We start from the raw sequence: 144,179 nt of genomic DNA, 5'->3' as shown, positions 1-144,179 counted from the left end.
TAGCCTACTTGTCTCCTTTGGTGTAGTCTAGAGTGCAGCAGGTCCTCATGGGCTCAAAGTCATAAACTCCCCAACCAATCAGAGGGACGGCGGCCCAGAAGATAGCCAAACCCCAGGTAACGATAGAAATAGTCCAGGCCGTGCTCCAAAACAGCTTCTGATCTGGAACATAATAAAGTAAAAGTTTATTGAAATTTGCAAGAGTATGTTTGTAGCTTTGTAGATGTATATAGTACATCAATAAATATTTTTTTTAAATAAATCAATAACGCTATAGTAAATGACATGAACACATACTGGGAAAGGGGATACCTAGTCAGTTGTACAACTGAATGCATTCAACTGAAATGTATCTTCCGCATTTAACCCAACCCCTCTGAATCAGAGAAGTGCGGGAGGCTGCCTTAATCAACATCCACGACGCACGGGAACAATGGGTTAACTGCCCTGCTCAGGGGCAGAACGACGTATTTTTACCTTGTCAGCTCGGTTACTGGCCCAACACTCTAACCACTAGGCTACCTGCCGCCGTACAGTAGGATACTACTCACTGGTGACATATTGGTGATATCTGTCCCAGGCGATGGTAGCCAGGAAGCTGATAGAGGCCAGAACTGCTGTCATCCCCATGAAGGCGTGGTTGCTACATCCGTCTTGGCCCCAGGGCCAGTGACTAGGGTGGCAAGAGACGAGCACATTCAGGCTGCGTTTACACAGGCAGCCCAATTCTGATCTTTTCCCTGATTATTTGCAAAAGATCGATCTGATTGGTCAAAATAACTATTGACAAAATATCAGAATTGAGCTGCCTGTCTAAACACAGCCTTAGTGTTTCTATTCCCATCAGGCATAAACATGGTGACTCATATTGCTGCAAATTGTTATATCAAAATACACCTGCTTTGGGTTGTGGTTCTATACAGTTGAACTATGAAGTCAGGATCACATACATTAACAATTGTTCAACATTACAGTTATGGGCGATTCCTCACGTAACAAAAGACCATGGTTTTGGGGCATTTTTACATCATTTAATCCATAGAAGGTTCCTTTGGAGGTTGGATTGTTGACATATATTTGACATTTGTATCTTAGAGCATAATTGAGAAATAATTGATTGAATTTTGAATATTTGTGACATTTTGGCCGTACCCTTTCCTCCCTTAAGACTCCATATTGTTTCATCTGTAGATGCTGCATGCAAAGCAAAAAAAAATAAATCGGTGTCATATCAAACTTTGCTGCTTGTTCTGCTTGATTGTTAAAAAGTACATAAATTTGACAATATTGAAAAATATAAATCCATTTTTTATTTGCCACATTTTGTTTTATATATATTTGTTTGCATAATATACTCTACAGGCATATCAAAGTCCCAGAGTGGGATCCCTGATACTTTCAGAGTCCAATTTGTAAGCATTACCAACAGAGTGAATGTGAAAATGGATTCAAAATTGTCACCCTCTACTGGTGATTTGCAGGATGTGAAATTATACAAATAAAAGGAGGGCTGTGATTGGTCACATTGCCTACTCTACCATTTTCTCTGTATAAAATGGGTCATAACTTTAAAACTAGCAGAGATCCCTCTGGAACTTGTATATGCCCATAGAGTATATGATGTTCAACAATATGTTGAAAAATTTGCCCTAACCCCCCCCCCCCCCAAAAAAAAAAATCTATAATTATAAAATATGTTATTTGAAATCAAAATACTACTCATATTACAAAGCAAGTGGCAAAGCTACATTTGACAACCATTTTTTATGTCTTAAAGGAGACCTGGGTAAGGCAAAAATGTCACAAATTTTCCCAACTTTATTAAAAAAATGCAATTATGCTTTACAAATGTCAGATACATGTCAACAATGCTTCCTCCAAAGGACCCTTACATGGATTACATTCATGAAAAGCAAAAACAATTGTCACTTTTTTCATGGTTTCGTGAGGAAACACCCTATTGTGTTGTATAGCGTATATCCCTTATAGCTACTCAGATATACATGATAAATGTGCCTTACTTGAATGCCTCTCTAGAAAAGATGTCGGCACAAATCATTCTGTAAACCACTTTTAGATCAATGCATAAACGCATGTTTTGCAACAACTATTGTACACATAAATTAGGCAACCTCCACAGGCGTTACTGCAGTGTCAGAGAACAAGAATTCATACCTATAAAATAAACTGGCGTAAGCAGCGATCAGGCCGGTTATATTGAGCATAATGTCAGCCACAGCAAGGTTAAACACAAGAAAATTACTGGGAGTTCGCATTTGCTTTACGCTAATATAGGCCAATATTGAAATGGCGTTGAGGAAGAATCCAAGAAGACCTAAAACACACACACACGAAAGAAAGAAAGAAATCATCAAGGGAAACAACTTGTGATAGATTCCATGATATAAACAGACTAAATGGAGGTTTAACATTTCAGTTAAGTTACACGTATAGGATATGTCTGAAATTGTTGAATTTTAAACACACATACTTTTATTTCACTTTCACATTTCAACCTTACAAAACCTAATCTTCCAATTATAGCACATATCACATTGACATACATGGATGATTTGAAGTTGCCAAATTGCTGTCATTTCTTGAAGAATCTTCAAAGCATTTCTCTGGCCAAATCATTTTTGTTTTGTCCGACTTTAAAATCTTTAGGCCTATCCATTTAAGATCCCTTTAAAAGCCCACAGGGCTCCATCCTCTGGCAGCCGTTTCTCTAGTGCAAATAAATAACAACTTTCATTTCAACATATTTGGCATAAAATATTTCACTTACCCCCAACAAGAAGAGCTGAACCGAATGCAAACATGTCAAAATCGGAGAATCCCTCCGGTAATGTGTATGCTGCCATGTTTTAATGGCTACTATAATTGTCGGACACTACAGATAATTCCTCTACGTTTATTTTCGCTTCTAAAAGTGCCAGAGGTTTCTAAGACTGAACTCTTTATAAAGTCTCTTTCACGTGAAAAGGCATGCAAGAACTTATCTCAAGAAAAAAACTCACCAATCCCTACAAGAATATTCTAATTAGGGGTACAATAATAATAATAATAGAGTATGCTACACATTGGATAAGAACTATTTTCTTCTTTTTCCGAAAATATATTTTTCTTTGTGTTCATTGAAGTGGTTTCTGCGCACCTAGTGCGCATGCGCAGCTCGCTGATCTATAAAACAACTGATAAGAAGCCCGCCTATCTCACATTATAGGCTACTACTGACCAGTGGTAGTCACTGGACTCTAAACCCAAAGGTCATACTTTATCCTTAGTAGGCTAAACATTATATGGTACATGACAATGAAGGATATCTCTCATAGGGCTTCGCACAATTGGCCCAGCATCGTCCTGGTTAGGGTTTGACCGGTGTAGGCCGTCATTGTAAATAAGAATTTGTTCTTAACGGACTTGTCTTGTTAAATAAAGTTTAATAAAAAAATTAAATATATATATTTAGATAGGTAGGCCTACAGATGTAGGATCTTAGTTTGAGCCAGTTTGCTATGGCAGGGAAATGATCCAGCACCAACAGGAAACGTGAATTATCTTGTGGATTATAATTAATGGATATTTTTATGTAGGGGTTGATAAACATTTTTGATAGGGCTAATCAAGTCTGACATTTTAAAGTAGAAATTACAAACTTTAGAAGCATTTTTAAACCTCGAATACCCTACAAGTTAGAATTTCCTGCTATGCAGGAACATTTTCACCAACAAAAGAGTGATCAAATTAAGAGCCTACATCTTTACCTGCTGCCTTCACCATCAATGACATCATAAACATAGACCTACAGTAAGTGCTAGCTGGGAGCTGACAAAGCATATTGAATGGACTGAGAGACCCTTGTCCAGTGCATTATTGGTTTCACCATTTTCACAACGCAACATGTTTACATTTAATAATCCTTCAGTCTGGCTAAACTTGGTGGGTGAAATCAAATCTGACTTCCATGAACGTAACTCTGTCAGCGATGTCCCCAAGTCACCCCAACCTGTTCACAGGATATTGGTTATACATTTATTGTCATTAAGAGATTTTGAATAATAAAAATATATATACACAACACAAAAAATGAACACCAAGAATCAGAACAGACACAGCAATCACAGTCAACACCATATTGTCATACAGGGAGCTCCAGACCATGACAAATCACAGTCAACACCATATCGTCATACAGGGAGCTCCAGACCATGACAAATCACAGTCAACACCATATTGTCATACAGGGAGCTCCAGACCATGACAAATCACAGTCAACACCATATTGTCATACAGGGAGCTCCCGACCATGACAAATCACAGTCAACACCATATTGTCATACAGGGAGCTCCAGACCATGACAAATCACAGTCAACACCATATTGTCATACAGGGAGCTCCCGACCATGACAAATCACAGTCAACACCATATTGTCATACAGGGAGCTCCAGACCATGACAAATCACAGTCAACACCATATTGTCATACAGGGAGCTCCAGACCATGACAAATCACAGTCAACACCATATTGTCATACAGGGAGCTCCCGACCATGACAAATCACAGTCAACACCATATTGTCATACAGGGAGCTCCAGACCATGACAAATCACAGTCAACACCATATTGTCATACAGGGAGCTCCAGACCATGACAAATCACAGTCAACACCATATTGTCATACAGGGAGCTCCAGACCATGACAAATCACAGTCAACACCATATTGTCATACAGGGAGCTCCAGACCATGACAAATCACAGTCAACACCATATTGTCATACAGGGAGCTCCAGACCATGACAAATCACAGTCAACACCATATTGTCATACAGGGAGCTCCAGACCATGACAAATCACAGTCAACACCATATTGTCATACAGGGAGCTCCAGACCATGACAAATCACAGTCAACACCATATTGTCATACAGGGAGCTCCCGACCATGACAAATCACAGTCAACACCATATTGTCATACAGGGAGCTCCAGACCATGACAAATCACAGTCAACACCATATTGTCATACAGGGAGCTCCCGACCATGACAAATCACAGTCAACACCATATTGTCATACAGGGAGCTCCAGAACATGACAAATCACAGTCAACACCATATTGTCATACAGGGAGCTCCAGACCATGACAAATCACAGTCAACACCATATTGTCATACAGGGAGCTCCAGACCATGACAAATCACAGTCAACACCATATTGTCATACAGGGAGCTCCAGACCATGACAAATCACAGTCAACACCATATTGTCATACAGGGAGCTCCAGACCATGACAAATCACAGTCAACACCATATTGTCATACAGGGAGCTCCAGACCATGACAAATCACAGTCAACACCATATTGTCATACAGGGAGCTCCAGACCATGACAAATCCCAGTCAACACCATATTGTCATACAGGGAGCTCCAGACCATGACAAATCACAGTCAACACCATATTGTCATACAGGGAGCTCCCGACCATGACAAATCACAGTCAACACCATATTGTCATACAGGGAGCTCCCGACCATGACAAATCACAGTCAACACCATATTGTCATACAGGGAGCTCCCGACCATGACAAATCACAGTCAACACCATATTGTCATACAGGGAGCTCCAGACCATGACAAATCACAGTCAACACCATATTGTCATACAGGGAGCTCCAGACCATGACAAATCAAAAAGAAAGCAGCCAGTTTAATTTATACATGTCACCGGGAACAGATCAAGCCTCCTGTAGCGATACACTATAGTATAACTGAATTGTCTACTTCAGTGTTAGTGCCAAGTACAGTACATCTAGATGGAGAAAACGGATATCAGCTGATATCTCTTTGTAATTTTACAATTTACAAAGTCAATATATATATATATATATATATGGGTCAAAGCATTAGATGGCATTATGACTAGGCTCTTTGAGTTGGTATGTGATACATTAGCTCAGTTTCATCCTTCATCCATAGATCCCAAAGCCTTGGATAGCCTAGAGATGGTCCCAGGTTCATCCTTCATCCATAGATGCCAAAGTCTTGGATAGCCTAGAGGTGGTCCCATGTGCATCCTTCATCCATAGATGCCAAAGTCGTGGATAGCCTAGAGATGGTCCTAGGGGGTCTTATCATAATGTACTGTAACAACAGTAAAGACTTAAACAATAGAGCTGGTGTCACTCAGAGAGTCCCAAATGGCACCCTGTTCCCTATTTACTGCACTACTCTTGACCAGCGACCAGGACCGGTAGTTCACTACTCTTGACCAGCGACCAGGACCGGTAGTTCACTACTCTTGACCAGCGACCAGGACCGGTAGTTCACTACTCTTGACCAGCGACCAGGACCGGTAGTTCACTACTCTTGACCAGCGACCAGGACCGGTAGTTCACTACTCTTGACCAGCGACCAGGACCGGTAGTTCACTACTCTTGACCAGCAACCAGGACCGGTAGTTCACTACTCTTGACCAGCGACCAGGACCGGTAGTTCACTACTCTTGACCAGCGACCAGGACCGGTAGTTCACTACTCTTGACCAGCGACCAGGACCGGTAGTTCACTACTCTTGACCAGCGACCAGGACCGGTAGTTCACTACTCTTGACCAGCGACCAGGACCGGTAGTTCACTACTCTTGACCAGCGACCAGGACCGGTAGTTCACTACTCTTGACCAGCGACCAGCGACCAGCGAGGAGTAATATTACATTGTAATCAAAGACCACACCTTTTATGGCATGGGAAACCACACCCACAGATTCCGATATGTATTTTAATAAATTATACCGCTAGTGTAGTGGGCCTGTGTTGCCTATTGGGACATAGTTCATTTCACCTACCGTCATAATCTGTTGATGTAGCAATAAAACAAAGATTGCACTGTTGATGTAAGTCCAGCTGCCTTAGTTTGGACTTTAGACATTGAATAACACACAATTGTTTAACATTTCAAAACTCAACTCATTCCTCGATCTGTCAGCCCCTAGACTGTAGTTTATTACTAAAGCAGAAGGCAGCCCTCTTTATAAATACTCATTCACATTACTTAGGACACACACACACACACACACAAAACTTAGAGCCCAGATAATACATGTAAGTGGAGGAGGTTTATTTCATGTGCTAGAAAACCCCTCCAGAATGAAAGTGGGTTTAAGATGTATTAATAAGGGCCATAGATAGATGACTGGATTAAAGACACATAGTTGTTTGGGGGCTGGGATTTGCCTCCTGGTCGCAAATTCGCTTGAAATCTTTAAAGCTTTTGTCTGCACCTGGCTGTTTATGGGCCGGTCCCAAATGGCACCCTATTCCCTATATAGTGCATTACTCCCCTATGGGCCCTGGTCAAAAGTAGTGCACTATATAGGGGATAGGGTGCCATTTCGGGATGCGTGTTACATCAGTGTCTGCATAGAGACCGGGGACAGACTGTGTACTCACAGTAAACCACTCTCACAGATGGAAAGTGTGTCATGAGGAGAGATCAGTAGTTTTGCAGACTAATAGATGTCCAGACCTACAGGAACAAGGGGCTATAAACATTAAGTGGATGAAGAAGCAAAGTCATAGAATGTTGAAACCGTCAGAAGCCCTTGTTTAGAACCCTTACTCTGACTCTAGAATCCGGACTCTGGCTCTAGAACCCTGACTTTGACTCTAGAACTCTTACTCTGACTCTAGAACCATGACTCTGACTCTAGAACCCTGACTCTGACTCTAGAACCCTGACTCTGACTCACCAAAATATAAAGGTTAAGAAAGTTTACAAATCAAATGGATGGATTGTTTTCTATTACTCTTAGCTGCCATCTAGTGGTGCGTTCCATGTTATGTAGGGTCCCACTGGGGTCTAGAACACTGTACCCCACAGTGCATTGGGGGAAAGGAGGGTACTGGTATGGGTTTTGATAATACTGGTGGATATCTTTCATCGGTGTGACTTTGTTAATAGATATTTAGCCTGAAAATAGTGCACAAAGTTTGAAAAATTTAAGAAATAATGAGTTCTATGTCAAAATCATGAAATGCAACCTTTTAATGACAAACTATGGTAATAATAATGTTTGAAAAAATAATAGCTTCCTTTTGCACTTAACTTACATTGTCACATTCAAGAAAAGACATACAGTGCTTCTATAAAAGTAAATGAACCACCAAAACTAATGGTCCACTCCCATCTCTATAATAAACCCCAACTATAGGGAAGTGTTTTACTCTGCATATAAAAATAAGCAAAACTACACCGCTCGTTTATCAACTGACAGGAGGCAATAATCGCGTAAATGAAAATAACCCAATTCGTTTCAACTAATCCCTCCGTTCTTTTTTATCTCAGGCTTCGGGAACGACGTTCAGACCAATATGGGATACTGAGATAGCAGGACACACACATGATGCATCGCAGGCTCGGAAAGAAAACAAAATAAACAGTACTTAATTTTTTTTAAATCAAACTATCTTCTAGTTTAGTTTGATAGTATATTTGATAGTGAATTTTCGGAGAGAAAATGTTTCAAGGTTTTAGTCTGTGTTTCTGCTTGGCATTACTTTGCCTCGGACGGTGTGTATGCAGCACGTGTCCGTTTCAATGTAGCTGTTTCTTTCACACTCTATCGGACGGATCCAAAGCAAGGTAAAACCAATGCAAATATTACGACTCATTAAAATCTTAATGTCAACAACTTCAATATGATTTTTTTCTGTTGCGTGGTACTGGGGCGGAATATACAGGTAAAATCAGCTTCTCTTCCTCTTTTTTTGTTTAAATAGGTCTGAGGATTACTTTGCGCTGCTTTAATCCCCTTTCATTTTTTATTTTAACTAGGCAAATCAGTTAAGAACAAATTCTTATTTACAATGACGGCCTATGAACAGTGGGTTAAATGCCTTGTTCTGGGACAGAATGACAGATTTTTACCTTGTCAGCAAAGGGATTCGATCCAGCAACCTTTCGGTTACTGACCCAACACTCTAACCACCGGGCCTGGTGTATTCACCACGCTTAGACACAGAGGAATAAAAAAAGCGAAAAAACGAACGATTAAAAACAGAGCATATTAAATATTTAGTGTGATTTTTATTTTATTTTCATGCATTAATTGTCAAGCTATCCTATGTCATGAACACATACAAGGCCATGGTTAATTTAGTCAACCTTGTAATTCAGTTGAATTATCTAAATAAACCTGTTACAATAGGTTATACAGTGACATTCACTAACCTGGGTTTACCTTTCTTTCCATCTATCTAGGAGTGTCCTTTGCAATGACCCAGAGATCACTCTGGTCCCACCCAACTTTCCTGCAGACACCTCAAAACTGCGGATCGAGAAGACTGCCATCACAAGGATCTCCAGCGAAACTTTTCACTATCTCAACAGTCTGGAATTTCTCTGGATGTCTTTCAATTCTCTGAACTCTTTGAATGTAGACAGCTTCCGTGGCCTGAGAAGTCTGGATGAGCTGAGACTGGAAGGGAACGCTCTCACCTCGTTCCCCTGGGAATCTCTCACTGATATGCCCGATCTGAGGCTACTGGACCTGCATAATAATAAGATATCGTCGATCCCGGCCGAGGCGACCATTTATATCAAGAACCTGACCTACCTGGACTTATCTAGCAACAGCCTAGCCACGGTTCCTCCTGAGGTTCTCTTTACGTGGTTATCTGTGAAAGCATCTCAAGGAGATGGGGAAAGTTCCAAATATATTCTAGGTAAGGATCTAAACAACCAATTAAGCAATTAATTAATCAATAAATTCCAATTAAAGCTATCTTTATTTACCTCAAAGGAATCCCATTTGGTTTGCAAGCCAGGATGAAATAGAAGCCTTAAATGACATGAAATTGATACACAGGAAAAGGTTTTTAAAAACGATGCTATCTACAACATTGCTTGTCAAGGTGGTTCTATCCCAACATGCATTTCATGAGTACCTGTGGTGTGTTACATAGCATTACATGGACAGTTGGAGGAGACAGCATTAGCATTTGGGAGTAGTATAAGGATTACTCTAATTATTGTAAAGGTAGCCATACTGCAGTGTTAATTGTGACTACATTCACTAGTCTCACTTCAAACTAGCATGATTACTTCTACTTTCAATCACCTTTTTTGCTAAACTGCCATTGTATACACATAACACATGGTCATAGTTCAGACAGAGCAAAAACTTTAAGATCAAAAAGCACATCTATCTTATCTATTGCCATGCTAAAAGAGATGTTGTTTTATTTTACCTTTTGTATAGCTACCATTGTTGTTACTTTACCTACTTTAGTTGAATGTACTGACTCTTAAGTCGCTCTGGATAAGAGCATCTGCTAAACAAACAATAATGTTTATATCCTGGGGAAATGTTTATTTTCTTCATTGATGTAGGTCTCCATGACAACCCGTGGCTGTGCGACTGCCGGCTCTATGACGTGGTCCAGTTCCAGAAGTCTCCATCGTCATCCGTGATTCTGATCGACACCAGGCTGCGCTGCGCGGACCCTGAGAGCCTGTCGGGGGTGCTGTTCAGCGAGACGGCGCTCCAGAAGTGCCAGGAGCCCCGTGTCCACACGGCTGTGGCCCGGGTCAGGAGTTCCCTGGGGAACAACGTCCTGCTGCGCTGTGGGACCATCGGAGTCCCAGCACCAGAGCTGTCCTGGACCCGGGCAGACGGTAAACAGATGAACGGCACTGGTGAGTTCCATTGATTTATTGATTGAATTTATTTAATGTGTAACAAATAGATATACAGCCAAGAACAAGCAGTAGCTACAGTACATACGTAAAAAATGGATGAAGGGTAACACAAAACAGTTAGTTTGGCTAAACCTGCTCCAGTCATGGCAGGTCTTAGCCTAGTCCCAGATCTGTTTGTGCTGTCTTGGAAACTCTTATGGTCATGTTTGGCGTAGTTGGCAAGACAGCACAAGCAGATCTGGGACCAGGGCATACATGTCTGCCTATTGCCTAAAATAAGTACGTACTTAGGAAATCTGTTTTTGGCACTGTACAGTCTGAAATAGATTGGATTACAAATGGATGGACTGATTTCTTAGATTACAGATGGATGAACTGATTCCTTAGATTACAAATGGATGAACTGATTTCTTAGATTACAGATGGATGGCCTGATTTCTTAGATTACAGATGGATGGACTGATTTCTTAGATTACAGATGGATGGACTGACTTCTTAGATTACAGATGGATGGACTGACTTCTTAGATTACAGATGTATGGACTGATTTAGATTACAGATGGATGGCCTGATTTCTTTTCACTAATCAATCTAACCCCTTTTTCTTCGTATTTCTTTGATAGTTCAGGAGGAAGTTTCAAAGGAGGGAATCATTTGGTCAATCCTGAGTGTGCGTGCCGTCTCTTACAGGGACTCTGGGAAATACATCTGCAAAGCGACCAACTTCGTGGGTACTGCAGATGCCATCATCTCCCTAGTTATCACAGACTCCTTTAAACATGAGGAACAAGGTGGCAGCTCCAAAACTAGAAAACAAAGGGTACGGAAAACCGGTGGGTTTGGGAAAGCTGCCTACCAGGATAAACTTGTTGCAAAATACATACCTCCACCAACCACACCCATCATTGAACCAATAGGACCGGGCGGTTTTACAGGAAAGTATGATATCGAGAGCTACGATATCTCAAACAGCGTGGCTGACGGACAGATGCCCGGTCCTCCCATCACGGAGACGGCGATGCAGGAAGTGGAGAAGGTGGAGGTCCTTAGCAACCTGGCAGCAAACGCCTCTTCTTTACAGGCGCCGGCACCGCCGGAGAAACGGGTGGTGCGTTCGGTGAAGATAATCGGCGACACAGACCACACCGTCTCCCTGAACTGGCGGGCCCCGGCGGCCAAGAACACCACCGAGTTCAGCGTCCTGTACGCCGTGTTCGGCGAGAGGGACATGCGGAGGATCAACGTTGCTGCGGGAAAGAACCGTATCACTATTGAGGGCCTTGTGCCAAGGACAAAGTACATCGCCTGCGTCTGCGTCAAAGGCCTGATCCCTAAAAAAGAGCAGTGTGTAATCTTTTCAACGGACGAGGCGGCCAGCGCAAGCGGCACCCAGAAGCTCATTAACGTGGTGGTGATCACCGTGGCCTGCGTGATCGCTGTCCCCCTGACACTGATCGTCTGCTGCGGGGCGCTCAAGAAGCGCTGTAAAAAGCTACTGGGGAGGAAATCCAAAGATATCCAAGAATCATATGTGACATTCGAGACCCTCTCCCCGGGACAGAAGCCTAGGGGGATGGAGGGGGAGTTCCTTGCCAAGCAACAGCCAGACGAGTCCAACAGACTGCTCTCTGCTAGGTCCAGTGTGGACTCCGAGGCCATTTGTAGGACTGAGGGACCGCCTAACGAGTACTTTTGTTGATACTAAATGATGGCCTCAAGCCTTTAGAGGACAGAGAAAGTCTGTCCTTTCCATGCGGAACTTAAATATTTGTTCTTAAGGTTTTGTATGATTTCAGCCAGTAGTTGACAGTAGCATGAACAGAAACAAAAGGCTAGTTGCATTGACACTCTTGCCTTTGGAAAAAAACATGTGTGGTGAATATGTGAGTTAGATAAATAAGTGTTGACATAACTGTGATTATGGGAATACAGGCAACCCTTGACCTGTTGAACTGTCATAAAAAAAAAAAGTTTTGTTGTATATATATATTTTTTCTTGAAATTATTTCTGATCTGCAAAGAAACATTTTGTATTTGTAATACACTTTTAAGGGCAGTATTTAACTTTTCCAAAATTCCCAGGTTTTACAGAAATTCTGTGTGGAAGATTCCTGGAATAAGGAACTCTAAATGGCCCTTTCTACTAGAATACATTAAACCCATCTTCTTAATGAAGTTTTGCAAGGAGAAAGAGTAACGACAGAGTTAATCTGAGATGAATCTGACCTCTGGCACAGTTGTTATTTAACAAAATAAAGTATTTGTAAAGTATTGTTGAAGCAGAACTCATCTCTAGTGATATTTTATACTTTTCTTTGTATTTACCATATGATGTTAATGTGCCAGCTTTACTGTCCAATCAAAGCTAACATACTATATATTTTGTAATATGTATCTATGATCTGATGTGTATGTCTAAATGTATGACAGAATAAATACTTTTATATAAATGTTTGTGTCCTCTTAAATCCTTACCTGCTCTGTAACAGCATTTTTCTCCCAAGATACATTTATTTTCTTTAGGCAATTCAAATATTTAGCAAACTCCCTGACAGTAGCAAAAGCAAGGGGCTATAGCAGCACACAAGTAGACTACAAATGCATGCTGGTCCGGGCATACCGTGAGCTCTTGAAGGGAGCGCTATTGGAGCGGGCGAGAAGGCCAGCGCTCCACGCTCCAGTCAAATTGGGCACGCTCCACTCCTCGCTCCTTTCTAGCTCCACTCACATACTCTGGTATTAGCCAATGAGAGGCTTTGAAGCCCCCGGTCAGCCATATTGGTGCTCCTCAGAAGGCTCAACCATCCGTAGGAATTAATAGAATTCTTCAGTATTTAAAGGACAATGTTTTTTAAAATATTTTTTATTTATTTAACCTTTATTTAACAAGGCAAGTCAGTTAAGAACAAATTCTTATTTACAATGACAGCTACCCCAGCAAAACCCGGACAACGCTGGGCCAATTGTGCCCCGCCCTATGGGACTCCCAATCACAGCCGGATGTGATGCAACCTTGTTTCAAACCAGGGTGTCTGCAGTGACGCCTCTTGCACTGAGATGCAGTGCCTTAGACCGCTGCGCCACTCGGGAGAAAATGTATTTAATACATTTTTGTTGTAGTGGGGACAGTGATATTGGTACTCTCTTAAAAACTATACTTTAACCCCCTAGAGTCAATGTCTAGCACGGACATCTAATTAGCATAATATAAAAATACACATCAAAATCCGTCTGTTTAAGCTCGGTGGCTTCAAAACAGCGCCCCCTGTCAGTCATCTAATGTGTTATATAAATAATTGGTTGCGATCAGCACCATGGATAGTGCCACGTGATATGTTTTCTTTGCAGTGTTGGAAGAAGTACCCAATTTTCATACTTGAGTAAAAGTATAGATACCTTTCACTCAAGTAAAAGTGACCTAGTAAAATACTACTTGAGTAAAAGTCTAAAAGTATTCGGTTTTAAATATACTTAAGTATCAAAACTAAAAGTACAAGTATTAATTATTTAAAATTCCTTAAATTAAGCTAACCAGATGGCGCCATTTTATTTACAGATAGCCAGGGGCACACTCCAACACTCAGACATCATTTACATGCGAAGTATGTGTTTAGTGAGTCCGCCAGATCAGAGGCAGTAAGGATGACCAGCGATGTTCTCTTGATAAGTGTGTGAATTAGACCATTTTCCTGTCCTGCTAAGCATTCAAAATGTATCGAGTAAAAAGCACAAAATTTTCCTTAGGAATGTAGTGCAGTAAAAGTAAAAGCTGGCAAAACATATAAATAGTAGAGTACAGATACCCCCAAAAACGACTTAAGTTGTACTTTCCAGTATTTTTTACTTAAGTACCTTACACCACTGTTTGTTTGGTGTACAACTTGTTTCCTTGTCATGGTCCCTGTAGTCCTTTACTTTGGACACTATCATCTTCAGACTATGGTATGTCTGAAGACCTCTTCCAACGTTCCTCAATTAATAAGGCATTGCGAGCTATTATTTTTTTCCTGATCCTTTGTTTCATGCAGTATACAAATAATAGGCGTTGGGTATATGGTGCCATTTTCTCAGCTGGTTTGTAGCAGGGCTAATCTATAGATTGCGTATTATGCTCCCTGATCATCTATTTATATATTTTTTGGGGGGGTCAGGTCACTGTCGGTACATATTCAATATCAATTTGCATTATTCCTGAAAACCTTTCCATTCATCATAGGGATTAATGAACACATGTTTAGTAGCAGCACATATAGACAGTCAGTCAATGAGGCTCATTGCTAAAAATACAAACCTCCGGTGTGTTTATCATGTCCTTTGGGGTCTTAAGAAATTGCGTCACAAGGAAGATTAAAAGTAATAGCTTAACCTGTACCGTCAGTCCCCGTGGAGATGCCCTGCTCAAATGCTTCACATGCGTTTCTGTTAGAGGAATATGGCCGCCACCTTTTATTCAGTTTTAGCTTTAGCTTTGCTATTCTGTCAAGTTACTCTTGGATCGACATCTTGTTTACCCGGCTGCTCTTGCACAAATGACAACTTGGGAAGGTAAATTGTTTGTTGTCAATTATTTTGTAGGCTAACTAGTTTTGTACCGAGTTTCTTTACTGTGTTATGCAGTAGACCGATTGACTGATCGAGTTTAGCCTATTGATAAACTCAATGGTGTTTTTCAGAACTGGTTTTAACAATGGACAATGTGGAGAGATAAGTTACTTTAAGAGAACATAAATAACCTAGTTTTTAAAAATGTATTTACACATTCAATTACAACTCTAACTGTACTTACATAACCCAACATGTTATTGTTTAATTTTAGATCCCTACTTTGCATGGAAACAGCTATGGGACGAATCCCAGACAATGTTCCAAATGATTTCAGTAAAATTCGAATAGAGAATTCTCATCTGACCGAATTACCCCGCGGCTCCTTCTCTAAAGTTAGTGCCTTGGTGTCTCTATGGTTGAATTTCAACGACATCACCCTAATGAACATCAAGAGTCTGGAGGGGCTGACGAATCTAACAGAACTACGGCTACAGGGCAACAAGCTGCGTTCAGTCCCATGGACAGCGTTCCAGGATACGCCGAACCTGAAGATTTTGGACCTGAAACATAACCGACTAGACGTGCTTCCAGAATCTGCCCTGAGACAACTTCCAGGCCTGACCTATTTAGACTTATCCTTCAATCAGCTTACTGTCATATCCAGGGATGTCTTCCTCAACTGGCCTCTCCTCAACACTCGGGAGAGAAAAGGAGGTAAAGAGGCCAGCAGTGGAGAAGCCAACGTTGTTTTAGCGCTGCACGACAACCCTTGGCTGTGTGACTGCCGCCTCAAAGGTTTCGTTGAGTTTATCAAAAGTGTTAGTCCACCTCTAATTCTGATGAACTCGTACCTAATGTGCACAGGCCCCAGTTCCAGGGCGGGAAAGTTCTTCCACGAAGTCGGTTTGAAAACATGTATGAAGCCCGAGGCCTCAGCGTCAGAAACCAACATGACGGTGTCGCTGGGGGACAATGTAACACTCCAGTGCTTAGTCAAAGCCAGGCCTGACCCCGCCATACACTGGTCGTACAGCCTGAAGATTATACGGGGATTTACTGGTAAGGTTTTTATTTAATTGCAACTTCTAAGCTATCATCTATTAGATTGCTATGACTTTGCTGCGGTAGGGTATTTACCAGTGACTAATAGCATATGTCCGTCACTCATAGTTTATTGTATTGCACCACTTTGATGCCAGGATTCAAGACAAGTAGGCTAAAGCATGTGTATTTCATACATTAATTTGACTATTGGTGTTTATAGATTAAAATAGTGTTTGGTAGGCTATTGGTGTTTATAGATTAAAATAGTGTTTGGTAGGCTATTGGTGTTTATAGATTAAAATAGTGTTTGGTAGGCTATTGGTGTTTATAGATTGCTTGAATCAGTGTATGACACTGCCTTTCTTGTAGGCAAACTCAACAATAATGCCTAATATAACAAATTACATAAACAGTACTACAAATTATACATTGTTGATTTTTATCCACCCTTGTTGATTAAGTTGTAACATAATTCTCCTTTCTCTCCAGTCTCAGAGACCCGTGTGGATGATGAGACCATCAGATCTCAGCTGGTCATCCCATCCCTGCACCTGGCGGACAGAGGCGTCTACACCTGCTTCGCCAACAACTTCATAGGCAACTCCTCCGTCAGTGTCCTGGTCAACATCAAGTCCTTCAACGCCTCCTCCTCCGGCGGTGCCGCCATGTCTCTACCCCCGTACCCCCTGGCCTCAGCCGACGAGAACGTCTACATCGACATCCGCATCTCCAAGCAGACGGTCTACGGCATCACTCTGGAGTGGTACGCTGCGACAGACAACCCGGCAGAGACCTGGTTCACCATCCACTTGGGGAAATACCACTCTGACAAAAAGGAGTTGACATATATCGGGCCGGGCATCAACACCTATTCGGTCAACGACCTCCTACCGGTTACTAAATACGAGGTGTGTGTAACGCTGAAGAACCAGATGCCCCGCGCCGGCCAGTGCATCGTGTTTGTAACAGGAAGTGACATCAGTCAGCTGGAACAACGGGAGAAGCTCATCCATATTATCGTGATTGTGTGCGCCATGGTGCTGGCGGTGCCCGTGGGGATGTACGCCTGCACCACCGACACTAGATGTAAGTTCAGCTGCCTGGACCGCTGTACAGAGCAGTGTAAGAGGAGGAGAAGGCAGGAGAAGACCCTGAGGACCAATGGGGAGAGACAGGGGACCTTCGACAGCCTCCAGGCCGCCAGCGATGAAGGACTCTGTGGAGACTCTGAAGAGGTGATGAAGAAGAGGAGTAAGTCCTCCGACGAAAAAAACAACCACAGGGGAAAAGCACAAGATCTACCAGAGACAACCACTGGAGCAAAGCTATATTAGCTGTAGGTTTAAAGTTGAAAAATATCTACCAGAGACAACCACTGGAGCAAAGCTATATTAGCTGTAGGTTTAACGTTTTAAAACGTGTACAAGACTTCTAGAGGAACAGTTATCTATAATAATGGGGAGCAGTCTTACGTGAAGTGAAGCTTTAAGAAATACATTTGCTACGCTTCAAGTTGTCATGCTAAGAGCCTTTCTTCCATGTCTGTAGAAAGAGTATATTGTTAAAGGTTAAAAAAATACATATAATATAATAAAAAATCATTCGTTTATATACTGTATCTATTTAGCTTGATTGATCTCTGTTTTAACTAAAAGAAAAATGTAATTCAAATGCATCTGGCAAAAAAAAAATGATGTTAATTCTGTACATACAATATAGTTGCACATATTTTCTTGTCTTCAGAATGTAATGGACTGCATTTCCTCATGGTTCGTTGAAACTCATTACTTAGGAGAGGTTCAGTTAAATATACATTAATACATACTGTATACAGCCTTTGCACTACTACCTACGTAATGTATGAGGCTTCTTTGCTACTCTTTTCCTGTTTTTGAGGATTAGAGATGGGGGTGAAGATGGACACTTGAGACAACACCATCCTAATTGCTTCCTACCCAAATCCCATTGACCTTAAGCTTTTGATGTTTACAAATCTGAAGGGTCTGGATTAGGGTTGGAAAATTCTGGTAACGTTCCCAAAATGTTCAGGTTTTCCAGAAATCCTGTTTGGAGATTCATGGAATCAGGAAATCCTGTTTGGAGATTCATGGAATCAAGAAATCCTGGTTGGAGATTCATGGAATCAGGAAATCCTGTTTGGAGATTCATGGAATCAGGAAATCCTGTTTGGAGATTCATGGAATCAGGAAATCCTGTTTGGAGATTCATGGAATCAGGAAATCCTGGTTGGAGATTCATTGAATCAGGAAATACTGTTTGGAGATTCATTGAATCAGGAGGGAATAAGCAGGACATCTGCAATAGTCCAACCAGGATTTTTGGAAAACCTGTGAATTTTAATAAAGTTACGATAATTCTGTAACCCTTGTCTGGATGGGTATAAGAGGTTTAGTTGTGGAACTTCCTGCAGATCTGTAGACATCTAAGGGATAGGGCCAATGGGAAGCGAGTCCATTTTCACAGACTGACACTTTGATTTTAGCACAATAACTTAAAAGGATGTGTTATGTAAGCATTGTTTTGGTGTGCGTTTATTCATACACTGGTAAAGAGATTATCATATACTGTTTTTTATCATCTGTATCTTGTATCTCTCTAGATCTTAAAACCTCTTAACCACAGCTGTGTACCAAATGGCACCCTATTCCCTATATAGTACACTACCCCTATGGGCCATGGTCAAAAGAAGTGCACTACTCCCCATGGGACGTGGACAAAAGTAGTGCACTACTCCGCATGGGCCCTGGTCAAAGTAGTGCACTACAATGTGAATAGGGTCCCATTTGGGTCTCACATAGATCCTAACCATGTCTCTCAGAGAGAATAGACAACATGAGATCTTCTCTGAGTTCACTGCAAGCTGCATTAGATGATCATTTCTGATATTAGTTTTTTTTTAATCTATATAAAATATATCTTGTCTGTCACATTAAGGGGGTAAATAATTTAGTCCTTAATTTACTTGAATGTATTTTTGTATTCAACAATTGCCTAAAATATCTGTCTTTCACATGCCAATGTGATCAAAACATGTATAGTCTTGAATAAAAGCACATCTATTGTGGAGTCAAAGGTATTCTACTTCTTTGATTTGTATTATCATAAGTTTACATCCTTCAATTTATTACGCTTAAAATTCCGATAACTTTCCCAAAATGTTAAGGTTTTCCAGAGATCCCAGTTGAAAGATTCCCGGAATTTGCTATCAACATTCTCAGTCGCCAAAAGACAAAAGCCAATTATGTCTAAGTGAGCATTACCCATGAATGAGTGAATAGAGACTAGAGGATCAAGACAGAAGATTAGGAAGATGGTGCAGGTCAGTTTGACTGCAGTATAGGGTGTTAATGGTAAGGTTTAAAATAGCAATAGAGTTCAATCTAAAGGGTTAATATCACCAGTTTACCCAGGGACAGCATTAACTTAGGAAGACAATCAGGGCCGGCTATAGCCTTTCGGGGGCCCTAAGAGAGATTTGGTTGAGGGCCCCCCCCCCACCTCGCGGCAAAACATTTTAGTGGCCTCCGTCGATGAGAGACATTTTTGAGTGTTAAAGTTAATTTCCTGCTATTCTACACATTTTGCCATGGGGCTTAGAGAAAATGTTGCAATTTTAAAGGCCCAACATATATATATTTTTTAATATATATATTAAAAATATAATATATATATTATTTTTTCAATTTCTCTAACCGCTCTTACACCAAAACGGCATCCTCACCATGTTCACAATCACACAGTATCATTCCAACCTGTGTGGAAATGTATATAAAACTAATTTAAAAAATATATACCTATTTAACTGGTCAAGAGTTCTAAGTCACCTTCGGTGAACACAACTCAGAGAAGATACATATAACATGTGGTGTTCCACAAGGTTAGTTTTCGGGTCCTGTACTGTTCAGTTTATATATGTTATCCCTTTGCAGCGTTATCAGAAAGCACAGCATTGATTTTCATTGCTACGCAGACGATACACAACTTCACAATTCTGTGTCACCAGATGATTTAGGCTCCACGGATAAATTATTAGACTGTATTGGTGATTTAAATACATGGAGGGCTCACAACTTCCTCCAGCTAAATAAAGACAAGACCAAAGTACTTATTGTTGTAGCCAAAGCACAGAGAGAGAGTCTGGCCGCACATTTTAATTCACGGGCATTAAAAATAAAACACAAGATAAAAAAACCTAGGTGTTATTTTAGATTCCGTGCTCAGTCCCCTCCTGTACTGCCTGTCCACTCATGACTGCACGGCCAGGCACGACTCCAACATCATCATTAAGTTTGCCGATGACACTACAGTGGTAGGCCTGATCACCGACAGGGTAGTCCGAGAGTAGTGCGTACGGCCCAGTACATCACCGGGGCCAAGCTTGCTGCCATCCAGGACCTCTATACCAGGCGGTGTCAGAGGAAAGCCCTAAAATTGGTCAAAGACTCCAGCCACCGTAGTCACAGACTGTTCTCTCTGCTACCGCTTGGCAAGAAGTACCGGAGCGCTAAGTCTAGGTCCAAGAGGCTTCTAAACAGCTTCTACCCCCAAGCCATAAGACTCCTGAACAGCTAATCAAATGGCTACCGAGACTATTTGCATTGCCCCCCCCCCCCCCCCCCCCCACGCTGCTGCTACTCTCTGTTGTTATCTACGCATAGCTGCTTTAATAACTCTACCTACATGTACATATTAACTCAATTACCACGACACCGGTGTCCCCGCGCATTGACTATGTACAGGTACCCCCTGTATATAGCCCAGCTATTGTTTTTTACTGTTGCTCTTTAATTATTTGATATTCTTATCTCTTACTTTTTCTTAGGTATTTTCTTAAAACTACATTGCTGGTTAAGGACTTGTAAGTAAGCATTTCACTGTAAGGTCTACCTACACCTGTTGTATTCGGCACATGTGACAAATAACATTTGATATGATAATAATTAGAATTTTCGAATCACACATTAGGAAAGATTTTTACCACCTGAGGAACATTTCCAAGGTGCGGCCATTTCTCTCTCAGGCTGATAAAGAGAGACTCATCCAGTGAGCAAACAGTACACCGTTTTTAAGGCCCCTACACTGGCTGCCTGTGAGTTTTATTCTATTGGTTTTTAAATAAATGCACGATTGTGCACCACAATACATGTCAGACATGCTTATAAGTTATGTACCCAGTAGGTCCCTCAGGTCCTCTGGCCTTTTAACTATCCCAAAGCCTAGGACCAAGAGGCATGGAGAGGCAGCCTTTTAACAATCCCAAAGTCTAGGACCAAGAGGCATGGGGAGACAGCATTTTAACTATCCCAAAGCCTAGGACCAAGAGGCATGGAGAGGCAGCCTTTTAACAATCCCAAAGTCTAGGACCAAGAGGCATGGAGAGACAGCATTTTAACTATCCCAAAGCCTAGGACCAAGAGGCACGGAGAGGCAGCCTTTTAACTATCCCAAAGCCTAGGACCAAGAGGCATGGAGAGACAGCCTTTTAACTATCCCAAAGCCCAGGACCAAGAGGCACGGAGAGGCAGCCTTTTAACTATCCCAAAGCCCAGGACCAAGAGGCATGGAGAGACAGTCTTTTAACTATCCCAAAGCCCAGGACCAAGAGGCATGGAGAGACAGGCTTTTAACTATCCCAAAGCCTAGGACCAAGAGGCACGGAGAGGCAGCCTTTAGCTACTATGCCCCCAGCCTCTGGACTTGCCTGCCAGAGAAGCTGAGGGGGCCCGAACATATTTAAAAGATATTAAAAGGCATGTTTTCAGCTTTGCTTTTCCTCTGGGTGCTTTTTAGTCGTTCAGTTTTAGTCATTCTTTACTTTTTTTGTTTTATGTTGGTTCTGTCGTAAATATTTCAGCTTGGATTTCAGCTAAATTATCTTTAAAAGTAAATTGCAATGCACTTGTCTACAAACACGCCTTTGATTGCATAATGACATTCAGTACTGTACCAATCACAGGAGGTTGGTGGCACCTTAATTGGGGAAGACGAGCTCATGTGAATGGCTGGAGCGGAAGCAGTGGAACGGTACCAAATACATCAAACGTGGTTTGATGCCATTCCATTTGCTCCCTTCCAGACATTATTATGAGCCGTCCTCCCCTCAGCAGCCTCCACTGGTACCCATCTACACATTATTATGAGCCGTCCTCCCATCAGCAGCCTCCACTGGTACCCATCTAAACATTATTATGAGCCGGCCTCCCCTCAGCAGCCTCCAATGATATCCAACTACATATTATTATGAGCCGGCCTCCCCTCAGCAGCCTCCACTGGTACCCATCTAAACATTATTATGAGCCGGCCTCCCCTCAGCAGCCTCCAATGATATCCAACTACATATTATTATGAGCCGGCCTCCCATCAGCAGCCTCCACTGGTACCCATCTACACATTATTATGAGCCGGCCTCCCCTCAGCAGCCTCCAATGATATCCATCTACACATTATTATGAGCCGTCCTCCCCTCAGCAGCCTCCATTGGTACCCATCTAAACATAATTTTTTTAAATGTAATTTATTTGTAATTTATTGCAGATCACAAAATTATTTCTGTATTCTAGTTTATTGTTATCTTAAGCTGTGACAAAGGCCGTGAGGGCGATGCGTATGTCACGTTCCTGACCTGTTTTCTGTTGTTTTGTATGTGTTTAGTTGGTCAGGGCGTTAGTTGGGGTGGGTAGTCTATGTTATGTGTTTTCTATGTTGGGTTAATGTGTTGCCTGGTATGGTTCTCAATTAGAGGCAGGTGTTTGATGTTTCCTCTGATTGAGAACCATATTAAGGTAGGTTGTTCTCACTGTTTGTTTGTGGGTGATTGTTCCTGTGTCTGTGTATACCACATGGGACTGTTTCGTTTGTTTGTTCGTTTTAGGTAGTCTGTTCCTGTTCGTGCGTTCTTCGTCTATATGTAAGTTCGTTTGTTTCAAGTCTGTTGCCTTCGTTTATTGTTTTGTAGTTTGTTCTAGTGTTTGTTAGTGTTTCGTCTTTCATTTAATAAATCAGTATGTATTCATCACCCGCTGCGCCTTGGTCCGTTCATTCACCACAAGACAAACGTTACAGCGTAAGCGTATTAAAGAGCAGTGATAAGATCAAGAGCTGTGTGCGGATTCCTTATTTTTTTCTCTCCGTTTATTGTCATCTAAAACGTACTGTATATCTCGCTAGTTATGAACTAACAGAATCACAACACAACAATTATTTTTCATACATTTATTCAAAACGATAAAATAAAAGACATTCAAGATTTCACTTCAAGAAACAGGCAAGTGTTACACAACATACATTATTATTATAGAATATATACATACATACACACATATAGAATATATTGTATCGTTATGTATCCCATTAATATTCATGTAGTTCGCACAGCGTGGAAATTAATGCTTCAAAATTCCAACCAAGTTTATGGTCAATTTTACAACATCTCCGTTCAAACAGTTTGATATTTACTGAAACAACAAAGCGATTCCTTCATTTAAGTGAGTAATCCAACACCAATCCCCAAAATGAAGAAGACTCTTTAGAAATATAAAAGCATTTAAGCAAAACAGAGGGTGCGGTGTGGGGGGGTGGGGGGGGGGGGTTACTGATTTCAAACAAGCAAGAGCTTTTGTTGTCTTGAAAGCAAACAGTGGCACGTCATAATCCTCGAACATCTATTTATCTAAATATGACAAAACACCATTAGAATGTCACTACACAGGTCCATGAGCACTTCATGTTTTAAGCAATGGCATTTTTTTCCTGTCAAGTATATCTCTTATTTTCTAGCTGTCTCATATAGCTGCTTCGATCTGATCCAAAAGGAAAACTGGGTACATTTTTAGGGACGGGGCATTTGAAATGTTTTCACTATTAGAATAATATCATGGTAGTAGAAATACACGTGTTTTAAAGAAAACAGTTGTTTTGGAAACTTTAATGGAGACTTGCTCGCTCAAGCCTCTTTGTCTGTATCAGTTAAAAGGTGTGGAAGAGGTGAGTGCAGAGAGGAGTAGGGGCCGGTGTGTGGCACTAGTTACACAAACTTGTTGCTGCCATATGTTATCTATCATGCCATCTGGTAGTGCTCGTCTTGACTGCATCAAATCGTTGTAAACGAGCTAGCTAGCTACAGTAGCAAGGCTGATTGAGGCTATTTTGAGGCGTCCTTTTAGCCAAATTAATTCCGTAATTTGAATTCCATTTTGCATTCTGGCAACATAGGCTACATATCAATCCTAATCACATATTTCAGCACTATTCTTGAAAACATTGCAGGGTCTTAAGCAAATAAAACAAAACTTTTCAGGAATATGACACAGAAATATGCAGTAATCTTTTCCTCAGACACGGTCTAGTATTTCCCCCTTAGTCACTCTTGTTAACATGTTGTTTCCCTCAGGATGGCAGCAATGCAGAGACGTATCTATCAAGGATCCCATTACACATCTCAAGATGGCAGCAATGCAGAGACGTATCTAACAAGGATCCCATTACACATCTCAAGATGGCAGCAATGCAGAGACGTAATCTAACAAGGATCCCATTACACATCTCAAGATGGCAGCAATGCAGAGACGTATCCAACAAGGATCCCATTACACATCTCAAGATGGCAGCAATGCAGAGACGTATCTAACAAGGATCCCATTACACATCTCAAGATGGCAGCAATGCAGAGACGTATCTAACAAGGATCCCATTAAACATCTCAAGATGGCAGCAATGCAGAGACGTATCTAACAAGGATCCCATTACACATCTCAAGATGGCAGCAATTCAGAGACGTATCTAACAAGGATCCCATTACACATCTCAAGATGGCAGCAATGCAGAGACGTATCTAACAAGGCCCCATTACACATCTCAAGATGGCAGCAATGCAGAGACGTAATCTAACAAGGATCCCATTACACATCTCAAGATGGCAGCAATGCAGAGACGTATCTAACAAGGATCCCATTACACATCTCAAGATGGCAGTGCAGAAACACCTCCAGTTATTTCTGGATGACAGAGCGTGTGTTTCAAATGGCACCCTATTCCCTATAAACTGCACTATTCTGGACCAGGGCCCATGGATCCAAGTATTCAACGTTATGTTAACATCTTGAAGAAAACGTGTAGAGCTGGTTAGATTCAATAAGGTTCAATAATAGGACAGTGTTGCAACATTGTTTTGACAGAGGACTTGCTTTGAAAACAAATAAAGTTTTGAAGGGAATTTACCTACTGTCCTCAACCTTCTTTTACAATTGCAGTTGTACAATCCTAGGACTGAGCATATTCAGCGGTCCAGACAATTGACTGACGGATTGGTTAGAGGACCAGCACATCACACCTATCAGATTCAATAATAGCTTGAGTTGCTCTCAATGATTTTCTGCTCCAGTCTCCTTTTGAGTTCAGAGACCAGGGCTGAGCTGACGGGGATTTTAGCCATCTCAGAGCTGACGTTGCTCTCTCTGCTCTGGCTGGATCTCCTGGAGCCCTTGGAAGCCAGAACCCCAGAGACGGTTGGCACTGCAGCCCGGGGCCTCTCACTGGGCCTGGGGTTAGAGGACAGAGAGGGACAGGATGGAGGAGGCAGACAGGGCGCTCTGGGGGGCAGAGGATCGGGCTTTGATCTGGGGCACCGGGGTCTGACGTTTTTGTTGCTGTTGATGCTGACACTCCCTGCTTCCGGGTCGCCTACAACAAACTTGTTCAATGGGTAATTTCCACCGCCGCCATGGAACGGTACGTTAAACGTCCACGGCTTGCGGTCTCTTGACGGTCTCCGTCTGATGATGATGCGACGCGCCGGCATTATCCTGTTGGACTTTGTGTTGCGCAAGAACATAGCCGTGGAGATCAAGACAGTGACCCCTACCAATATGCTAATGACACCAGCGACCATGCCTAGGGCCTTCATTGGGTTGTGCCTACTTTGCAATAAAAAGGCTGCCATAGGCCCCTTGAGTTGAGTCTGTAAAAGAGCACAAAGATAATACTTTTAAATCACGCCCATCCACGGGACTAGATCATCAAACGTTTTAAACGTTTTTCTATTTTGGTCCAAAAGCATGCAGGCAAGCAGCGAGGTCAGAGGTCAGACATGAGCCAAGCACTGACAGAGGAGCCCCAGACAGACAACATCTCTACAACGCTAGCAGCATGATGGCCGCAGGTAGTCCTGTGTGGCTCCGTTGGTAAAAGCACGGGGCTAGCAACAACAAGGTTAGGGGGGGGGGGGGGTTAAATTCCCACAGCTAGCCCATACATGTACTAATAATGTATGTACTCACTGTAATGACACACTGTCAAACATCCATTCATCCCAAACTGCTGTGTCTGTTGATGATAGAGGTTTAGGGTGTGGTGCTCTACTTTCGTCTGTGCCTTTTGGGTCACAGCCTTAAGCTAAGCACTACACACTGATTGTTGTCGGGAGTGCGGCGGGTGCATCAGAACGGTTTGTTATTTTTTTGTTTATGCGCAGTGACATGTTTTCCGATGAGGATTGTATTGTGGATTAACTTCCTGTGACAGGTTCCTAAAGCCCTACGTTGAATGCTTCTGGGTCTTTGGTTTGAGTGTATTATTTACATGGTTATGGAAAAAAATGAAATGAAAAATAGAGATTACTCTGTTCTTCTGACAAAGGGATTAACCCCAAACTCAAGACACTGGCTTGAAAGTAAATGACTTCATCTTTGTTACTTCAGTATAGTCAAACTGTTTTAAATATGCTCTGACGTAGGAGAATTACTATAAAATAAGTACTACATACTATAATAGTAGCGCTAGAATTTGACAATATAATCAAAACAATATACCTAAAAGTACATAAGTAGATAAAAATACATTTTCAGGAGTAGAAAAACATCTCCCAATCAAATATAAAAGATGGATATGAACTAACTATACTTTTTTAAAAATACAATATCATATTTATAAAAGTTAGTTAAGAAAAAAAATCGTATTTACAATGACGACCGGTCAAAAAACTTTGTGTGTGTGTACTTATTTACTGTTCCTATATAATGTACTCCAGTACTCTCCTTTATAATGTACTCCAGTACTCTACTATATAATGTACTCCAGTACTCTCCTTTATAATGTACTCCAGTACTCTCCTATATAATGTACTCCAGTACTCTCCTTTATAATGTACTCCAGTACTCTCCTTTATAATGTACTCCAGTACTCTCCTTTATAATGTACTCCAGTACTCTCCTTTATAATGTACTCCAGTACTCTCCTTTATAATGTACTCCAGTACTCTCCTATATAATGTACTCCAGTACTCTCCTATATAATGTACTCCAGTACTCTCCTTTATAATGTACTCCAGTACTCTCCTATATAATGTACTCCAGTACTCTCCTTTATAATGTACTCCAGTACTCTCCTTTATAATGTACTCCAGTTCTCTCCTATATAATGTACTCCAGTACTCTCCTTTATAATGTACTCCAGTTCTCTCCTATATAATGTACTCCAGTACTCTCCTATATAATGTACTCCAGTACTCTCCTTTATAATGTACTCCAGTACTCTCCTTTATAATGTACTCCAGTACTCTCCTTTATAATGTACTCCAGTACTCTCCTTTATAATGTACTCCAGTACTTTCCTATATAATGTACTCCAGTACTCTCCTTTATAATGTACTCCAGTACTCTCCTTTATAATGTACTCCAGTACTCTCCTTTATAATGAACTACAGTACTCTCCTTTATAATGTACTCCAGTACTCTACTATATAATGTACTCCAGTACTCTCCTTTATAATGTACTCCAGTACTCTCCTTTATAATGTACTCCAGTACTCTCTTTTATAATGTACTCCAGTACTCTCCTATATAATGTACTCCAGTACTCTCCTATATAATGTACTCCAGTACTCTCCTTTATAATGTACTCCAGTACTCTCCTATATAATATACTCCAGTACTCTCCTTTATAATGTACTCCAGTACTCTCCTATATAATGTACTCCAGTACTCTCCTTTATAATGTACTCCAGTACGTAGTTCTGTCCTTGAGATGATCTTGTATATTAATGTTCCGTATTATGTCAATTTTCACGTTCTGTGTGGACCCCAGGAAGAGTAGCTGCTGCCTTCAGAAACAGCTAATGGGGATCCTAATAACATACCAAATACCAATACAAGAATCCAATAGAAAAATCCTATCCTTTATAATGTGCTTTGGTACTCTTTTACAGACAAAGCAGTAACAAAAATATATATTGTCTTTAAAGTATCATAAAGTAATGTTTTGCAGACATAATAAGGTAATATATAAAAGGTAGTCTGTCTAGTCCAGTGAGATGGGTCTCATGATCATTTGGGCCTTCGGATAACTCTGATGAAATTGGCCTGGGGGTTGACGCGAGCTTTCTTCACTGTTCTACAGTACAAGGTAGTGGATATACAGATTGTTAGAAAGATTGTGAAGCCGACTATGCCCAAAAAAAGTCCAATAACATTTGACGGGCGCTTGATGAGGTTCAGGAAGTTTGCAAATATTCGAGCTTTGATCTGAAAAGCACAATGCAACACAGAAGACAACACAGAGATAATATTCACACAGAGATAATATTGTGGTATTCTATTCTTCTCGGATATGATGTTAAATATGTAGGGCGAAGTTAACAAAGAGGAAGGTAAGCTTTAAAATTCATGCAATCAATGAATGCAAATTTGGAGAGAAAAAAATACACTTAATGAGTATGTACATTGTTACAATATAAAAACAAACAAAATATAAACAATTGAAATAGCACTTTCTTTATGTTTCTATTAGAGGAGAGTTTGTTTGAGTGATTTAAAAATATCACTTAACAGGCTTGACAGAACTGATGCTGCTGGTGTTAGTTCACCCAAATGATTGATTTCCTTCCCCTGTAACCAGCCTATGGATAAGGTACCTTAAGCAGTTAGGGATAGGAAATTAGTCAGTTAGGGTTAGGAAAATAGGTGGTTAGGGTTAGGAAATTAGGCAGTTAGGGTGAGGAAATTAGGCAGTTAGGGTTAGGAAATTAGGTGGTTAGGGTTAGGAAATTAGGTGGTTAGGGTTAGGAAATTAGGTGGTTAGGATTAGGAAATTAGTCAGTTAGGTTTAGGAAATTAGTCAGTTAGGGTTAGGGTGAGGAAATTAGGTGGTTAGGGATAGGAAATTAGGTGGTTAGGGTTAGGAAATTAGGCAGTTAGGGTTAGGGTTAGGTGGTTAGGGTTAGGAAATTAGGTGGTTAGGGTTAGGAAATTAGGTGGTTAGGATTAGGAAATTAGTCAGTTGGGTTTAGGAAATTAGTCAGTTAGGGTGAGGGTTAGGAAATTAGGTGGTTAGGGTTAGGAAATTAGTCAGTTAGGGTGAGGGTTAGGAAATTAGGTGGTTAGGATTAGGAAATTAGTCAGTTAGGTTTAGGAAATTAGTCAGTTAGGGTTAGGGTGAGGAAATTAGGTGGTTAGGGATAGGAAATTAGGTGGTTAGGGTTAGGAAATTAGGCAGTTAGGGTTAGGGTTAGGTGGTTAGGGTTAGGAAATTAGGTGGTTAGGGTTAGGAAATTAGGTGGTTAGGATTAGGAAATTAGTCAGTTGGGTTTAGGAAATTAGTCAGTTAGGGTGAGGGTTAGGAAATTAGGTGGTTAGGGTTAGGAAATTAGGTGGTTAGGGTGAGGGTTAGGAAATTAGTCAGTTAGGGTTAGGGTTAGGAAATTAGGTGGTTAGGATTAGGAAATTAGTCAGTTAGGGTGAGGGTTAGGAAATTAGGCAGTTAGGGTTAGGAAATTAGGCAGTTAGGGTGAGGAAATTAGGCAGTTAGGGTTAGGAAATTAGGCAGTTAGGGTTAGGAAATTAGTCAGTTAGGGTTAGGGTTAGGAAATTAGGCAGTTAGGGTTAGGAAATTAGGCAGTTAGGGTGAGGAAATTAGGCAGTTAGGGTTAGGAAATTAGGCAGTTAGGGTGAGGAAATTAGGCGGTTAGGGTGAGGAAATTAGGCGGTTAGGGTGAGGAAATTAGGTGGTTAGGGTTAGGAAATTAGGCAGTTAGGGTTAGGGAATTAAGCAGTTAGGGTTAGGAAATTAGGTGGTTAGGGTGAGGAAATTAGGTGGTTAGGATTAGGAAATTAGGTGGTTAGGGTTAGGGTTAGGAAATTAGGTGGTTAGGGTTAGGAAATTAGGTGGTTAGGGTGAGGAAATTAGGTGGTTAGGGTTAGGAAATTAGGTGGTTAGGGTTAGGGTTAGGGTTAGGGTTAGGGTTAGGAAATTAGGTGGTTAGGGTTAGGAAATTAGGCAGTTAGGGTTAGGAAATTAGGTGGTTAGGGTTAGGAAATTAGGTGGTTAGGGTTAGGAAATTAGGTGGTTAGGATTAGGAAATTAGTCAGTTGGGTTTAGGAAATTAGTCAGTTAGGGTTAGGGTTAGGAAATTAGGTGGTTAGGGTTAGGAAATTAGGTGGTTAGGGTTAGGAAATTAGTCAGTTAGGGTTAGGGTTAGGAAATTAGGTGGTTAGGATTATGAAATTAGTCAGTTAGGGTTAGGGTTAGGAAATTAGGCAGTTAGGGTTAGGAAATTAGGTGGTTAGGGTTAGGAAATTAGGCAGTTAGGGTGAGGAAATTAGTCAGTTAGGGTTAGGAAATTAGGCGGTTAGGGTGAGGAAATTAGGCAGTTAGGGTTAGGGTTAGGAAATTAGGCAGTTAGGGTGAGGAAATTAGGTGGTTAGGGTTAGGAAATTAGGTGGTTAGGGTTAGGAAATTAGGCGGTTAGGGTGAAGAAATTAGGCAGTTAGGGTTAGGAAATTAGTCAGTTAGGGTTAGGAAATTAGGCAGTTAGGGTTAGGAAAGTAGTCAGTTAGGGTGAAGAAATTAGGCAGTTAGGGTGAGGAAATTAGGCAGTTAGGGTTAGGAAATTAGGCAGTTAGGGTTAGGAAAGTAGTCAGTTAGGGTGAAGAAATTAGGCAGTTAGGGTGAGGAAATTAGGCAGTTAGGGTTAGGAAATTAGGCAGTTAGGGTTAGGAAAGTAGTCAGTTAGGGTGAAGAAATTAGGCAGTTAGGGTGAGGAAATTAGGCAGTTAGGGTTAGGAAATTGGGCAGTTAGGGTTAGGAAATTAGTCAGTTAGGGTGAAGAAATTAGGCAGTTAGGGTGAGGAAATTAGGCAGTTAGGGTTAGGAAATTAGGCAGTTAGGGTTAGGAAAGTAGTCAGTTAGGGTGAAGAAATTAGGCAGTTAGGGTGAGGAAATTTGGCAGTTAGGGTTAGGAAATTAGGCAGTTAGGGTTAGGAAATTAGGCAGTTAGGGTTAGGAAAGTAGTCAGTTAGGGTTAGGAAATTAGGCAGTTAGGGTTAGGAAAGTAGTCAGTTAGGGTGAAGAAATTAGGCAGTTATGGTGAGGAAATTAGGCAGTTATGGTTAGGAAATTAGGCAGTTAGGGTTAGGAAAGTAGTCAGTTAGGGTGAAGAAATTAGGCAGTTAGGGTGAGGAAATTAGGCAGTTAGGGTTAGGAAATTAGGCAGTTAGGGTTAGGAAATTAGGCGGTTAGGGTGAGGAAATTAGGCAGTTAGGGTTAGGAAATTAGGCAGTTAGGGTTAGGAAAGTAGTCAGTTAGGGTGAAGAAATTAGGCAGTTAGGGTTAGGAAATTAGGCGGTTAGGGTTAGGAAAGTAGTCAGTTAGGGTTAGGAAAGTAGTCAGTTAGGGATAGGAAATTAGGCAGTTAGGGTTAGGAAATTAGTCAGTTAGGGTTAGGAAAGTAGTCAGTTAGGGTTAGGAAAGTAGTCAGTTAGGGTTAGGTAATTAGGCGGTTAGGGTTAGGAAATTAGGTGGTTAGGGTTAGGAAATTAGGCGGTTAGGGTTAGGAAATTAGGCGGTTAGGGATAGGAAATTAGGCAGTTAGGGTTAGGGTTAGGAAATTAGGCGGTTAGGGTTAGGAAATTAGGCAGTTAGGCAGTTAGGGTTAGGAAATTAGGCGGTTAGGGTTAGGAAATTAGGCAGTTAGGGTTAGGGTTAGGAAATTAGTCAGTTAGGGTTAGGGTTAGGAAATTGGGCGGTTAGGGTTAGGAAATTAGGCAGTTAGGGTGAGGAAATTAGGCAGTTAGGGTTAGGAAAGTAGGCAGTTAGGGTTAGGAAAGTAGGCAGTTAGGGTTAGGAAAGTAGGTGGTTAGGGTTAGGAAATTAGGAGGTTAGGGTTAGGAAATTAGTCAGTTAGGGTTAGGGAATTAAGCAGTTAGGGTTAGGAAAGTAGGCAGTTAGGGTTCGGAAAGTAGTCAGTTAGGGTTAGGAAATTAGTCAGTTAGGGTTAGGGAATTAGTCAGTTAGGGTTAGGGAATTAGTCAGTTAGGGTTAGGGAATTAAGCAGTTAGGGTGAGGATAGTAGGCAGTTATGGTTCGGAAAGTAAGCAGTTATGGTTAGGAAATTAGGCAGTTATGGTTAGGTAGTTAGGGTTATGGTTATGGTTAGGAAATTAGGAGGTTAGGGTTAGGAAATTAGTCAGTTAGGGTTAGGAAATTAGTCAGTTAGGGTTAGGGAATTAAGCAGTTAGGGTGAGGATAGTAGGCAGTTATGGTTCGGAAAGTAAGCAGTTATGGTTAGGAAATTAGGCAGTTATGGTTAGGTAGTTAGGGTTATGGTTATGGTTAGGAAATTAGGAGGTTAGGGTTAGGAAATTAGGCGGTTAGGGTTAGGAAATTAAGCAGTTAGGGTTCGAGTTAGGTTAGGGTTAGGGTTAGGGTTAGGGTTAGGGTTAGGGTTAGGGTTAGGAAATTAAGCAGTTAGGGTTCGAGTTAGGTTAGGGTTATTACTCTACGGTTAAGGTCAGGAAACATTCAACCTACCGCCTCAGTGATGTCGATGTTGACTACGGCGGTAGTGCTGAAGGACGGAGACCCTCTGTCCCGGGCTTGGACCACCAGAGACCACCTGCAGTCCTTCTGCTTGGTGATGTTCTGCACGATCTCCATGGACTTGATGTACGACTTTAGCTTGATCTCTCCCGTCTCCGCGTTGATGTCGAAGATGTTGTCCGGTTCAGCTTGCATAATGGAATACTCAATGACGTTATTGGGCGACTCTGCATCTGCATCTATTGCCTGAATGAAAAAAAACGAAAAAGCAGCAAAACCAAACACAATATTTACTTAGAAACTGCACAAGACTGGAACGGTTCTGGACACGCTCACATTTTTCATTTCAGGTGATTATCATCCAACAAAAACAAGCATTCAATGTACAGTGTTTCCCAGTGGTGTAATGATTCACACAGTGTTTACCAGGGGTGTAATGAGTCACATATTGTTTACCAGGGGTGTAATGATTCACACAGTGTTTACCAGGGGTGTAATGATTCACACAGTGTTTACCAGGGGTGTAATGATTCACACAGTGTTTACCAGGGGTGTAATGATTCACACAGTGTTTACCAGGGGTGTAATGATTCACACAGTGTTTACCAGGGGTGTAATGATTCACACAGTGTTTACCAGGGGTGTAATGATTCACACAGTGTTTACCAGGGGTGTAATGATTCACACAGTGTTTCCCAGGGGTGTAATGATTCACACAGTGTTTACCAGGGGTGTAATGATTCACACAGTGTTTACCAGGAGTGTAATGATTCACACAGTGTTTACCAGGGGTGTAATGATTCACACAGTGTTTACCAGGGGTGTAATGATTCACACAGTGTTTACTATGGGTATAATGATTCACACAGGGTTTACTAGGGTGTTTACCAGGGGTGTAATGATTCACACAGTGTTTACCAGGGGTCTAATGATTCACACAGGATTTACTAGGGTGTTTACCAGGGGTGTAATGATTCACACAGTGTTTACCAGGGGTGTAATGATTCACACCGGGTTTACTAGGGTGTTTACCAGGGGTGTAATGATTCACACAGGGTTTACCAGGGGTGTAATGATTCACACAGTGTTTACCAGGGGAGTAATGATTCACACAGTGTTTACCAGGGGTGTAATGATTCACACAGTGTTTACTAGGGTGTTTACCAGGGGTGTAATGATTCACACAGGGTTTACTAGGGTGTTTACCAGGGGTGTAATGATTCACACAGTGTTTACCAGGGGTGTAATGATTCACACAGTGTTTACCAGGGGTGTAATGATTCACACAGTGTTTACCAGGGGTGTAATGATTCACACAGTGTTTACTAGGGTGTTTACCAGGGGTGTAATGATTCACACAGTGTTTACCAGGGGTGTAATGATTCACACAGTGTTTACTAGGGTGTTTACCAGGGATGTAATGATTCACACAGTGTTTACCAGGGGTGTAATGATTCACACAGTGTTTACCAGGGGTGTAATGATTCACACAGTGTTTACCAGGGGTGTAATGATTCACACAGGGTTTACTAGGGTGTTTACCAGGGGTATAATGATTCACACAGGGTTTACTAGGGTGTTTACCAGGGATGTAATGATTCACACAGTGTTTACTAGGGGTGTAATGATTCACACAGTGTTTACCAGGGGTGTAACATTATTGTACATTAGTGTACATTATTAACATAAGTATTCAGACCCTTTGCTATAAGACTCGAAATTGAGCTCAGGTGCATCCTGTTTCCATTGATCATCCTTGAGATGTTTCTACAACTTGATTGGAGTCCACCTGTGGTAAATTTAATTGATTGGACATGAATTGGAAAGGGACACACCTGTCTCAGGTCCTACAGTTGACAGTGCATGTCAGAGCAAAAACCAAGCCACGAGGTCAAAGGAATTGCCGGTAGAGCTCGGAGACATAATTGTGTTGAGGCACAGATCTGTGGAAGGGTATCAAAATCAACACAGTGGCCTCCATCATTCTTAAATGGAAGTAGTTTTGAACCACCAAGACTTTTCCTAGAGCTGGCCTCCCAGCCAAACTGAATGCCAAGTGTCACGTCTGGAGGAAACCTGTCACCATCCCTATGGTGAAGCACGGTGGTGGCAGCTGTGGAAATGTTTTTCAGCGGCAGGGACTGGGAGACTAGTCAGGATCGAGGGAAAGATGAACGGAGCAAAGTACAGAGAAATCCTTGATGATTGCTCCAGAGCACTCAGGACCTCAGACTGGGGTGAAGGTTCACCTTCCAACAGGACAACAACCCTAAGCACACAGCCAAGACAAAGCAGGAGTGGCTTCGGGACAAGTCTCTGAATGTCGTTGAGTGGCCCAACCAGAGCCCGGACTTGAACCCGATCTAACATCTCTGGAGCGACCTGAAAATAGCTGTGCAGCAACGCTCCCCATCAAACCTGACAGTGCTTGAGAGGATCTGCAGAGAAGAATGAGAGAAACTCCACAAATACAGGTGTGCCAAGCTTGTAGCGTCATACCCAAGAAGACTTGAGGCTGTAATCGCTGCCAAAGGTGTTTCAACAAAGTACTGAGTAAACAGTCTGAATACTTGTGTAAATGTGATATTTCAGTTTTTATTTGTAATACCTTTGCAACAATTTCTAAAAACATGTTTTTGCTTTGTCATTATGGTGTATTGTGTGTAGATTGCTGAGAAAAAAAATGTCATCCATTTTAGAATAAGGCTGTAACGTCACAAAATGTGGACAAAGTCAAGGGGTCTGAATACTTTCCGAATGCTCTGTATGGGCTAAGAAACCTAGCTAAAGAACGTTAGCTGACGTGGGATAGTTGATCTGGACATGACCAGTTAGTAATAGCTCTGGAAGGTATCCAATGACTGACATGACAAGAGGAACAGTGATGATGCACTACATCATTGTGAAAGTGCACCTTCATTCTACTATTATTCTACTACTATTGCCAGCAGCATACCACCCTGCATACCACTGCTGGCTTGCTTCTGAAGCTAAGCAGGGTTGGTCCTGGTCAGTCCCTGGATGGGAGACCAGATGCTGCTGGAAGTGGTGTTGGAGGGCCAGTAGGAGGCACTCTTTCCTCTGGTCTAAAAAATATCCCAATGCCCCAGGGCAGTGATTGGGGACACTGCCCTGTGTAGGGTGCCGTCTTTCGGATGGGATGTTAAACGGGTGTCCTGACTCTCTGAGGTCATTAAAGATCCCATGGCACTTATCGTAAGAGTAGGGGTGTTAACCCCGGTGTCCTGGCTAAATTCCCAATCTGGCCCTCAAACCATCATGGTCACTTAATAATCCCCAGTTTACAATTGGCTCATTCATCCCCCTCCTCTCCCCTGTAACTTTTCCCCAGGTCGTTGCTGCAAATGAGAACGTGTTCTCAGTCAACTTACCTGGTAAAATAATGGTAAAAAAAATTACTGTTACAGACCCACCGTTTCGGAACCACTGCTCTAGAATATACCTCTACACACCACATGGCTACTGAACATACCTCTACTTTAGGGATCTATAAAGTGCTATCTTATCCTATGTTATCTTATTGCTTTACTGTACATACCTCTACCCTAACAGGTGCACCGATGATCATGGTCCTCTCCACAAGGCTGTCATCAAACTCTGGAACATGGTCGTTCATGTCAAGGACAGTGACAAACACCTCTGCCAGGCTGTACTTGCCCTCTGTGTCCTCTGCCTTCACGTAGAAGTTGTATTTGGACTTGACCTCAGCATCAAGAGTGGCCCAGGCCTGGGTGTAGATGATGCCTGAGGACGGGTGGATGAGAAACCTGGAATACACAACAGTGTATTAGCAGGATATTGACAATATATTAGTGGTATATTGGCAGTATTTTAGCATTATATTGGCAGTATATTGATAGCATATTAACAGTATATTGACAGTATATTGGTAGTATACAAGCAGTATATTGTCAGTATATTAGCAGTATATTGGCAGTATTTTAGCATTATATTGGCAGTATATTGATAGTATATTAACAGTATATTGACAGTATATTGAGAGTAAGTTGGCAGTATATTGGTAGTATACAAGCAGTATATTGTCAGTATATTAGCAGTATATTGGCAGTATTTAGGCAGTACAATCTTAGAAAAAGGTGCTATCTAGAACCTAAAAGGGTTCTTCGGCTGTCCCCATAGCAGAAACCTTTGAAGAACCCTTTTTAGTTCCAGGTAGAACCCTTTCCACAGAGGGCTCTACCTGGAATATTATCAGTATATTAGCAGTATTTTTTACAGTATATTGGCAGTAGATTGACAGTATTTTAGCAGTGCATTAGCAGTATATTGGCAGTTATGTAACAATCAAGGTTATGCACTGTATGTACTATGCACAACAGTTTAATCTTGGATTAAATCTCATGGGAAAAATATATCAAGACCCGTGTTGCAGATGATAGATAAAGTACTCAGTATTATCACCAAGGTCGTTTTTTGTTCGGTACACATTTTCTTTATGTCCAATATTCTGTTAAAGTGGCACATAATTCAGCCATTTTCCAACATTTTCTTTTTTAGAACGTATTCCCTGTGAAAATTAACAAATGCAAGGCAAACTGTTAACTTTCACACATTTATCATTTACTTCCTGCGTCAAGACGGCAAGCGAAACTGGAAGATAACTTGACACTTATTTTTTCAATGTTCTGCCTGTATTGCAGCCTGCCTGCCTTGCTTTCCATAGCAGAGCTCCAGCTGCCACATTGCATGTTAATTGGCCATCGCTACACGAGACATCCAAGCCTGGCAGGCTATTTTTCACCCTACAATCCAATTACAAGATTAACCAGTCAGTATCTTGCCCCAATCTTAGAGTAAGCTGTTACAGGAGAGAGGAGAAGAGCTGCAAGCATAGCCAACCTAATTCTGAAATACTGTCTTCTCCCATCTTCCAATCAAAGGGGAAGAATCTGAGTGGAGAGATGGTTGACCTGGAGCAGGATTAGTTAACCCAAGTCAAACTCATTCGTTTTTCTCCACAATAATCACAGCCGGCAGGTGATAGAATGCCATGAAAAAGCTGAATCTCTCTGTCAGTAGGAGGTTGGTTCATCCAATGGTGACAGTTGTTGTTATGTCTAGGTGGAGAGTAGACACAAGTAAACACCGTTGACACAACTTTTTTATTTTTGCACAAGCGTTTTCACATCTATCGCGGAAAAAGCCATAGAAAATATACGGCGCTGTACTTTATTCACTGCGAACGGTGACAAGCGTTTACCAACCATTTTTTACCATTATATCACTGTTGCTTGAGCGATTGGGACTCAACACAAAGAACCCGCGGGTTTCCCCACGTTTTTCCTAATACATAATCAGGCATAACAAATCATTATATTGCATAAGTGATCATTTCTGCCCATTTTGGTCTATTCAACTGGCTCCACACCAACAGATTAATGGATTTTATTCAAATCTTCATGTTCAACAATCATTGGTATTGGCAGGACTCTACTGTACTTACAAATCAGATCCAGATCCATAGATGGAGTACTTGACTTCACCCCAAATGCCAGAGTCTGGATCATTGGCCTGGAAGGCAAAAAAAGAGAAAGGGAGTTAGAATGCTGGAACAGAACATAGAGGAAAGGATAGAAGTTAGAATGCTGGAACAGAACATAGAGGCGAGGATATAAGTTAGAATGCTGGAACAGAACATAGAGGAGAGGATATAAGTTAGAATGCTGGAACAGAACATAGAGGAAAGGATAGAAGTTAGAATGCTGGAACAGAACATAGAGGCGAGGATATAAGTTAGAATGCTGGAACAGAACATAGAGGAGAGGATATAAGTTAGAATGCTGGAATAGAACATAGAGGAAAGGATAGAAGTTAGAATGCTGGAACAGAACATAGAGGAGAGGATATAAGTTAGAATGCTGGAACAGAACACAGAGGAGAGGATATAAGTTAGAATGCTGGAACAGAACATAGAGGAAAGGATAGAAGTTAGAATGCTGGAACAGAACATAGAGGCGAGGATATAAGTTAGAATGCTGGAACAGAACATAGAGGAAAGGATAGAAGTTAGAATGCTGGAACAGAACATAGAGGAAAGGATAGAAGTTAGAATGCTGGAACAGAACATAGAGGAAAGGATAGAAGTTAGAATGCTGGAACAGAACATAGAGGAAAAGATAGAAGTTAGAATGATGGAACAGAACATAGAGGAAAGGATAGAAGTTAGAATGCTGGAACAGAACATAGAAGAAAGGATAGAAGTTAGAATGCTGGAACAGAACATAGAGGAAAGGATAGAAGTCAGAATGTTGGAACAGAACATAGAGGAGAGGATAGAAGCTAGAATGCTGGAACAGAACATAGAGGAAAGGATAGAAGTTAGAATGCTGGAACAGAACATAGAGGAAAGGAAAGAAGTTAGAATGCTGGAACAGAACATAGAGGAAAGGATAGAAGTTAGAATGCTGGAACAGAACATAGAGGAAAGGATAGAAGTTAGAATGCTGGAACAGAACATAGAGGAAAGGATAGAAGTTAGAATGCTGGAACAGAACATAGAAGAAAGGATAGAAGTTAGAATGCTGGAACAGAACATAGAGGAGAGGATATAAGTTAGAATGCTGGAACAGAACATAGAGGAGAGGATATAAGTTAGAATGCTGGAACAGAACATAGAGGAAAGGATAGAAGTTAGAATGCTGGAACAGAACATAGAGGAGAGGATAGAAGTCAGAATGTTGATAGTGCTGGAAAGGAACAGAGAGGATAGAAGTCAGAATGATGATAGTGCTGGAAAGGAACAGAGAGGATAGAAGTCAGAATGTTGATAGTGCTGGAAAGGAACAGAGAGGATAGAAGTCAGAATGATGATAGTGCTGGAAAGGAACAGAGAGGATAGAAGTCAGAATACTGGTAGAGTGCTGGAAAGGAATATAGAGGAGAGGAGTCAGAATGCTGGAAAGGAACAGAGAAATTAGAATCCTGGTAGAATGTTGGAACGGAACATAGAGGAGAGGTGTTAGAATGTTGGAATGGAACATAGAGGAGAGGAGTTAGAATGTTGGAACGGAACATAAAGGAGAGGAGTTAGAATGTTGGAACGGAACATAAAGGAGAGGAGTTAGAATGTTGGAACGGAACATAGAGGAGAGGAGTTAGAATGTTGGAACGGAAAAGAGAGGAGAGGAGTTAGAATGTTGGAACAGAACAGAGAGGAGAGGAGTTAGAATGTTGGAACGGAACATAGAGGAGAGGAGTTAGAATGTTGGAACGGAACATAAAGGAGAGGAGTTAGAATGTTGGAACGGAACAGAGAGGAGAGGAGTTAGAATGTTGGAACAGAACAGAGAGGAGAGGAGTTAGAATGTTGGAACAGAACATAGAGGAGAGGAGTTAGAATGTTGGAACAGAACATAGAGGAGAGGAGTTAGAATGTTGGAACAGAACATAGAGGAGAGGAGTTAGAATGTTGGAACAGAACAGAGAGGAGAGGAGTTAGAATGTTGGAACGGAACATAGAGGAGAGGAGTTAGAATGTTGGAACGGAACATAGAGGAGAGGAGTTAGAATGTTGGAACAGAACATAGAGGAGAGGAGTTAGAATGTTGGAACGGAACATAAAGGAGAGGAGTTAGAATGTTGGAACAGAACATAAAAAAGAGGAGTTAGAATGTTGGAACAGAACATAGAGGAGAGGAGTTAGAATGTTGGAACGGAACATAAAGGAGAGGAGTTAGAATGTTGGAACGGAACAGAGAGGAGAGGAGTTAGAATGTTGGAACGGAACAGAGAGGAGAGGAGTTAGAATGTTGGAACGGAACATAGAGGAGAGGAGTTAGAATGTTGGAACAGAACATAGAGGAGAGGAGTTAGAATGTTGTAACGGAACATAAAGGAGAGGAGTTAGAATGCTGGAACGGAACATAGAGGAGAGGAGTTAGAATGTTGGAACGGAACATAAAGGAGAGGAGTTAGAATGTTGGAACGGAACAGAGAGGAGAGGAGTTAGAATGTTGGAACAGAACAGAGAGGAGAGGAGTTAGAATGTTGGAACGGAACATAAAGGAGAGGAGTTAGAATGTTTGAATGGAACAGAGAGGAGAGGAGTTAGAATGTTGGAACGGAACAGAGAGGAGAGGAGTTAGAATGTTTGAACGGAACAGAGAGGAGAGGAGTTAGAATGTTGGAACGGAACAGAGAGGAGAGGAGTTAGAATGTTGGAACGGAACATAGAGGAGAGGAGTTAGAATGTTGGAACGGAACATAAAGGAGAGGAGTTAGAATGTTGGAACGGAACATAGAGGAGAGGAGTTAGAATATTGGAACAGAGCATAAAGGAGAGGAGATAGAATGTTGGAACGGAACATAGAGGAGAGGAGTTCAAATGTTGGAACGGAACATAAAGGAGAGGAGTTAGAATGTTGGAACGGAACAGCGAGGAGTTAGAATTTTGGAACGGAACAGAGAGGAGAGGAGTTAGAATGTTGGAACGGAACATAGAGGAGAGGAGTTAGAATGTTGGAACGGAACATAGAGGAGAGGAGTTAGAATGTTGGAACGGAACATAAAGGAGAGGAGTTAGAATGTTGGAACGGAACATAGATGAGAGGAGTTAGAATGTTGGAACGGAACATAGATGAGAGGAGTTAGAATGTTGGAACGGAACATAGAGGAGAGGAGTTAGAATGTTGGAACGGAACATAAAGGAGAGGAGTTAGAATGTTGGAACGGAACATAGAGGAAAGGATAGAAGTTAGAATGCTGGAACAGAACAGAGAGGAGAGGAGTTAGAATGTTGGAACGGAACATAGAGGAGAGGAGTTAGAATGTTGGAACGGAACATAAAGGAGAGGAGTTAGAATGTTGGAACGGAACAGAGAGGAGAGGAGTTAGAATGTTGGAACAGAACATAGAGGAGAGGAGTTAGAATGTTGGAACAGAACATAGAGGAGAGGAGTTAGAATGTTGGAACAGAACATAGAGGAGAGGAGTTAGAATGTTGGAACAGAACATAGAGGAGAGGAGTTAGAATGTTGGAACAGAACAGAGAGGAGAGGAGTTAGAATGTTGGAACGGAACATAGAGGAGAGGAGTTAGAATGTTGGAACGGAACATAGAGGAGAGGAGTTAGAATGTTGGAACAGAACATAGAGGAGAGGAGTTAGAATGTTGGAACGGAACATAAAGGAGAGGAGTTAGAATGTTGGAACAGAACATAAAAAAGAGGAGTTAGAATGTTGGAACAGAACATAGAGGAGAGGAGTTAGAATGTTGGAACGGAACATAAAGGAGAGGAGTTAGAATGTTGGAACGGAACAGAGAGGAGAGGAGTTAGAATGTTGGAACGGAACAGAGAGGAGAGGAGTTAGAATGTTGGAACGGAACATAGAGGAGAGGAGTTAGAATGTTGGAACGGAACATAAAGGAGAGGAGTTAGAATGTTGGAACGGAACAGAGAGGAGAGGAGTTAGAATGTTGGAACAGAACAGAGAGGAGAGGAGTTAGAATGTTGGAACGGAACATAAAGGAGAGGAGTTAGAATGTTTGAATGGAACAGAGAGGAGAGGAGTTAGAATGTTGGAACGGAACAGAGAGGAGAGGAGTTAGAATGTTGGAACGGAACATAAAGGAGAGGAGTTAGAATGTTTGAATGGAACAGAGAGGAGAGGAGTTAGAATGTTGGAACGGAACAGAGAGGAGAGGAGTTAGAATGTTTGAACGGAACAGAGAGGAGAGGAGTTAGAATGTTGGAACAGAACAGAGAGGAGAGGAGTTAGAATGTTGGAACGGAACATAGAGGAGAGGAGTTAGAATGTTGGAACGGAACATAAAGGAGAGGAGTTAGAATGTTGGAACGGAACATAGAGGAGAGGAGTTAGAATATTGGAACAGAGCATAAAGGAGAGGAGATAGAATGTTGGAACGGAACATAGAGGAGAGGAGTTCAAATGTTGGAACGGAACATAAAGGAGAGGAGTTAGAATGTTGGAACGGAACAGCGAGGAGTTAGAATTTTGGAACGGAACAGAGAGGAGAGGAGTTAGAATGTTGGAACGGAACATAGAGGAGAGGAGTTAGAATGTTGGAACGGAACATAGAGGAGAGGAGTTAGAATGTTGGAACGGAACATAAAGGAGAGGAGTTAGAATGTTGGAACGGAACATAGATGAGAGGAGTTAGAATGTTGGAACGGAACATAGATGAGAGGAGTTAGAATGTTGGAACGGAACATAGAGGAGAGGAGTTAGAATGTTGGAACGGAACATAAAGGAGAGGAGTTAGAATGTTGGAACGGAACATAGAGGAAAGGATAGAAGTTAGAATGCTGGAACAGAACATATAGAAAAGGATAGAAGTTAGAATGCTGGAACAGAACATAGAGAAAATGATAGAAGTTAGAATGCTGGAACAGAACATAGAGGAAAGGATAGAAGTTAGAATGATGGAACAGAACATAGAAGAAAGGATAGAAGTTAGAATGCTGGAACAGAACATAGAGGAAAGGATAGAGTTAGAATGCTGGAACAGAACATAGAGGAAATGATAGAAGTTAGAATGCTGGAACAGAACATAGAGGAGAGGATAGAAGTCAGAATGTTGATAGTGCTGGAAAGGAACAGAGAGGATAGAAGTCAGAATGATGATAGTTCTGGAAAGGAACAGAGAGGATAGAAGTCAGAATGTTGATAGTGCTGGAAAGGAACAGAGAGGATAGAAGTCAGAATACTGGTAGAGTGCTGGAAAGGAATATAGAGGAGAGGAGTCAGAATGCTGGAAAGGAACAGAGAAATTAGAATCCTGGTAGAATGTTGGAACGGAACATAGAGGGGAGGAGTTAGAATGTTGGAACGGAACATAGAGGAGAAGAGAGGAGTTAGAATGTTGGAACGGAACATAGAGGAGAGGTGTTAGAATGTTGGAATGGAACATAGAGGAGAGGAGTTAGAATGTTGGAACGGAACATAAAGGAGAGGAGTTAGAATGTTGGAACGGAACATAAAGGAGAGGAGTTAGAATGTTGGAACGGAACATAGAGGAGAGGAGTTAGAATGTTGGAACGGAAAAGAGAGGAGAGGAGTTAGAATGTTGGAACGGAACAGAGACGAGAGGGGTTAGAATGTTGGAACAGAACATAGAGGAGAGGAGTTAGAATGTTGGAACGGAACATAGATGAGAGGAGTTAGAATGTTGGAACGGAACATAAAGGAGAGGAGTTAGAATGTTGGAACAGAACAGAGAGGAGAGGAGTTAGAATGTTGAAACGGAACATAGAGGAGAGGGGTTAGAATGTTGGAACGGAACATAAAGGAGAGGAGTTAGAATGTTGGAACGGAACAGAGAGGAGAGGAGTTAGAATGTTGGAACAGAACGTAGAGGAGAGGAGTTAGAATGTTGGAACAGAACATAGAGGAGAGGAGTTAGAATGTTGGAACAGAACATAGAGGAGAGGAGTTAGAATGTTGGAACAGAACAGAGAGGAGAGGAGTTAGAATGTTGGAACGGAACATAGAGGAGAGGAGTTAGAATGTTGGAACGGAACGTAGAGGAGAGGAGTTAGAATGTTGGAACAGAACATAGAGGAGAGGAGTTCGAATGTTGGAACGGAACATAAAGGAGAGGAGTTAGAATGTTGGAACAGAACATAAAGGAGAGGAGTTAGAATGTTGGAACGGAACATAGAGGAGAGGAGTTAGAATGTTGGAACGGAACATAAAGGAGAGGAGTTAGAATGTTGGAACGGAACAGAGAGGAGAGGAGTTAGAATGTTGGAACGGAACAGAGAGGAGAGGAGTTAGAATGTTGGAACGGAACATAGAGGAGAGGAGTTAGAATGTTGGAACAGAACATAGAGGAGAGGAGTTAGAATGTTGGAACGGAACATAAAGGAGAGGAGTTAGAATGTTGGAACGGAACAGAGAGGAGAGGAGTTAGAATGTTGGAGCAGAACAGAGAGGAGAGGAGTTAGAATGTTGGAACGGAACATAAAGGAGAGGAGTTAGAATGTTTGAATGGAACAGAGAGGAGAGGAGTTAGAATGTTGGAACGGAACAGAGAGGAGAGGAGTTAGAATGTTTGAACGGAACAGAGAGGAGAGGAGTTAGAATGTTGGAACGGAACAGAGAGGAGAGGAGTTAGAATGTTGGAACTGAACATAGAGGAGAGGAGTTAGACTGTTGGAACGGAACATAAAGGAGAGGAGTTAGAATGTTGGAACGGAACATAGAGGAGAGGAGTTAGAATGTTGGAACAGAGCATAAAGGAGGGGAGATAGAATGTTGGAACGGAACATAGAGGAGAGGAGTTCAAATGTTGGAACGGAACATAAAGGAGAGGAGTTAGAATGTTGGAACGGAACAGCGAGGAGTTAGAATTTTGGAACGGAACAGAGAGGAGAGGAGTTAGAATGTTGGAACGGAACATAGAGGAGAGGAGTTAGAATGTTGGAAGGGAACATAGAGGAGAGGAGTTAGAATGTTGGAACGGAACATAAAGGAGAGGAGTTAGAATGTTGGAACGGAACATAGCTGAGAGGAGTTAGAATGTTGGAACGGAACATAGATGACAGGAGTTAGAATGTTGGAAGGGAACATAGAGGAGAGGAGTTAGAATGTTGGAACGGAACATAAAGGAGAGGAGTTAGAATGTTGGAACGGAACATAGAGGAAAGGATAGAAGTTAGAATGCTGGAACAGAACATATAGAAAAGGATAGAAGTTAGAATGTTGGAACGGAACATAGAGGAGAGGAGTTAGAATGTTGGAACGGAACATAGAGGAGAGGAGTTAGAATGTTGGAACGGAACATAGAGGGGAGGGGTTAGAATATTGGAACGGAACATAGAGGAGAAGAGAGGAGTTAGAATGTTGGAACGGAACATAGAGGAGAGGTGTTAGAATGTTGGAATGGAACATAGAGGAGAGGAGTTAGAATGTTGGAACGGAACATAAAGGAGAGGAGTTAGAATGTTGGAACGGAACATAAAGGAGAGGAGTTAGAATGTTGGAACGGAACATAGAGGAGAGGAGTTAGAATGTTGGAACGGAAAAGAGAGGAGAGGAGTTAGAATGTTGGAACGGAACAGAGACGAGAGGAGTTAGAATGTTGGAACAGAACATAGAGGAGAGGAGTTAGAATGTTGGAACAGAACATAGAGGAGAGGAGTTAGAATGTTGGAACGGAACAGAGATGAGAGGAGTTAGAATGTTGGAACGGAACATAAAGGAGAGGAGTTAGAATGTTGGAACAGAACAGAGAGGAGAGGAGTTAGAATGTTGGAACGGAACATAGAGGAGAGGAGTTAGAATGTTGGAACGGAACATAAAGGAGAGGAGTTAGAATGTTGGAACGGAACAGAGAGGAGAGGAGTTAGAATGTTGGAACGGAACAAAGAGGAGAGGAGTTAGAATGTTGGAACAGAACATAGAGGAGAGGAGTTAGAATGTTGGAACAGAACATAGAGGAGAGGAGTTAGAATGTTGGAATGGAACATAGAGGAGAGGAGTTAGAATGTTGGAACGGAATATAAAGGAGAGGAGTTAGAATGTTGGAACGGAACATAAAGGAGAGGAGTTAGAATGTTGGAACGGAACAGAGAGGAGAGGAGTTAGAATGTTGGAACGGAACATAGAGGAAAGGATAGAAGTTAGAATGATGGAACAGAACATAGAAGAAAGGATAGAAGTTAGAATGCTGGAACAGAACATAGAGGAAAGGATAGAGTTAGAATGCTGGAACAGAACATAGAGGAAATGATAGAAGTTAGAATGCTGGAACAGAACATAGAGGAGAGGATAGAAGTCAGAATGTTGATAGTGCTGGAAAGGAACAGAGAGGATAGAAGTCAGAATGATGATAGTTCTGGAAAGGAACAGAGAGGATAGAAGTCAGAATGTTGATAGTGCTGGAAAGGAACAGAGAGGATAGAAGTCAGAATACTGGTAGAGTGCTGGAAAGGAATATAGAGGAGAGGAGTCAGAATGCTGGAAAGGAACAGAGAAATTAGAATCCTGGTAGAATGTTGGAACGGAACATAGAGGGGAGGAGTTAGAATGTTGGAACGGAACATAGAGGAGAAGAGAGGAGTTAGAATGTTGGAACGGAACATAGAGGAGAGGTGTTAGAATGTTGGAATGGAACATAGAGGAGAGGAGTTAGAATGTTGGAACGGAACATAAAGGAGAGGAGTTAGAATGTTGGAACGGAACATAAAGGAGAGGAGTTAGAATGTTGGAACGGAACATAGAGGAGAGGAGTTAGAATGTTGGAACGGAAAAGAGAGGAGAGGAGTTAGAATGTTGGAACGGAACAGAGACGAGAGGGGTTAGAATGTTGGAACAGAACATAGAGGAGAGGAGTTAGAATGTTGGAACGGAACATAGATGAGAGGAGTTAGAATGTTGGAACGGAACATAAAGGAGAGGAGTTAGAATGTTGGAACAGAACAGAGAGGAGAGGAGTTAGAATGTTGAAACGGAACATAGAGGAGAGGGGTTAGAATGTTGGAACGGAACATAAAGGAGAGGAGTTAGAATGTTGGAACGGAACAGAGAGGAGAGGAGTTAGAATGTTGGAACAGAACGTAGAGGAGAGGAGTTAGAATGTTGGAACAGAACATAGAGGAGAGGAGTTAGAATGTTGGAACAGAACATAGAGGAGAGGAGTTAGAATGTTGGAACAGAACAGAGAGGAGAGGAGTTAGAATGTTGGAACGGAACATAGAGGAGAGGAGTTAGAATGTTGGAACGGAACGTAGAGGAGAGGAGTTAGAATGTTGGAACAGAACATAGAGGAGAGGAGTTCGAATGTTGGAACGGAACATAAAGGAGAGGAGTTAGAATGTTGGAACAGAACATAAAGGAGAGGAGTTAGAATGTTGGAACGGAACATAGAGGAGAGGAGTTAGAATGTTGGAACGGAACATAAAGGAGAGGAGTTAGAATGTTGGAACGGAACAGAGAGGAGAGGAGTTAGAATGTTGGAACGGAACAGAGAGGAGAGGAGTTAGAATGTTGGAACGGAACATAGAGGAGAGGAGTTAGAATGTTGGAACAGAACATAGAGGAGAGGAGTTAGAATGTTGGAACGGAACATAAAGGAGAGGAGTTAGAATGTTGGAACGGAACAGAGAGGAGAGGAGTTAGAATGTTGGAGCAGAACAGAGAGGAGAGGAGTTAGAATGTTGGAACGGAACATAAAGGAGAGGAGTTAGAATGTTTGAATGGAACAGAGAGGAGAGGAGTTAGAATGTTGGAACGGAACAGAGAGGAGAGGAGTTAGAATGTTTGAACGGAACAGAGAGGAGAGGAGTTAGAATGTTGGAACGGAACAGAGAGGAGAGGAGTTAGAATGTTGGAACTGAACATAGAGGAGAGGAGTTAGAATGTTGGAACGGAACATAAAGGAGAGGAGTTAGAATGTTGGAACGGAACATAGAGGAGAGGAGTTAGAATGTTGGAACAGAGCATAAAGGAGGGGAGATAGAATGTTGGAACGGAACATAGAGGAGAGGAGTTCAAATGTTGGAAGGGAACATAGAGGAGAGGAGTTAGAATGTTGGAACGGAACATAAAGGAGAGGAGTTAGAATGTTGGAACGGAACATAGCTGAGAGGAGTTAGAATGTTGGAACGGAACAGCGAGGAGTTAGAATTTTGGAACGGAACAGAGAGGAGAGGAGTTAGAATGTTGGAACGGAACATAGAGGAGAGGAGTTAGAATGTTGGAAGGGAACATAGAGGAGAGGAGTTAGAATGTTGGAACGGAACATAAAGGAGAGGAGTTAGAATGTTGGAACGGAACATAGCTGAGAGGAGTTAGAATGTTGGAACGGAACATAGATGACAGGAGTTAGAATGTTGGAAGGGAACATAGAGGAGAGGAGTTAGAATGTTGGAACGGAACATAAAGGAGAGGAGTTAGAATGTTGGAACGGAACATAGAGGAAAGGATAGAAGTTAGAATGCTGGAACAGAACATATAGAAAAGGATAGAAGTTAGAATGTTGGAACGGAACATAGAGGAGAGGAGTTAGAATGTTGGAACGGAACATAGAGGAGAGGAGTTAGAATGTTGGAACGGAACATAGAGGGGAGGGGTTAGAATATTGGAACGGAACATAGAGGAGAAGAGAGGAGTTAGAATGTTGGAACGGAACATAGAGGAGAGGTGTTAGAATGTTGGAATGGAACATAGAGGAGAGGAGTTAGAATGTTGGAACGGAACATAAAGGAGAGGAGTTAGAATGTTGGAACGGAACATAAAGGAGAGGAGTTAGAATGTTGGAACGGAACATAGAGGAGAGGAGTTAGAATGTTGGAACGGAAAAGAGAGGAGAGGAGTTAGAATGTTGGAACGGAACAGAGACGAGAGGAGTTAGAATGTTGGAACAGAACATAGAGGAGAGGAGTTAGAATGTTGGAACAGAACATAGAGGAGAGGAGTTAGAATGTTGGAACGGAACAGAGATGAGAGGAGTTAGAATGTTGGAACGGAACATAAAGGAGAGGAGTTAGAATGTTGGAACAGAACAGAGAGGAGAGGAGTTAGAATGTTGGAACGGAACATAGAGGAGAGGAGTTAGAATGTTGGAACGGAACATAAAGGAGAGGAGTTAGAATGTTGGAACGGAACAGAGAGGAGAGGAGTTAGAATGTTGGAACGGAACAAAGAGGAGAGGAGTTAGAATGTTGGAACAGAACATAGAGGAGAGGAGTTAGAATGTTGGAACAGAACATAGAGGAGAGGAGTTAGAATGTTGGAATGGAACATAGAGGAGAGGAGTTAGAATGTTGGAACGGAATATAAAGGAGAGGAGTTAGAATGTTGGAACGGAACATAAAGGAGAGGAGTTAGAATGTTGGAACGGAACAGAGAGGAGAGGAGTTAGAATGTTGGAACGGAACATAAAGGAGAGGAGTTAGAATGTTTGAACGGAACAGAGAGGAGAGGAGTTAGAATGTTGGAACGGAACAGAGAGGAGAGGAGTTAGAATGTTGGAACGGAACATAAAGGAGAGGAGTTAGAATGTTTGAACGGAACAGAGAGGAGAGGAGTTAGAATGTTGGAACGGAACAGAGAGGAGAGGAGTTAGAATGTTTGAACGGAACAGAGAGGAGAGGAGTTAGAATGTTAGAACGGAACAGAGAGGAGAGGAGTTAGAATGTTGGAACGGAACATAGAGGAGAGGAGTTAGAATGTTGGAACAGAACATAGAGGAGAGGAGTTAGAATGTTGGAACGGAACATAAAGGAGAGGAGTTAGAATGTTGGAACGGAACATAAAGGAGAGGAGTTAGAATGTTTGAACGGAACAGAGAGGAGAGGAGTTAGAATGTTGGAACGGAACAGAGAGGAGAGGAGTTAGAATGTTTGAACGGAACAGAGAGGAGAGGAGTTAGAATGTTAGAACGGAACAGAGAGGAGAGGAGTTAGAATGTTGGAACGGAACATAGAGGAGAGGAGTTAGAATGTTGGAACAGAACATAGAGGAGAGGAGTTAGAATGTTGGAACGGAACATAGAGGAGAGGAGTTAGAATGTTGGAACGGAACATAAAGTAGAGGAGTTAGAATGTTGGAACGGAACATAGAGGAGAGGCGTTAGAATGTTGGAACGGAACATAAAGGAGAGGAGTTAGAATGTTGGAACGGAACATAGATGAGAGGAGTTAGAATGTTGGAAAGGAACATAGATGAGAGGAGTTCGAATGTTGGAACGGAACATAGAGGAGAGGAGTTAGAATGTTGGAACGGAACATAAAGGAGAGGAGTTAGAATGTTGGAACGGAACAGAGAGGAGAGGAGTTAGAATGTTGGAATGGAACAGAGAGGAGAGGAGTTAGAATGTTGGAACGGAATATAGAGGAGAGGAGTTAGAATGTTGGAACGGAACATAGAGGAGAGGAGCTAGAATGTTGGAACAGAACATAGAGGAGAGGAGTTAGAATGTTGGAATGGAACATAGAGGAGAGGAGTTAGAATGTTGGAACGGAAAATAAAGGAGAGGAGTTAGAATGTTGAAACGGAACATAAAGGAGAGGAGTTAGAATGTTGGAACGGAACAGAGAGGAGAGGAGTTAGAATGTTGGAACGGAACATAAAGGAGAGGAGTTAGAAATTTTGAACGGAACAGAGAGGAGAGGAGTTAGAATGTTGGAACGGAACAGAGAGGAGAGGAGTTAGAATGTTTGAACGGAACAGAGAGGAGAGGAGTTAGAATGTTAGAACGGAACAGAGAGGAGAGGAGTTAGAATGTTGGAACGGAACATAGAGGAGAGGAGTTAGAATGTTGGAACAGAACATAGAGGAGAGGAGTTAGAATGTTGGAACGGAACATAAAGGAGAGGAGTTAGAATGTTGGAACGGAACATAAAGGAGAGGAGTTAGAATGTTTGAACGGAACAGAGAGGAGAGGAGTTAGAATGTTGGAACGGAACAGAGAGGAGAGGAGTTAGAATGTTTGAACGGAACAGAGAGGAGAGGAGTTAGAATGTTAGAACGGAACAGAGAGGAGAGGAGTTAGAATGTTGGAACGGAACATAGAGGAGAGGAGCTAGAATGTTGGAACGGAACATAGAGGAGAGGAGTTAGAATGTTGGAACGGAACATAAAGGAGAGGAGTTAGAATGTTGGAACGGAACATAGAGGAGAGGAGTTAGAATGTTGGAACGGAGCATGAAGGAGAGGAGTTAGAATGTTTGAACGGAACAGAGAGGAGTTAGAATGTTGGAACGGAACAGAGAGGAGAGGAGTTAGAATGTTGGAACGGAACATAAAGGAGAGGAGTTAGAATGTTGGAACGGAACTTTAAGGAGAGGAGTTAGAATGTTGGAACGGAACATAGAGGAGAGGAGTTATAATGTTGGAACAGAACATAGAGGAGAGGAGTTAGAATGTTGGAACGGAACATAGAGTAGAGGAGTTAAAATGTTGGAACGGAACATAAAGTAGAGGAGTTAGAATGTTGGAACGGAACATAGAGGAGAGGAGTTAGAATGTTGGAACGGAACATAGAGGAGAGGAGTTAGAATGTTGGAACAGAACATAGAGGAGAGGAGTTAGAATGTTGGAACGGAACATAGAGGAGAGGAGTTATAATGTTGGAACAGAACATAGAGGAGAGGAGTTAGAATGACGGAACGGAACATAGAGGAGAGGAGTTAGAATGTTGGAACGGAACATAAAGTAGAGGAGTTAGAATGTTGGAACGGAACAGCGAGGAGTTAGAATGTTGGAACGGAATATAAAGGAGAGGAGTTAGAATGTTGGAACGGAACATAAAGGAGAGGAGTTAGAATGCTGGAACGGAACATAGAGGAGAGGAGTTAGAATGTTGGAACGGAACATAAAGGAGAGGAGTTAGAATGTTGGAACGGAACAGAGAGGAGAGGAGTTAGAATGTTGGAACAGAACAGAGAGGAGAGGAGTTAGAATGTTGGAACGGAACATAAAGGAGAGGAGTTAGAATGTTTGAACGGAACAGAGAGGAGAGGAGTTAGAATGTTGGAACGGAACAGAGAGGAGAGGAGTTAGAATGTTTGAACGGAACAGAGAGGAGAGGAGTTAGAATGTTGGAACGGAACAGCGAGGAGAGGAGTTAGAATGTTGGAACGGAACATAAAGGAGAGGAGTTAGAATGTTGGAACGGAACATAAAGGAGAGGAGTTAGAATGTTTGAACGGAACAGAGAGGAGAGGAGTTAGAATGTTGGAACGGAACAGAGAGGAGAGGAGTTAGAATGTTTGAACGGAACAGAGAGGAGAGGAGTTAGAATGTTAGAACGGAACAGAGAGGAGAGGAGTTAGAATGTTGGAACGGAACATAGAGGAGAGGAGCTAGAATGTTGGAACGGAACATAGAGGAGAGGAGTTAGAATGTTGGAACGGAACATAAAGGAGAGGAGTTAGAATGTTGGAACGGAACATAGAGGAGAGGAGTTAGAATGTTGGAACGGAGCATGAAGGAGAGGAGTTAGAATGTTTGAACGGAACAGAGAGGAGTTAGAATGTTGGAACGGAACAGAGAGGAGAGGAGTTAGAATGTTGGAACGGAACATAAAGGAGAGGAGTTAGAATGTTGGAACGGAACTTTAAGGAGAGGAGTTAGAATGTTGGAACGGAACATAGAGGAGAGGAGTTATAATGTTGGAACAGAACATAGAGGAGAGGAGTTAGAATGTTGGAACGGAACATAGAGTAGAGGAGTTAAAATGTTGGAACGGAACATAAAGTAGAGGAGTTAGAATGTTGGAACGGAACATAGAGGAGAGGAGTTAGAATGTTGGAACGGAACATAGAGGAGAGGAGTTAGAATGTTGGAACAGAACATAGAGGAGAGGAGTTAGAATGTTGGAACGGAACATAGAGGAGAGGAGTTATAATGTTGGAACAGAACATAGAGGAGAGGAGTTAGAATGACGGAACGGAACATAGAGGAGAGGAGTTAGAATGTTGGAACGGAACATAAAGTAGAGGAGTTAGAATGTTGGAACGGAACAGCGAGGAGTTAGAATGTTGGAACGGAATATAAAGGAGAGGAGTTAGAATGTTGGAACGGAACATAAAGGAGAGGAGTTAGAATGCTGGAACGGAACATAGAGGAGAGGAGTTAGAATGTTGGAACGGAACATAAAGGAGAGGAGTTAGAATGTTGGAACGGAACAGAGAGGAGAGGAGTTAGAATGTTGGAACAGAACAGAGAGGAGAGGAGTTAGAATGTTGGAACGGAACATAAAGGAGAGGAGTTAGAATGTTTGAACGGAACAGAGAGGAGAGGAGTTAGAATGTTGGAACGGAACAGAGAGGAGAGGAGTTAGAATGTTTGAACGGAACAGAGAGGAGAGGAGTTAGAATGTTGGAACGGAACAGCGAGGAGTTAGAATGTTGGAACGGAACAGAGAGGAGAGGAGTTAGAATGTTGGAACAGAACATAGAGGAGAGGAGTTAGAATGTTGGAACGGAACATAGAGGAGAGGAGTTAGAATGTTGGACGGAACATAAAGGAGAGGAGTTAGAATGTTGGAACGGAACAGAGAGGAGAGGAGTTAGAATGTTGGAAAGGAACATAGATGAGAGGAGTTAGAATGTTGGAACGGAACATAGAGGAGAGGAGTTAGAATGTTGGAACGGAACATAAAGGAGAGGAGTTAGAATGTTGGAACGGAACAGAGAGGAGAGGAGTTAGAATGTTGGAACGGAACAGAGAGGAGAGGAGTTAGAATGATGGAACGGAATATAGAGGAGAGGAGTTAGAATGTTGGAACGGAACATAGAGGAGAGGAGCTAGAATGTTGGAACAGAACATAGAGGAGAGGAGTTAGAATGTTGGAATGGAACGTAGAGGAGAGGAGTTAGAATGTTGGAACGGAATATAAAGGAGAGGAGTTAGAATGTTGGGTCGGAACATAAAGGAGAGGAGTTAGAATGCTGGAACGGAATATAGAGGAGAGGAGTTAGAATGTTGGAACGGAACATAAAGGAGAGGAGTTAGAATGTTGGAACGGAACAGAGAGGAGAGGAGTTAGAATGTTGGAACAGAACAGAGAGGAGAGGAGTTAGAATGTTGGAACGGAACATAAAGGAGAGGAGTTAGAATGTTTGAACGGAACAGAGAGGAGAGGAGTTAGAATGTTGGAACGGAACAGAGAGGAGAGGAGTTAGAATGTTTGAACGGAACAGAGAGGAGAGGCGTTAGAATGTTAGAACGAAACAGAGAGGAGAGGAGTTAGAATGTTGGAACGGAACAGAGAGGAGAGGAGTTAGAATGTTGGAACGGAACAGAGAGGAGAGGAGTTAGAATGTTGGAACGGAACATAAAGGAGAGGAGTTAGAATGTTGGAACGGAACATAGAGGAGAGGAGTTAGAATGTTGGAACGGAACATAAAGGAGAGGAGATAGAATGTTGGAACGGAACATAGAGGAGAGGAGTTCAAATGTTGGAACGGAACATAAAGGAGAGGAGTTAGAATGTTGGAACGGAACAGCGAGGAGTTAGAATGTTGGAACGGAACAGAGAGGAGAGGAGTTAGAATGTTGGAACGGAACATAAAGGAGAGGGGTTAGAATGTTGGAACGGAACATAGAGGAGAGGAGTTAGAATGTTGGAACGGAACATAGAGGAGAGGAGTAAGAATGTTGGAACAGAACATAGAGGAGAGGAGTTAGAATGTTGGAACGGAACAGAGAGGAGAGGAGTTAGAATGTTGGAACAGAACATAGAGGAGAGGAGTTAGAATGTTGGAACGGAACATAGAGGAGAGGAGTTAGAATGTTGGAACGGAATATAAAGGAGAGGAGTTTGAATGTTGGAACGGAACATAAAGGAGAGGAGTTAGAATGTTGGAACGGAACAGAGAGGAGAGGAGTTAGAATGTTGGAACGGAACATAAAGGAGAGGAGTTAGAATGTTTGAACGGAACAGAGAGGAGAGGAGTTAGAATGTTGGAACGGAACAGAGAGGAGAGGAGTTAGAATGTTTTAATGGAACAGAGAGGAGAGGAGTTAGAATGTTAGAACGGAACAGAGAGGAGAGGAGTTAGAATGTTGGAACGGAACATAGAGGAGAGGAGTTAGAATGTTGGAACAGAACATAGAGGAGAGGAGTTAGAATGTTGGAACGGAACATAAAGGAGAGGAGTTAGAATGTTGGAACGGAACATAAAGGAGAGGAGTTAGAATGTTTGAACGGAACAGAGAGGAGAGGAGTTAGAATGTTGGAACGGAACAGAGAGGAGAGGAGTTAGAATGTTTGAACGGAACAGAGAGGAGAGGAGTTAGAATGTTAGAACGGAACAGAGAGGAGAGGAGTTAGAATGTTGGAACGGAACATAGAGGAGAGGAGCTAGAATGTTGGAACAGAACATAGAGGAGAGGAGTTAGAATGTTGGAACGGAGCATGAAGGAGAGGAGTTAGAATGTTTGAACGGAACAGAGAGGAGAGGAGTTAGAATGTTGGAACGGAACAGAGAGGAGAGGAGTTAGAATGTTGGAACGGAACATAAAGGAGAGGAGTTAGAATGTTGGAACGGAACTTTAAGGAGAGGAGTTAGAATGTTGGAACGGAACATAGAAGAGAGGAGTTATAATGTTGGAACAGAACATAGAGGAGAGGAGTTAGAATGTTGGAACGGAACATAGAGGAGAGGAGTTAAAATGTTGGAACGGAACAGAGAGGAGAGGAGTTAGAATGTTGGAACGGAACATAGAGGAGAGGAGTTAGAATGTTGGAACGGAACATAGAGGAGAGGAGTTAGAATGTTGGAACAGAACATAGAGGAGAGGAGTTAGAATGTTGGAACGGAACATAGAGGAGAGGAGTTATAATGTTGGAACAGAACATAGAGGAGAGGAGTTAGAATGTTGGAACGGAACATAGAGGATAGGAGTTAGAATGTTGGAACGGAACATAAAGTAGAGGATTTAGAATGTTGGAACGGAACAGCGAGGAGTTAGAATGTTGGAACGGAATATAAAGGAGAGGAGTTAGAATGTTGGAACGGAACATAAAGGAGAGGAGTTAGAATGCTGGAACGGAACATAGAGGAGAGGAGTTAGAATGTTGGAACGGAACATAAAGGAGAGGAGTTAGAATGTTGGAACGGAACAGAGAGGAGAGGAGTTAGAATGTTGGAACTGAACAGAGAGGAGAGGAGTTAGAATGTTGGAACGGAACATAAAGGAGAGGAGTTAGAATGTTTGAACGGAACAGAGAGTAGAGGAGTTAGAATGTTGGAACGGAACAGAGAGGAGAGGAGTTAGAATGTTTGAACGGAACAGAGAGGAGAGGAGTTAGAATGTTGGAACGGAACAGCGAGGAGTTAGAATGTTGGAACGGAACAGAGAGGAGAGGAGTTAGAATGTTGGAACAGAACATAGAGGAGAGGAGTTAGAATGTTGGAACGGAACATAGAGGAGAGGAGTTAGAATGTTGGACGGAACATAGATGAGAGGAGTTAGAATGTTGGAACGGAACATAGAGGAGAGGAGTTAGAATGTTGGAACGGAACATAAAGGAGAGGAGTTAGAATGTTGGAACGGAACAGAGAGGAGAGGAGTTAGAATGTTGGAAAGGAACATAGATGAGAGGAGTTAGAATGTTGGAACGGAACATAGAGGAGAGGAGTTAGAATGTTGGAACGGAACATAAAGGAGAGGAGTTAGAATGTTGGAACGGAACAGAGAGGAGAGGAGTTAGAATGTTGGAACGGAACAGAGAGGAGAGGAGTTAGAATGATGGAACGGAATATAGAGGAGAGGAGTTAGAATGTTGGAACGGAACATAGAGGAGAGGAGTTAGAATGTTGGAACAGAACATAGAGGAGAGGAGTTAGAATGTTGGAATGGAACGTAGAGGAGAGGAGTTAGAATGTTGGAACGGAATATAAAGGAGAGGAGTTAGAATGTTGGAACGGAACATAAAGGAGAGGAGTTAGAATGCTGGAACGGAACATAGAGGAGAGGAGTTAGAATGTTGGAACGGAACATAAAGGAGAGGAGTTAGAATGTTGGAACGGAACAGAGAGGAGAGGAGTTAGAATGTTGGAACAGAACAGAGAGGAGAGGAGTTAGAATGTTGGAACGGAACATAAAGGAGAGGAGTTAGAATGTTTGAACGGAACAGAGAGGAGAGGAGTTAGAATGTTGGAACGGAACAGAGAGGAGAGGAGTTAGAATGTTTGAACGGAACAGAGAGGAGAGGAGTTAGAATGTTAGAACGGAACAGAGAGGAGAGGAGTTAGAATGTTGGAACGGAACAGAGAGGAGAGGAGTTAGAATGTTGGAACGGAACATAAAGGAGAGGAGTTAGAATGTTGGAACGGAACATAGAGGAGAGGAGTTAGAATGTTGGAACGGAACATAAAGGAGAGGAGATAGAATGTTGGAACGGAACATAGAGGAGAGGAGTTCAAATGTTGGAACGGAACATAAAGGAGAGGAGTTAGAATGTTGGAACGGAACAGCGAGGAGTTAGAATGTTGGAACGGAACAGAGAGGAGAGGAGTTAGAATGTTGGAACGGAACATAGAGGAGAGGAGTTAGAATGTTGGAACGGAACAGAGAGGAGAGGAGTTAGAATGTTGGAACAGAACATAGAGGAGAGGAGTTAGAATGTTGGAACGGAACATAGAGGAGAGGAGTTAGAATGTTGGATGGAACATAGAGGAGAGGAGTTAGAATGTTGGAACGGAACATAAAGGAGAGGAGTTAGAATGTTGGAACGGAACATAGAGGAGAGGAGTTCAAATGTTGGAACGGAACATAAAGGAGAGGAGTTAGAATGTTGGAACGGAACAGCGAGGAGTTAGAATGTTGGAACGGAACATAAAGGAGAGGAGATAGAATGTTGGAACGGAACATAGAGGAGAGGAGTTCAAATGTTGGAACGGAACATAAAGGAGAGGAGTTAGAATGTTGGAACGGAACAGCGAGGAGTTAGAATGTTGGAACGGAACAGAGAGGAGAGGAGTTAGAATGTTGGAACGGAACATAAAGGAGAGGAGTTAGAATGTTGGAACGGAACATAGAGGAGAGGAGCAAAAATGTTGGAACAGAACATAGAGGAGAGGAGTTAGAATGTTGGAATGGAACATAGAGGAGAGGAGTTAGAATGTTGGAACGGAATATAAAGGAGAGGAGTTAGAATGTTGGAACGGAAAATAAAGGAGAGGAGTTAGAATGTTGGAACGGAACAGAGAGGAGAGGAGTTAGAATGTTGGAACGGAACATAAAGGAGAGGAGTTAGAATGTTTGAACGGAACAGAGAGGAGAGGAGTTAGAATGTTGGAACGGAACAGAGAGGAGAGGAGTTAGAATGTTTGAACGGAACAGAGAGGAGAGGAGTTAGAATGTTAGAACGGAACAGAGAGGAGAGGAGTTAGAATGTTGGAACGGAACATAGAGGAGAGGAGTTAGAATGTTGGAACAGAACATAGAGGAGAGGAGTTAGAATGTTGGAACGGACAATAAAGGAGAGGAGTTAGAATGTTGGAACGGAACATAAAGGAGAGGAGTTAGAATGTTGGAACGGAACATAGAGGAGAGGATTTAGAATGATGGAACGGAACATAGAGGAGAGGAGTAAGAATGTTGGAACGGAACATAAAGGAGAGGAGTTAGAATGTTGGAACAGAACAGAGAGGAGAGGAGTTAGAATGTTGGAACGGAACATAAAGGAGAGGAGTTAGAATGTTTGAACGGAACAGAGAGGAGAGGAGTTAGAATGTTGGAACGGAACAGAGAGGAGAGGAGTTAGAATGTTTGAACGGAACAGAGAGGAGAGGAGTTAGAATGTTAGAACGGAACAGAGAGGAGAGGAGTTAGAATGTTGGAACGGAACAGAGAGGAGAGGAGTTAGAATGTTGGAACGGAACAGAGAGGAGAGGAGTTAGAATGTTGGAACGGAACATAAAGGAGAGGAGTTAGAATGTTGGAACGGAACATAGAGGAGAGGAGTTAGAATGTTGGAACGGAACATAGAGGAGAGGAGCAAGAATGTTGGAACAGAACATAGAGGAGAGGAGTTAGAATGTTGGAAAGGAACATAGATGAGAGGAGTTAGAATGTTGGAACGGAACATAGAGGAGAGGAGTTAGTATGTTGGAACGGAACATAAAGGAGAGGAGTTAGAATGTTGGAACGGAACAGAGAGGAGAGGAGTTAGAATGTTGGAACGGAACAGAGAGGAGAGGAGTTAGAATGATGGAACGGAATATAGAGGAGAGGAGTTAGAATGTTGGAACGGAACATAGAGGAGAGGAGTTAGAATGTTGGAACAGAACATAGAGGAGAGGAGTTAGAATGTTGGAATGGAACGTAGAGGAGAGGAGTTAGAATGTTGGAACGGAATATAAAGGAGAGGAGTTAGAATGTTGGAACGGAACATAAAGGAGAGGAGTTAGAATGCTGGAACGGAACATAGAGGAGAGGAGTTAGAATGTTGGAACGGAACATAAAGGAGAGGAGTTAGAATGTTGGAACGGAACAGAGAGAAGAGGAGTTAGAATGTTGGAACAGAACAGAGAGGAGAGGAGTTAGAATGTTGGAACGGAACATAAAGGAGAGGAGTTAGAATGTTTGAACGGAACAGAGAGGAGAGGAGTTAGAATGTTGGAACGGAACAGAGAGGAGAGGAGTTAGAATGTTTGAACGGAACAGAGAGGAGAGGAGTTAGAATGTTAGAACGAAACAGAGAGGAGAGGAGTTAGAATGTTGGAACGGAACAGAGAGGAGAGGAGTTAGAATGTTGGAACGGAACAGAGAGGAGAGGAGTTAGAATGTTGGAACGGAACATAAAGGAGAGGAGTTAGAATGTTGGAACGGAACATAGAGGAGAGGAGTTAGAATGTTGGAACGGAACATAAAGGAGAGGAGATAGAATGTTGGAACGGAACATAGAGGAGAGGAGTTCAAATGTTGGAACGGAACATAAAGGAGAGGAGTTAGAATGTTGGAACGGAACAGCGAGGAGTTAGAATGTTGGAACGGAACAGAGAGGAGAGGAGTTAGAATGTTGGAACGGAACATAAAGGAGAGGAGTTAGAATGTTGGAACGGAACATAGAGGAGAGGAGTTAGAATGTTGGAACGGAACATAGAGGAGAGGAGTAAGAATGTTGGAACAGAACATAGAGGAGAGGAGTTAGAATGTTGGAACGGAACAGAGAGGAGAGGAGTTAGAATGTTGGAATAGAAAATAGAGGAGAGGAGTTAGAATGTTGGAACGGAACATAGAGGAGAGGAGTTAGAATGTTGGATGGAACATAGAGGAGAGGAGTTAGAATGTTGGAACGGAACATAAAGGAGAGGAGTTAGAATGTTGGAACGGAACATAGAGGAGAGGAGTTCAAATGTTGGAACGGAACATAAAGGAGAGGAGTTAGAATGTTGGAACGGAACAGCGAGGAGTTAGAATGTTGGAACGGAACATAAAGGAGAGGAGATAGAATGTTGGAACGGAACATAGAGGAGAGAAGTTCAAATGTTGGAACGGAACATAAAGGAGAGGAGTTAGAATGTTGGAACGGAACAGCGAGGAGTTAGAATGTTGGAACGGAACAGAGAGGAGAGGAGTTAGAATGTTGGAATGGAACATAAAGGAGAGGAGTTAGAATGTTGGAACGGAACATAGAGGAGAGGAGCAAGAATGTTGGAACAGAACATAGAGGAGAGGAGTTAGAATGTTGGAATGGAACATAGAGGAGAGGAGTTAGAATGTTGGAACGGAATATAAAGGAGAGGAGTTAGAATGTTGGAACGGAAAATAAAGGAGAGGAGTTAGAATGTTGGAACGGAACAGAGAGGAGAGGAGTTAGAATGTTGGAACGGAACATAAAGGAGAGGAGTTAGAATGTTTGAACGGAACAGAGAGGAGAGGAGTTAGAATGTTGGAACGGAACAGAGAGGAGAGGAGTTAGAATGTTTGAACGGAACAGAGAGGAGAGGAGTTAGAATGTTAGAACGGAACAGAGAGGAGAGGAGTTAGAATGTTGGAACGGAACATAGAGGAGAGGAGTTAGAATGTTGGAACAGAACATAGAGGAGAGGAGTTAGAATGTTGGAACGGACAATAAAGGAGAGGAGTTAGAATGTTGGAACGGAACATAAAGGAGAGGAGTTAGAATGTTGGAACGGAACATAGAGGAGAGGATTTAGAATGTTGGAACGGAACATAGAGGAGAGGAGTAAGAATGTTGGAACGGAACAGAGAGGAGAGGAGTTAGAATGTTGGAACAGAACAGAGAGGAGAGGAGTTAGAATGTTGGAACGGAACATAAAGGAGAGGAGTTAGAATGTTTGAACGGAACAGAGAGGAGAGGAGTTAGAATGTTGGAACGGAACAGAGAGGAGAGGAGTTAGAATGTTTGAACGGAACAGAGAGGAGAGGAGTTAGAATGTTAGAACGGAACAGAGAGGAGAGGAGTTAGAATGTTGGAACGGAACAGAGAGGAGAGGAGTTAGAATGTTGGAACGGAACAGAGAGGAGAGGAGTTAGAATGTTGGAACGGAACATAAAGGAGAGGAGTTAGAATGTTGGAACGGAACATAGAGGAGAGGAGTTAGAATGTTGGAACGGAACATAGAGGAGAGGAGCAAGAATGTTGGAACAGAACATAGAGGAGAGGAGTTAGAATGTTGGAACGGAACAGAGAGGAGAGGAGTTAGAATGTTGGAACGGAACAGAGAGGAGAGGAGTTAGAATGTTGGAACGGAATATAGAGGAGAGGAGTTAGAATGTTGGAACGGAACATAGAGGAGAGGAGCAAGAATGTTGGAACAGAACATAGAGGAGAGGAGTTAGAATGTTGGAATGGAACATAGAGGAGAGGAGTTAGAATGTTGGAACGGAATATAAAGGAGAGGAGTTAGAATGTTGGAACGGAAAATAAAGGAGAGGAGTTAGAATGTTGGAACGGAACAGAGAGGAGAGGAGTTAGAATGTTGGAACGGAACATAAAGGAGAGGAGTTAGAATGTTTGAACGGAACAGAGAGGAGAGGAGTTAGAATGTTGGAACGGAACAGAGAGGAGAGGAGTTAGAATGTTTGAACGGAACAGAAAGGAGAGGAGTTAGAATGTTAGAACGGAACAGAGAGGAGAGGAGTTAGAATGTTGGAACGGAACATAGAGGAGAGGAGTTAGAATGTTGGAACAGAACATAGAGGAGAGGAGTTAGAATGTTGGAACGGACAATAAAGGAGAGGAGTTAGAATGTTGGAACGGAACATAAAGGAGAGGAGTTAGAATGTTGGAACGGAACATAGAGGAGAGGATTTAGAATGTTGGAACGGAACATAGAGGAGAGGAGTAAGAATGTTGGAACAGAACATAGAGGAGAGGAGTTAGAATGTTGGAATGGAACATAGAGGAGAGGAGTTAGAATGTTGGAACGGAATATAAAGGAGAGGAGTTAGAATGTTGGAACGGAACAGCGAGGAGTTAGAATGTTGGAACGGAACATAAAGGAGAGGAGATAGAATGTTGGAACGGAACATAGAGGAGAGGAGTTCAAATGTTGGAACGGAACATAAAGGAGAGGAGTTAGAATGTTGGAACGGAACAGCGAGGAGTTAGAATGTTGGAACGGAACAGAGAGGAGAGGAGTTAGAATGTTGGAATGGAACATAAAGGAGAGGAGTTAGAATGTTGGAACGGAACATAGAGGAGAGGAGCAAGAATGTTGGAACAGAACATAGAGGAGAGGAGTTAGAATGTTGGAATGGAACATAGAGGAGAGGAGTTAGAAAGTTGGAACGGAATATAAAGGAGAGGAGTTAGAATGTTGGAACGGAAAATAAAGGAGAGGAGTTAGAATGTTGGAACGGAACAGAGAGGAGAGGAGTTAGAATGTTGGAACGGAACATAAAGGAGAGGAGTTAGAATGTTGGAATGGAACGTAGAGGAGAGGAGTTAGAATGTTGGAACGGAATATAAAGGAGAGGAGTTAGAATGTTGGAACGGAACATAAAGGAGAGGAGTTAGAATGCTGGAACGGAACATAGAGGAGAGGAGTTAGAATGTTGGAACGGAACATAAAGGAGAGGAGTTAGAATGTTGGAACGGAACAGAGAGAAGAGGAGTTAGAATGTTGGAACAGAACAGAGAGGAGAGGAGTTAGAATGTTGGAACGGAACATAAAGGAGAGGAGTTAGAATGTTTGAACGGAACAGAGAGGAGAGGAGTTAGAATGTTGGAACGGAACAGAGAGGAGAGGAGTTAGAATGTTTGAACGGAACAGAGAGGAGAGGAGTTAGAATGTTAGAACGAAACAGAGAGGAGAGGAGTTAGAATGTTGGAACGGAACAGAGAGGAGAGGAGTTAGAATGTTGGAACGGAACAGAGAGGAGAGGAGTTAGAATGTTGGAACGGAACATAAAGGAGAGGAGTTAGAATGTTGGAACGGAACATAGAGGAGAGGAGTTAGAATGTTGGAACGGAACATAAAGGAGAGGAGATAGAATGTTGGAACGGAACATAGAGGAGAGGAGTTCAAATGTTGGAACGGAACATAAAGGAGAGGAGTTAGAATGTTGGAACGGAACAGCGAGGAGTTAGAATGTTGGAACGGAACAGAGAGGAGAGGAGTTAGAATGTTGGAACGGAACATAAAGGAGAGGAGTAAGAATGTTGGAACAGAACATAGAGGAGAGGAGTTAGAATGTTGGAACGGAACAGAGAGGAGAGGAGTTAGAATGTTGGAATAGAAAATAGAGGAGAGGAGTTAGAATGTTGGAACGGAACATAGAGGAGAGGAGTTAGAATGTTGGATGGAACATAGAGGAGAGGAGTTAGAATGTTGGAACGGAACATAAAGGAGAGGAGTTAGAATGTTGGAACGGAACATAGAGGAGAGGAGTTCAAATGTTGGAACGGAACATAAAGGAGAGGAGTTAGAATGTTGGAACGGAACAGCGAGGAGTTAGAATGTTGGAACGGAACATAAAGGAGAGGAGATAGAATGTTGGAACGGAACATAGAGGAGAGAAGTTCAAATGTTGGAACGGAACATAAAGGAGAGGAGTTAGAATGTTGGAACGGAACAGCGAGGAGTTAGAATGTTGGAACGGAACAGAGAGGAGAGGAGTTAGAATGTTGGAATGGAACATAAAGGAGAGGAGTTAGAATGTTGGAACGGAACATAGAGGAGAGGAGCAAGAATGTTGGAACAGAACATAGAGGAGAGGAGTTAGAATGTTGGAATGGAACATAGAGGAGAGGAGTTAGAATGTTGGAACGGAATATAAAGGAGAGGAGTTAGAATGTTGGAACGGAAAATAAAGGAGAGGAGTTAGAATGTTGGAACGGAACAGAGAGGAGAGGAGTTAGAATGTTGGAACGGAACATAAAGGAGAGGAGTTAGAATGTTTGAACGGAACAGAGAGGAGAGGAGTTAGAATGTTGGAACGGAACAGAGAGGAGAGGAGTTAGAATGTTTGAACGGAACAGAGAGGAGAGGAGTTAGAATGTTAGAACGGAACAGAGAGGAGAGGAGTTAGAATGTTGGAACGGAACATAGAGGAGAGGAGTTAGAATGTTGGAACAGAACATAGAGGAGAGGAGTTAGAATGTTGGAACGGACAATAAAGGAGAGGAGTTAGAATGTTGGAACGGAACATAAAGGAGAGGAGTTAGAATGTTGGAACGGAACATAGAGGAGAGGATTTAGAATGTTGGAACGGAACATAGAGGAGAGGAGTAAGAATGTTGGAACGGAACAGAGAGGAGAGGAGTTAGAATGTTGGAACAGAACAGAGAGGAGAGGAGTTAGAATGTTGGAACGGAACATAAAGGAGAGGAGTTAGAATGTTTGAACGGAACAGAGAGGAGAGGAGTTAGAATGTTGGAACGGAACAGAGAGGAGAGGAGTTAGAATGTTTGAACGGAACAGAGAGGAGAGGAGTTAGAATGTTAGAACGGAACAGAGAGGAGAGGAGTTAGAATGTTGGAACGGAACAGAGAGGAGAGGAGTTAGAATGTTGGAACGGAACAGAGAGGAGAGGAGTTAGAATGTTGGAACGGAACATAAAGGAGAGGAGTTAGAATGTTGGAACGGAACATAGAGGAGAGGAGTTAGAATGTTGGAACGGAACATAGAGGAGAGGAGCAAGAATGTTGGAACAGAACATAGAGGAGAGGAGTTAGAATGTTGGAACGGAACAGAGAGGAGAGGAGTTAGAATGTTGGAACGGAACAGAGAGGAGAGGAGTTAGAATGTTGGAACGGAATATAGAGGAGAGGAGTTAGAATGTTGGAACGGAACATAGAGGAGAGGAGCAAGAATGTTGGAACAGAACATAGAGGAGAGGAGTTAGAATGTTGGAATGGAACATAGAGGAGAGGAGTTAGAATGTTGGAACGGAATATAAAGGAGAGGAGTTAGAATGTTGGAACGGAAAATAAAGGAGAGGAGTTAGAATGTTGGAACGGAACAGAGAGGAGAGGAGTTAGAATGTTGGAACGGAACATAAAGGAGAGGAGTTAGAATGTTTGAACGGAACAGAGAGGAGAGGAGTTAGAATGTTGGAACGGAACAGAGAGGAGAGGAGTTAGAATGTTTGAACGGAACAGAAAGGAGAGGAGTTAGAATGTTAGAACGGAACAGAGAGGAGAGGAGTTAGAATGTTGGAACGGAACATAGAGGAGAGGAGTTAGAATGTTGGAACAGAACATAGAGGAGAGGAGTTAGAATGTTGGAACGGACAATAAAGGAGAGGAGTTAGAATGTTGGAACGGAACATAAAGGAGAGGAGTTAGAATGTTGGAACGGAACATAGAGGAGAGGATTTAGAATGTTGGAACGGAACATAGAGGAGAGGAGTAAGAATGTTGGAACAGAACATAGAGGAGAGGAGTTAGAATGTTGGAATGGAACATAGAGGAGAGGAGTTAGAATGTTGGAACGGAATATAAAGGAGAGGAGTTAGAATGTTGGAACGGAACAGCGAGGAGTTAGAATGTTGGAACGGAACATAAAGGAGAGGAGTTAGAATGTTGGAATGGAACATAAAGGAGAGGAGTTAGAATGTTGGAACGGAACATAGAGGAGAGGAGCAAGAATGTTGGAACAGAACATAGAGGAGAGGAGTTAGAATGTTGGAATGGAACATAGAGGAGAGGAGTTAGAAAGTTGGAACGGAATATAAAGGAGAGGAGTTAGAATGTTGGAACGGAAAATAAAGGAGAGGAGTTAGAATGTTGGAACGGAACAGAGAGGAGAGGAGTTAGAATGTTGGAACGGAACATAAAGGAGAGGAGTTAGAATGTTTGAACGGAACAGAGAGGAGATGAGTTAGAATGTTGGAACGGAACAGAGAGGAGAGGAGTTAGAATGTTTGAACGGAACAGAGAGGAGAGGAGTTAGAATGTTAGAACGGAACAGAGAGGAGAGGAGTTAGAATGTTGGAACGGAACATAGAGGAGAGGAGTTAGAATGTTGGAACAGAACATAGAGGAGAGGAGTTAGAATGTTGGAACGGACAATAAAGGAGAGGAGTTAGAATGTTGGAACGGAACATAAAGGAGAGGAGTTAGAATGTTGGAACGGAACATAGAGGAGAGGATTTAGAATGTTGGAACGGAACATAGAGGAGAGGAGTAAGAATGTTGGAACGGAACAGAGAGGAGAGGAGTTAGAATGTTGGAACAGAACAGAGAGGAGAGGAGTTAGAATGTTGGAACGGAACATAAAGGAGAGGAGTTAGAATGTTTGAACGGAACAGAGAGGAGAGGAGTTAGAATGTTGGAACGGAACAGAGAGGAGAGGAGTTAGAATGTTTGAACGGAACAGAGAGGAGAGGAGTTAGAATGTTAGAACGGAACAGAGAGGAGAGGAGTTAGAATGTTGGAACGGAACAGAGAGGAGAGGAGTTAGAATGTTGGAACGGAACAGAGAGGAGAGGAGTTAGAATGTTGGAACGGAACATAAAGGAGAGGAGTTAGAATGTTGGAACGGAACATAGAGGAGAGGAGTTAGAATGTTGGAACGGAACATAGAGGAGAGGAGCAAGAATGTTGGAACAGAACATAGAGGAGAGGAGTTAGAATGTTGGAACGGAACAGAGAGGAGAGGAGTTAGAATGTTGGAACGGAACAGAGAGGAGAGGAGTTAGAATGTTGGAACGGAATATAGAGGAGAGGAGTTAGAATGTTGGAACGGAACATAGAGGAGAGGAGCAAGAATGTTGGAACAGAACATAGAGGAGAGGAGTTAGAATGTTGGAATGGAACATAGAGGAGAGGAGTTAGAATGTTGGAACGGAATATAAAGGAGAGGAGTTAGAATGTTGGAACGGAAAATAAAGGAGAGGAGTTAGAATGTTGGAACGGAACAGAGAGGAGAGGAGTTAGAATGTTGGAACGGAACATAAAGGAGAGGAGTTAGAATGTTTGAACGGAACAGAGAGGAGAGGAGTTAGAATGTTGGAACGGAACAGAGAGGAGAGGAGTTAGAATGTTTGAACGGAACAGAAAGGAGAGGAGTTAGAATGTTAGAACGGAACAGAGAGGAGAGGAGTTAGAATGTTGGAACGGAACATAGAGGAGAGGAGTTAGAATGTTGGAACAGAACATAGAGGAGAGGAGTTAGAATGTTGGAACGGACAATAAAGGAGAGGAGTTAGAATGTTGGAACGGAACATAAAGGAGAGGAGTTAGAATGTTGGAACGGAACATAGAGGAGAGGATTTAGAATGTTGGAACGGAACATAGAGGAGAGGAGTAAGAATGTTGGAACGGAACAGAGAGGAGAGGAGTTAGAATGTTGGAACAGAACAGAGAGGAGAGGAGTTAGAATGTTGGAACGGAACAGAGAGGAGAGGAGTTAGAATGTTTGAACGGAACAGAGAGGAGAGGAGTTAGAATGTTAGAACGGAACAGAGAGGAGAGGAGTTAGAATGTTGGAACGGAACAGAGAGGAGAGGAGTTAGAATGTTGGAACGGAACAGAGAGGAGAGGAGTTAGAATGTTGGAACGGAACATAAAGGAGAGGAGTTAGAATGTTGGAACGGAACATAGAGGAGAGGAGTTAGAATGTTGGAACGGAGCAAAAAGGAGAGGAGTTAGAATGTTGGACTGAACATAGAGGAGAGGAGTTAGAATGTTGGAACGGAACATAAAGGAGAGGAGATAGAATGTTGGAACGGAACATAGAGGAGAGGAGTTCAAATGTTGGAACGGAACATAAAGGAGAGGAGTTAGAATGTTGGAACGGAACAGCGAGGAGTTAGAATGTTGGAACGGAACAGAGAGGAGAGGAGTTAGAATGTTGGAACGGAACATAAAGGAGAGGAGTTAGAATGTTGGAACGGAAAAGAGAGGAGAGGAGTTAGAATGTTGGAACGGAACATAAAGGAGAGGAGTTAGAATGTTTGAACAGAACAGAGAGGAGAGGAGTTAGAATGTTGGAACGGAACAGAGAGGAGAGGAGTTAGAATGTTAGAACGGAACAGAGAGGAGAGGAGTTAGAATGTTGGAACGGAACATAGAGGAGAGGAGTTAGAATGTTGGAACGGAACATAGAGGAGAGGAGTTAGAATGTTGGAACGGAACATAGAGGAGAGGAGTAAGAATGTTGGAACAGAACATAGAGGAGAGGAGTTAGAATGTTGGAACGGAACAGAGAGGAGAGGAGTTAGAATGTTGGAACAGAACATAGAGGAGAGGAGTTAGAATGTTGGAACGGAACAGAGAGGAGAGGAGTTAGAATGTTGGAACAGAAACATAGAGGAGAGGAGTTAGAATGTTGGAACGGAACATAGAGGAGAGGAGTTAGAATGTTGGACGGAACATAGAGGAGAGGAGTTAGAATGTTGGAACGGAACATAAAGGAGAGGAGTTAGAATGTTGGAACGGAACATAGAGGAGAGGAGTTCAAATGTTGGAACGGAACATAAAGGAGAGGAGTTAGAATGTTGGAACGGAACAGCGAGGAGTTAGAATGTTGGAATGGAACATAAAGGAGAGGAGTTAGAATGTTGGAACGGAACATAAAGGAGAGGAGTTAGAATGTTGGAACGGAACAGAGAGGAGAGGAGTTAGAATGTTGGAACGGAACAGAGAGGAGAGGAGTTAGAATGTTGGAACGGAACATAGAGGAGAGGAGCTAGAATGTTGGAACAGAACATAGAGGAGAGGAGTTAGAATGTTGGAATGGAACATAGAGGAGAGGAGTTAGAATGTTGGAACGGAATATAAAGGAGAGGAGTTAGAATTTTGGAACGGAACATAGAGGAGAGGAGTTAGAATGTTGGAACGGAACAGAGAGGAGAGGAGTTAGAATGTTGGAACGGAACATAAAGGAGAGGAGTTAGAATGTTTGAACGGAACAGAGAGGAGAGGAGTTAGAATGTTGGAACGGAACAGAGAGGAGAGGAGTTAGAATGTTTGAACGGAACAGAGAGGAGAGGAGTTAGAATGTTAGAACGGAACAGAGAGGAGAGGAGTTAGAATGTTGGAACGGAACAGAGAGGAGAGGAGTTAGAATGTTGGAACGGAATATAGAGGAGAGGAGTTAGAATGTTGGAACAGAACATAGAGGAGAGGTGTTAGAATGTTGGAACGGAACATAGAGGAGAGGAGTTAGAATGTTGGAACAGAACATAGAGGAGAGGAGTTAGAATGTTGGAACAGAACATAGAGGAGAGGAGTTAGAATGTTGGAATGGAACATAGAGGAGAGGAGTTAGAATGTTGGAACGGAATATAAAGGAGAGGAGGCAGAATGCTGGAACGGAACATAGAGGAGAGGAGTTAGAATGTTGGAACGGAACATAAAGGAGAGGAGTTAGAATGTTGGAACGGAACAGAGAGGAGAGGAGTTAGAATGTTGGAACGGAACATAAAGGAGAGGAGGCAGAATGCTGGAACGGAACATAGAGGAGAGGAGTTAGAATGTTGGAACGGAACATAAAGGAGAGGAGTTAGAATGTTGGAACGGAACAGAGAGGAGAGGAGTTAGAATGTTGGAACAGAACAGAGAGGAGAGGAGTTAGAATGTTGGAACGGAACATAAAGGAGAGGAGTTAGAATGTTTGAACGGAACAGAGAGGAGAGGAGTTAGAATGTTGGAACGGAACAGAGAGGAGAGGAGTTAGAATGTTGGAACGGAACAGAGAGGAGAGGAGTTAGAATGTTGGAACGGAACATAAAGGAGAGGAGTTAGAATGTTGGACGGAACATAAAGGAGAGGAGATAGAATGTTGGAACGGAACATAGAGGAGAGGAGTTCAAATGTTGGAACGGAACATAAAGGAGAGGAGTTAGAATGTTGGAACGGAACAGCGAGGAGTTAGAATGTTGGAACGGAACAGAGAGGAGAGGAATTAGAATGTTGGAACGGAACATAAAGGAGAGGAGTTAGAATGTTGGAACGGAACATAAAGGAGAGGAGTTAGAATGTTTGAACGGAACATAGAGGAGAGGAGTTAGAATGTTGGAACGGAACATAGAGGAGAGGAGTTAGAATGTTGGAACAGAACATAGAGGAGAGGAGTTAGAATGTTGGAACGGAACATAGAGGAGAGGAGTTATAATGTTGGAACAGAACATAGAGGAGAGGAGTTAGAATGTTGGAACGGAACATAGAGGAGAGGAGTTAGAATGTTGGAACGGAACATAAAGTAGAGGAGTTAGAATGTTGGAACGGAACATAGAGGAGAGGAGTTAGAATGTTGGAACGGAACATAAAGGAGAGGAGTTAGAATGTTGGAACGGAACATAGATGAGAGGAGTTAGAATGTTGGAATGGATCAGAGAGGAGAGGAGTTAGAATGTTGGAACGGAATATAGAGGAGAGGAGTTAGAATGTTGGAACGGAACATAGAGGAGAGGAGCTAGAATGTTGGAACAGAACATAGAGGAGAGGAGTTAGAATGTTGGAATGGAACATAGAGGAGAGGAGTTAGAATGTTGGAACGGAACAGAGAGGAGAGGAGTTAGAATGTTGGAACGGAACATAAAGGAGAGGAGTTAGAATGTTGGAACGGAACATAGAGGAGAGGAGTTAGAATGTTGGAACAGAGCATAAAGGAGAGGAGTTAGAATGTTGGACGGAACATAAAGGAGAGGAGATAGAATGATGGAACGGAACATAGAGGAGAGGAGTTCAAATGTTGGAACGGAACATAAAGGAGAGGAGTTAGAATGTTGGAACGGAACAGCAAGGAGTTAGAATGTTGGAACGGAACAGAGAGGAGAGGAGTTAGAATGTTGGAACGGAACATAAAGGAGAGGAGTTAGAATGTTGGAACGGAACATAAAGGAGAGGAGTTAGAATGTTGGAACGGAACATAGAGGAGAGGAGTTAGAATGTTGGAACGGAACATAGAGGAGAGGAGTTAGAATGTTGGAACAGAACATAGAGGAGAGGAGTTAGAATGTTGGAACGGAACATAGAGGAGAGGAGATATAATGTTGGAACAGAACATAGAGGAGAGGAGTTAGAATGTTGGAACGGAACATAGAGGAGAGGAGTTAGAATGTTGGAACGGAACATAAAGTAGAGGAGTTAGAATGTTGGAACGGAACATAGAGGAGAGGCGTTAGAATGTTGGAACGGAACATAAAGGAGTGGAGTTAGAATGTTGGAACGGAACATAGATGAGAGGAGTTAGAATGTTGGAAAGGAACATAGATGAGAGGAGTTCGAATGTTGGAACGGAACATAGAGGAGAGGAGTTAGAATGTTGGAACGGAACATAAAGGAGAGGAGTTAGAATGTTGGAACGGAACAGAGAGGAGAGGAGTTCGAATGTTGGAACGGAACATAGAGGAGAGGAGTTAGAATGTTGGAATGGAACATAATGGAGAGGAGTTAGAATGTTGGAACGGAACAGAGAGGAGAGGAGTTAGAATGTTGGAATGGAACAGAGAGGAGAGGAGTTAGAATGTTGGAACGGAATATAGAGGAGAGGAGTTAGAATGTTGGAACGGAACATAGAGGAGAGGAGCTAGAATGTTGGAACAGAACATAGAGGAGAGGAGTTAGAATGTTGGAATGGAACATAGAGGAGAGGAGTTAGAATGTTGGAACGGAATATAAAGGAGAGGAGTTAGAATGTTGGAACGGAACATAAAGGAGAGGAGTTAGAATGTTGGAACGGAACAGAGAGGAGAGGAGTTAGAATGTTGGAACGGAACATAAAGGAGAGGAGTTAGAATGTTTGAACGGAACAGAGAGGAGAGGAGTTAGAATGTTGGAACGGAACAGAGAGGAGAGGAGTTAGAATGTTTGAACGGAACAGAGAGGAGAGGAGTTAGAATGTTAGAACGGAACAGAGAGGAGAGGAGTTAGAATGTTGGAACGGAACAGAGAGGAGAGGAGTTAGAATGTTGGAACAGAACATAGAGGAGAGGAGTTAGAATGTTGGAACGGAACATAAAGGAGAGGAGTTAGAATGTTGGAACGGAACATAAAGGAGAGGAGTTAGAATGTTTGAACGGAACAGAGAGGAGAGGAGTTAGAATGTTGGAACGGAACAGAGAGGAGAGGAGTTAGAATGTTGGAACGGAATATAAAGGAGAGGAGTTAGAATTTTGGAACGGAACATAGAGGAGAGGAGTTAGAATGTTGGAACGGAACAGAGAGGAGAGGAGTTAGAATGTTGGAACGGAACATAAAGGAGAGGAGTTAGAATGTTTGAACGGAACAGAGAGGAGAGGAGTTAGAATGTTGGAACGGAACAGAGAGGAGAGGAGTTAGAATGTTTGAACGGAACAGAGAGGAGAGGAGTTAGAATGTTAGAACGGAACAGAGAGGAGAGGAGTTAGAATGTTGGAACGGAACAGAGAGGAGAGGAGTTAGAATGTTGGAACGGAATATAGAGGAGAGGAGTTAGAATGTTGGAACAGAACATAGAGGAGAGGTGTTAGAATGTTGGAACGGAACATAGAGGAGAGGAGTTAGAATGTTGGAACAGAACATAGAGGAGAGGAGTTAGAATGTTGGAACAGAACATAGAGGAGAGGAGTTAGAATGTTGGAATGGAACATAGAGGAGAGGAGTTAGAATGTTGGAACGGAATATAAAGGAGAGGAGGCAGAATGCTGGAACGGAACATAGAGGAGAGGAGTTAGAATGTTGGAACGGAACATAAAGGAGAGGAGTTAGAATGTTGGAACGGAACAGAGAGGAGAGGAGTTAGAATGTTGGAACGGAACATAAAGGAGAGGAGGCAGAATGCTGGAACGGAACATAGAGGAGAGGAGTTAGAATGTTGGAACGGAACATAAAGGAGAGGAGTTAGAATGTTGGAACGGAACAGAGAGGAGAGGAGTTAGAATGTTGGAACAGAACAGAGAGGAGAGGAGTTAGAATGTTGGAACGGAACATAAAGGAGAGGAGTTAGAATGTTTGAACGGAACAGAGAGGAGAGGAGTTAGAATGTTGGAACGGAACAGAGAGGAGAGGAGTTAGAATGTTGGAACGGAACAGAGAGGAGAGGAGTTAGAATGTTGGAACGGAACATAAAGGAGAGGAGTTAGAATGTTGGACGGAACATAAAGGAGAGGAGATAGAATGTTGGAACGGAACATAGAGGAGAGGAGTTCAAATGTTGGAACGGAACATAAAGGAGAGGAGTTAGAATGTTGGAACGGAACAGCGAGGAGTTAGAATGTTGGAACGGAACAGAGAGGAGAGGAATTAGAATGTTGGAACGGAACATAAAGGAGAGGAGTTAGAATGTTGGAACGGAACAGAGAGGAGAGGAGTTAGAATGTTTGAACGGAACATAGAGGAGAGGAGTTAGAATGTTGGAACGGAACATAGAGGAGAGGAGTTAGAATGTTGGAACAGAACATAGAGGAGAGGAGTTAGAATGTTGGAACGGAACATAGAGGAGAGGAGTTATAATGTTGGAACAGAACATAGAGGAGAGGAGTTAGAATGTTGGAACGGAACATAGAGGAGAGGAGTTAGAATGTTGGAACGGAACATAAAGTAGAGGAGTTAGAATGTTGGAACGGAACATAGAGGAGAGGAGTTAGAATGTTGGAACGGAACATAAAGGAGAGGAGTTAGAATGTTGGAACGGAACATAGATGAGAGGAGTTAGAATGTTGGAATGGATCAGAGAGGAGAGGAGTTAGAATGTTGGAACGGAATATAGAGGAGAGGAGTTAGAATGTTGGAACGGAACATAGAGGAGAGGAGCTAGAATGTTGGAACAGAACATAGAGGAGAGGAGTTAGAATGTTGGAATGGAACATAGAGGAGAGGAGTTAGAATGTTGGAACGGAACAGAGAGGAGAGGAGTTAGAATGTTGGAACGGAACATAAAGGAGAGGAGTTAGAATGTTGGAACGGAACATAGAGGAGAGGAGTTAGAATGTTGGAACAGAGCATAAAGGAGAGGAGTTAGAATGTTGGACGGAACATAAAGGAGAGGAGATAGAATGATGGAACGGAACATAGAGGAGAGGAGTTCAAATGTTGGAACGGAACATAAAGGAGAGGAGTTAGAATGTTGGAACGGAACAGCAAGGAGTTAGAATGTTGGAACGGAACAGAGAGGAGAGGAGTTAGAATGTTGGAACGGAACATAAAGGAGAGGAGTTAGAATGTTGGAACGGAACATAAAGGAGAGGAGTTAGAATGTTGGAACGGAACATAGAGGAGAGGAGTTAGAATGTTGGAACGGAACATAGAGGAGAGGAGTTAGAATGTTGGAACAGAACATAGAGGAGAGGAGTTAGAATGTTGGAACGGAACATAGAGGAGAGGAGATATAATGTTGGAACAGAACATAGAGGAGAGGAGTTAGAATGTTGGAACGGAACATAGAGGAGAGGAGTTAGAATGTTGGAACGGAACATAAAGTAGAGGAGTTAGAATGTTGGAACGGAACATAGAGGAGAGGCGTTAGAATGTTGGAACGGAACATAAAGGAGAGGAGTTAGAATGTTGGAACGGAACATAGATGAGAGGAGTTAGAATGTTGGAAAGGAACATAGATGAGAGGAGTTCGAATGTTGGAACGGAACATAGAGGAGAGGAGTTAGAATGTTGGAACGGAACATAAAGGAGAGGAGTTAGAATGTTGGAACGGAACAGAGAGGAGAGGAGTTCGAATGTTGGAACGGAACATAGAGGAGAGGAGTTAGAATGTTGGAATGGAACATAATGGAGAGGAGTTAGAATGTTGGAACGGAACAGAGAGGAGAGGAGTTAGAATGTTGGAATGGAACAGAGAGGAGAGGAGTTAGAATGTTGGAACGGAATATAGAGGAGAGGAGTTAGAATGTTGGAACGGAACATAGAGGAGAGGAGCTAGAATGTTGGAACAGAACATAGAGGAGAGGAGTTAGAATGTTGGAATGGAACATAGAGGAGAGGAGTTAGAATGTTGGAACGGAATATAAAGGAGAGGAGTTAGAATGTTGGAACGGAACATAAAGGAGAGGAGTTAGAATGTTGGAACGGAACAGAGAGGAGAGGAGTTAGAATGTTGGAACGGAACATAAAGGAGAGGAGTTAGAATGTTTGAACGGAACAGAGAGGAGAGGAGTTAGAATGTTGGAACGGAACAGAGAGGAGAGGAGTTAGAATGTTTGAACGGAACAGAGAGGAGAGGAGTTAGAATGTTAGAACGGAACAGAGAGGAGAGGAGTTAGAATGTTGGAACGGAACAGAGAGGAGAGGAGTTAGAATGTTGGAACAGAACATAGAGGAGAGGAGTTAGAATGTTGGAACGGAACATAAAGGAGAGGAGTTAGAATGTTGGAACGGAACATAAAGGAGAGGAGTTAGAATGTTTGAACGGAACAGAGAGGAGAGGAGTTAGAATGTTGGAACGGAACAGAGAGGAGAGGAGTTAGAATGTTTGAACGGAACAGAGAGGAGAGGAGTTAGAATGTTAGAACGGAACAGAGAGGAGAAGAGTTAGAATGTTTGAACGGAACATAGAGGAGAGGAGTTATAATGTTGGAACAGAACATAGAGGAGAGGAGTTAGAATGTTGGAACGGAACATAGAGGAGAGGAGTTAGAATGTTGGAACGGAACATAAAGTAGAGGAGTTAGAATGTTGGAACGGAACATAGAGGAGAGGCGTTAGAATGTTGGAACGGAACATAAAGGAGAGGAGTTAGAATGTTGGAACGGAACATAGATGAGAGGAGTTAGAATGTTGGAAAGGAACATAGATGAGAGGAGTTCGAATGTTGGAACGGAACATAGAGGAGAGGAGTTAGAATGTTGGAACGGAACATAAAGGAGAGGAGTTAGAATGTTGGAACGGAACAGAGAGGAGAGGAGTTCGAATGTTGGAACGGAACATAGAGGAGAGGAGTTAGAATGTTGGAATGGAACATAAAGGAGAGGAGTTAGAATGTTGGAACGGAACAGAGAGGAGAGGAGTTAGAATGTTGGAATGGAACAGTGAGGAGAGGAGTTAGAATGTTGGAACGGAATATAGAGGAGAGGAGTTAGAATGTTGGAACGGAACATAGAGGAGAGGAGCTAGAATGTTGGAACAGAACATAGAGGAGAGGAGTTAGAATGTTGGAATGGAACATAGAGGAGAGGAGTTAGAATGTTGGAACGGAATATAAAGGAGAGGAGTTAGAATGTTGGAACGGAACATAAAGGAGAGGAGTTAGAATGTTGGAACGGAACAGAGAGGAGAGGAGTTAGAATGTTGGAACGGAACATAAAGGAGAGGAGTTAGAATGTTTGAACGGAACAGAGAGGAGAGGAGTTAGAATGTTGGAACGGAACAGAGAGGAGAGGAGTTAGAATGTTTGAACGGAACAGAGAGGAGAGGAGTTAGAATGTTAGAACGGAACAGAGAGGAGAGGAGTTAGAATGTTGGAACGGAATATAGAGGAGAGGAGTTAGAATGTTGGAACAGAACATAGAGGAGAGGTGTTAGAATGTTGGAACGGAACATAGAGGAGAGGAGTTAGAATGTTGGAACAGAACATAGAGGAGAGGAGTTAGAATGTTGGAACAGAACATAGAGGAGAGGAGTTAGAATGTTGGAATGGAACATAGAGGAGAGGAGTTAGAATGTTGGAACGGAATATAAAGGAGAGGAGGCAGAATGCTGGAACGGAACATAGAGGAGAGGAGTTAGAATGTTGGAACGGAACATAAAGGAGAGGAGTTAGAATGTTGGAACGGAACAGAGAGGAGAGGAGTTAGAATGTTGGAACGGAACATAAAGGAGAGGAGGCAGAATGCTGGAACGGAACATAGAGGAGAGGAGTTAGAATGTTGGAACGGAACATAAAGGAGAGGAGTTAGAATGTTGGAACGGAACAGAGAGGAGAGGAGTTAGAATGTTGGAACAGAACAGAGAGGAGAGGAGTTAGAATGTTGGAACGGAACATAAAGGAGAGGAGTTAGAATGTTTGAACGGAACAGAGAGGAGAGGAGTTAGAATGTTGGAACGGAACAGAGAGGAGAGGAGTTAGAATGTTGGAACGGAACAGAGAGGAGAGGAGTTAGAATGTTGGAACGGAACATAAAGGAGAGGAGTTAGAATGTTGGACGGAACATAAAGGAGAGGAGATAGAATGTTGGAACGGAACATAGAGGAGAGGAGTTCAAATGTTGGAACGGAACATAAAGGAGAGGAGTTAGAATGTTGGAACGGAACAGCGAGGAGTTAGAATGTTGGAACGGAACAGAGAGGAGAGGAATTAGAATGTTGGAACGGAACATAAAGGAGAGGAGTTAGAATGTTGGAACGGAACATAAAGGAGAGGAGTTAGAATGTTTGAACGGAACATAGAGGAGAGGAGTTAGAATGTTGGAACGGAACATAGAGGAGAGGAGTTAGAATGTTGGAACAGAGCATAGAGGAGAGGAGTTAGAATGTTGGAACGGAACATAGAGGAGAGGAGTTATAATGTTGGAACAGAACATAGAGGAGAGGAGTTAGAATGTTGGAACGGAACATAGAGGAGAGGAGTTAGAATGTTGGAACGGAACATAAAGTAGAGGAGTTAGAATGTTGGAACGGAACATAGAGGAGAGGAGTTAGAATGTTGGAACGGAACATAAAGGAGAGGAGTTAGAATGTTGGAACGGAACATAGATGAGAGGAGTTAGAATGTTGGAATGGATCAGAGAGGAGAGGAGTTAGAATGTTGGAACGGAATATAGAGGAGAGGAGTTAGAATGTTGGAACGGAACATAGAGGAGAGGAGCTAGAATGTTGGAACAGAACATAGAGGAGAGGAGTTAGAATGTTGGAATGGAACATAGAGGAGAGGAGTTAGAATGTTGGAACGGAACAGAGAGGAGAGGAGTTAGAATGTTGGAACGGAACATAAAGGAGAGGAGTTAGAATGTTGGAACGGAACTTAGAGGAGAGGAGTTAGAATGTTGGAACAGAGCATAAAGGAGAGGAGTTAGAATGTTGGACGGAACATAAAGGAGAGGAGATAGAATGATGGAACGGAACATAGAGGAGAGGAGTTCAAATGTTGGAACGGAACATAAAGGAGAGGAGTTAGAATGTTGGAACGGAACAGCAAGGAGTTAGAATGTTGGAACGGAACAGAGAGGAGAGGAGTTAGAATGTTGGAACGGAACATAAAGGAGAGGAGTTAGAATGTTGGAACGGAACATAAAGGAGAGGAGTTAGAATGTTGGAACGGAACATAGAGGAGAGGAGTTAGAATGTTGGAACGGAACATAGAGGAGAGGAGTTAGAATGTTGGAACAGAACATAGAGGAGAGGAGTTAGAATGTTGGAACGGAACATAGAGGAGAGGAGATATAATGTTGGAACAGAACATAGAGGAGAGGAGTTAGAATGTTGGAACGGAACATAGAGGAGAGGAGTTAGAATGTTGGAACGGAACATAAAGTAGAGGAGTTAGAATGTTGGAACGGAACATAGAGGAGAGGCGTTAGAATGTTGGAACGGAACATAAAGGAGAGGAGTTAGAATGTTGGAACGGAACATAGATGAGAGGAGTTAGAATGTTGGAAAGGAACATAGATGAGAGGAGTTCGAATGTTGGAACGGAACATAGAGGAGAGGAGTTAGAATGTTGGAACGGAACATAAAGGAGAGGAGTTAGAATGTTGGAACGGAACAGAGAGGAGAGGAGTTCGAATGTTGGAACGGAACATAGAGGAGAGGAGTTAGAATGTTGGAATGGAACATAATGGAGAGGAGTTAGAATGTTGGAACGGAACAGAGAGGAGAGGAGTTAGAATGTTGGAATGGAACAGAGAGGAGAGGAGTTAGAATGTTGGAACGGAATATAGAGGAGAGGAGTTAGAATGTTGGAACGGAACATAGAGGAGAGGAGCTAGAATGTTGGAACAGAACATAGAGGAGAGGAGTTAGAATGTTGGAATGGAACATAGAGGAGAGGAGTTAGAATGTTGGAACGGAATATAAAGGAGAGGAGTTAGAATGTTGGAACGGAACATAAAGGAGAGGAGTTAGAATGTTGGAACGGAACAGAGAGGAGAGGAGTTAGAATGTTGGAACGGAACATAAAGGAGAGGAGTTAGAATGTTTGAACGGAACAGAGAGGAGAGGAGTTAGAATGTTGGAACGGAACAGAGAGGAGAGGAGTTAGAATGTTTGAACGGAACAGAGAGGAGAGGAGTTAGAATGTTAGAACGGAACAGAGAGGAGAGGAGTTAGAATGTTGGAACGGAACAGAGAGGAGAGGAGTTAGAATGTTGGAACAGAACATAGAGGAGAGGAGTTAGAATGTTGGAACAGAGCATAGAGGAGAGGAGTTAGAATGTTGGAACGGAACATAGAGGAGAGGAGTTATAATGTTGGAACAGAACTTAGAGGAGAGGAGTTAGAATGTTGGAACGGAACATAGAGGAGAGGAGTTAGAATGTTGGAACGGAACATAAAGTAGAGGAGTTAGAATGTTGGAACGGAACATAGAGGAGAGGAGTTAGAATGTTGGAACGGAACATAAAGGAGAGGAGTTAGAATGTTGGAACGGAACATAGATGAGAGGAGTTAGAATGTTGGAATGGATCAGAGAGGAGAGGAGTTAGAATGTTGGAACGGAATATAGAGGAGAGGAGTTAGAATGTTGGAACGGAACATAGAGGAGAGGAGCTAGAATGTTGGAACAGAACATAGAGGAGAGGAGTTAGAATGTTGGAATGGAACATAGAGGAGAGGAGTTAGAATGTTGGAACGGAACAGAGAGGAGAGGAGTTAGAATGTTGGAACGGAACATAAAGGAGAGGAGTTAGAATGTTGGAACGGAACTTAGAGGAGAGGAGTTAGAATGTTGGAACAGAGCATAAAGGAGAGGAGTTAGAATGTTGGACGGAACATAAAGGAGAGGAGATAGAATGATGGAACGGAACATAGAGGAGAGGAGTTCAAATGTTGGAACGGAACATAAAGGAGAGGAGTTAGAATGTTGGAACGGAACAGCAAGGAGTTAGAATGTTGGAACGGAACAGAGAGGAGAGGAGTTAGAATGTTGGAACGGAACATAAAGGAGAGGAGTTAGAATGTTGGAACGGAACATAAAGGAGAGGAGTTAGAATGTTGGAACGGAACATAGAGGAGAGGAGTTAGAATGTTGGAACGGAACATAGAGGAGAGGAGTTAGAATGTTGGAACAGAACATAGAGGAGAGGAGTTAGAATGTTGGAACGGAACATAGAGGAGAGGAGATATAATGTTGGAACAGAACATAGAGGAGAGGAGTTAGAATGTTGGAACAGAACATAGAGGAGAGGAGTTAGAATGTTGGAACGGAACATAGAGGAGAGGCGTTAGAATGTTGGAACGGAACATAAAGGAGAGGAGTTAGAATGTTGGAACGGAACATAGATGAGAGGAGTTAGAATGTTGGAAAGGAACATAGATGAGAGGAGTTCGAATGTTGGAACGGAACATAGAGGAGAGGAGTTAGAATGTTGGAACGGAACATAAAGGAGAGGAGTTAGAATGTTGGAACGGAACAGAGAGGAGAGGAGTTCGAATGTTGGAACGGAACATAGAGGAGAGGAGTTAGAATGTTGGAATGGAACATAATGGAGAGGAGTTAGAATGTTGGAACGGAACAGAGAGGAGAGGAGTTAGAATGTTGGAATGGAACAGAGAGGAGAGGAGTTAGAATGTTGGAACGGAATATAGAGGAGAGGAGTTAGAATGTTGGAACGGAACATAGAGGAGAGGAGCTAGAATGTTGGAACAGAACATAGAGGAGAGGAGTTAGAATGTTGGAATGGAACATAGAGGAGAGGAGTTAGAATGTTGGAACGGAATATAAAGGAGAGGAGTTAGAATGTTGGAACGGAACATAAAGGAGAGGAGTTAGAATGTTGGAACGGAACAGAGAGGAGAGGAGTTAGAATGTTGGAACGGAACATAAAGGAGAGGAGTTAGAATGTTTGAACGGAACAGAGAGGAGAGGAGTTAGAATGTTGGAACGGAACAGAGAGGAGAGGAGTTAGAATGTTTGAACGGAACAGAGAGGAGAGGAGTTAGAATGTTAGAACGGAACAGAGAGGAGAGGAGTTAGAATGTTGGAACGGAACAGAGAGGAGAGGAGTTAGAATGTTGGAACAGAACATAGAGGAGAGGAGTTAGAATGTTGGAACGGAACATAAAGGAGAGGAGTTAGAATGTTGGAACGGAACATAAAGGAGAGGAGTTAGAATGTTTGAACGGAACAGAGAGGAGAGGAGTTAGAATGTTGGAACGGAACAGAGAGGAGAGGAGTTAGAATGTTTGAACGGAACAGAGAGGAGAGGAGTTAGAATGTTAGAACGGAACAGAGAGGAGAGGAGTTAGAATGTTTGAACGGAACATAGAGGAGAGGAGTTATAATGTTGGAACAGAACATAGAGGAGAGGAGTTAGAATGTTGGAACGGAACATAGAGGAGAGGAGTTAGAATGTTGGAACGGAACATAAAGTAGAGGAGTTAGAATGTTGGAACGGAACATAGAGGAGAGGCGTTAGAATGTTGGAACGGAACATAAAGGAGAGGAGTTAGAATGTTGGAACGGAACATAGATGAGAGGAGTTAGAATGTTGGAAAGGAACATAGATGAGAGGAGTTCGAATGTTGGAACGGAACATAGAGGAGAGGAGTTAGAATGTTGGAACGGAACATAAAGGAGAGGAGTTAGAATGTTGGAACGGAACAGAGAGGAGAGGAGTTCGAATGTTGGAACGGAACATAGAGGAGAGGAGTTAGAATGTTGGAATGGAACATAAAGGAGAGGAGTTAGAATGTTGGAACGGAACAGAGAGGAGAGGAGTTAGAATGTTGGAATGGAACATAAAGGAGAGGAGTTAGAATGTTGGAACGGAATATAAAGGAGAGGAGTTAGAATGTTGGAACGGAACATAAAGGAGAGGAGTTAGAATGTTGGAACGGAACAGAGAGGAGAGGAGTTAGAATGTTGGAACGGAACATAAAGGAGAGGAGTTAGAATGTTTGAAAGGAACAGAGAGGAGAGGAGTTAGAATGTTGGAACGGAACAGAGAGGAGAGGAGTTAGAATGTTTGAACGGAACAGAGAGGAGAGGAGTTAGAATGTTAGAACGGAACAGAGAGGAGAGGAGTTAGAATGTTGGAACGGAACATAGAGGAGAGGAGTTAGAATGTTGGAACAGAACATAGAGGAGAGGAGTTAGAATGTTGGAACGGAACATAAAGGAGAGGAGTTAGAATGTTGGAACGGAACATAAAGGAGAGGAGTTAGAATGTTTGAACGGAACAGAGAGGAGAGGAGTTAGAATGTTGGAACGGAACAGAGAGGAGAGGAGTTAGAATGTTTGAACGGAACAGAGAGGAGAGGAGTTAGAATGTTAGAACGGAACAGAGAGGAGAGGAGTTAGAATGTTGGAACGGAACATAGAGGAGAGGAGCTAGAATGTTGGAACAGAACATAGAGGAGAGGAGTTAGAATGTTGGAACGGAACATAAAGGAGAGGAGTTAGAATGTTGGAACGGAACATAGAGGAGAGGAGTTAGAATGTTGGAACGGAGCATGAAGGAGAGGAGTTAGAATGTTTGAACGGAACAGAGAGGAGAGGAGTTAGAATGTTGGAACGGAACAGAGAGGAGAGGAGTTAGAATGTTGGAACGGAACATAAAGGAGAGGAGTTAGAATGTTGGAACGGAACAGAGAGGAGAGGAGTTAGAATGTTGGAAAGGAACATAGATGAGAGGAGTTAGAATGTTGGAACGGAACATAGAGGAGAGGAGTTAGAATGTTGGAACGGAACATAAAGGAGAGGAGTTAGAATGTTGGAACGGAACTTTAAGGAGAGGAGTTAGAATGTTGGAACGGAACATAGAGGAGAGGAGTTATAATGTTGGAACAGAACATAGAGGAGAGGAGTTAGAATGTTGGAACGGAACATAGAGTAGAGGAGTTAAAATGTTGGAACGGAACATAAAGTAGAGGAGTTAGAATGTTGGAACGGAACATAGAGGAGAGGAGTTAGAATGTTGGAACGGAACATAGAGGAGAGGAGTTAGAATGTTGGAACAGAACATAGAGGAGAGGAGTTAGAATGTTGGAACGGAACATAGAGGAGAGGAGTTATAATGTTGGAACAGAACATAGAGGAGAGGAGTTAGAATGTTGGAACGGAACATAGAGGAGAGGAGTTAGAATGTTGTAACGGAACATAAAGTAGAGGAGTTAGAATGTTGGAACGGAACAGCGAGGAATTAGAATGTTGGAACGGAATATAAAGGAGAGGAGTTAGAATGTTGGAACGGAACATAAAGGAGAGGAGTTAGAATGCTGGAACGGAACATAGAGGAGAGGAGTTAGAATGTTGGAACGGAACATAAAGGAGAGGAGTTAGAATGTTGGAACGGAACAGAGAGGAGAGGAGTTAGAATGTTGGAACAGAACAGAGAGGAGAGGAGTTAGAATGTTGGAACGGAACATAAAGGAGAGGAGTTAGAATGTTTGAACGGAACAGAGAGGAGAGGAGTTAGAATGTTGGAACGGAACATAGAGGAGAGGAGTTAGAATGTTGGAACGGAACATAAAGGAGAGGAGTTAGAATGTTGGAACGGAACAGAGAGGAGAGGAGTTAGAATGTTGGAAAGGAACATAGATGAGAGGAGTTAGAATGTTGGAACGGAACATAGAGGAGAGGAGTTAGAATGTTGGAACGGAACATAAAGGAGAGGAGTTAGAATGTTGGAACGGAACAGAGAGGAGACGAGTTAGAATGTTGGAACGGAACAGAGAGGAGAGGAGTTAGAATGATGGAACGGAATATAGAGGAGAGGAGTTAGAATGTTGGAACGGAACATAGAGGAGAGGAGCTAGAATGTTGGAACAGAACATAGAGGAGAGGAGTTAGAATGTTGGAATGGAACGTAGAGGAGAGGAGTTAGAATGTTGGAACGGAATATAAAGGAGAGGAGTTAGAATGTTGGAACGGAACATAAAGGAGAGGAGTTAGAATGCTGGAACGGAACATAGAGGAGAGGAGTTAGAATGTTGGAACGGAACATAAAGGAGAGGAGTTAGAATGTTGGAACGGAACAGAGAGGAGAGGAGTTAGAATGTTGGAACAGAACAGAGAGGAGAGGAGTTAGAATGTTGGAACGGAACATAAAGGAGAGGAGTTAGAATGTTTGAACGGAACAGAGAGGAGAGGAGTTAGAATGTTGGAACGGAACAGAGAGGAGAGGAGTTAGAATGTTTGAACGGAACAGAGAGGAGAGGAGTTAGAATGTTAGAACGAAACAGAGAGGAGAGGAGTTAGAATGTTGGAACGGAACAGAGAGGAGAGGAGTTAGAATGTTGGAACGGAACAGAGAGGAGAGGAGTTAGAATGTTGGAACGGAACATAAAGGAGAGGAGTTAGAATGTTGGAACGGAACATAGAGGAGAGGAGTTAGAATGTTGGAACGGAACATAAAGGAGAGGAGATAGAATGTTGGAACGGAACATAGAGGAGAGGAGTTCAAATGTTGGAACGGAACATAAAGGAGAGGAGTTAGAATGTTGGAACGGAACAGCGAGGAGTTAGAATGTTGGAACGGAACAGAGAGGAGAGGAGTTAGAATGTTGGAACGGAACATAAAGGAGAGGAGTTAGAATGTTGGAACGGAACATAGAGGAGAGGAGTTAGAATGTTGGAACGGAACATAGAGGAGAGGAGTAAGAATGTTGGAACAGAACATAGAGGAGAGGAGTTAGAATGTTGGAACGGAACAGAGAGGAGAGGAGTTAGAATGTTTGAACGGAACAGAGAGGAGAGGAGTTAGAATGTTGGAACGGAACAGCGAGGAGTTAGAATGTTGGAACGGAACAGAGAGGAGAGGAGTTAGAATGTTGGAACAGAACATAGAGGAGAGGAGTTAGAATGTTGGAACGGAACATAGAGGAGAGGAGTTAGAATGTTGGACGGAACATAGATGAGAGGTGTTAGAATGTTGGAACGGAACATAGAGGAGAGGAGTTAGAATGTTGGAACGGAACATAAAGGAGAGGAGTTAGAATGTTGGAACGGAACAGAGAGGAGAGGAGTTAGAATGTTGGAAAGGAACATAGATGAGAGGAGTTAGAATGTTGGAACGGAACATAGAGGAGAGGAGTTAGAATGTTGGAACGGAACATAAAGGAGAGGAGTTAGAATGTTGGAACGGAACAGAGAGGAGAGGAGTTAGAATGTTGGAACGGAACAGAGAGGAGAGGAGTTAGAATGATGGAACGGAATATAGAGGAGAGGAGTTAGAATGTTGGAACGGAACATAGAGGAGAGGAGTTAGAATGTTGGAACAGAACATAGAGGAGAGGAGTTAGAATGTTGGAATGGAACGTAGAGGAGAGGAGTTAGAATGTTGGAACGGAATATAAAGGAGAGGAGTTAGAATGTTGGAACGGAACATAAAGGAGAGGAGTTAGAATGCTGGAACGGAACATAGAGGAGAGGAGTTAGAATGTTGGAACGGAACATAAAGGAGAGGAGTTAGAATGTTGGAACGGAACAGAGAGGAGAGGAGTTAGAATGTTGGAACAGAACAGAGAGGAGAGGAGTTAGAATGTTGGAACGGAACATAAAGGAGAGGAGTTAGAATGTTTGAACGGAACAGAGAGGAGAGGAGTTAGAATGTTGGAACGGAACAGAGAGGAGAGGAGTTAGAATGTTTGAACGGAACAGAGAGGAGAGGAGTTAGAATGTTAGAACGAAACATAGAGGAGATGAGTTAGAATGTTGGAACGGAACAGAGAGGAGAGGAGTTAGAATGTTGGAACGGAACAGAGAGGAGAGGAGTTAGAATGTTGGAACGGAACATAAAGGAGAGGAGTTAGAATGTTGGAACGGAACATAGAGGAGAGGAGTTAGAATGTTGGAACGGAACATAAAGGAGAGGAGATAGAATGTTGGAACGGAACATAGAGGAGAGGAGTTCAAATGTTGGAACGGAACATAAAGGAGAGGAGTTAGAATGTTGGAACGGAACAGCGAGGAGTTAGAATGTTGGAACAGAACAGAGAGGAGAGGAGTTAGAATGTTGGAACGGAACATAAAGGAGAGGAGTTAGAATGTTGGAACGGAACATAGAGGAGAGGAGTTAGAATGTTGGAACGGAACATAGAGGAGAGGAGTAAGAATGTTGGAACAGAACATAGAGGAGAGGAGTTAGAATGTTGGAACGGAACAGAGAGGAGAGGAGTTAGAATGTTGGAACAGAACATAGAGGAGAGGAGTTAGAATGTTGGAACGGAACATAGAGGAGAGGAGTTAGAATGTTGGATGGAACATAGAGGAGAGGAGTTAGAATGTTGGAACGGAACATAAAGTAGAGGAGTTAGAATGTTGGAACGGAACAGCGAGGAATTAGAATGTTGGAACGGAATATAAAGGAGAGGAGTTAGAATGTTGGAACGGAACATAAAGGAGAGGAGTTAGAATGCTGGAACGGAACATAGAGGAGAGGAGTTAGAATGTTGGAACGGAACATAAAGGAGAGGAGTTAGAATGTTGGAACGGAACAGAGAGGAGAGGAGTTAGAATGTTGGAACAGAACAGAGAGGAGAGGAGTTAGAATGTTGGAACGGAACATAAAGGAGAGGAGTTAGAATGTTTGAACGGAACAGAGAGGAGAGGAGTTAGAATGTTGGAACGGAACATAGAGGAGAGGAGTTAGAATGTTGGAACGGAACATAAAGGAGAGGAGTTAGAATGTTGGAACGGAACAGAGAGGAGAGGAGTTAGAATGTTGGAAAGGAACATAGATGAGAGGAGTTAGAATGTTGGAACGGAACATAGAGGAGAGGAGTTAGAATGTTGGAACGGAACATAAAGGAGAGGAGTTAGAATGTTGGAACGGAACAGAGAGGAGACGAGTTAGAATGTTGGAACGGAACAGAGAGGAGAGGAGTTAGAATGATGGAACGGAATATAGAGGAGAGGAGTTAGAATGTTGGAACGGAACATAGAGGAGAGGAGCTAGAATGTTGGAACAGAACATAGAGGAGAGGAGTTAGAATGTTGGAATGGAACGTAGAGGAGAGGAGTTAGAATGTTGGAACGGAATATAAAGGAGAGGAGTTAGAATGTTGGAACGGAACATAAAGGAGAGGAGTTAGAATGCTGGAACGGAACATAGAGGAGAGGAGTTAGAATGTTGGAACGGAACATAAAGGAGAGGAGTTAGAATGTTGGAACGGAACAGAGAGGAGAGGAGTTAGAATGTTGGAACAGAACAGAGAGGAGAGGAGTTAGAATGTTGGAACGGAACATAAAGGAGAGGAGTTAGAATGTTTGAACGGAACAGAGAGGAGAGGAGTTAGAATGTTGGAACGGAACAGAGAGGAGAGGAGTTAGAATGTTTGAACGGAACAGAGAGGAGAGGAGTTAGAATGTTAGAACGAAACAGAGAGGAGAGGAGTTAGAATGTTGGAACGGAACAGAGAGGAGAGGAGTTAGAATGTTGGAACGGAACAGAGAGGAGAGGAGTTAGAATGTTGGAACGGAACATAAAGGAGAGGAGTTAGAATGTTGGAACGGAACATAGAGGAGAGGAGTTAGAATGTTGGAACGGAACATAAAGGAGAGGAGATAGAATGTTGGAACGGAACATAGAGGAGAGGAGTTCAAATGTTGGAACGGAACATAAAGGAGAGGAGTTAGAATGTTGGAACGGAACAGCGAGGAGTTAGAATGTTGGAACGGAACAGAGAGGAGAGGAGTTAGAATGTTGGAACGGAACATAAAGGAGAGGAGTTAGAATGTTGGAACGGAACATAGAGGAGAGGAGTTAGAATGTTGGAACGGAACATAGAGGAGAGGAGTAAGAATGTTGGAACAGAACATAGAGGAGAGGAGTTAGAATGTTGGAACGGAACAGAGAGGAGAGGAGTTAGAATGTTTGAACGGAACAGAGAGGAGAGGAGTTAGAATGTTGGAACGGAACAGCGAGGAGTTAGAATGTTGGAACGGAACAGAGAGGAGAGGAGTTAGAATGTTGGAACAGAACATAGAGGAGAGGAGTTAGAATGTTGGAACGGAACATAGAGGAGAGGAGTTAGAATGTTGGACGGAACATAGATGAGAGGTGTTAGAATGTTGGAACGGAACATAGAGGAGAGGAGTTAGAATGTTGGAACGGAACATAAAGGAGAGGAGTTAGAATGTTGGAACGGAACAGAGAGGAGAGGAGTTAGAATGTTGGAAAGGAACATAGATGAGAGGAGTTAGAATGTTGGAACGGAACATAGAGGAGAGGAGTTAGAATGTTGGAACGGAACATAAAGGAGAGGAGTTAGAATGTTGGAACGGAACAGAGAGGAGAGGAGTTAGAATGTTGGAACGGAACAGAGAGGAGAGGAGTTAGAATGATGGAACGGAATATAGAGGAGAGGAGTTAGAATGTTGGAACGGAACATAGAGGAGAGGAGTTAGAATGTTGGAACAGAACATAGAGGAGAGGAGTTAGAATGTTGGAATGGAACGTAGAGGAGAGGAGTTAGAATGTTGGAACGGAATATAAAGGAGAGGAGTTAGAATGTTGGAACGGAACATAAAGGAGAGGAGTTAGAATGCTGGAACGGAACATAGAGGAGAGGAGTTAGAATGTTGGAACGGAACATAAAGGAGAGGAGTTAGAATGTTGGAACGGAACAGAGAGGAGAGGAGTTAGAATGTTGGAACAGAACAGAGAGGAGAGGAGTTAGAATGTTGGAACGGAACATAAAGGAGAGGAGTTAGAATGTTTGAACGGAACAGAGAGGAGAGGAGTTAGAATGTTGGAACGGAACAGAGAGGAGAGGAGTTAGAATGTTTGAACGGAACAGAGAGGAGAGGAGTTAGAATGTTAGAACGAAACATAGAGGAGATGAGTTAGAATGTTGGAACGGAACAGAGAGGAGAGGAGTTAGAATGTTGGAACGGAACAGAGAGGAGAGGAGTTAGAATGTTGGAACGGAACATAAAGGAGAGGAGTTAGAATGTTGGAACGGAACATAGAGGAGAGGAGTTAGAATGTTGGAACGGAACATAAAGGAGAGGAGATAGAATGTTGGAACGGAACATAGAGGAGAGGAGTTCAAATGTTGGAACGGAACATAAAGGAGAGGAGTTAGAATGTTGGAACGGAACAGCGAGGAGTTAGAATGTTGGAACAGAACAGAGAGGAGAGGAGTTAGAATGTTGGAACGGAACATAAAGGAGAGGAGTTAGAATGTTGGAACGGAACATAGAGGAGAGGAGTTAGAATGTTGGAACGGAACATAGAGGAGAGGAGTAAGAATGTTGGAACAGAACATAGAGGAGAGGAGTTAGAATGTTGGAACGGAACAGAGAGGAGAGGAGTTAGAATGTTGGAACAGAACATAGAGGAGAGGAGTTAGAATGTTGGAACGGAACATAGAGGAGAGGAGTTAGAATGTTGGATGGAACATAGAGGAGAGGAGTTAGAATGTTGGAACGGAACATAAAGGAGAGGAGTTAGAATGTTGGAACGGAACATAGAGGAGAGGAGTTCAAATGTTGGAACGGAACATAAAGGAGAGGAGTTAGAATGTTGGAACGGAACAGCGAGGAGTTAGAATGTTGGAACGGAACATAAAGGAGAGGAGATAGAATGTTGGAACGGAACATAGAGGAGAGGAGTTCAAATGTTGGAACGGAACATAAAGGAGAGGAGTTAGAATGTTGGAACGGAACAGCGAGGAGTTAGAATGTTGGAACGGAACAGAGAGGAGAGGAGTTAGAATGTTGGAACGGAACATAAAGGAGAGGAGTTAGAATGTTGGAACGGAACATAGAGGAGAGGAGCAAGAATGTTGGAACAGAACATAGAGGAGAGGAGTTAGAATGTTGGAATGGAACATAGAGGAGAGGAGTTAGAATGTTGGAACGGAATATAAAGGAGAGGAGTTAGAATGTTGGAACGGAAAATAAAGGAGAGGAGTTAGAATGTTGGAACGGAACAGAGAGGAGAGGAGTTAGAATGTTGGAACGGAACATAAAGGAGAGGAGTTAGAATGTTTGAACGGAACAGAGAGGAGAGGAGTTAGAATGTTGGAACGGAACAGAGAGGAGAGGAGTTAGAATGTTTGAACGGAACAGAGAGGAGAGGAGTTAGAATGTTAGAACGGAACAGAGAGGAGAGGAGTTAGAATGTTGGAACGGAACATAGAGGAGAGGAGTTAGAATGTTGGAACAGAACATAGAGGAGAGGAGTTAGAATGTTGGAACGGACAATAAAGGAGAGGAGTTAGAATGTTGGAACGGAACATAAAGGAGACGAGTTAGAATGTTGGAACGGAACATAGAGGAGAGGAGTTAGAATGTTGGAACGGAACATAGAGGAAAGGAGTAAGAATGTTGGAACGGAACAGAGAGGAGAGGAGTTAGAATGTTGGAACAGAACAGAGAGGAGAGGAGTTAGAATGTTGGAACGGAACATAAAGGAGAGGAGTTAGAATGTTTGAACGGAACAGAGAGGAGAGGAGTTAGAATGTTGGAACGGAACAGAGAGGAGAGGAGTTAGAATGTTTGAACGGAACATAGAGGAGAGGAGTTAGAATGTTTGAACGGAACAGAGAGGAGAGGAGTTAGAATGTTGGAACGGAACAGAGAGGAGAGGAGTTAGAATGTTTGAACGGAACAGAGAGGAGAGGAGTTAGAATGTTAGAACGGAACAGAGAGGAGAGGAGTTAGAATGTTGGAACGGAACATAGAGGAGAGGAGTTAGAATGTTGGAACAGAACATAGAGGAGAAGAGTTAGAATGTTGGAACGGACAATAAAGGAGAGGAGTTAGAATGTTGGAACGGAACATAAAGGAGACGAGTTAGAATGTTGGAACGGAACATAGAGGAGAGGATTTAGAATGTTGGAACGGAACATAGAGGAAAGGAGTAAGAATGTTGGAACGGAACAGAGAGGAGAGGAGTTAGAATGTTGGAACAGAACAGAGAGGAGAGGAGTTAGAATGTTGGAACGGAACATAAAGGAGAGGAGTTAGAATGTTTGAACGGAACAGAGAGGAGAGGAGTTAGAATGTTGGAACGGAACAGAGAGGAGAGGAGTTAGAATGTTTGAACGGAACAGAGAGGAGAGGAGTTAGAATGTTAGAACGGAACAGAGAGGAGAGGAGTTAGAATGTTGGAACGGAACAGAGAGGAGAGGAGTTAGAATGTTGGAACGGAACAGAGAGGAGAGGAGTTAGAATGTTGGAACGGAACATAAAGGAGAGGAGTTAGAATGTTGGAACGGAACATAGAGGAGAGGAGTTAGAATGTTGGAACGGAACATAGAGGAGAGGAGCAAGAATGTTGGAACAGAACATAGAGGAGAGGAGTTAGAATGTTGGAACGGAACAGAGAGGAGAGGAGTTAGAATGTTGGAACGGAACAGAGAGGAGAGGAGTTAGAATGTTGGAACGGAATATAGAGGAGAGGAGTTAGAATGTTGGAACGGAACATAGAGGAGAGGAGCAAGAATGTTGGAACAGAACATAGAGGAGAGGAGTTAGAATGTTGGAATGGAACATAGAGGAGAGGAGTTAGAATGTTGGAACGGAATATAAAGGAGAGGAGTTAGAATGTTGGAACGGAAAATAAAGGAGAGGAGTTAGAATGTTGGAACGGAACAGAGAGGAGAGGAGTTAGAATGTTGGAACGGAACATAAAGGAGAGGAGTTAGAATGTTTGAATGGAACATAGAGGAGAGGATTTAGAATGTTGGAACGGAACATAGAGGAGAGGAGTAAGAATGTTGGAACGGAACAGAGAGGAGAGGAGTTAGAATGTTGGAACAGAACAGAGAGGAGAGGAGTTAGAATGTTGGAACGGAACATAAAGGAGAGGAGTTAGAATGTTGGAACGGAACAGAGAGGAGAGGAGTTAGAATGTTTGAAAGGAAAAGAGAGGAGAGGAGTTAGAATGTTAGAACGGAACAGAGAGGAGAGGAGTTAGAATGTTGGAACGGAACATAGAGGAGAGGAGTTAGAATGTTGGAACAGAACATAGAGGAGAGGAGTTAGAATGTTGGAACGGACAATAAAGGAGAGGAGTTAGAATGTTGGAACGGAACGTAAAGGAGAGGAGTTAGAATGTTGGAACGGAACATAGAGGAGAGGATTTAGAATGTTGGAACGGAACATAGAGGAGAGGAGTAAGAATGTTGGAACGGAACAGAGAGGAGAGGAGTTAGAATGTTGGAACAGAACAGAGAGGAGAGGAGTTAGAATGTTGGAACGGAACATAAAGGAGAGGAGTTAGAATGTTTGAACGGAACAGAGAGGAGAGGAGTTAGAATGTTGGAACGGAACAGAGAGGAGAGGAGTTAGAATGGTTGAACGGAACAGAGAGGAGAGGAGTTAGAATGTTAGAACGGAACAGAGAGGAGAGGAGTTAGAATGTTGGAACGGAACAGAGAGGAGAGGAGTTAGAATGTTGGAACGGAACAGAGAGGAGAGGAGTTAGAATGTTGGAACGGAACATAAAGGAGAGGAGTTAGAATGTTGGAACAGAACATAGAGGAGAGGAGTTAGAATGTTGGAATGGAACGTAGAGGAGAGGAGTTAGAATGTTGGAACGGAATATAAAGGAGAGGAGTTAGAATGTTGGAACGGAACATAAAGGAGAGGAGTTAGAATGCTGGAACGGAACATAGAGGAGAGGAGTTAGAATGTTGGAACGGAACATAAAGGAGAGGAGTTAGAATGTTGGAACGGAACAGAGAGGAGAGGAGTTAGAATGTTGGAACAGAACAGAGAGGAGAGGAGTTAGAATGTTGGAACGGAACATAAAGGAGAGGAGTTAGAATGTTTGAACGGAACAGAGAGGAGAGGAGTTAGAATGTTGGAACGGAACAGAGAGGAGAGGAGTTAGAATGTTTGAACGGAACAGAGAGGAGAGGAGTTAGAATGTTAGAACGAAACATAGAGGAGATGAGTTAGAATGTTGGAACGGAACAGAGAGGAGAGGAGTTAGAATGTTGGAACGGAACAGAGAGGAGAGGAGTTAGAATGTTGGAACGGAACATAAAGGAGAGGAGTTAGAATGTTGGAACGGAACATAGAGGAGAGGAGTTAGAATGTTGGAACGGAACATAAAGGAGAGGAGATAGAATGTTGGAACGGAACATAGAGGAGAGGAGTTCAAATGTTGGAACGGAACATAAAGGAGAGGAGTTAGAATGTTGGAACGGAACAGCGAGGAGTTAGAATGTTGGAACAGAACAGAGAGGAGAGGAGTTAGAATGTTGGAACGGAACATAAAGGAGAGGAGTTAGAATGTTGGAACGGAACATAGAGGAGAGGAGTTAGAATGTTGGAACGGAACATAGAGGAGAGGAGTAAGAATGTTGGAACAGAACATAGAGGAGAGGAGTTAGAATGTTGGAACGGAACAGAGAGGAGAGGAGTTAGAATGTTGGAACAGAACATAGAGGAGAGGAGTTAGAATGTTGGAACGGAACATAGAGGAGAGGAGTTAGAATGTTGGATGGAACATAGAGGAGAGGAGTTAGAATGTTGGAACGGAACATAAAGGAGAGGAGTTAGAATGTTGGAACGGAACATAGAGGAGAGGAGTTAGAATGTTGGAACGGAACATAAAGGAGAGGAGTTAGAATGTTGGAACGGAACAGCGAGGAGTTAGAATGTTGGAACGGAACATAAAGGAGAGGAGATAGAATGTTGGAACGGAACATAGAGGAGAGGAGTTCAAATGTTGGAACGGAACATAAAGGAGAGGAGTTAGAATGTTGGAACGGAACAGCGAGGAGTTAGAATGTTGGAACGGAACAGAGAGGAGAGGAGTTAGAATGTTGGAACGGAACATAAAGGAGAGGAGTTAGAATGTTGGAACGGAACATAGAGGAGAGGAGCAAGAATGTTGGAACAGAACATAGAGGAGAGGAGTTAGAATGTTGGAATGGAACATAGAGGAGAGGAGTTAGAATGTTGGAACGGAATATAAAGGAGAGGAGTTAGAATGTTGGAACGGAAAATAAAGGAGAGGAGTTAGAATGTTGGAACGGAACAGAGAGGAGAGGAGTTAGAATGTTGGAACGGAACATAAAGGAGAGGAGTTAGAATGTTTGAACGGAACAGAGAGGAGAGGAGTTAGAATGTTGGAACGGAACAGAGAGGAGAGGAGTTAGAATGTTTGAACGGAACAGAGAGGAGAGGAGTTAGAATGTTAGAACGGAACAGAGAGGAGAGGAGTTAGAATGTTGGAACGGAACATAGAGGAGAGGAGTTAGAATGTTGGAACAGAACATAGAGGAGAGGAGTTAGAATGTTGGAACGGACAATAAAGGAGAGGAGTTAGAATGTTGGAACGGAACATAAAGGAGACGAGTTAGAATGTTGGAACGGAACATAGAGGAGAGGAGTTAGAATGTTGGAACGGAACATAGAGGAAAGGAGTAAGAATGTTGGAACGGAACAGAGAGGAGAGGAGTTAGAATGTTGGAACAGAACAGAGAGGAGAGGAGTTAGAATGTTGGAACGGAACATAAAGGAGAGGAGTTAGAATGTTTGAACGGAACAGAGAGGAGAGGAGTTAGAATGTTGGAACGGAACAGAGAGGAGAGGAGTTAGAATGTTTGAACGGAACAGAGAGGAGAGGAGTTAGAATGTTAGAACGGAACAGAGAGGAGAGGAGTTAGAATGTTGGAACGGAACAGAGAGGAGAGGAGTTAGAATGTTGGAACGGAACAGAGAGGAGAGGAGTTAGAATGTTGGAACGGAACATAAAGGAGAGGAGTTAGAATGTTGGAACGGAACATAGAGGAGAGGAGTTAGAATGTTGGAACGGAACATAGAGGAGAGGAGCAAGAATGTTGGAACAGAACATAGAGGAGAGGAGTTAGAATGTTGGAACGGAACAGAGAGGAGAGGAGTTAGAATGTTGGAACGGAACAGAGAGGAGAGGAGTTAGAATGTTGGAACGGAATATAGAGGAGAGGAGTTAGAATGTTGGAACGGAACATAGAGGAGAGGAGCAAGAATGTTGGAACAGAACATAGAGGAGAGGAGTTAGAATGTTGGAATGGAACATAGAGGAGAGGAGTTAGAATGTTGGAACGGAATATAAAGGAGAGGAGTTAGAATGTTGGAACGGAAAATAAAGGAGAGGAGTTAGAATGTTGGAACGGAACAGAGAGGAGAGGAGTTAGAATGTTGGAACGGAACATAAAGGAGAGGAGTTAGAATGTTTGAACGGAACATAGAGGAGAGGATTTAGAATGTTGGAACGGAACATAGAGGAGAGGAGTAAGAATGTTGGAACGGAACAGAGAGGAGAGGAGTTAGAATGTTGGAACAGAACAGAGAGGAGAGGAGTTAGAATGTTGGAACGGAACATAAAGGAGAGGAGTTAGAATGTTGGAACGGAACAGAGAGGAGAGGAGTTAGAATGTTTGAAAGGAAAAGAGAGGAGAGGAGTTAGAATGTTAGAACGGAACAGAGAGGAGAGGAGTTAGAATGTTGGAACGGAACATAGAGGAGAGGAGTTAGAATGTTGGAACAGAACATAGAGGAGAGGAGTTAGAATGTTGGAACGGACAATAAAGGAGAGGAGTTAGAATGTTGGAACGGAACGTAAAGGAGAGGAGTTAGAATGTTGGAACGGAACATAGAGGAGAGGATTTAGAATGTTGGAACGGAACATAGAGGAGAGGAGTAAGAATGTTGGAACGGAACAGAGAGGAGAGGAGTTAGAATGTTGGAACAGAACAGAGAGGAGAGGAGTTAGAATGTTGGAACGGAACATAAAGGAGAGGAGTTAGAATGTTTGAACGGAACAGAGAGGAGAGGAGTTAGAATGTTGGAACGGAACAGAGAGGAGAGGAGTTAGAATGGTTGAACGGAACAGAGAGGAGAGGAGTTAGAATGTTAGAACGGAACAGAGAGGAGAGGAGTTAGAATGTTGGAACGGAACAGAGAGGAGAGGAGTTAGAATGTTGGAACGGAACAGAGAGGAGAGGAGTTAGAATGTTGGAACGGAACATAAAGGAGAGGAGTTAGAATGTTGGAACGGAACATAGAGGAGAGGAGTTAGAATGTTGGAACGGAGCAAAAAGGAGAGGAGTTAGAATGTTGGACTGAACATAGAGGAGAGGAGTTAGAATGTTGGAACGGAACATAAAGGAGAGGAGTTAGAATGTTGGAACGGAACATAGAGGAGAGGAGTTCAAATGTTGGAACGGAACATAAAGGAGAGGAGTTAGAATGTTGGAACGGAACAGCGAGGAGTTAGAATGTTGGAACGGAACAGAGAGGAGAGGAGTTAGAATGTTGGAACGGAACATAAAGGAGAGGAGTTAGAATGTTGGAACGGAAAAGAGAGGAGAGGAGTTAGAATGTTGGAACGGAACATAAAGGAGAGGAGTTAGAATGTTTGAACAGAACAGAGAGGAGAGGAGTTAGAATGTTGGAACGGAACAGAGAGGAGAGGAGTTAGAATGTTAGAACGGAACAGAGAGGAGAGGAGTTAGAATGTTGGAACGGAACATAGAGGAGAGGAGTTAGAATGTTGGAACGGAACATAGAGGAGAGGAGTTAGAATGTTGGAACGGAACATAGAGGAGAGGAGTAAGAATGTTGGAACAGAACATAGAGGAGAGGAGTTAGAATGTTGGAACGGAACAGAGAGGAGAGGAGTTAGAATGTTGGAACAGAACATAGAGGAGAGGAGTTAGAATGTTGGAACGGAACAGAGAGGAGAGGAGTTAGAATGTTGGAACAGAAACATAGAGGAGAGGAGTTAGAATGTTGGAACGGAACATAGAGGAGAGGAGTTAGAATGTTGGACGGAACATAGAGGAGAGGAGTTAGAATGTTGGAACGGAACACAAAGGAGAGGAGTTAGAATATTGGAACGGAACATAGAGGAGAGGAGTTCAAATGTTGGAACGGAACATAAAGGAGAGGAGTTAGAATGTTGGAACGGAACATAGAGGAGAGGAGTTAGAATGTTGGAACGGAACATAAAGGAGAGGAGTTAGAATGTTGGAACGGAACATAAAGGAGAGGAGTTAGAATGTTGGAACGGAACAGAGAGGAGAGGAGTTAGAATGTTGGAACGGAACAGAGAGGAGAGGAGTTAGAATGTTGGAACGGAATATAGAGGAGAGGAGTTAGAATGTTGGAACGGAACATAGAGGAGAGGAGCTAGAATGTTGGAACAGAACATAGAGGAGAGGAGTTAGAATGTTGGAATGGAACATAGAGGAGAGGAGTTAGAATGTTGGAACGGAATATAAAGGAGAGGAGTTAGAATTTTGGAACGGAACATAGAGGAGAGGAGTTAGAATGTTGGAACGGAACAGAGAGGAGAGGAGTTAGAATGTTGGAACGGAACATAAAGGAGAGGAGTTAGAATGTTTGAACGGAACAGAGAGGAGAGGAGTTAGAATGTTGGAACGGAACAGAGAGGAGAGGAGTTAGAATGTTTGAACGGAACAGAGAGGAGAGGAGTTAGAATGTTGGAACGGAACATAAAGGAGAGGAGTTAGAATGTTTGAACGGAACATAGAGGAGAGGATTTAGAATGTTGGAACGGAACATAGAGGAGAGGAGTAAGAATGTTGGAACGGAACAGAGAGGAGAGGAGTTAGAATGTTGGAACAGAACAGAGAGGAGAGGAGTTAGAATGTTGGAACGGAACATAAAGGAGAGGAGTTAGAATGTTGGAACGGAACAGAGAGGAGAGGAGTTAGAATGTTTGAAAGGAAAAGAGAGGAGAGGAGTTAGAATGTTAGAACGGAACAGAGAGGAGAGGAGTTAGAATGTTGGAACGGAACATAGAGGAGAGGAGTTAGAATGTTGGAACAGAACATAGAGGAGAGGAGTTAGAATGTTGGAACGGACAATAAAGGAGAGGAGTTAGAATGTTGGAACGGAACGTAAAGGAGAGGAGTTAGAATGTTGGAACGGAACATAGAGGAGAGGATTTAGAATGTTGGAACGGAACATAGAGGAGAGGAGTAAGAATGTTGGAACGGAACAGAGAGGAGAGGAGTTAGAATGTTGGAACAGAACAGAGAGGAGAGGAGTTAGAATGTTGGAACGGAACATAAAGGAGAGGAGTTAGAATGTTTGAACGGAACAGAGAGGAGAGGAGTTAGAATGTTGGAACGGAACAGAGAGGAGAGGAGTTAGAATGGTTGAACGGAACAGAGAGGAGAGGAGTTAGAATGTTAGAACGGAACAGAGAGGAGAGGAGTTAGAATGTTGGAACGGAACAGAGAGGAGAGGAGTTAGAATGTTGGAACGGAACAGAGAGGAGAGGAGTTAGAATGTTGGAACGGAACATAAAGGAGAGGAGTTAGAATGTTGGAACGGAACATAGAGGAGAGGAGTTAGAATGTTGGAACGGAGCAAAAAGGAGAGGAGTTAGAATGTTGGACTGAACATAGAGGAGAGGAGTTAGAATGTTGGAACGGAACATAAAGGAGAGGAGTTAGAATGTTGGAACGGAACATAGAGGAGAGGAGTTCAAATGTTGGAACGGAACATAAAGGAGAGGAGTTAGAATGTTGGAACGGAACAGCGAGGAGTTAGAATGTTGGAACGGAACAGAGAGGAGAGGAGTTAGAATGTTGGAACGGAACATAAAGGAGAGGAGTTAGAATGTTGGAACGGAAAAGAGAGGAGAGGAGTTAGAATGTTGGAACGGAACATAAAGGAGAGGAGTTAGAATGTTTGAACAGAACAGAGAGGAGAGGAGTTAGAATGTTGGAACGGAACAGAGAGGAGAGGAGTTAGAATGTTAGAACGGAACAGAGAGGAGAGGAGTTAGAATGTTGGAACGGAACATAGAGGAGAGGAGTTAGAATGTTGGAACGGAACATAGAGGAGAGGAGTTAGAATGTTGGAACGGAACATAGAGGAGAGGAGTAAGAATGTTGGAACAGAACATAGAGGAGAGGAGTTAGAATGTTGGAACGGAACAGAGAGGAGAGGAGTTAGAATGTTGGAACAGAACATAGAGGAGAGGAGTTAGAATGTTGGAACGGAACAGAGAGGAGAGGAGTTAGAATGTTGGAACAGAAACATAGAGGAGAGGAGTTAGAATGTTGGAACGGAACATAGAGGAGAGGAGTTAGAATGTTGGACGGAACATAGAGGAGAGGAGTTAGAATGTTGGAACGGAACATAAAGGAGAGGAGTTAGAATATTGGAACGGAACATAGAGGAGAGGAGTTCAAATGTTGGAACGGAACATAAAGGAGAGGAGTTAGAATGTTGGAACGGAACATAGAGGAGAGGAGTTAGAATGTTGGAACGGAACATAAAGGAGAGGAGTTAGAATGTTGGAACGGAACATAAAGGAGAGGAGTTAGAATGTTGGAACGGAACAGAGAGGAGAGGAGTTAGAATGTTGGAACGGAACAGAGAGGAGAGGAGTTAGAATGTTGGAACGGAATATAGAGGAGAGGAGTTAGAATGTTGGAACGGAACATAGAGGAGAGGAGCTAGAATGTTGGAACAGAACATAGAGGAGAGGAGTTAGAATGTTGGAATGGAACATAGAGGAGAGGAGTTAGAATGTTGGAACGGAATATAAAGGAGAGGAGTTAGAATTTTGGAACGGAACATAGAGGAGAGGAGTTAGAATGTTGGAACGGAACAGAGAGGAGAGGAGTTAGAATGTTGGAACGGAACATAAAGGAGAGGAGTTAGAATGTTTGAACGGAACAGAGAGGAGAGGAGTTAGAATGTTGGAACGGAACAGAGAGGAGAGGAGTTAGAATGTTTGAACGGAACAGAGAGGAGAGGAGTTAGAATGTTAGAACGGAACAGAGAGGAGAGGAGTTAGAATGTTGGAACGGAACATAGAGGAGAGGAGTTAGAATGTTGGAACAGAACATAGAGGAGAGGAGTTAGAATGTTGGAACGGAACATAAAGGAGAGGAGTTAGAATGTTGGAACGGAACATAAAGGAGAGGAGTTAGAATGTTTGAACGGAACAGAGAGGAGAGGAGTTAGAATGTTGGAACGGAACAGAGAGGAGAGGAGTTAGAATGTTTGAACGGAACAGAGAGGAGAGGAGTTAGAATGTTAGAACGGAACAGAGAGGAGAGGAGTTAGAATGTTGGAACGGAACATAGAGGAGAGGAGCTAGAATGTTGGAACAGAACATAGAGGAGAGGAGTTAGAATGTTGGAACGGAACATAAAGGAGAGGAGTTAGAATGTTGGAACGGAACATCGAGGAGAGGAGTTAGAATGTTGGAACGGAGCATGAAGGAGAGGAGTTAGAATGTTTGAACGGAACAGAGAGGAGAGGAGTTAGAATGTTGGAACGGAACAGAGAGGAGAGGAGTTAGAATGTTGGAACGGAACATAAAGGAGAGGAGTTAGAATGTTGGAATGGAACATAGAGGAGAGGAGTTAGAATGTTGGAAAGGAGCATAAAGGAGAGGAGTTAGAATGTTGGACGGAACATAAAGGAGAGGAGTTAGAATGTTGGAACGGAACAGAGAGGAGAGGAGTTAGAATGTTGGAGCAGAACAGAGAGGAGAGGAGTTAGAATGTTGGAACGGAACTTTAAGGAGAGGAGTTAGAATGTTGGAACGGAACATAGAGGAGAGGAGTTATAATGTTGGAACGGAACATAAAGGAGAGGGGTTAGAATGTTGGAACGGAATATAGATGAGAGGAGTTAGAATGTTGGAAAGGAACATAGATGAGAGGAGTTAGAATGTTGGAACGGAACATAAAGGAGAGGAGTTAGAATGTTGGAACGGAACATAAAGGAGCGGAGTTAGAATGTTGGAACGGAACAGAGAGGAGAGGAGTTAGAATGTTGGAAAGGAACATAGATGAGAGGAGTTAGAATGTTGGAACGGAACATAGAGGAGAGTAGTTAGAATGTTGGAACGGAACATAAAGGAGAGGAGTTAGATTGTTGGAACGGAACAGAGAGGAGAGGAGTTAGAATGTTGGAACGGAACAGAGAGGAGAGGAGTTAGAATGATGGAACGGAATATAGAGGAGAGGAGTTAGAATGTTGGAACGGAACATAGAGGAGAGGAGTTAGAATGTTGGAACGGAACATAAAGGAGAGGAGTTAGAATGTTGGAACGGAACAGAGAGGAGAGGAGTTAGAATGTTGGAACAGAACAGAGAGGAGAGGAGTTAGAATGTTGGAACGGAACATAAAGGAGAGGAGTTAGAATGTTTGAACGGAACAGAGAGGAGAGGAGTTAGAATGTTGGAACGGAACAGAGAGGAGAGGAGTTAGAATGTTTGAACGGAACAGAGAGGAGAGGAGATAGAATGTTGGAACGGAACAGCGAGGAGTTAGAATGTTGGAACGGAACAGAGAGGAGAGGAGTTAGAATGTTGGAACAGAACAGAGAGGAGATGAGTTAGAATGTTGGAACGGAACTTTAAGGAGAGGAGTTAGAATGTTGGAACGGAACATAGAGGAGAGGAGTTATAATGTTGGAACGGAACATAAAGGAGAGGAGTTAGAATGTTGGAACGGAACATAAAGGAGCGGAGTTAGAATGTTGGAACGGAACAGAGAGGAGAGGAGTTAGAATGTTGGAAAGGAACATAGATGAGAGGAGTTAGAATGTTGGAACGGAACATAGAGGAGAGGAGTTAGAATGTTGGAACGGAACATAAAGGAGAGGAGTTAGATTGTTGGAACGGAACAGAGAGGAGAGGAGTTAGAATGTTGGAACGGAACAGAGAGGAGAGGAGTTAGAATGATGGAACGGAATATAGAGGAGAGGAGTTAGAATGTTGGAACGGAACATAGAGGAGAGGAGCTAGAATGTTGGAAAAGAACATAAAGGAGAGGAGTTAGAATGCTGGAACGGAACATAGAGGAGAGGAGTTAGAATGTTGGAACGGAACATAAAGGAGAGGAGTTAGAATGTTGGAACGGAACAGAGAGGAGAGGAGTTAGAATGTTGGAACAGAACAGAGAGGAGAGGAGTTAGAATGTTGGAACGGAACATAAAGGAGAGGAGTTAGAATGTTTGAACGGAACAGAGAGGAGAGGAGTTAGAATGTTGGAACGGAACAGAGAGGAGAGGAGTTAGAATGTTTGAACGGAACAGAGAGGAGAGGAGATAGAATGTTGGAACGGAACAGCGAGGAGTTAGAATGTTGGAACGGAACAGAGAGGAGAGGAGTTAGAATGTTGGAACGGAACGTAAAGAAGAGGAGTTATAATGTTGGAACGGAACACAGAGGAGAGGAGTTAGAATGTTGGAACGGAACATAGATGAGAGGAGTAAGAATGTTGGAACAGAACATAGAGGAGAGGAGTTAGAATGTTGGAACGGAACAGAGAGGAGAGGAGTTAGTATGTTGGAACAGAACATAGAGGAGAGGAGTTAGAATGTTGGAACGGAACAAAGAGGAGAGGAGTTAGAATGATGGAACGGAATATAGAGGAGAGGAGTTAGAATGTTGGAACGGAACATAGAGGAGAGGAGCTAGAATGTTGGAACAGAACATAGAGGAGAGGAGTTAGAATGTTGGAATGGAACATAGAGGAGAGGAGTTAGAATGTTGGAACGGAATATAAAGGAGAGGAGTTAGAATGTTGGAACGGAACATAAAGGAGAGGAGTTAGAATGCTGGAACGGAACATAGAGGAGAGGAGTTAGAATGTTGGAACGGAACATAAAGGAGAGGAGTTAGAATGTTGGAACGGAACAGAGAGGAGAGGAGTTAGAATGTTGGAACAGAACAGAGAGGAGAGGAGTTAGAATGTTGGAACGGAACATAAAGGAGAGGAGTTAGAATGTTTGAACGGAACAGAGAGGAGAGGAGTTAGAATGTTGGAACGGAACAGAGAGGAGAGGAGTTAGAATGTTTGAACGGAACAGAGAGGAGAGGAGATAGAATGTTAGAACGGAACAGAGAGGAGAGGAGTTAGAATGTTGGAACGGAACAGAGAGGAGAGGAGTTAGAATGTTGGAACGGAACAGAGAGGAGAGGAGTTAGAATGTTGGAACGGAACATAAAGGAGAGGAGTTAGAATGTTGGAACGGAACATAGAGGAGAGGAGTTAGAATGTTGGAACGGAGCAAAAAGGAGAGGAGTTAGAATGTTGGACTGAACATAGAGGAGAGGAGTTAGAATGTTGGAACGGAACATAAAGGAGAGGAGTTAGAATGTTGGAACGGAACATAGAGGAGAGGAGTTCAAATGTTGGAACGGAACATAAAGGAGAGGAGTTAGAATGTTGGAACGGAACAGCGAGGAGTTAGAATGTTGGAACGGAACAGAGAGGAGAGGAGTTAGAATGTTGGAACGGAACATAAAGGAGAGGAGTTAGAATGTTGGAACGGAACATAGAGGAGAGGAGTTAGAATGTTGGAACGGAACATAGAGGAGAGGAGTAAGAATGTTGGAACAGAACATAGAGGAGAGGAGTTAGAATGTTGGAACGGAACAGAGAGGAGAGGAGTTAGAATGTTGGAACGGAACATAGAGGAGAGGAGTTAGAATGTTGGAACGGAACATAGAGGAGAGGAGTTAGAATGTTGGACGGAACATAGAGGAGAGGAGTTAGAATGTTGGAACGGAACATAAAGGAGAGGAGATAGAATGTTGGAACGGAACATAGAGGAGAGGAGTTCAAATGTTGGAACGGAACATAAAGGAGAGGAGTTAGAATGTTGGAACGGAACAGCGAGGAGTTAGAATGTTGGAACGGAACATAAAGGAGAGGAGATAGAATGTTGGAACGGAACATAGAGGAGAGGAGTTCAAATGTTGGAACGGAACATAAAGGAGAGGAGTTAGAATGTTGGAACGGAACAGCGAGGAGTTAGAATGTTGGAACGGAACAGAGAGGAGAGGAGTTAGAATGTTGGAACGGAACATAAAGGAGAGGAGTTAGAATGTTGGAACGGAACAGAGAGGAGAGAAGTTAGAATGTTGGAACGGAACAGAGAGGAGAGGAGTTAGAATGTTGGAACGGAACAGAGAGGAGAGGAGTTAGAATGTTGGAACGGAATATAGAGGAGAGGAGTTAGAATGTTGGAACAGAACATAGAGGAGAGGTGTTAGAATGTTGGAACGGAACATAGAGGAGAGGAGTTAGAATGTTGGAACAGAACATAGAGGAGAGGAGTTAGAATGTTGGAATGGAACATAGAGGAGAGGAGTTAGAATGTTGGAACGGAATATAAAGGAGAGGAGTTAGAATGTTGGAACAGAACATAGAGGAGAGGAGTTAGAATGTTGGAACGGAACATAAAGGAGAGGAGTTAGAATGTTGGAACGGAACACAAAGGAGAGGAGTTAGAATGTTGGAACAGAACATAGAGGAGAGGAGTTAGAATGTTGGTAGAATGTTGGAACGGAACATAAAGGAGAGGAGTTAGAATGTTGGAACGGAACCGAGAGGAGAGGAGTTAGAATGTTGGAACGGAACAGAGAGGAGAGGAGTTAGAATGTTGGAACGGAACATAGAGGAGAGGAGTTAGAATGTTGGAACAGAACATAGAGGAGAGGAGTTAGAATGTTGGAACGGAACATAAAGGAGAGGAGTTAGAATGTTGGAACGGAACAGAGAGGAGAGGAGTTAGAATGTTGGAACGGAACAGAGAGGAGAGGAGTTAGAATGTTGGAACGGAACATAAAGGAGAGGAGTTAGAATGTTGGAACGGAACATAGAGGAGAGGAGTTAGAATGTTGGAACGGAGCAAAAAGGAGAGGAGTTAGAATGTTGGACTGAACATAGAGGAGAGGAGTTAGAATGTTGGAACGGAACATAAAGGAGAGGAGTTAGAATGTTGGAACGGAACATAGAGGAGAGGAGTTCAAATGTTGGAACGGAACATAAAGGAGAGGAGTTAGAATGTTGGAACGGAACAGCGAGGAGTTAGAATGTTGGAACGGAACAGAGAGGAGAGGAGTTAGAATGTTGGAACGGAACATAAAGGAGAGGAGTTAGAATGTTGGAACGGAAAAGAGAGGAGAGGAGTTAGAATGTTGGAACGGAACATAAAGGAGAGGAGTTAGAATGTTTGAACAGAACAGAGAGGAGAGGAGTTAGAATGTTGGAACGGAACAGAGAGGAGAGGAGTTAGAATGTTAGAACGGAACAGAGAGGAGAGGAGTTAGAATGTTGGAACGGAACATAGAGGAGAGGAGTTAGAATGTTGGAACGGAACATAGAGGAGAGGAGTTAGAATGTTGGAACGGAACATAGAGGAGAGGAGTAAGAATGTTGGAACAGAACATAGAGGAGAGGAGTTAGAATGTTGGAACGGAACAGAGAGGAGAGGAGTTAGAATGTTGGAACAGAACATAGAGGAGAGGAGTTAGAATGTTGGAACGGAACAGAGAGGAGAGGAGTTAGAATGTTGGAACAGAAACATAGAGGAGAGGAGTTAGAATGTTGGAACGGAACATAGAGGAGAGGAGTTAGAATGTTGGACGGAACATAGAGGAGAGGAGTTAGAATGTTGGAACGGAACATAAAGGAGAGGAGTTAGAATATTGGAACGGAACATAGAGGAGAGGAGTTCAAATGTTGGAACGGAACATAAAGGAGAGGAGTTAGAATGTTGGAACGGAACATAGAGGAGAGGAGTTAGAATGTTGGAACGGAACATAAAGGAGAGGAGTTAGAATGTTGGAACGGAACATAAAGGAGAGGAGTTAGAATGTTGGAACGGAACAGAGAGGAGAGGAGTTAGAATGTTGGAACGGAACAGAGAGGAGAGGAGTTAGAATGTTGGAACGGAATATAGAGGAGAGGAGTTAGAATGTTGGAACGGAACATAGAGGAGAGGAGCTAGAATGTTGGAACAGAACATAGAGGAGAGGAGTTAGAATGTTGGAATGGAACATAGAGGAGAGGAGTTAGAATGTTGGAACGGAATATAAAGGAGAGGAGTTAGAATTTTGGAACGGAACATAGAGGAGAGGAGTTAGAATGTTGGAACGGAACAGAGAGGAGAGGAGTTAGAATGTTGGAACGGAACATAAAGGAGAGGAGTTAGAATGTTTGAACGGAACAGAGAGGAGAGGAGTTAGAATGTTGGAACGGAACAGAGAGGAGAGGAGTTAGAATGTTTGAACGGAACAGAGAGGAGAGGAGTTAGAATGTTAGAACGGAACAGAGAGGAGAGGAGTTAGAATGTTGGAACGGAACATAGAGGAGAGGAGTTAGAATGTTGGAACAGAACATAGAGGAGAGGAGTTAGAATGTTGGAACGGAACATAAAGGAGAGGAGTTAGAATGTTGGAACGGAACATAAAGGAGAGGAGTTAGAATGTTTGAACGGAACAGAGAGGAGAGGAGTTAGAATGTTGGAACGGAACAGAGAGGAGAGGAGTTAGAATGTTTGAACGGAACAGAGAGGAGAGGAGTTAGAATGTTAGAACGGAACAGAGAGGAGAGGAGTTAGAATGTTGGAACGGAACATAGAGGAGAGGAGCTAGAATGTTGGAACAGAACATAGAGGAGAGGAGTTAGAATGTTGGAACGGAACATAAAGGAGAGGAGTTAGAATGTTGGAACGGAACATCGAGGAGAGGAGTTAGAATGTTGGAACGGAGCATGAAGGAGAGGAGTTAGAATGTTTGAACGGAACAGAGAGGAGAGGAGTTAGAATGTTGGAACGGAACAGAGAGGAGAGGAGTTAGAATGTTGGAACGGAACATAAAGGAGAGGAGTTAGAATGTTGGAATGGAACATAGAGGAGAGGAGTTAGAATGTTGGAAAGGAGCATAAAGGAGAGGAGTTAGAATGTTGGACGGAACATAAAGGAGAGGAGTTAGAATGTTGGAACGGAACAGAGAGGAGAGGAGTTAGAATGTTGGAGCAGAACAGAGAGGAGAGGAGTTAGAATGTTGGAACGGAACTTTAAGGAGAGGAGTTAGAATGTTGGAACGGAACATAGAGGAGAGGAGTTATAATGTTGGAACGGAACATAAAGGAGAGGGGTTAGAATGTTGGAACGGAATATAGATGAGAGGAGTTAGAATGTTGGAAAGGAACATAGATGAGAGGAGTTAGAATGTTGGAACGGAACATAAAGGAGAGGAGTTAGAATGTTGGAACGGAACATAAAGGAGCGGAGTTAGAATGTTGGAACGGAACAGAGAGGAGAGGAGTTAGAATGTTGGAAAGGAACATAGATGAGAGGAGTTAGAATGTTGGAACGGAACATAGAGGAGAGTAGTTAGAATGTTGGAACGGAACATAAAGGAGAGGAGTTAGATTGTTGGAACGGAACAGAGAGGAGAGGAGTTAGAATGTTGGAACGGAACAGAGAGGAGAGGAGTTAGAATGATGGAACGGAATATAGAGGAGAGGAGTTAGAATGTTGGAACGGAACATAGAGGAGAGGAGTTAGAATGTTGGAACGGAACATAAAGGAGAGGAGTTAGAATGTTGGAACGGAACAGAGAGGAGAGGAGTTAGAATGTTGGAACAGAACAGAGAGGAGAGGAGTTAGAATGTTGGAACGGAACATAAAGGAGAGGAGTTAGAATGTTTGAACGGAACAGAGAGGAGAGGAGTTAGAATGTTGGAACGGAACAGAGAGGAGAGGAGTTAGAATGTTTGAACGGAACAGAGAGGAGAGGAGATAGAATGTTGGAACGGAACAGCGAGGAGTTAGAATGTTGGAACGGAACAGAGAGGAGAGGAGTTAGAATGTTGGAACAGAACAGAGAGGAGATGAGTTAGAATGTTGGAACGGAACTTTAAGGAGAGGAGTTAGAATGTTGGAACGGAACATAGAGGAGAGGAGTTATAATGTTGGAACGGAACATAAAGGAGAGGAGTTAGAATGTTGGAACGGAACATAAAGGAGCGGAGTTAGAATGTTGGAACGGAACAGAGAGGAGAGGAGTTAGAATGTTGGAAAGGAACATAGATGAGAGGAGTTAGAATGTTGGAACGGAACATAGAGGAGAGGAGTTAGAATGTTGGAACGGAACATAAAGGAGAGGAGTTAGATTGTTGGAACGGAACAGAGAGGAGAGGAGTTAGAATGTTGGAACGGAACAGAGAGGAGAGGAGTTAGAATGATGGAACGGAATATAGAGGAGAGGAGTTAGAATGTTGGAACGGAACATAGAGGAGAGGAGCTAGAATGTTGGAAAAGAACATAAAGGAGAGGAGTTAGAATGCTGGAACGGAACATAGAGGAGAGGAGTTATAATGTTGGAACGGAACATAAAGGAGAGGAGTTAGAATGTTGGAACGGAACAGAGAGGAGAGGAGTTAGAATGTTGGAACAGAACATAGAGGAGAGGAGTTAGAATGTTGGAACGGAACAGAGAGGAGAGGAGTTAGTATGTTGGAACAGAACATAGAGGAGAGGAGTTAGAATGTTGGAACGGAACAAAGAGGAGAGGAGTTAGAATGATGGAACGGAATATAGAGGAGAGGAGTTAGAATGTTGGAACGGAACATAGAGGAGAGGAGCTAGAATGTTGGAACAGAACATAGAGGAGAGGAGTTAGAATGTTGGAATGGAACATAGAGGAGAGGAGTTAGAATGTTGGAACGGAATATAAAGGAGAGGAGTTAGAATGTTGGAACGGAACATAAAGGAGAGGAGTTAGAATGCTGGAACGGAACATAGAGGAGAGGAGTTAGAATGTTGGAACGGAACATAAAGGAGAGGAGTTAGAATGTTGGAACGGAACAGAGAGGAGAGGAGTTAGAATGTTGGAACAGAACAGAGAGGAGAGGAGTTAGAATGTTGGAACGGAACATAAAGGAGAGGAGTTAGAATGTTTGAACGGAACAGAGAGGAGAGGAGTTAGAATGTTGGAACGGAACAGAGAGGAGAGGAGTTAGAATGTTTGAACGGAACAGAGAGGAGAGGAGATAGAATGTTAGAACGGAACAGAGAGGAGAGGAGTTAGAATGTTGGAACGGAACAGAGAGGAGAGGAGTTAGAATGTTGGAACGGAACAGAGAGGAGAGGAGTTAGAATGTTGGAACGGAACATAAAGGAGAGGAGTTAGAATGTTGGAACGGAACATAGAGGAGAGGAGTTAGAATGTTGGAACGGAGCAAAAAGGAGAGGAGTTAGAATGTTGGACTGAACATAGAGGAGAGGAGTTAGAATGTTGGAACGGAACATAAAGGAGAGGAGTTAGAATGTTGGAACGGAACATAGAGGAGAGGAGTTCAAATGTTGGAACGGAACATAAAGGAGAGGAGTTAGAATGTTGGAACGGAACAGCGAGGAGTTAGAATGTTGGAACGGAACAGAGAGGAGAGGAGTTAGAATGTTGGAACGGAACATAAAGGAGAGGAGTTAGAATGTTGGAACGGAACATAGAGGAGAGGAGTTAGAATGTTGGAACGGAACATAGAGGAGAGGAGTAAGAATGTTGGAACAGAACATAGAGGAGAGGAGTTAGAATGTTGGAACGGAACAGAGAGGAGAGGAGTTAGAATGTTGGAACGGAACATAGAGGAGAGGAGTTAGAATGTTGGAACGGAACATAGAGGAGAGGAGTTAGAATGTTGGACGGAACATAGAGGAGAGGAGTTAGAATGTTGGAACGGAACATAAAGGAGAGGAGATAGAATGTTGGAACGGAACATAGAGGAGAGGAGTTCAAATGTTGGAACGGAACATAAAGGAGAGGAGTTAGAATGTTGGAACGGAACAGCGAGGAGTTAGAATGTTGGAACGGAACATAAAGGAGAGGAGATAGAATGTTGGAACGGAACATAGAGGAGAGGAGTTCAAATGTTGGAACGGAACATAAAGGAGAGGAGTTAGAATGTTGGAACGGAACAGCGAGGAGTTAGAATGTTGGAACGGAACAGAGAGGAGAGGAGTTAGAATGTTGGAACGGAACATAAAGGAGAGGAGTTAGAATGTTGGAACGGAACAGAGAGGAGAGAAGTTAGAATGTTGGAACGGAACAGAGAGGAGAGGAGTTAGAATGTTGGAACGGAACAGAGAGGAGAGGAGTTAGAATGTTGGAACGGAATATAGAGGAGAGGAGTTAGAATGTTGGAACAGAACATAGAGGAGAGGTGTTAGAATGTTGGAACGGAACATAGAGGAGAGGAGTTAGAATGTTGGAACAGAACATAGAGGAGAGGAGTTAGAATGTTGGAATGGAACATAGAGGAGAGGAGTTAGAATGTTGGAACGGAATATAAAGGAGAGGAGTTAGAATGTTGGAACAGAACATAGAGGAGAGGAGTTAGAATGTTGGAACGGAACATAAAGGAGAGGAGTTAGAATGTTGGAACGGAACACAAAGGAGAGGAGTTAGAATGTTGGAACAGAACATAGAGGAGAGGAGTTAGAATGTTGGTAGAATGTTGGAACGGAACATAAAGGAGAGGAGTTAGAATGTTGGAACGGAACCGAGAGGAGAGGAGTTAGAATGTTGGAACGGAACAGAGAGGAGAGGAGTTAGAATGTTGGAACGGAACATAGAGGAGAGGAGTTAGAATGTTGGAACAGAACATAGAGGAGAGGAGTTAGAATGTTGGAACGGAACATAAAGGAGAGGAGTTAGAATGCTGGAACGGAACATAGAGGAGAGGAGTTAGAATGTTGGACGGAACATAGAGGAGAGGAGTTAGAATGTTGGAACGGAAGATAAAGGAGAGGAGATAGAATGTTGGAACGGAACATAGAGGAGAGGAGTTCAAATGTTGGAACGGAACATAAAGGAGAGGAGTTAGAATGTTGGAACGGAACATAAAGGAGAGGAGTTAGAATGTTGGAACGGAACAGAGAGGAGAGGAGTTAGAATGTTGGAATTTAACATAGAGGAGAGGAGTTAGAATGTTGGAACGGAACATAGATGAGAGGAGTTAGAATGTTGGAACGGAACATAGAGGAGAGGAGTTAGAATGTTGGAACGGAACATAAAGGAGAGGAGTTAGAATGTTGGAACGGAACAGAGAGGAGAGGTGTTAAAATGTTGGAACGGAACAGAGAGGAGAGGAGTTAGAATGATGGAACGGAATATAGAGGAGAGGAGTTAGAATGTTGGAACGGAACATAGAGGAGAGGAGCTAGAATGTTGGAACAGAACATAGAGGAGAGGAGTTAGAATGTTGGAATGGAACATAGAGGAGAGGAGTTAGAATGTTGGAACGGAATATAAAGGAGAGGAGTTAGAATGTTGGAACGGAACATAAAGGAGAGGAGTTAGAATGCTGGAACGGAACATAGAGGAGAGGAGTTAGAATGTTGGAACGGAACATAAAGGAGAGGAGTTAGAATGTTGGAACGGAACAGAGAGGAGAGGAGTTAGAATGTTGGAACAGAACAGAGAGGAGAGGAGTTAGAATGTTGGAACGGAACATAAAGGAGAGGAGTTAGAATGTTTGAACGGAACAGAGAGGAGAGGAGTTAGAATGTTGGAACGGAACAGAGAGGAGAGGAGTTAGAATGTTTAAACGGAACAGAGAGGAGAGGAGTTAGAATGTTGGAACGGAACAGAGAGGAGAGGAGTTAGAATGTTGGAACGGAACATAAAGGAGAGGAGTTAGAATGCTGGAACGGAACATAGAGGAGAGGAGTTAGAATGTTGGAACGGAGCAAAAAGGAGAGGAGTTAGAATGTTGGACTGAACATAGAGGAGAGGAGTTAGAATGTTGGAACGGAACATAAAGGAGAGGAGATAGAATTTTGGAACGGAACATAGAGGAGAGGAGTTCAAATGTTGGAACGGAACATAAAGGAGAGGAGTTAGAATGTTGGAACGGAACAGCGAGGAGTTAGAATGTTGGAACGGAACAGAGAGGAGAGGAGTTAGAATGTTGGAACGGAACATAAAGGAGAGGAGTTAGAATGTTGGAGCGGAACATAGAGGAGAGGAGTTAGAATGTTGGAACGGAACATAGAGGAGAGGAGTAAGAATGTTGGAACAGAACATAGAGGAGAGGAGTTAGAATTTTGGAACGGAACAGAGAGGAGAGGAGTTAGAATGTTGGAACAGAACATAGAGGAGAGGAGTTAGAATGTTGGAACGGAACATAGAGGAGAGGAGTTAGAATGTTGGACGGAACATAGAGGAGAGGAGTTAGAATGTTGGAACGGAACATAAAGGAGAGGAGATAGAATGTTGGAACGGAACATAGAGGAGAGGAGTTCAAATGTTGGAACGGAACATAAAGGAGAGGAGTTAGAATGTTGGAACGGAACAGCGAGGAGTTAGAATGTTGGAACGGAACAGAGAGGAGAGGAGTTAGAATGTTGGAACGGAACATAAAGGAGAGGAGTTAGAATGTTGGAACGGAACAGCGAGGAGTTAGAATGTTGGAACGGAACAGAGAGGAGAGGAGTTAGAATGTTGGAACGGAACATAAAGGAGAGGAGTTAGAATGTTGGAACGGAACATAGAGGAGAGGAGTTAGAATGTTGGAACGGAACATAGAGGAGAGGAGTAAGAATGTTGGAACAGAACATAGAGGAGAGGAGTTAGAATGTTGGAACGGAACAGAGAGGAGAGGAGTTAGAATGTTGGAACGGAACATAGAGGAGAGGAGTTAGAATGTTGGAACGGAACATAGAGGAGAGGAGTTAGAATGTTGGACGGAACATAGAGGAGAGGAGTTAGAATGTTGGAACGGAACATAAAGGAGAGGAGATAGAATGTTGGAACGGAACATAGAGGAGAGGAGTTCAAATGTTGGAACGGAACATAAAGGAGAGGAGTTAGAATGTTGGAACGGAACAGCGAGGAGTTAGAATGATGGAACGGAACATAAAGGAGAGGAGATAGAATGTTGGAACGGAACATAGAGGAGAGGAGTTCAAATGTTGGAACGGATCATAAAGGAGAGGAGTTAGAATGTTGGAACGGAACAGCGAGGAGTTAGAATGTTGGAACGGAACAGAGAGGAGAGGAGTTAGAATGTTGGAACGGAACATAAAGGAGAGGAGTTAGAATGTTGGAACGGAACAGAGAGGAGAGAAGTTAGAATGTTGGAACGGAACAGAGAGGAGAGGAGTTAGAATGTTGGAACGGAACAGAAAGGAGAGGAGTTAGAATGTTGGAACGGAATATAGAGGAGAGGAGTTAGAATGTTGGAACAGAACATTGAGGAGAGGTGTTAGAATGTTGGAACGGAACATAGAGGAGAGGAGTTAGAATGTTGGAACAGAACATAGAGGAGAGGAGTTAGAATGTTGGTAGAATGTTGGAACGGAACATAAAGGAGAGGAGTTAGAATGTTGGAACGGAACCGAGAGGAGAGGAGTTAGAATGTTGGAACGGAACAGAGAGGAGAGGAGTTAGAATGTTGGAACGGAACATAGAGGAGAGGAGTTAGAATGTTGGAACAGAACATAGAGGAGAGGAGTTAGAATTTTGGAACGGAACAGAGAGGAGAGGAGTTAGAATGTTGGAACAGAACATAGAGGAGAGGAGTTAGAATGTTGGAACGGAACATAGAGGAGAGGAGTTAGAATGTTGGACGGAACATAGAGGAGAGGAGTTAGAATGTTGGAACGGAACATAAAGGAGAGGAGATAGAATGTTGGAACGGAACATAGAGGAGAGGAGTTCAAATGTTGGAACGGAACATAAAGGAGAGGAGTTAGAATGTTGGAACGGAACAGCGAGGAGTTAGAATGTTGGAACGGAACAGAGAGGAGAGGAGTTAGAATGTTGGAACGGAACATAAAGGAGAGGAGTTAGAATGTTGGAACGGAACAGCGAGGAGTTAGAATGTTGGAACGGAACAGAGAGGAGAGGAGTTAGAATGTTGGAACGGAACATAAAGGAGAGGAGTTAGAATGTTGGAACGGAACATAGAGGAGAGGAGTTAGAATGTTGGAACGGAACATAGAGGAGAGGAGTAAGAATGTTGGAACAGAACATAGAGGAGAGGAGTTAGAATGTTGGAACGGAACAGAGAGGAGAGGAGTTAGAATGTTGGAACGGAACATAGAGGAGAGGAGTTAGAATGTTGGAACGGAACATAGAGGAGAGGAGTTAGAATGTTGGACGGAACATAGAGGAGAGGAGTTAGAATGTTGGAACGGAACATAAAGGAGAGGAGATAGAATGTTGGAACGGAACATAGAGGAGAGGAGTTCAAATGTTGGAACGGAACATAAAGGAGAGGAGTTAGAATGTTGGAACGGAACAGCGAGGAGTTAGAATGTTGGAACGGAACATAAAGGAGAGGAGATAGAATGTTGGAACGGAACATAGAGGAGAGGAGTTCAAATGTTGGAACGGATCATAAAGGAGAGGAGTTAGAATGTTGGAACGGAACAGCGAGGAGTTAGAATGTTGGAACGGAACAGAGAGGAGAGGAGTTAGAATGTTGGAACGGAACATAAAGGAGAGGAGTTAGAATGTTGGAACGGAACAGAGAGGAGAGAAGTTAGAATGTTGGAACGGAACAGAGAGGAGAGGAGTTAGAATGTTGGAACGGAACAGAAAGGAGAGGAGTTAGAATGTTGGAACGGAATATAGAGGAGAGGAGTTAGAATGTTGGAACAGAACATAGAGGAGAGGTGTTAGAATGTTGGAACGGAACATAGAGGAGAGGAGTTAGAATGTTGGAACAGAACATAGAGGAGAGGAGTTAGAATGTTGGTAGAATGTTGGAACGGAACATAAAGGAGAGGAGTTAGAATGTTGGAACGGAACCGAGAGGAGAGGAGTTAGAATGTTGGAACGGAACAGAGAGGAGAGGAGTTAGAATGTTGGAACGGAACATAGAGGAGAGGAGTTAGAATGTTGGAACAGAACATAGAGGAGAGGAGTTAGAATGTTGGAACGGAACATAAAGGAGAGGAGTTAGAATGCTGGAACGGAACATAAAGGAGAGGAGTTAGAATGTTGGAACGGAACATAGATGAGAGGAGTTAGAATGTTGGAAAGGAACATAGATGAGAGGAGTTAGAATGTTGGAACGGAACATAGAGGAGAGGAGTTAGAATGTTGGAACGGAACATAAATGAGAGGAGTTAGAATGTTGGAACGGAACATAGAGGAGAGGAGTTAGAATGTTGGAACGGAACATAAAGGAGAGGAGTTAGAATGTTGGAACGGAACAGAGAGGAGAGGAGTTAGAATGTTGGAAAGGAACATAGATGAGAGGAGTTAGAATGTTGGAACGGAACATAGAGGAGAGGAGTTAGAATGTTGGAACGGAACATAAAGGAGAGGAGTTAGAATGTTGGAACGGAACAGAGAGGAGAGGAGTTAAAATGTTGGAACGGAACAGAGAGGAGAGGAGTTAGAATGATGGAACGGAATATAGAGGAGAGGAGTTAGAATGTTGGAACGGAACATAGAGGAGAGGAGCTAGAATGTTGGAACAGAACATAGTGGAGAGGAGTTAGAATGTTGGAATGGAACATAGAGGAGAGGAGTTAGAATGTTGGAACGGAATATAAAGGAGAGGAGTTAGAATGTTGGAACGGAACATAAAGGAGAGGAGTTAGAATGTTGGAACGGAACAGCGAGGAGTTAGAATGTTGGAACGGAACAGAGAGGAGAGGAGTTAGAATGTTGGAACGGAACATAAAGGAGAGGAGTTAGAATGTTGGAACGGAACATAGAGGAGAGGAGTTAGAATGTTGGAACGGAACATAGAGGAGAGGAGTAAGAATGTTGGAACAGAACATAGAGGAGAGGAGTTAGAATGTTGGAACGGAACAGAGAGGAGAGGAGTTAGAATGTTGGAACGGAACATAGAGGAGAGGAGTTAGAATGTTGGAACGGAACATAGAGGAGAGGAGTTAGAATGTTGGACGGAACATAGAGGAGAGGAGTTAGAATGTTGGAACGGAACATAAAGGAGAGGAGATAGAATGTTGGAACGGAACATAGAGGAGAGGAGTTCAAATGTTGGAACGGAACATAAAGGAGAGGAGTTAGAATGTTGGAACGGAACAGCGAGGAGTTAGAATGTTGGAACGGAACATAAAGGAGAGGAGATAGAATGTTGGAACGGAACATAGAGGAGAGGAGTTCAAATGTTGGAACGGATCATAAAGGAGAGGAGTTAGAATGTTGGAACGGAACAGCGAGGAGTTAGAATGTTGGAACGGAACAGAGAGGAGAGGAGTTAGAATGTTGGAACGGAACATAAAGGAGAGGAGTTAGAATGTTGGAACGGAACAGAGAGGAGAGAAGTTAGAATGTTGGAACGGAACAGAGAGGAGAGGAGTTAGAATGTTGGAACGGAACAGAAAGGAGAGGAGTTAGAATGTTGGAACGGAATATAGAGGAGAGGAGTTAGAATGTTGGAACAGAACATAGAGGAGAGGTGTTAGAATGTTGGAACGGAACATAGAGGAGAGGAGTTAGAATGTTGGAACAGAACATAGAGGAGAGGAGTTAGAATGTTGGTAGAATGTTGGAACGGAACATAAAGGAGAGGAGTTAGAATGTTGGAACGGAACCGAGAGGAGAGGAGTTAGAATGTTGGAACGGAACAGAGAGGAGAGGAGTTAGAATGTTGGAACGGAACATAGAGGAGAGGAGTTAGAATGTTGGAACAGAACATAGAGGAGAGGAGTTAGAATGTTGGAACGGAACATAAAGGAGAGGAGTTAGAATGCTGGAACGGAACATAAAGGAGAGGAGTTAGAATGTTGGAACGGAACATAGATGAGAGGAGTTAGAATGTTGGAAAGGAACATAGATGAGAGGAGTTAGAATGTTGGAACGGAACATAGAGGAGAGGAGTTAGAATGTTGGAACGGAACATAAATGAGAGGAGTTAGAATGTTGGAACGGAACATAGAGGAGAGGAGTTAGAATGTTGGAACGGAACATAAAGGAGAGGAGTTAGAATGTTGGAACGGAACAGAGAGGAGAGGAGTTAGAATGTTGGAAAGGAACATAGATGAGAGGAGTTAGAATGTTGGAACGGAACATAGAGGAGAGGAGTTAGAATGTTGGAACGGAACATAAAGGAGAGGAGTTAGAATGTTGGAACGGAACAGAGAGGAGAGGAGTTAAAATGTTGGAACGGAACAGAGAGGAGAGGAGTTAGAATGATGGAACGGAATATAGAGGAGAGGAGTTAGAATGTTGGAACGGAACATAGAGGAGAGGAGCTAGAATGTTGGAACAGAACATAGTGGAGAGGAGTTAGAATGTTGGAATGGAACATAGAGGAGAGGAGTTAGAATGTTGGAACGGAATATAAAGGAGAGGAGTTAGAATGTTGGAACGGAACATAAAGGAGAGGAGTTAGAATGCTGGAACGGAACATAGAGGAGAGGAGTTAGAATGTTGGAACGGAACATAAAGGAGAGGATTTAGAATGTTGGAACGGAACAGAGAGGAGAGGAGTTAGAATGTTGGAACAGAACAGAGAGGAGAGGAGTTAGAATGTTGGAACGGAACATAAAGGAGAGGAGTTAGAATGTTTGAACGAAACAGAGAGGAGAGGAGTTAGAATGTTGGAACGGAACAGAGAGGAGAGGAGTTAGAATGTTTGAACGGAACAGAGAGGAGAGGAGTTAGAATGTTGGAACGGAACAGAGAGGAGAGGAGTTAGAATGTTGGAACGGAACATAAAGGAGAGGAGTTAGAATGTTGGAACGGAACATAGAGGAGAGGAGTTAGAATGTTGGAACGGAGCAAAAAGGAGAGGAGTTAGAATGTTGGACTGAACATAGAGGAGAGGAGTTAGAATGTTGGAACGGAACATAAAGGAGAGGAGACAGAATTTTGGAACGGAACATAGAGGAGAGGAGTTCAAATGTTGGAACGGAACATAAAGGAGAGGAGTTAGAATGTTGGAACGGAACAGCGAGGAGTTACAATGTTGGAACGGAACAGAGAGGAGAGGAGTTAGAATGTTGGAACGGAACATAAAGGAGAGGAGTTAGAATGTTGGAGCGGAACATAGAGGAGAGGAGTTAGAATGTTGGAACGGAACATAGAGGAGAGGAGTAAGAATGTTGGAACAGAACATAGAGGAGAGGAGTTAGAATTTTGGAACGGAACAGAGAGGAGAGGAGTTAGAATGTTGGAACAGAACATAGAGGAGAGGAGTTAGAACGTTGGAACGGAACATAGAGGAGAGGAGTTAGAATGTTGGACGGAACATAGAGGAGAGGAGTTAGAATGTTGGAACGGAACATAAAGGAGAGGAGATAGAATGTTGGAACGGAACATAGAGGAGAGGAGTTCAAATGTTGGAACGGAACATAAAGGAGAGGAGTTAGAATGTTGGAACGGAACAGCGAGGAGTTAGAATGTTGGAACGGAACAGAGAGGAGAGGAGTTAGAATGTTGGAACGGAACATAAAGGAGAGGAGTTAGAATGTTGGAACGGAACAGAGAGGAGAGGAGTTAGAATGTTGGAACGGAACAGAGAGGAGAGGAGTTAGAATGTTGGAACGGAACAGAGAGGAGAGGAGTTAGAATGTTGGAACGGAATATAGAGGAGAGGAGTTAGAATGTTGGAACAGAAAATAGAGGAGAGGTGTTAGAATGTTGGAACGGAACAGAGAGGAGAGGAGTTAGAATGTTGGAACGGAACAGAGAGGAGAGGAGTTAGAATGTTGGAACGGAACAGAGAGGAGAGGAGTTAGAATGTTGGAAAGGAATATAAAGGAGAGGAGTTAGAATGTTGGAACAGAACATAGAGGAGAGGAGTTAGAATGTTGGAACGGAACATAAAGGAGAGGAGTTAGAATGTTGGAACGGAACACAAAGGAGAGGAGTTAGAATGTTGGAACAGAACATAGAGGAGAGGAGTTAGAATGTTGGTAGAATGTTGGAACGGAACATAAAGGAGAGGAGTTAGAATGTTGGAACGGAACCGAGAGGAGAGGAGTTAGAATGTTGGAACGGAACAGAGAGGAGAGGAGTTAGAATGTTGGAACGGAACATAGAGGAGAGGAGTTAGAATGTTGGAACAGAACATAGAGGAGAGGAGTTAGAATGATGGAACGGAACATAAAGGAGAGGAGTTAGAATGCTGGAACGGAACATAGAGGAGAGGAGTTAGAATGTTGGACGGAACATAGAGGAGAGGAGTTAGAATGTTGGAACGGAACATAAAGGAGAGGAGATAGAATGTTGGAACGGAACATAGAGGAGAGGAGTTAAAATGTTGGAACGGAACATAAAGGAGAGGAGTTAGAATGTTGGAACGGAACAGCGAGGAGATAGAATGTTGGAACGGAACAGAGAGGAGAGGAGTTAGAATGTTGGAACGGAACATAAAGGAGAGGAGTTAGAATGTTGGAACGGAACAGAGAGGAGAGGAGTTAGAATGTTGGAACGGAACAGAGAGGAGAGGAGTTAGAATGTTGGAACGGAATATAGAGGAGAGGAGTTAGAATGTTGGAACAGAACATAGAGGAGAGGTGTTAGAATGTTGGAACGGAACATAGAGGAGAGGAGTTAGAATGTTGGAACAGAACATAGAGGAGAGGAGTTAGAATGTTGGAATGGAACATAGAGGAGAGGAGTTAGAAAGTTGGAACGGAATATAAAGGAGAGGAGTTAGAATGTTGGAACAGAACATAGAGGAGAGGAGTTAGAATGTTGGAACGGAACATAAAGGAGAGGAGTTAGAATGTTGGAACGGAACACAAAGGAGAGGAGTTAGAATGTTGGAACAGAACATAGAGGAGAGGAGTTAGAATGTTGGTAGAATGTTGGAACGGAACATAAAGGAGAGGAGTTAGAATGTTGGAACGGAACCGAGAGGAGAGGAGTTAGAATGTTGGAACGGAACAGAGAGGAGAGGAGTTAGAATGTTGGAACGGAACATAGAGGAGAGGTGTTAGAATGTTGGAACAGAACATAGAGGAGAGGAGTTAGAATGTTGGAACGGAACATAGAGGAGAGGAGTTAGAATGTTGGACGGAACATAGAGGAGAGGAGTTAGAATGTTGGAACGGAACATAAAGGAGAGGAGATAGAATGTTGGAACGGAACATAGAGGAGAGGAGTTCAAATGTTGGAACGGAACATAAAGGAGAGGAGTTAGAATGTTGGAACGGAACAGCGAGGAGTTAGAATGTTGGAACGGAACAGAGAGGAGAGGAGTTAGAATGTTGGAACGGAACATAAAGGAGAGGAGTTAGAATGTTGGAACGGAACAGAGAGGAGAGGAGTTAGAATGTTGGAACGGAACAGAGAGGAGAGGAGTTAGAATGTTGGAACGGAACAGAGAGGAGAGGAGTTAGAATGTTGGAACGGAATGTAGAGGAGAGGAGTTAGAATGTTGGAACAGAAAATAGAGGAGAGGTGTTAGAATGTTGGAACGGAACATAGAGGAGAGGAGTTAGAATGTTGGAACAGAACATAGAGGAGAGGAGTTAGAATGTTGGAATGGAACATAGAGGAGAGGAGTTAGAATGTTGGAACGGAATATAAAGGAGAGGAGTTAGAATGTTGGAACAGAACATAGAGGAGAGGAGTTAGAATGTTGGAACGGAACATAAAGGAGAGGAGTTAGAATGTTGGAACGGAACACAAAGGAGAGGAGTTAGAATGTTGGAACAGAACATAGAGGAGAGGAGTTAGAATGTTGGTAGAATGTTGGAACGGAACATAAAGGAGAGGAGTTAGAATGTTGGAACGGAACCGAGAGGAGAGGAGTTAGAATGTTGGAACGGAACAGAGAGGAGAGGAGTTAGAATGTTGGAACGGAACATAGAGGAGAGGTGTTAGAATGTTGGAACGGAACATAGAGGAGAGGAGTTAAAATGTTGGAACGGAACATAAAAGAGAGGAGTTAGAATGTTGGAACGGAACATAAAGGAGAGGAGATAGAATGTTGGAACGGAACATAGAGGAGAGGAGTTAAAATGTTGGAACGGAACATAAAGGAGAGGAGTTAGAATGTTGGAACGGAACAGCGAGGAGTTAGAATGTTGGAACGGAACAGATAGGAGAGGAGTTAGAATGTTGGAACGGAACATAAAGGAGAGGAGTTAGAATGTTGGAACGGAACATAGAGGAGAGGAGTTAGAATGTTGGAACAGAACATAGAGTAGAGGAGTTAGAATGTTGGAACGGAACATAGAGGAGAGGCGTTAGAATGTTGGAACGGAAAATAAAGGAGAGGAGTTAGAATGTTGGAACGGAACATAGAGGAGAGGAGTTAGAATGTTGGAACGGAACATAAAGGAGAGAAGTTAGAATGTTGGAACAGAACATAAAGGAGAGGAGTTAGAATGTTGGAACGGAACATAGAGGAGAGGAGTTAGAATGTTGGTAGAATGTTGGAACGGAACATAAAGGAGAGGAGTTAGAATCTTGGAACGGAACAGAGAGGAGAGGAGTTAGAATGTTGGAACAGAACAGAGGGGAGAGGAGTTAGAATGTTGGAACGGAACATAAAGGAGAGGAGTTAGAATGGTGGAACGGAACAGAGAGGAGAGGAGTTAGAATGTTGGAACGGAACAGAGAGGAGAGGAGCTAGAATGTTGGAACGGAACAGAGAGGAGAGGAGTTAGAATGTTGGAACGGAACATAGAGGAGAGTAGTTAGAATGTTGGAACGGAACAGAGGGGAGAGGAGTTAGAATGTTGGAACGGAACAGAGAGGAGAAGAGGGGAGTTAGAATGTTGGAACGGAACAGAGAGGAGAGGAGTTAGAATGTTGGAACGGAACATAGAGGAGAGGTGTTAGAACGTTGGAACGGAACAGAGAGGAGAAGAGGGGAGTTAGAATGTTGGAACGGAACATAGAGGAGAGGAGTTAGAATGTTGGAACGGAACAGAGGGGAGAGGAGTTAGAATGTTGGAACGGAACTTAAAGGAGGGGAGTTAGAATGTTGGAACGGAACAGAGAGGAGAGGAGTTAGAATGTTGGAACGGAACATAGAGGAGAGGAGTTAGAATGTTGGAACGGAACATAAAGGAGAGAAGTTAGAATGTTGGAACAGAACATAAAGGAGAGGAGTTAGAATGTTGGAACGGAACATAGAGGAGAGGAGTTAGAATGTTGGTAGAATGTTGGAACGGAACATAAAGGAGAGGAGTTAGAATCTTGGAACGGAACAGAGAGGAGAGGAGTTAGAATGTTGGAACAGAACAGAGGGGAGAGGAGTTAGAATGTTGGAACGGAACATAAAGGAGAGGAGTTAGAATGGTGGAACGGAACAGAGAGGAGAGGAGTTAGAATGTTGGAACGGAACAGAGAGGAGAGGAGCTAGAATGTTGGAACGGAACAGAGAGGAGAGGAGTTAGAATGTTGGAACGGAACATAGAGGAGAGTAGTTAGAATGTTGGAACGGAACAGAGGGGAGAGGAGTTAGAATGTTGGAACGGAACAGAGAGGAGAAGAGGGGAGTTAGAATGTTGGAACGGAACAGAGAGGAGAGGAGTTAGAATGTTGGAACGGAACATAGAGGAGAGGTGTTAGAACGTTGGAACGGAACAGAGAGGAGAAGAGGGGAGTTAGAATGTTGGAACGGAACATAGAAGAGGGGAGTTAGAATGTTGGAACGGAACAGAGAGGAGAGGAGTTAGAATGTTGGAACGGAACATAGAGGAGAGGTGTTAGAACGTTGGAACGGAACAGAGAGGAGAAGAGGGGAGTTAGAATGTTGGAACGGAACATAGAGGAGAGGAGTTAGAATGTTGGAACGGAACAGAGGGGAGAGGAGTTAGAATGTTGGAACGGAACATAAAGGAGTGAAGTTAGAATGTTGGAACAGAACATAAAGGAGAGGAGTTAGAATGTTGGAACGGAACATAGAGGAGAGGAGTTAGAATGTTGGTAGAATGTTGGAACGGAACATAAAGGAGAGGAGTTAGAATCTTGGAACGGAACAGAGAGGAGAGGAGTTAGAATGTTGGAACAGAACAGAGGGGAGAGGAGTTAGAATGTTGGAACGGAACATAAAGGAGAGGAGTTAGAATGGTGGAACGGAACAGAGAGGAGAGGAGTTAGAATGTTGGAACGGAACAGAGAGGAGAGGAGCTAGAATGTTGGAACGGAACAGAGAGGAGTGGAGTTAGAATGTTGGAACGGAACATAGAGGAGAGTAGTTAGAATGTTGGAACGGAACAGAGGGGAGAGGAGTTAGAATGTTGGAACGGAACAGAGAGGAGAAGAGGGGAGTTAGAATGTTGGAACGGAACAGAGAGGAGAGGAGTTAGAATGTTGGAACGGAACATAGAGGAGAGGTGTTAGAACGTTGGAACGGAACAGAGAGGAGAAGAGGGGAGTTAGAATGTTGGAACGGAACATAGAGGAGAGGAGTTAGAATGTTGGAACGGAACAGAGGGGAGAGGAGTTAGAATGTTGGAACGGAACTTAAAGGAGGGGAGTTAGAATGTTGGAACGGAACAGAGAGGAGAGGAGTTAGAATTTTGGTACCTATACACATCGTTCATAAGCATGTCAGGGCTCTTTAAAAAGTATCCAATCACACAGGAAATAAACGCATGTCAAACATTTTATTTTTCCAATATTATATAACAATATTATTCATAGTAATAACAACAACAATTTTCACATTAATATTTATAGTGTCAACAACTTATTTTTGGGGACAATATTGTTGAGTAGGGAGTGCATTGGGACACAACTCCTGAATGAAAGTCATTGAATGAAGGTCACTGTCCATTTGCTGTTTGGAACAGTCTGAGGATAACACACCAGGGAGGATCTTACTGTAAGCTAAAACACACCGAACAATGTGGGGAGGATTTCACCCCAGCAGGGTCTGTCTACTAGGCTCCCATTCCCTGGGGGTGCTTAGGACACAGACACACCACAGGGACACCACAGACACACCACAGGGACACCACAGTGTAAAGGCCAATATGATTGACCCTAAAGAATTGTTTCCTTCTCACCAACTCTAATTCCTGCTAAACGGTAACTACTAGTAATGTAACATTATAAATACTAGTAGTATGGAAGCAGATTCATCCCAAAATAAATACAGATAACAACATTGAAATAACATTCAAATTGGAGTATTGTTTTTTCATATTATTGTTGATTCAATACATTTATTTGCATTTATTGAATCTGGTTCCATAGTTGAGTATTGTATAGAGAAAGTCAATCATGTTGTAACGGCAGTCTAGCTCTTCCTCCTCCTCGGACGAGGAGAGGCGAGAAGGATCAGAGGACCAATGTGCAGTGTGGTAATTAGACATAATGAATTTAATCAAACAAAAACAAGACACTATACAAACTGACAAAACACACTAACCGTCACAGTCCCGTGTAGCACCAACACTGACACAGGAACAATCACCCACCAACAAACAGTGAGAACAGCCTACCTTAATATGGTTCTCAATCAGAGGAAACGTCAAACACCTGCCTCTAATTGAGAACCATATCAGGCAACACATTTAACCCAACATAGAAACAGACAAACTAGACACACAACATAGAATTCCCACCCAGCTCACGTCCTGACCAACACTAAACAAGCTAAACACATACGAACTCTGGTCAGGACGTTACACATATTAGCAGTACGTCTCTAAGGGCAAAATATCACATTTTGTGGAAATCCCTCAAACTGGAAATCCCTGCTTCCTCTTAGTTTCCAATTACCCATAACCATTAATATCCATCTATCGGTGGATTATTGTTGGGAGATTACATAATCATATTTTGGTGGCAGTGGTGTTTGAGTAGAGTTGAATAATCCAGATGTACTCACGGTGACAGACACAACGTTGGAGCCTCCGGGTGAGTTTTCCGGGATACGTGCGATGTAATACTCTGAGGTGAACCTGGGAGTGTTGTCATTGGTGTCCAAAAGGTGAATCACAATATCAGCTGTCGCACTGAACCTCTCAGGGGTGTCAATCTCCACAGCCAGTAACTGTGGTAGAGGAAAAATGTTATGTTAAATCCATAAAATACTCCCTACTATTCTTGCTTTTATACTATAGTAAAAATGTATTTAAGGAATGAGTATGATGCCTGCAATGCAAGAGTTGTGGGTTAGATTCCCACTGGGGTCAAAAATACAAAATATATGGAAGCACTACTTTAAGTGACTTTGGATAAAAGAGTCTGCTAAATTGTTATTATTTTATAAGTCATAGGTTATTACTCTATAACTACCAATGTAATTTCTTACCGCATAATTACCATTGTAATGAACTATTGTATAATTACCATTGTTATTTATTACTATATAATTACCATTGTAATTACTTATTATATAATTACCATTGTAATGACTTATTGTATAATTACCATTGTAATGACTTATTGTAGAATTACCATTGTAATGACTTATTGTATAATTACCATTGTAATTACTTATTGCATAATTACCATTGTAATTTCTAATTGTATAATTACCATTGTAATTTCTTAGTAAATACCTAGTAATTTCTAACTGTATAATTACCATTGTAATTTCTAACTGTATAATTACCATTGTAATTTCTTAGTAAATACCTAGTAATTTCTAACTGTATAATTACCATTGTAATTTCTAACTGTATAATTACCATTGTAATTTCTTAGTAAATACCTAGTAATTTCTGTACCATCAAAATAAAACCATATCCAATCTACATTGTCCCTCTTAGGATCAAATATTTGTTATTCCAGTTTGTCATAGAGTACCAGTCAACGGTTTGGACACACCTACTCATTCCAGGGTTTTTCTTCATTTGTACTATTTTCTACAGTGTAGAATAATAGTGAAGACATCAAAACTATGACATAACACATGGAATCATGTAGTAACCAAAAAAAGTGTTAAACAAATCTAAATATATTTGGGATTTTATATTCTTCAAAGTAGCCACTCTTTGCCTTGATGAAAGCTTTGCACACTCTTGGCATTCTCTCAACCAACTTCATGAGGTAGTCACCTGGAATGCATTTCAATTAACAGGTGTGCCTTGTTAAAAGTTAATTTGTGGAATTTATTTCTCTATCTTAATGCATTTGAGCCAGTTGTGTTGTGACAAGGTAGAAGATATACAGAACATAGCCCTATTTGGTAAAATACCATATTATGGCAAGAACAGCTCAAATACGCAAAGAGAAACGACAGTCCATCATTACTTTAAGACATGAAGGTCAGTCAATACAGAACATTTCAAGAACTTTTAAAGTTTTTTAAAGTGCAGTCGCAAAAACCATCAAGCGCTATGATGAAACTGGCTCTCATGAGGACCCCCACAGGAAAGGAAGACCCAGAGTTACCTCTGCTGCAGACGATAAGTTCATTAGAGCCTCAGAAATTGCAGCCCAAATAAATGCTTCACATAGTTCAAGTAACAGACAAATCTCAACATCAACTGTTCAGTGAAAACTGTGTGAATCAGGCCTTCATGGTCGAATTGCTGCAAAGAAACCACTACTAGGACACCAATAAGAAGAAGAGACTTGCTTTTGGCCAAGAAATACGAGCAATGGACGTTAGACCGGTGGAAATCCACATTCGTGATTTTTGGTTCCAACCGCTGTGTCTTTGTGAGACACAGAGCAGCCAACAAGTGCTCAGCATATGTGGGAACTCCTTCAAGACTGTTGGAAAAGCATTCCAGGTGAAGCTGGTTGAGAGAATGCCAAGAGTGTGTAAAGCTGTCATCAAGGCAAAGGGTGGCTACTTGTGTAACACTTTTGGTTACTACATAATTCCATGTGTTATTTCATAGTTTTGATGTCTTCACTATTATTCTACAATGTAGAAAATAGTAAAAATAAAGGAAATCCCTTGAATGAGTAGGTGTGTCTAAACTTTTGACTGGTACTGTAAATGCAGCTGAAAATGGTCTGAAATACCTTGTATGTTAAGGATTTGCCTTTTTCATAGTCGATGGCAGCAGAGTCTTCAACGATGACGGTGACCTGTGCTTCATTGAGGACCGTCTGAGGCACCACTCTGAGTACACGACCAGGCCCCACCAATCTCAGTTTAAATTTAGCATTCGCCCCCTGTCAGAGAAAACACACACCTACATGAATCTGCCATCTATGACAACATTCATGGCAAATACCAAGATCTCTGACCTCTGTTCGACAACAGTAACTTTAATCTATCTAATGGGCTGAGGGGAAAAAAACTGTCAATGGATACAATTATTATTTAATGTAAAAAGAATGCAGACAAGAAATCTGTGAACAATGACATAATGATGATAATGACAGCCATCTTAATCTAAATGAACTATTGACATTCCTGGGATACTTCATAATATTATTGGGCGAATGGGGGGATTAAGATATTTATTTCTAAAATGGGGTTACATAATGTCACATACTGTTTTGGGGTGTAATTTATGAAAGCATCCTTTATGAAAAGTAGATTTTTACGACCAAATACATCACATAATATGCCTACGCCTTCAGAAATCAACCAGCACCCATTAATAAAACACTAAATGGATTGTAGCATCAAAGTCATCGTTGGAGCTATCAATACCTTAGTATCAGTCAAGTGTTCTGGGGTTGGGCTAACAAACATGTTTAGGAGACAGGCTCAAGGCCTATAACGAAGCATAAGGAGTGATTTCCATGAGAGTACAAGAGGGGGGAAATAGAATGTCTCTGGCTGTATCCTAAATGTTACCCTATATAATGGACTACTTTTAACCAGGGCACTGATCAAAAGAAGTGCACTATATAGGGAATAGGGTGCGATTTGGGAAACAGACTTTGCCTTCCAGTACCTGATCAGAGTCGTTGACCGTTATCTTCAGCCCCCTGAGGATCTCCCCCTCTGGAGGGTGCTCATACATGGTCACCTCAAATTGGTTCTGGGGCCCGTTCTCTCCGTAGAAGGTAGGAGGGTGGTTGTTGAGATCCACCACTCGAACCGTCACCATAGTCATGGCATTGAAGTCCAACAGCTCCTCGCTAGGCCCCAGCTCAGTGGCCTGAGAGACAGAGACAGAGAGACAGAGAGAATGGCAGCAACAGCGAGAGAGAGAGAGAGAGTGAAGGAGAAAGAGACAGAGAGTGAAGGAGAGAGAGTGAGAGAGATAGAGTGAGAAAGAGGGAGAGAGAGAGAGATAGACAGAGTGTGTGAGAGAGAGAGAGAGAGAGAGAGAGAGAGAGAGAGAGAGAGAGAGAGAGAGAGAGAGACACACAAGCGAAAGAGATCAGACAATAAAAAAGATGTGCTAAACATGGAACAGAGCACTAACACTGTAATAACAGAGCACTAACACTGTAATAACAGAGCACTGACCCTGTAATAACAGAGCACTGACACTGTAATAACAGAGCACCAACACTGTAATAACAGAGCACTAACACTGTAATCACAGAGCACTAACACTGTAATAACAGAGCACTGACACTGTAATAACAGAGCACTGACACTGTAATAACAGAGCACCAACACTGTAATAACAGAGCACTAACACTGTAATAACAGAGCACTGACACCGTAATAATAGAGCACTGACCCTGTAATAACAGAGCACTAACACTGTAATAACAGAGCACTGACACCGTAATAACAGAGCACTGACCCTGTAATAACAGAGCACGGACACCGTAATAACAGAGCACTGACACTGTAATAACAGAGCACTGACACCGTAATAACAGAGCACTGACCCTGTAATAACAGAGCACCGACACCGTAATAACAGAGCACCGACACTGTAGTAACAGAGCACTGACACTGTAATAACAGAGCACTGACACTGTAATAACAGAGCACTGACACCGTAATAACAGAGCACTGACACTGTAGTAACAGAGCACTAAGACTGTAATAATAGAGCACTGACAAGGTAATAACAGAGCACTGACACTGTAATAACAGAGCACTGACACTGTAATAACAGAGCACTAACACTGTAGTAACAGAGCACCGACAAGGTAATAACAGAGCACTAACACTGTAGTAACAGAGCACCGACACTGTGGTAACAGAGCACTGACACTGTAATAACAGAGCACCAACACTGTAATAACAGAGCACCAACACTGTAATAACAGAGCACTAAGACTGTAATAACAGAGCACTGACAAGGTAATAACAGAGCACTGACAAGGTAATAACAGAGCACTGACACTGTAATAACAGAGCACTGACAAGGTAATAACAGGATAAGAAAGCTCTTATTACCTTGACTTTGATTTCATATAATTCATTCCTCAGTGTGACTGGATAAGCTGTTAGGCTGATACAACCACTTGTGCTATTGATGGTGAAGACATCCTCACTACCTGAAGAAGGAGAAAGATAAGAACGTCACCATAGTATGTGAATTATGACGTATACAGAAATCACATATCTGTGAAACTGTAGACAAACACATGCTAAACTGTTGACAATGATAGGTTATTATCAGTTTGTTTGTTTGTTTGTTTGTTTGTTTGTTTGTTTGTTTGTTTGTGTGTGCGCGTGTGTAACTTACCATTGGTAATAGAATAATGAATAGGATTAGGGTTTCCTTCGTCTCCATCTTTGGCAAACACAGTGGCTATTTCAGAACCCTGCAAATACAAATTATAAATCATAAAGCAATGGCTTGCAAAGGTTTTCCAAAAAAATCAGTTGAACATACTGTATCTTAATATGGCGACATGATATTTCAAATAATTGAAGTACATTTTATTGAATGTAAAGAAATGGCTTGCAAAAGTTCCCAAAAGTTTTAAAACCAATGTTTTAAAGACCAGAGGATCATCAGGTTGTGTTGTGTTTACAGGAAGTGAGACCTCGTAGACATAGCCAAAGTAAGGAGGTTGTGTTGTGCTTACAGGAAGTGAGACCTCGTAGACAAAGCCAAAGTAAGGAGGTTGTGTTGTGCTTACAGGAAGTGAGACCTCGTAGACAAAGCCAAAGTAAGGAGGTTGTGTTGTGCTTACAGGAAGTGAGAACTCGTAGACAAAGCCAAAGTAAGGAGGTTGTGTTGTGCTTACAGGAAGTGAGACCTCGTAGACGTAGCCAAAGTAAGGAGGTTGTGTTGTGCTTACAGGAAGTGAGACCTCGTAGACAAAGCCAAAGTAAGGAGGTTGTGTTGTGCTTACAGGAAGTGAGAACTCGTAGACAAAGCCAAAGTAAGGAGGTTGTGTTGCGCTTACAGGAAGTGAGACCTCGTAGACGTAGCCAAAGTAAGGAGGTTGTGTTGTGCTTACAGGAAGTGAGACCTCGTAGATATAGCCAAAGTAAGGAGGTTGTGTTGTGCTTACAGGAAGTGAGACTTCGTAGACGTAGCCAAAGTAAGGAGGTTGTGTTGTGCTTACAGGAAGTGAGACCTCGTAGACAAAGCCAAAGTAAGGAGGTTGTGTTGTGCTTACAGGAAGTGAGACCTCGTAGACAAAGCCAAAGTAAGGAGGTTGTGTTGTGCTTACAGGAAGTGGGACCTCGTAGACATAGCCAAAGTAAGGAGGTTGTGTTGTGCTTACAGGAAGTGAGACCTCGTAGACGTAGCCAAAGTAAGGAGGTTGTGTTGTGCTTACAGGAAGTGAGACCTCGTAGACGTAGCCAAAGTAAGGAGGTTGTGTTGTGCTTACAGGAAGTGAGACCTCGTAGACAAAGCCAAAGTAAGGAGGTTGTGTTGTGCTTACAGGAAGTGAGACCTCATAGACATAGCCAAAGTAAGGAGGTTGTGTTGTGCTTACAGGAAGTGAGACCTCGTAGACGTAGCCAAAGTAAGGAGATTGTGTTGTGCTTACAGGAAGTGAGACCTCGTAGACGTAGCCAAAGTAAGGAGGTTGTGTTGTGCTTACAGGAAGTGAGACCTCGTAGACAAAGCCAAAGTAAGGAGGTTGTATTGTGCTTACAGGAAGTGAGACCTCGTAGACATAGCCAAAGTAAGGAGGTTGTGTTGTGCTTACAGGAAGTGAGACCTCGTAGACAAAGCCAAAGTAAGGAGGTTGTGTTGCGCTTACAGGAAGTGAGACCTCGTAGACGTAGCCAAAGTAAGGAGGTTGTGTTGTGCTTACAGGAAGTGAGACCTCGTAGATATTGCCAAAGTAAGGAGGTTGTGTTGTGCTTACAGGAAGTGAGACTTTGTAGACGTAGCCAAAGTAAGGAGGTTGTGTTGTGCTTACAGGAAGTGAGACCTCGTAGACAAAGCCAAAGTAAGGAGGTTGTGTTGTGCTTACAGGAAGTGAGACCTCGTAGACAAAGCCAAAGTAAGGAGGTTGTGTTGTGCTTACAGGAAGTGGGACCTCGTAGACATAGCCAAAGTAAGGAGGTTGTGTTGTGCTTACAGGAAGTGAGACCTCGTAGACGTAGCCAAAGTAAGGAGGTTGTGTTGTGCTTACAGGAAGTGAGACCTCGTAGACGTAGCCAAAGTAAGGAGGTTGTGTTGTGCTTACAGGAAGTGAGACCTCGTAGACAAAGCCAAAGTAAGGAGGTTGTGTTGTGCTTACAGGAAGTGAGACCTCATAGACATAGCCAAAGTAAGGAGGTTGTGTTGTGCTTACAGGAAGTGAGACCTCGTAGACGTAGCCAAAGTAAGGAGATTGTGTTGTGCTTACAGGAAGTGAGACCTCGTAGACGTAGCCAAAGTAAGGAGGTTGTGTTGTGCTTACAGGAAGTGAGACCTCGTAGACAAAGCCAAAGTAAGGAGGTTGTATTGTGCTTACAGGAAGTGAGACCTCGTAGACATAGCCAAAGTAAGGAGGTTGTGTTGTGCTTACAGGAAGTGAGACCTCGTAGACAAAGCCAAAGTAAGGAGGTTGTGTTGTGCTTACAGGAAGTGAGACTTCGTAGACGTAGCCAAAGTAAGGAGTTCCAATGAAGGCTGGAGGAGTGTCTTGGGCGTCGAGGACGTTGATGGTTATGGTGGCTGTAGACGTCAACACCTGATGCTTCCCTTTGTACTGTCCACCCCCATCCTGATGGATACAACAGAAGGTTAGACATTGGACGACGACACGTGCTGACTGATTATTTAGCGCTAAAAACCATTGCGAAGCAACAGTACTCTTAGCATTAGTTAACAAGGCGGCAGGTAGCCGAAAGGTTGCTGGATCGAATCCCTGAGCTGACAAGGTAAAAATCTGTCTTTCTGCCCCTGAACGAAGCAGTTAACCCACTGTTCCCCGGTAGGCTGCCATTGTAAATAAGAATGTGTTCTTAACTGACTTGCCTGGTTAAATAAGAAATTTAAAAAACACTGTGTGGAAGTTATGTAACGCTGTTTGCTTAGTGAGGAGTACCACCTCCTCCATCGCCCTAAGGAAAAAGGCCTTCAATTGTGAAAGGAGCGACACTTCAGGCTGAGAACTCAGTGTCACACATCTCCATCTGCTAGATATGTGAATTTCAACAGCTTTCTATTTGTGTGTGAACTTCAGAACCTTGCTCCCATGAAAATACACTCAGCATACAGTTTACAATTGGCTCATTCATCCCCCTCCTCTCCCCTGTAACTATTCCCCAGGTCGTTGCTGCAAATGAGAACGTGTTCTCAGTCAACTTACCTGGTAAAATAACGGTAAAATAAAAAATTAAAATAAAAAAAGGGCCAAAACAACATGCTCCTTCACATGGGACAATTAGTCAATCAGCTGCCATGGTGTGGGATCAAGGGCCGAGTCGTAGTGTGGCCTTAAATTATCAGGGCAGACCCTCCCCAAGAGCTTAGAGACGGATCCAAGGATTGAGGAGAGGAGCTGATCCTCCCCAAGAGGCTTAAAGACAGAGGAGGGACCCCCCGCCCTTCAACCTCCACAGGGCTCAGAGAAGAGGATAGAGACAGAAGAAAAGCTTCCCTCCCCAGGGCTCAGAGAAGAGGATAGAGACAGAATAAAAGCTTCACTCCCACAGGACTCAGAGAAGAGGATAGAGACAGAAGAAAAGCTTCCTTCCCACATGACTCAGAGAAGAGGATAGAGACAGAAGAAAAGCTTCCCTCCCCAAGGCTCAGAGAAGAGGATAGAGACAGAAGAAAAGCTTCCCTCCCCCATGACTCAGAGAAGAGAATAGAGACAGAAGAAAAGCTTCCCTCCCCAGGGCTCAGAGAAGAGGATAGAGACAGAAGAATAGCTTCCCTCCCCCAGGACTCAGAGAAGAGGATAGAGACAGAAGAAAAGCTTCCCTCCCCAGGGCTCAGAGAAGAGGATAGAGACAGAAGAAAAGCTTCCCTCCCACAGGACTCAGAGAAAAGGATAGAGACAGAAGAAAAGCTTCCCTCCCCCATGGCTCAGAGGAGAGGACAGATTGGGATGACACATAGGGATGAAACATAGGGATGACACATTGGGATGACACATAGGGATGAAACATAGGGATGACACATAGGGATGACACATAGGGATAAAACATAGGGATAAAACATAGGGATGACACATTGGGATGACACAGGGATGACACATTGCTGGTTGGGGTTTTAGGCTGGGTATCTGTAAAGCACTTTGTGACAACTGCAGATGTAAAAAAACAAAAGGGCTTCATAAAAATACATTGATTGATTGACACATAGCCAGCCGCCATCTAACCTTGGCAACCACCGTCACAAAGTGTAATGTCGTAGTCTCAAAGTCGAGCGTCTCGCCTGGTTTGATCCGCAGGACCCCACTGTGGCCGTCGATGGTGAACTTGGTAGTAGGAGTTCCCTGTGAACAGACACAGGACCATCAGTAAAACCCTTCACGATGATGATGTATGCTGAGACAGATCTAACTAATCACTCACCGTTCAATTCAGTTTTTTAGTTCAATGACATTTCAAATAGACTTGAAATTACAACCAAGACCACATCACACATCAAATCCAGGCCTAGAAAGGGATAAAACATTTCAGCCTTTCAACCATTTTCTACTGTTGCTCTTTCAGATATCTAAAATCATCAGGATGGTTTTAGACTCCAGAATCTGCTTTGTGAATCTCCCAGTCGACATATGAACGGTGCCAACTGCTTGCTGATGGCCAAAAGCAGCCCTAAGCTCCAGCTAAGCCCTCGACACCTTGCTGAAATGTAATTGAAATGTAATCCACTAAAGTAACACCATATCCTGCCTCCACTCCAGTGTAAAAATGAATTGTTTTCTCACCAAGGATGGTTCACTTCCTGTGTTGATTAAGGACATGGCCTTACCATTCATCTACAGTATGACAATGGATCCTCCGTATAGACTGTATAACATTAGAGCTAACCCTGAACCCTCTAGCAAACCAGGGCTGTGTTCTTTATGATACACGTAGCAAAAAAAAATATATAATAATATTTAAGGGTTCATATAGTCCCTTTCTGTTTTAGTCCATTTTCTTCTTCTTTCGTGTCCAATGGACGTTGTTCACCTGTAAGTAATAGGTGACACTGCCTCCAGAGCCCATGTCTTTATCCACCGCTTGCACTCTGTAAATGCTGCTTCCAGCTGAAGTGTCCTGCAGATGACACAAACATGGATGACATTTGACATTAAATATGATGTGTACTAGATAAGTGCCTGTGCACTTACTTATCCAGTACATATCTGATAGACTTTAATAACGGTGTCATTACTTGCCAGCATGTCAGACAGGCCCCTGGGGTAGTGATGCCCTATTATGTCTAAAAACATGATACCAATATTGACATCTCTGTCATTATGACTTAACATTATCTCTAAAGACATGATACCAATATTGACATCTCTGTCATTATCACTTAACATTATCTCTAAAGACATGATACCAATATTGACATCTCTGTCATTATCACTTAACATTATCTCTAAAGACATGTTAAACCAACGACAGAGCTGTCTTTATGGTGATGAGGGTTTAACACTGACCTCGGGGACGTCCACGGCGAAAGGCAGGTTCTGGAACTCTGGTTCTTCATCGTTGGCATCGGTGACAAACACCCGTATCGTCTCGACAACCTAAAGGAAGGAACAAACAGATGACGTCACAACAGCCCAGCTGAGAAGCCAGGTATGATTATATGGGAAGTGTATAGGCCTATACATGTCGTTGTCAAAGCTCAGCTCACCTTATTCCGGCCATCTGTTATGCTAACAAGAGCTGAGATTTCACCTTGTTTCTGACAAAACAAAGAACCGTTGTTAACAGCACTCTAAATAGCACATCCGGTACTAGGGGCTAATGATAGTCTCTGGCGACAGACGGCAGACTTGCTTCTGGGTTGCTGAGATTACCAGAGATATTGTTTTCTCAAAGCTCCCTGCATTACACTCACCTCTCTGTCTAGTTCCTGAATGAGAGTTATGTTTCCTGACTTGGAGTCCACTCTCAGGTATTCTCTGGTACCCTTCTCAAAGGTCAGGCCAAACCACACGGCATCCCCCTCGGGGTCGGTACCGTTTAGGATATATACCTGTGTTCCTGTAAGGTTAGAGACAGAGATAGCACCTGCTTATGAATCTGTTATGAATACTTTATGAATGCTTATGAATACTTTATGAATGCTTATGAATGTGTTATGAATGCTTATGAATGTGTTATGAATGCTTATGAATGTGTTATGAATGCTTATGTATGTGTTATGAAGTCTTTATGTGGGTACTCTTCAAATGTTAAAGTGTTACCGAATTTGGTTGTAACATCATCTATCAAATACATGAAAGGTAACCCATCTCTACCTCCAGTTGTACAGAGGAGAATATCATACAGCACCATGAACCTGACCTAGACATAGTCGTTAAGGAATAGGAACTCTGAGGTGTAACTTTTCCAAAAACCCAGGTTTTCCAGAGATCCAGGAACAAGCAGGACATCTGGGTTTCCTCCTGTGATTTCTAGAAAACCTGGAATTGTTGTATTCCGTAGTATTGTCTGATTGGTTTTCCTATTGTTGCCAGCCACCCCTGCCTCGTTATTGTTTTCCCTGGCTAAGCTTGTTAGCACGCGTCACCGTCCTCTGCAGGGCATTATGGTGATAAATCTAAGGCTCAAATGGCTGCTCATGTGATCACTGATCGGTCCATCACAAGCAAAACTGGGTTCAAATACTATTTGAAATCTTTCAAATACTTTTGAGTGTTTGCTCTCGCCTGCATGGAGTGCAGGGTTTGCAGTTTTGGGTATGCAGTATTCTGTTAGTCAACGAAGATAGACAAGCTCAACGAAGCACACATCAACTATTTGAAATGATTACAAATAGTATTTGAAGCCAGGTCTGATCATTAGTTACTGTATAACGCTGCTCTTGAAACACAAAATCCATCACACCGTGATTTTCTTTTAATTTAGCCACATTATCCACGCTATTTGTAAATCACAAGACAATACTGTTTATTATCAATTCACAACTTCACTGACTCAATTGAATAATTAAATAAATAATAATCTCACTTATGTAATTGTTTACAACCCTTACCGACTGGTGTGTCTTCTGAGATCCTGAAGAGAGCCATGTTCCCATTGGTGCTGCTCGGTCCGTTGTCGTAGAAATAGGGAGCATAGTCTGACGTTTGCCCTGGTGGAGAAGAACAAATGAATCGAAATGTGTCACACTTATAACATAGCAGCACTATCAAGCCTATTCACAATCGCAAAAAAAGATAGATGACAATCTATGGATAACGAGTAAACTTTTATACAGTACAGAAATTATAACACATGCTGTCGTAATCAATTCAATACTTCTGACACCTGTGGTCCTATTTATCTGAATATTCAATTTGAATTATTGTACTCACTTCCTAAAACGGCCGGAAAGCAGAGAGAAACAAGACAGTTCAAAGTCAAAAGAGGTTAAGAGAATGGTATTATCTAAAAGAAGGTAAAGGAAACCCAGTGAACTCACAATATCAAGACAAAGACCAGGACAGAGAAAATAAAACATACCCAAAGAGGGAGGAAGAGTAACCAAGAAGACTAAGAGAAAAATAAACCCTCTCTTTTTCTTTTGGTTCTTCATCCTGATGGCAGAAGACGGTTTGTCAGGGTCATACAGGGTGGAGGTAGAGACCAGGAAGAGGGAGACCGGCTGAGGCTGAGTGGAACGGAGTCAGTGTCCTTCTGGAGGTGTCTACAGTATGCCAGGCATCTCACAAGACGGCTCAGCTCAGTGTAAGAAGCCGGAGCAGTCTCTCAGAGCAGCCTGGTCTCATAGGCTAGACGTAACATAGTAAATTGTAAATCCAGGAAACTCAAATTAGTATGATATGTTATGTTTGGTATGGTTACATAAGACAGGAGGTTACTTAAGGCAAAAATTAAAGTAGGTTGGTTGGTCGGGGTGAATGGGTGGGCGTATAACGTGAACGTCTAGCATGCCAAAGGTAGTGTGTTCTAATCTCATCATGGACAACTTTAGCATTTAAGCTAATTAGCAACTTTGCAATGAGTTACTACTTTTTAACTACTTAACCCTTCCCCTAACCGTAACCCTAACATTAACCCCTAGCCTAGCTAACGTTAGCCACCTAGGGAACATTAGTGACATAATATTGGAATTTCGTACCATATCATACATTTAGCAAATTTCTCACATATTGTACGAATTGCAATTAGTAATATATCATATGCGTTGTAATTTGTAACATATCATAGGAAATGGATGATGGACATCTACAAATGAATACATACCATACGAAACGTAACATACAGAGCATTTGGAAAGTATTCAGACCCCTGGACTATTTCCACATTTTGTTATGTTACAGCTTTATTCTAAAATGGATTCAATAGTTTTTCCCTCATTAATCTACACGCAATACCCCACAATGACATCACAATACCCCATAATGACAAAGCAAAAACAGGTTTATAGAAATTGTTGCAAAAAATATATAACAAAATGACTTATCACATTTACATAAGTATTCAGACCCTTTACTCAGTACTTTTGTTGAGGAACCTTTGGCAGCGATTACAGCCTTGAGTCTTCTTGGGTATGACGCTACAAGCTTGGCACAACTGTATTTGTGGAGTTTCTCTCATTCTTCTCTGCAGATCCTCTCAAGCTCTGGCAGGTTGGATGGGGAGCGTCGCTGCACAGCTATTTTTCAGGTCTCTCCAGAGATGTTCGATCGGGTTCAAGTCTGGGCTCTGGCTGGGCCACTCAAGGACATTCAGAGACTTGTCCCGAAGCCACTCCTGCATTGTCTTGGCTGTGTGCTGTTGGGTCGTTGTCCTGTTGGAAGGGGAACCTTTGCCCCAGTCTGAGGTCCTGAGTGCTCTAGAGAAGGTTTTTTATCAAGGATCTCTCTGTACTTTTCTCCATTCATCTTTCCATCCATCCTGACTAGTCTCCCAGTTCCTGCTGCTGAAAAACATCCCCACAGCATGATGCTGCCACAACCATGCTTCATTGTCGGGATGATGCCAGGTTTCCTCCAGACGTGACGCTTGGGATTCAAGCCAAAGAATTAAATCCTGGTTTCATCAGAGCAAAGAATTTTGTTTCTCATGGTCTGAGAGTCCTTTAGGTGCATTTAGGCAAAATCCAAGCTGGCTGTCATGTGCCTTTTACTGAGGAGTGGCTTCCGTCTGGCCACTTTACCATAAAGGTCTAATTGGTGGAGTGCTGCAGAGATGGTTGTCCTTCTGTAAGGTTCTCCCATCTCCACAGAGGAACTCTAAAGCTCTTTCAGAGCGACAATCCGGTTCTTGGTCACCTCCTTGACAAAGGCCTTTCTCCCGATTGTTCAGTTTGGCCGAGTGGTCAGCTTTAGGAAGAGTCTTGGTGGTTCCAAACTTCCTCCATTTAAAAATGATGGAGGCAACTGTGTTATTGGGGATTTTCAATGCTGCAGACATTTTTTAGTACCCTTCCCCGGATCTTTGCCTCGACACAATCCTGTCTCGGTGCTCTACGGACAATTCCATCGACCTCATGGCTTGGTTTTTGCTCTGTCACCTGTTTAACCTTATATAGACAGTTGTGTGGCTTTTTCGAAATCATGTCCAATCAATTGAATTTACCACAGGTGGACTCCAATCAAGTTGTAGAAACATCTCAAGAATGATCAACGGAAACAGGATGCACATGAGCTAAATGTAAAGTCTCATAGCAAAGGGTTTGAATACTTTTGTAAATTAGGTATCTGTTTTTTTTTTATATATATATATATATACATTTGCAAACATTTAAAAAAATCTGTCTTCGCTTTGTCATTATGGGGTATTGTGTGTAGATTGATGAGGGGAAAAAACATGTAATACATTTTAGAATAAGGCTGTAATGTAACAAATTGTGGAAAAAGTCAAGGGGTATGAATACTTTCCAAATGCACTTTATGGGCTAGCTAAACCTAGCTAAAGAATATTAGCATACTGTATCAAACTAATTGGACTTTTGTCCCGGATTTACATTTACTATGTTACGTCTACCCCTGAGTCCAGGTTGCTCAGAGCAGTATTAATCCTACCTGTACTTCTTTACTTCACAGCCACAGCAGACATCTTAGATAGACCTAGTCTACTGCTGTTCTCACCCCCAAATATGAGACTGTTCTCCACAGAGAGGCTAGGAGATATCTGTCACAGACTGTTCTCCACAGAGTGGCTAGGAGATATCTGTCACAGAATGTTCTCCACATAGAGGCTAGGAGATATCTGTCACAGACTGTTCTCCACATAGAGGCTAGGAGATATGTCACAGACTGTTCTCCAAAGAGAGGCTAGGAGATATCTGTCACAGACTGTTCTCCACAGAGAGGCTAGGAGATATCTGTCACAGACTGTTCTCCACAGAGATGCTAGGAGATATCTGTCACAGACTGTTCTCCACAGAGTGTCTAGGAGATATCTGTCACAGACTGTTCTCCACAGAGAGGCTAGGAGATATCTGTCACAGACTGTTCTCCACAAAGAGGCTAGGAGATATCTGTCACAGACTGTTCTCCACAGAGAGGCTAGGAGATATGTCACAGACTGTTCTCCACAGAGAGGCTAGGAGATATCTGTCACAGACTGTTCTCCACAGAGTGGCTAGGAGATATCTGTCACAGACTGTTCTCCACAGAGAGGCTATGAGATATATGCCACAGACTGTTCTCCACAGAGAACCTTTAAGTCTAAGGTGCTTAAGACTGCGGGGTTCAAATGGCACCCTATTCCCTATTTAGTGCAATGCTTTTGACCAGGGCCCATGTGTAAGCAATAAGGTACCATGTGAGTCTACACCCCCAGGCTCAGGAAGCTGTATGGTGCTTTCGGAACATATTCAGACCCCTTCACTTTTTCCACGTTTTGTTACATTACAGCCTTATTCTAAAAAAGATGTAATGTTTTTCATAAATCTACACACAATACCCAATAATGACAAAGCAAAAACAGGTTTAGAAATGTGTGCAAAAAAAACATAAATATAACATTTACACACACCCTTTACTCAGAACTTTGTTAAAAAGCATCTTTGGCAGCGATTACAGCCGAGTCTTCTTGGCTATGACGCTACAAGCTTGGCACACATGTATTTAGGCGGTTTAATCCATTCCTCTCTGCAGATCCTATAAAAGCTCTGTCAAGTTGGATGGTTGCTGCAAAGCTATTTTAAGGTCTCTCCAGAGATGTTCGATCCAGCCTCTGGCTGGGCCACTCAAGGACATTAAGAGACTTGTCAAATCAAATGTTATTTGTCACATGTGCCGAATACAACAGGTGTATTCACCTTACAGTGAAACACTTCCTTACTTAACCAACAATGCAGTTAAGAAAAATACAAAAAAAAGAAAGAAAAGTAACAAATAATTGAAGAGTAGCAGTAAAATAACAATAGCGAGGCTATATACAGGTTGTACAGCTACAGAGTCAATGTGCGAGGGCACCGGTTAGTCGAGGTAATATGTACATGTAGGTAGAGTTATTAAAGTGACTATGCATAGATAATAACAGAGTAGCAGCAGCATAGAATGGGAGGAGGGCAATGCAAGTAGTCTGGGTAGCCATTTGATTAGATATTCAGGAGTCTTATGGCTTGGTGGTAGAAGCCTGAAACCACTCCTGTGTTGTCTAGGCTGTGTGCTTAGGGTTGTTGTCCTGTTGGAAGGTGAACCGTCGCCCCAGTCTGAGGTCTTGAGCGCCCTGGAGCAGGTTTTCATCAAGGATTTCTCTGTACTTTGCTCAGTTCATCTTTCCCTCAATCCTGACTAGTCTCCCAGTCCCTGCCGCTGAAAAACATCCCCACAGCATGATGCTGCCACCACCATGCGTCACCGTAGGGATGGTATTGGCCAGGTGATGAGCGGTGCCTGGTTGCCTCCAGATGTGACGCTTGGCATTCAGGCCAAAGAGTTCAATCTCAGAGACTCTTGTTTCTCATGGTTGAAGAGTCATCATGGCTTGGTTTTTGCTCTGACATGCACTGTCAACTGTGGGACCTTATATAGACAGGTGTGTGTCTTTCCAAATCATGTCCAATCAATTGAATTTACCACAGGTGGACTCCAATCCAAGTTGTAGAAACATCTCAAGGATGATCAATGGAAACAGGACGCACCTGAGCTCAATTTCGAGTCTCATAGCAAAGGGTCTGAATACTTATGTAAATAAGGTCTTTCTGTTTTGTATTTGTAATACATTTGAAAAAATGTATAAAAACCTGTTTTCGCTTTGTCATTATGGGGTATTTTGTGTAGATTAATGAGGATTTTTATTTATTTAATCCATTTTAGAATAAACATGTAATGTCACAAATTGTGGAAAAAGTCAAAGGGGTCTGAATACTTTCCCAATGCTCTGTATATATATATTGACTGTAGTGACTCACTGAGGCGTGCAGTCATGTGCCTTTCCTCTCTTCACACGTTTAAAAATAGGATGTGACGTCCTATGACACGCTCACACAGAGTACAAGAAGCAGCCAGACAGACACCTGCAACGTTCTTCCCAAAATATATGCAGTTACCATGAGCTTTTTCTTTGTCAATTAAAGGTATACAGATATTTAGTATTATATTTCAACACTGAAATTATAACTCAGTGATGTATTAACTTTCCTTTGATTTGTTTTATGTGTTACTTTAAATATTCCCAACAAGCCCGTACATTGAATAATACAGAGCAGAGTCATTTTTATTTTGAGAAAGTGAACTACCAGTAAACATCTCAGGCGGTCCTGATTGAACTACGCCTGCTAGAGGAAGTGTTCGCTAGGCCAAAGGGATTCAGGAAAGTTTCACCTGTACGTCTATGGGAATGTCAGACATACAGGCAGACAGAGAGAAAGCACGATGGGCCAGCTCAGTGGGAGAGATATTTCTACAGACACAAAAACAATGACAAGTTCAATGTAAGGTAATATTACAGGCTTTGGTTTATTCCGTTTCTGTTTTGAGGTTGGACTTTAGCGTGTATAGCTCGTCAGCACGTAGGGAGTGCCGATTGGTGTCACCTCGTTAGTCAGTATGTGTTACACCTGTGCTGGTTTGCCATCTCGTTAGTGGGAAGGTGTTTCACCTGTGCTGACCCAGGTGCCATTTAAGAGTGGCTGGCCCGGTCCTCCTGTTGTCTGGAGAGATGTGGATGGTTAACACCTTCAGTTGTTGCGCCCTATTTTGATTTCTACACAAACAATCCTTTCATCTGATTTCCCTGGTTTAGTTTTATTCTGCTTTTTTGGTTCGCTTCCTGGGGAACGTAAGTTGGTTTAACAGTCATCACACTCGAGACCCCACTGATCCTGACTAAGGTCATGTAGACATGATCCTTGAAAAGGTTGTATGCCCACCTCCACTTGATGGTCAATTCTCTTGTTTAAGAACAACAATGTAATTTACTGTATGCAAATGTTTTTGATGCTTCAAAAATACAAATGATCAGTATTGAATGTCATGTGTTGATTTGGATTCAAGTAAAGACACTGGCACCCACTACTGGTGAGCCTGTCTGAAACAGAACAACGTAAAGGCAACAGATATCCACAGCAATCGTAAGGACATGTGAAGTTTTCCCATCTCATCTAGCGTTGCCCTCTGTCCCAACCATCTCCAGCCTACCATTTCTATATGTTACAAATTACATGCGACGTCATCGGTACGTATCATACTGTACGTATCCTGATAAATAGTATATGCTACCGTTTCAAACACAACCCAAGCAGCTGCCGCAGCAGGTGAACACCAATCTGTTTTTCTAATGAAGCACCTGCTAGTTACAGATGTTAGCATCTGTTGCCAGTGACCTGTTTTTGAGGTTTAATTTTGGCGGTTCAGAGTGGGGTGGCCATGGGCAGATGGCGACGAGGATTATCCTACTAAGCCTTTGTCATCTGGTGCTATAAGCTACGCAGCACAGTGCCATGTTGTCTGTGGAGAAATAGGTGGACGGACCCCCTTCTGTTCTGTCCAGCACATCGCCGTCTAGTTGACTGAAAGGTCAGCAGATAAAGACGTTCAGACAAGGTTCAGATTATCTTTTCAATTAGTAGGATTCAATTGCCAGGAAAGTGTTTAATACTTATTCTCAATATTACCTCTCTAGGATACCGGTAAAGACTTACTCT

At 42.6% G+C, this 144,179-nt stretch overlaps 4 protein-coding genes across 5 annotated transcripts in view; 2 read left to right on the top strand and 2 right to left on the bottom strand.

Annotated features, from left to right (window-relative positions):
• LOC129815084 (RPE-retinal G protein-coupled receptor-like) overlaps nt 1-3,174 on the bottom strand; it is a 7,482-nt gene extending 4,308 nt beyond the window's left edge. The window contains exons 1-4 of one of the 2 annotated variants that reach the window (XM_055868478.1): nt 2,789-3,174; nt 2,176-2,335; nt 552-673; nt 9-162 (exon numbers count right to left, since the gene is read on the bottom strand). In XM_055868478.1, the coding sequence (XP_055724453.1) occupies nt 9-162; nt 552-673; nt 2,176-2,335; nt 2,789-2,864 (512 nt within the window). In that variant the 5' untranslated portion in view covers nt 2,865-3,174. The other variant, XM_055868567.1, reaches the window with a different exon arrangement.
• A 5,053-nt stretch (nt 3,175-8,227) lies between these two features.
• Nucleotides 8,228-13,148, top strand: LOC129815027 (leucine-rich repeat, immunoglobulin-like domain and transmembrane domain-containing protein 1). Its single transcript, XM_055868348.1, has 4 exons — nt 8,228-8,640; nt 9,259-9,722; nt 10,390-10,695; nt 11,322-13,148. Exons 1-4 carry the CDS (start codon nt 8,516-8,518, stop codon nt 12,395-12,397), a joined length of 1,971 nt encoding a protein of 656 aa, XP_055724323.1. The 5' UTR covers nt 8,228-8,515; the 3' UTR covers nt 12,398-13,148.
• A 1,982-nt stretch (nt 13,149-15,130) lies between these two features.
• On the top strand, nt 15,131-17,757 carry lrit2 (leucine-rich repeat, immunoglobulin-like and transmembrane domains 2). Its single transcript, XM_055914972.1, has 3 exons — nt 15,131-15,243; nt 15,515-16,302; nt 16,777-17,757. Exons 1-3 carry the CDS (start codon nt 15,131-15,133, stop codon nt 17,619-17,621), a joined length of 1,746 nt encoding a protein of 581 aa, XP_055770947.1. The 3' UTR covers nt 17,622-17,757.
• A 5,795-nt stretch (nt 17,758-23,552) lies between these two features.
• On the bottom strand, nt 23,553-137,799 carry LOC129814973 (cadherin-related family member 1-like). Its single transcript, XM_055868210.1, has 17 exons — nt 137,576-137,799; nt 137,106-137,204; nt 135,966-136,111; nt 135,759-135,809; nt 135,559-135,648; nt 135,083-135,169; nt 134,281-134,397; nt 132,532-132,675; nt 130,242-130,320; nt 129,950-130,050; nt 128,538-128,744; nt 127,651-127,803; nt 125,558-125,722; nt 38,600-38,667; nt 36,674-36,902; nt 33,106-33,360; nt 23,553-26,263 (listed from the first exon to the last, which is right to left on the bottom strand). The coding sequence occupies exons 1-17, from the start codon at nt 137,646-137,648 to the stop codon at nt 25,646-25,648; spliced, it is 2,682 nt and encodes an 893-aa protein (XP_055724185.1). The 5' UTR covers nt 137,649-137,799; the 3' UTR covers nt 23,553-25,645.
• Nucleotides 137,800-144,179: the final 6,380 nt, after the last annotated feature.

The sequence above is a fragment of the Salvelinus fontinalis genome, chromosome 1, assembly GCF_029448725.1.
Source record: "Salvelinus fontinalis isolate EN_2023a chromosome 1, ASM2944872v1, whole genome shotgun sequence".
Taxonomy (NCBI): domain Eukaryota; kingdom Metazoa; phylum Chordata; class Actinopteri; order Salmoniformes; family Salmonidae; genus Salvelinus; species Salvelinus fontinalis.
The sequence above is the reverse complement of the archived record's forward strand: the minus strand, read 5'-3'. Positions and strand labels throughout refer to the sequence as shown.

Excerpts from the sequence above, each read along its gene's own strand:
- LOC129815027 (XM_055868348.1), top strand. The coding sequence starts at position 8,516 with ATGTTTCAAGGTTTTAGTCTGTGTTTCTGCTTGGCATTACTTTGCCTC. Across the intron at positions 9,723-10,389 it reads AAGTTCCAAATATATTCTAG|GTCTCCATGACAACCCGTGG; the intron begins GTAAGGATCTAA and ends TCATTGATGTAG. Across the intron at positions 10,696-11,321 it reads TAAACAGATGAACGGCACTG|TTCAGGAGGAAGTTTCAAAG; the intron begins GTGAGTTCCATT and ends TTTCTTTGATAG.
- lrit2 (XM_055914972.1), top strand. The coding sequence starts at position 15,131 with ATGGCCGCCACCTTTTATTCAGTTTTAGCTTTAGCTTTGCTATTCTGT. Across the intron at positions 15,244-15,514 it reads ACAAATGACAACTTGGGAAG|ATCCCTACTTTGCATGGAAA; the intron begins GTAAATTGTTTG and ends GTTTAATTTTAG. Across the intron at positions 16,303-16,776 it reads GATTATACGGGGATTTACTG|TCTCAGAGACCCGTGTGGAT; the intron begins GTAAGGTTTTTA and ends CTTTCTCTCCAG.
- LOC129814973 (XM_055868210.1), bottom strand. The coding sequence starts at position 137,648 with ATGAAGAACCAAAAGAAAAAGAGAGGGTTTATTTTTCTCTTAGTCTTC. Across the intron at positions 130,051-130,241 it reads TCATTATTCTATTACCAATG|GTAGTGAGGATGTCTTCACC; the intron begins GTAAGTTACACA and ends CTCCTTCTTCAG. Across the intron at positions 125,723-127,650 it reads GCAAATCCTTAACATACAAG|TTACTGGCTGTGGAGATTGA; the intron begins GTATTTCAGACC and ends CCTCTACCACAG.